Source organism: Sciurus vulgaris (genome assembly GCF_902686455.1).
Source record: "Sciurus vulgaris genome assembly, chromosome: 1".
NCBI lineage: Eukaryota > Metazoa > Chordata > Mammalia > Rodentia > Sciuridae > Sciurus > Sciurus vulgaris.
Window position 1 is genome coordinate 75239019 of NC_136461.1, and position 144179 is coordinate 75383197.

At 37.1% G+C, this 144179-nt stretch overlaps 2 long non-coding RNA genes across 2 annotated transcripts; one reads left to right on the plus strand and one right to left on the minus strand.

Annotated features, from left to right (window-relative positions):
• Window positions 1–18105: 18105 nt before the first annotated feature.
• On the minus strand, window positions 18106–74353 carry LOC306668274. Its single transcript, XR_013765806.1, has 5 exons — window positions 73962–74353; window positions 72697–72874; window positions 68541–68661; window positions 44030–44223; window positions 18106–18160 (listed from the first exon to the last, which is right to left on the minus strand). It is a non-coding gene; the product is annotated as an uncharacterized lncRNA (long non-coding RNA).
• On the plus strand, window positions 62240–118651 carry LOC306668292. The gene is made up of 3 exons (XR_013765837.1): window positions 62240–62334; window positions 101038–101140; window positions 118200–118651. It is a non-coding gene; the product is annotated as an uncharacterized lncRNA (long non-coding RNA).
• Window positions 118652–144179: the final 25528 nt, after the last annotated feature.

Here is a 144179-nt window from a genome sequence, read left to right on the forward strand (position 1 = left end):
CAAAACACTCTTGCTTGCTTCAGTGTTGCAGGTTTTACTTAAGCATTGTGACTTCATCCAAGTTTTATTATCTGAATCTTTATGGGAAGAAAGATACTAAAGATATGATTCCATCCCTCCTCTTATAGGTATTCTTGTTGATTTTTGTTTGCTTCTGTGTAGTTTTTGTTTGTTTGTTTGTTTTTGCCTGGACTTTCAAAAAAGTTACGTTTTAGACTTGTCTAAGAGCAAATAGCACAATGATGCCTGGGCTCTTGGGTTGACCATCAGAGGGAGGAACTAGCATGTGGAAATTTGCTAATGAAGAATCTGAAAAATTGATTATATTCTCCTTAATTTCCAGGAAATGATGATTCTATCACTTGAAAACTATGTGCTGGTTTTCTCTTTAGAGTTCATGTGTCTGGACTACATTGAGAAAAAATACCTTCAGCTTCCATACGGGTCTGGGTAGATGTGAACATAAAACCTATGGAGAGCTTCTTTATTGTGTTTGTTGCTCCCTTTAGTTTGGGGCAGTGGCAGTCGGGGGAGGGAGGGCGTCTGTGGCCAAAAGTCTTTCCTTAAATCACACCTGAATTAAGAGTTTTGGGACTGCAGAAAGGGTACAGGAAAGAAGAAAGCAAGTATACTATAGGGTAGAATAGCAAAGCTACTTTGGTTGTTTAAATAAAGAAACAAAAAATCCCAGGCACTGTGGCACATGCCTGTAATCCCAGCAGCACAGGAGGCTGAGGCAGGAGAATCACAAGTTCAAAACCAGCCTCAGCAAGTTAGTGAGATTCTAAGCAACTTAGTGAGATTCCAACCCAAAATAAAAATAAATAAATAAATAAAAAGGTCTGTGAATGTGGCTCAGTGGTTAAGTGTCCCTGAGTTCAATCCCTAGTACCAAGAAAGAAAGAAAGAAAAAAGGTTGGGGTTGGGATGTAACTGAGTGGTAGAGTGCTTGCATAAGGCCATTGATTTAATCCCTATCATGTGCAAACACACACAAATTAAACATTAGTTTAAATATTAGCTTAATTTATCATTTATAGGAACTAAATACTGGGGAGCTCTTTTATCTCAAGAATGTCCTTCTTAACCCTCCCTGCTAAGTATTAAGCACTTCCTTGCCAAGCACTACTAAGTATTAGACATATCCTTACTGATTAAGTCTTCAGTCCAGTAATTCTTATGATCTGCATTTTATGGACTTGTAAATTGAGGCATGCAGAGTTAAGGAACTTGCCTAGGGCACTCAACAATTAAATACCAGATCTTGGATTCAAATTCCAGTCTGCCTACCATCAAAATCCTCACCTCCCAGGTTCCCACACTTTTTGGTGGAAGATATTACCCCAAGAATCTCAGACAGAGTGAGTTTTTAATTAAGAAAACTCCCCATTTTGAAAGTTGGATTGAAGCTGGCAGGAGAATAAACTTCCTCCCTCTAGCCAAACATGGCTCATGACAGTCTAGTTGGACAGAGAGACGTATAGAGCCGTAGAGAGAGTGCTTTGCAAGTGTTTTGTTTAAAATCATGATGAGGGAGAAAAAACAATTTGAGAAAGAAACATAATTTTATAGACTTTATAAAATAGCTCAGAAATTGAAAGGGAGGGAAAACCTGTTATTATATGTTTGTCCAAACCCAAAGAATGTACCACATCAAGAGTGAACCCTAGGCAAATTGTAGACTTGCAGTGATCATGATGTGTCAGTATAGGTCCATCGATTGTAACTCATGCAGAGAGCTCTGGAAGGGGACATTGATAATGGGGACAATATGTATATGTGGGGCAGGGGATATATAGGGAATCTCTGTACCTCTGCTGAATTCTATGGTAAACCTAAAACTGTTCCAAAATAAATAAAGTCTTTAAAAGCAAAACAAACAAACAAACAAAAAAAAAAACAATAAAAACCCAACTGAACAAACAAACAAAAACCCACATACAAACAAAAAACCACCCCAAAAGCACAAGTCCCTATTAGGCTATTTGAATCTATCTACTGTGGTTCAAATAATGACTCAAAATAAAATGCCAAAGAATAACGGTCCAATGTGACACAACTACCCTATCAGGTGGGTGGGTGGTGGGCCTGTCCACTGGCCCTTATGTACTTATGAAGGGGTGGGGAGGTGGATGTTGTTTCCATGAGGGCACATATGTAGATATGAGGTATGTCAGTACACTTTAATATGTGGTGTCTTTGGGCCATGTGGCAATACTGCTAAATATTCTTGGCACGAAAACCGTTTCTAGGATATAGACTTCTACCATTAAGGCTCTGGAACAGATGATCTCTGAGAAGAATTCCCTGATGGCCTCTTCCTCAAACGCTCTTAGGTTCTACATCTGAATGTTTGCACAGTGAGGAAGGGTAATGAGGAAAGTCAAGACTGGGGAGGAGCCTTCGAAGGTCAGTACCACTCAACCCGACAGCCAGGTGTGGTGGACTTGGAGGTTTTCCCAGCCTCCCTGGGAAAAGCCTCCCTGGCGATGAGGCTGCAGTGCTCTGAACTGGGCGGTTGGAATTGGCTGGATTCACTGAGTACTGGTGGATTTCTCTGTCCTGGATTCCTGCTTGCAGCTGTGGCTGAAAATCTGGTTCTCCCAGGGATGCCATGGTCTTTTTAGGCCAGAGGCTGAAGGATGCCACATTGTAAGGGTCAAGCACTAAGAACCTAGGGACTGCTGAAACTTAGGAGAAACATTATTAAGAGGCAATCCGTCTTCCTCTGGTGACATTCTGGCAGGAGTACAGGGCGGCTGAGTATGATCACCGAGGGTTAGGGCTGGGACAGCTAGTGTGGGCAGTGCACCTCCCCTTGCAACTGAGGGGTGAGCTGTCTGGAGAAGGAACTTTGGTTGACCCCAAAAAGCGACGCATGCAGCTTGGCCTAGGACACCCGTGAGAATGTTCTCTGTTATGTTTATAAACTTTACAAAGTTATACTCACAGTTATATAACCCCGATGTGGTGTCATAGTTAATGAAGTGCTGGAAGTTAGAGAAATAACGATGGTGTTGTTTTGCCCGTGTTAGGCTTTACCATATAAGGGTTAAAGTCAGTGCTAATTTGCTGATGTGACACAGGATGCAATCTCTCAGGCACCAGCCACAGGTCAAGTCAATCTTCTATCTTAGGAATCCCATAGCCATCAAATTAATATACAACCATAGGAAAGTCATTTCAAAGAAAGAAATGCAAATGAGTGACTGAAATTTGCAGCCTAATCCAAAAGCAGAACAAGATCATCTCATAAAAACAGCTATAATAATAATAATTTGTTGACTCAATAGTTTATACTTGTTTTTATTTTTCATGCATCAATCTGTAATACCAAATGCTATTTTGAAAAATGCCACCATTCCTTCTCCCCCTCCCACAGCTGCCACACACGTGCCTGTTTAGAAGGAACTCATCAACCCTTTTTGATAGCTCTCGAACTCTTACCTTTTTAATACAATAGCAAATAAGTGAAAATAAAATAAAACTTGAGTGCTTCTCCTCTGCATATTTGTCTTCTACCACACCACTGCACATACATACGATGGTTAAGGGTTGCTTTGAACATGGTAGGTGCTCAAAATTTTGGTGAAGTCAATGCAAAAAAAAAAAAAAAAAAAAAAAAAAAAAATCAGTGTAACCATTTGCTGATAAAATATCACTCTTTCACCTGAAGTAGAATCTGGATGTGCAAGTCAATATTTAACTAAAAACTAACAGTTGTGTTAAACCTAATGAATTGTATCTACAAATGTCATAATGTTTCTCTCTTAAGAGATCCCAGAGGCACTTGGGTGGCCAAAGAAATACTCAGGTCAGTGATCTATTTGGAGAACTATAAAAATCTTAGTGTCAGTTGGATGAATAAAACATTATATAAAGTAATGAATGACTGTAGCCATATCTTTGCATTAAAAATATTCATCTCATAAACATGTTGGGAGGAAAACGGTATGATTGTGATATTTAAGTATATTCAAGACAACAATATGTTCATTTCTTGAGTTTTCTTCAAGGACAAACTACTCACCAAAATCATTTGCTGGGGGTACTTAAAATATTTAAATGATAATATTTAAAATATTTATAGTATTTGTTAACAGAGATTGTAGTTGAAGAATTCTGATCTTTTTAACTGGATTCTACTTGATACTTTTTAGTTCCAAGCAAATTCCCCAAAACAGAAAAAGTGAACTTTTTTTTTTTTAAATGATACATATAAGACTGGTTACAAGATGAATAAAACTCATAAAAAGAAAATAAAACAACCAAATATCAAATTGAACAAGATAAGAATTATGATGTTATTTCACCTTTTATATCTTAGATATGAAAATTTAAAAATCCTCCAATTTTCCTTTGAAAGAAAAATAAGCATATAAAATGTCAACAAGGCTTCTCTTAAATTTTTAACAGACTCATAAAAAAGTAAACTGCAAAAAAACTTGAGAAACATTTTGCATATGATTACCATAAAGTTGTTTCACTTCCGGAAAACTCAGAATAGTACTGCACATGTTCTATGCAGTATAGCATAGGAGAGAGTGCCAACAAAAGGAACTGCACATTTCAGAGTTCTTCTATCAAAAATACTGCTTTATGTCATTACCACTGAGTTTCTCCTTGAGCCATACGTTTTATGGAACACACCACTGCCCTGAAAGAGTACTGTGGCATTTTCCATAACACTGGTACCCAATGCCTTCTAAAGGTGTATGTCTTGTTAACTTTTCGGATGTGCTGGGACAGTGGATAGTCCATTACTTTTCTGTACGAGGATGGAGCAGTGCTCACGTCAAAAGAAACAACATGGTTTAATCCCGGTACAAATGCAGAATCATTTGTTAAGAGGGAACAGAGTCAAGTTCAAATTCAGTGTAAGAGGCTGGAAACTGGGAGCATATCTATCTTTTCCCAGAAATCTTCAAAGACCTGGTATTTTATTTAACTTACTTCTCAAAACCTTTTCAGGAAAAATCTATTTCTACTCTTCTCAGTAGAATGGTGGATAAATAGAGGCAAATTATAAGTTTAAAAGCAAAATCAGAAAAAAAATCCTTTTTACCTCTGAGAAACACTTCAACCACATGAAATACCCTCACTATGAACATTTAAATTTTCTTTCTTACAAATATTTTGGCTGTTTTGTGCCATTTAAATGTAAATGTCTCAAATGTTGACCAGGCATTTTGTAAATCCCATGTAATTCTCCATGGCCTTAATAAATGTTAAATATGATTAATCTGATTAGGAAATTCTTATGCTTAAGAATAATTATTACAGTTGTTTCATATGTGAGCAATTATTCACTTCTGAAAGTCTAACACAGGGTTATTTCATTGTTGTGAAACCCAGGAAACCTGGATTTTGCTTAGGAAGAGCCCCTCCTCCTGGCCCTGCCACCTGCTCAGGCTGTGCTGACAGCCTGTCACTTACCATAAGCTGCATCAGACACATCACAGTCCCTTGGATGCCACAACTGGAGGAGATTGGCTCTATAGTCAGTGCTGAGTGGAGCTGGTGAGAGGAATGAAACTCTTTGCTTTCAGCTACGGAAACATCCAACTAAGAAGTATAAGAAAATGTTAAACCTGAGAAACAACATCTTTTAATAGAAATTATAGCTATAGAAAAGACATGGAAGTCAAGGACAGAAAAGCATATTCTTTGGTATAACAGGTAAGAGGCAGAAGTGGCCGAGTGTGACTGTGACTGGCCCTGTGAGCTGGCTAACAATGACCCCAAGTATTCACAGTGTAGGAACAATGTTCACAGATACAGCACATTAGCCACACCAGACCTACAGCCGATTACTTATTCAGAGTAATGCCTTTCACATGTGAACTTGTGGGTTATAAATCATTTGTTTCCCATTAATTGAGCTCATCTTTGAACGAATCATGGCAACAACAGCTGTATTTCTTACCTCAGAGGTATGACTCTTCATCTTGGTCTCTCTTTCTGCTTGGAGGCCTATTAGAAGAATTTGTTTTTAGTAAGAAAACTACTTTAAAAATTATATGGACCAGAAAAATAAATATAAAACACATTAGTTTCCCCCATGCATGCAAAAGAGGAAAATAACGGCTAAAAGGTTAATGAAAAGTGCACACTGCTATTTTAAAATCTGGTTTGTATTTGACAATTGGCATCATCTTTGCATTTATGTTTGTCATTTTCAGAAACAATCTTCAGGAGTCTTCTAGTCAACAAGGCATAAAAAGGTAATCCTTGAAAATGCCTTGGATGATGAGTTCACAGTGGCACTCAGACTAGGGATCCCTCTTCCAACCCTCAGAAATACTCAAGGCTCATGGTGTCCCACCATTATCTGGAAAAGAATCTACATATTATGCAGCATGGCTGTCTTTTTCTAGAAGTAGCCATGAGGTTAAAGAGGCAAATCAGTGTGTTCCAGGAGCATGACCTCTAAAAATAAAGCCAAGGGTGCTTGAGAGAGGAATATGAAGGAATTTTTTCATTCTAACACAATCATCTTTGAGTGACACCTCTAGGCAAGAGGGAAAAGGAAGGTGCCATCTTGAGATGGAGCTGGATAAAGTGCACCTCAAAACTAAGCTACACAAAGGAGGCTGAAATGAATTCAGGTTAACTATAAACATTTGCAATAATTAGAGGATATAAAGATGAACTTTAATATCGCAAACCATTGTACATCTTGAAAAGTACCTATTTTTCTTATAGATATCTTCAAGTCATAATTGCTTTCACGATTCACATTCCTGATGATCTTTGAGAATGAAAATTTATTTAGTGAATGGTATTTTTGTTTGAATATCACCATTAATTATTTAATAATGGCTTTTAAATAGCCTAATTAAAAATTTGGGGTGAATTAATTGTATTTTACCTTCTTAATATTGGTACACATGCATGCTACATGCATACCTGAACAAATGAACAAATAAGTTATTCTAGAATATTTTAATTACCTTGGGGACCTTCTAAAGTGCCCCATTAGAAAAGATGTCTCCAGTGAAATTTGCTAATATTAATTGCCTGAGTTCTCCTGACTTTATGCCCACAGTCTTCCATTATGGTTATTTGTGTAAAAGACTGGTTGCCACAGAAAACCAGGAGCTCTCGGAAGGCCTATCGCAGAAGGTCTCCAACTGTTTTTAGACATAAACCACAGAAACAGCAATTAATAACATGTGATAAATGAATATAGATAATTTTTTCTTCTTCTAAAGACTACCAGATGAGTCTCATAATTTCCTGAAGTGGTCTTTAGTTTCTGGATTGTGAACTGCAGGTTTTAAAATTAGTAGAAGCCAAAATAATGTAGCCCAAAAAGAGAGGGCTGGTATAAGTAAAATCATCATTCCACATGGGTGGCACTTTCACCCCACATCAAGACTCTCTGAAAATTTATCTTTTAGTTATGTTTCTATTAAAAAAAAATGGAACCTAAGTGTCCCCAAATGAGGGAACTTTTAAATGGATTAAGATGTGCTCATATAATTAAATATTGCATACAAATTTAAAATGTTCTTTTGAGGAATTTTTAATAACTTGGGAAAAAGTTTATGTTATGCTTTGCAGAAGAAAAAAGCAGCAGAATGTGGAACTGAATATAAAGCTCTATTGCATTCATAAAGAAGAAAAAGAAGAAAGGGGAGAGAAGGACATAATTGGAATGTCTCTGTAGAAACATTTAAAAGGGTGAGTATTATCCTTTATATACTTCTGTAGTTCCTAAAATTTATATAACAAGCATACAATTTTATAATTGAAAAGTTACAAAAAAGTGGAGGCGAGGGTGGATCTGAAATGACACAGAAAGCCAAAGGAAAGAAAATCTGCTTTTCATTAGGGAAACTCCAGAGGAGCTAAGATAGCAAATGTCAGGACCATAGCAGAAAAGATATAACAAATGAATTGAAAAGAGTGAAAAACTTTTTAGCTCCCTCTTTCAAAGTTACCACCAAACATCCTCAAATCTAAGAGGCACGTTTCAGCATTCACATGAAAATACTCTGAAATTGAATGTCCTAAATGTTTCTTTTCTCTTCATCCAAGAGCTGTTAGTAAACCTTACAATCACTCCTACAAGAAACACAGTTCTCAGTTCTCTCTTTGTGCATCTGACATCTTCCTTCTCTTTCTCTCCCTTCTTTCCTTTTTCCTCCCTCCCTCCTTCTTTCTTGCCTTTCTTTCTTCTTTTTAACATTAAATGCCTTCTATGCACTTGGTTCTGTGCTTGGGACAAGTGGTATGCTGCACATGCTACACAGTCCTTCCTTAAAGGAGGACAGTCTAGTAAGGAGAAGACACCTTTAGGAAGAGGCTGTTTCAATCAGGTCTGAGGAACACTGTGATGGGCACAGGTGGATGTGGGGTGCTGTGGGGATATGAAGGAGGGCACAAATGCCAACAAGACTTCCCTGAGCGACACATGAGGAGAGATGAGTAGAAATGAGTCAGGCGAGAGAGATCAGGTCCCAGAAGGGTAAGCATATATTAAAAAAAAAAAAAAAAAAAAAAAAAACAGTCTGGGTCAAGAGGAATGTGCAGGGAGGCAGAGGAGAGACAGGCAGAAATACAAACACAGGTGCGGGAAACATAGAGATGCACAGAGTGGTAGAGTCACAGCAAAGGACCCCAGATGCCAGTTAAGGGGAACTGGAAGTAGCTGCAGCAGACTGGGCTATAGATTTAAGCTGGAGAATGCCAAGGGCTGGGACTGACAAGGGAAATTAAGACCAGATTATGGTAATGACTTTTGGTCTTCTGTGCTACATTAAGAATTTTGAGCTGAATCATGAAGGATCAAGGTGCAGAGCAAGAGTTTTAAGCATGATGTAGTTTGGTTTTAGAAATATTACATTGAACTTGTGCAGAGAGTGAATTATTTTACATTTCTAAATGTCATGCATCTCTTTCAATTTGTCCCTTTGTTTCCACCCCAGGGAACCCTCCTCAGTCTTCCAGGCTCTTCCAATCTTCCTTCTTCTTGTTGGAATTAGTCATTTCTGTAATATCCTAGATACTTATTATAAGATGAAACATGGCCTTGCTTTACTTTCCCTGTGTCATGATTGCCCTCCTGCCTTAGTGACAGCATGGACTTAGGGCTCAGGCAGGACAGACTACATCCCTGTTCTACCACACACATGCTATGCTCAAAGCTCATGAATTCTTAAAACATAAAATGTTTCCTCCTCAGTTCTGGTCTCTTATGGTTTCTGTGAGCACTGGATGGAAGACTTTCCCAGGAGCTTGTCCTGTGGTGGTGCCCAGTGCTCAGGGTACTTCTTTCCTCCCGTACTTGGTTTGGCTCCACGGCATCTGGTAAAATGTCTGCATGCAATAATTACTAAAGGAATGATTATAAAGTAAATGAAAGTATGTCTAATGAACATTAAAATCTCCCAACTCAGATATTTGTTTTTCATTAATTTTGGACAAATGTTTATCTGATCTCATTGAATTTTTTCAACAAATGATGCTCCTCCCAGGTCCTCTTTCAGGATTTAACTGTCCTGCCACTGTGAGTCCTGCCAGCAGAGAGCCTTCAGCTACAGCCCTCTGAAGTTGCCTGTGTTACGGGTGCTACCCACACCCAGGCCATGCCCACCCACCTCCGTCCAATGGCTGATCCATGCAGAGTAAAAGGGGGATTTTCCACCTGATGTCCCCAGTTCCAGAGCTCCCAGTGCTGGGCTGAGGCCTTCTCTGATACTGTATTGTAGCCCACGTCTCCTCTACCCCATGCTGTCTCCTTCCCTTCATTTCCAAAGTGCTAATTCTTATGAAGTTTGCACATGTCTCCATCTCAGAATGGACCTTTTGGGAAAATATACCTGTGATACCTCTGAAGTCAGATTTTCAAAATCTACCTTTTCCTTTACAACGAGGTCTTTTGAAAGCCTTAGAATGAGCATCTATAAGTGATGGGCCATATTTATTAAGCCTCCTGGAGTGCAAGAAACAGGATTCTGAATGTTTCATGGTGTGCTCCTGTGAAACAGCAATCTTTCAGTGCCTCTCCCTACTTCCCAGTTCCTCAGGGAAGAATAAAACTTTCCGAGTCAGAGTTGGAGAAAGGCAGATTCCAAGGGAACCATTTTCTCCTATATTTTAAAATAGTATAATTTATATTATGAAATTATAAACAACATAAATTAGTAATTCAATCCCGGCATTCCAATTTAATGAACTAGAGATTTCATTGCATTATTGTTCTGTTCCACTGGACCAATCTTTTGGTATATGAATAGAAAGTTCTTCTTTATTAATAAGTAAATACATAAAAAAATTAAAGGTACCTCTTTGCAATTATGTTGATGTCTCCTAGGAGTGCAAATTCAATAATTTAAAATAGTTCTTTTTTTTTTTAGCATATTCACAACCACAGTAGATAAGTGAGTGAAATTTGTGTCTTTTTAGTTTAAACTCCCTTTAAGTGCAGTGCAGCAAAGCAATTGTTCCCCAGTGGTGCAAGAGAAGCACTTACTGGGAAAATTGTTATTGGATTACAGTTCTGGCTGCATGAAGTGTAAATAAAGGGCATTTCTGACATCCAACGAGTGACCAATAATCAGGACAGGTAACACCTATGAGAAGGTTCAAGTTCAATGTGAGGTTTCTTGTCTACCTAAAACAAAAGTAGCATAGAATTTTGGTTCTTGTTCATTCATTACCATCCCACAATACTTCATCCACTGTAATTTGGGATACACAACAGATGCAAAATCCTATTACAGATATTTAAAATCTCTGCAGACCTAGTAAAGGCATTTCCCTAACTGCTTATCCTTACCCACACTTCATGATCTCTTTAAGAGATCTTATTTATCCTTGGAGAATGTGGTCCATGCAGGGTCTATTACTGGTATGTGCAAAATTGGCATTTCTTAAATGCTTTCTTTAATTTTCGGCTTGAATGGTCACACCTGTTGTAGTCTGTGGCCTTCCTGTTTTCTCTCACCAGTTCTTGCTCATGCTCTGATGTTTCTCCATACAGAGAACAGCCTACAGAGGACAGGAGCTTTCAAGAGGACAAGGCTTGTGAGGGCAAAGGTCCTGTCAGTCTTGTTCACAGCTATATCCCCAACACCCAGCCCAGTTTGTGACCTCTGACTAGTGCAAAACACTTGTCTAGTGATTAATTAGATGAATCCATTAATGAAGATCAGGCTTTTGCCATCATTTCCTTGGCTAACGAGTACTTCTCTCTTCTAAACTGGGTTTATGCAAATAAACTTACAGCAGACTTTTAAATCTCACAGTTCATGGGCCTTCCACATCTCTTACCCCTTGAGGAATTTTGTCATGAATCAAAAGTAAAATTTTGGTGATTTGATGAACTTTATGGCTTTTGACATTTATATATGATATAAATATTTATATAAAAGTGACAAAGAACTTCTAGGTTCAGTAATGTGAGAAAGTCGGTATCCTAACCAGTTATCTTGTCATTAAAGGGTCTATTTAAATTTATGTAAAATTTTAAAAACACTTGTCTGAATAGGAAAGATGAAGATACAGAAAGTGTGCAGGGACTAAACATGAGTGAAAGCAGGAATTTGGAGTGGAAAAATCTGTGAAACCCAAAACTAAAGTAAGCAAACAAACAAATTTAAAATAACTGAGAGGTAACTGCTATTCTTTGGGGATCTTTAGCTCAGTGTTGATGAATCTGAGGACAAAGAAAGGAGGCAAATCTTAGAGATGATTTGCTTTGGGGATTCTGACAGGAGTGTACCCCATAAAACCTACTCATATGCTGTTTACAAGAAAAATATCTAAAATATAAGACTGAGACATGCCTAAATTCAAAGGATGAAAAACGGAAACTAACCAAAAAATTGTTAATATATTGTAATAATTAAGCAGTTCAAAATAAACTTAAATATTAAAAGCATTACTGGAGATTAAAAGAACCATTAGGTAGTTCTGTGAGATTTGACTATGTCCAGAGGATGTGAAATTCCAGTGTGTTCTCACTAACACAGTCTAGAATACACAGTCTCCGACTACCCATAATTCAACTTACAAGTCATGTAAGTTACAAGTGTAGAAATTATACTTTGAGTTTTGAAGTTTGATTTTTTTCCCAGGATAGTGATATATGGTATAATACTGTCTTATAATGCAGGGCAGCTTCTCAATAGCTACAGAAGTATTTGATAATATTCAAATTTTGTTCATGAAAACATTTTATTCATAAAAAATGTCCTTAGCAATATAAAAAGGGAATTTCAAAAACTGATGAAATATTTGCCAAAGAATGGTATTATAATTATGATAACTTCAAGGTAAACATAAAAAACATTTTTTTTTTTAAAGAAAAGTTGATGAGATGCCAGCCATCAACACTTATATTCATAAACATAGTTGCTGTTTTCATCAGTTCAATAAAACCAAAAAAGTAAATAAGTAAATAAATAAATAAATAAAATAGAAATAAGATCTTAAAAGAAGAATAAAGTAAATATTTGTAATAGACTAATGACATAACTAGCACAAAGGTCTAACAGAAATATTCCCAGGAAATTATTGGGACACATTATAAACATTAAAAACAGGATTTACTAAAATGTCAGATATTTAAAAAGTTAGTTACATTATTCTATAACAATAACAGTTACAAATTTAAAACTTAAAAAAGATATTATAATAAAAATACAAAGTATAAATATATTCAGTCATAAACCTAGCAGAAGACATGGAGGACCAAATGGAAAATAATTTTTTTATATTTATTTAAGGACATTAATGAAGAGCAAAATCTTTCAGGGGTATATACTACACTCATAGATAGGGATACTCAATTTCATAAAGATGTTAATCCTTTCCAATTTGATCTATACATAGGTTGTAAGGCCAACCAATTTCCATGACTAGTTGTTTTTTTTTTTTTTTCTTCACGTATAGGGGAAGGGTATAGTGATTCCAAAGTTTGTATGGCAAATAAGAGAACAAAAATCAGTCTGAGAGGTTTCTAAAGAAATTGAAGGGATTAGGATTATCATATAACAAGACTTATTAGAGATAACATAATAGATAATGTGGTATTGGTAAGAAATAGACAAATAGAACAATGAATTCAATAGAAAACCCAGATGTGGATCCAAGCACATATGACATTTACATACCAAAAAACAGTGATTTGAACCAGAAAGAAAAGCATGGGCAATTCAGTAAATTAGGATGAGACTAATAATTCTAGATATGCAAAAATTCAACCTCATAACATACAGTTCACAATGGACTTAAAGGCTTAAATATGAAAAGCAAAATGAAAATATAAAAGAACATTTTCATGACCTTAAGACATGAAAAGCCTTCTTAAATTATACCTTAAAAGGTGGATACATTTCACTTTATTAAAATGTACAAACTTTCATCAAGAGCTAGCATAAGGAGAATAAAAAGGCAGGTCACCAATGAGGATAAGATATGTGTAATATATGTAAAAGTCAACAAGAATATAGCCAAAATATTTAAAAAGCATATCAATATAAAGGTAGATTACTCAGTATTAAAAGGAGTGAAAGAGTTGACAAGTATTTTATTTGAGGAAACATGCATAGCCCTTAAAGTATATATGAAATCTTTAGCATCATTAATGATAATAAATCCACCATATAATATCATTTACTGTATAGTAGATTTTAAATGAAATAAAAACATGATAATATTGAATATCATCAATGACATGGACAGATAATAAGAACTTATACATACCGTCAGTAGGAATATAAATTGGTACAACTTTGTAAAATAATTTGGTAATATCTTGAAAAAAATTCAACTCCTAGGCAGTGTTTCTTGAAGTGTGGTCTCAGAACCTTTTCAAGAGATTCAGGAGCTCTTCTTATTTCCGATTACATATTTGAGAGATCAGATGTTTTTCAACTACTTCACACAAAACAACAAACTCAACAGACTGAATACAGAGAGATACAAGGTGTTAGTTGTTTTAAGTCACATATTTAAAAAGATCTATAAAAATTTTAAATCATGTTACTCTTTTCATTACTTTATTTTCTTTGAAAAAAATTGGTTGTTTTTCATAACATTGTTACTGAGTTTAACATATGTCTTAGCTCAGGTTACTATAACTAAAATACTATTAACTTAAACAACTGAGTTTTATTTCTCACAGTTCTGGAGGCTGCTAAGTCCAAGATAGAGAAGCTGGCATATCTAGGCCCTGGGTAAGTCCCTCTGCCTGGTTTGCAAACGCTGTATCCTCACCCCATGGAAAGAAAGAGATCAGTTCTTTTCACCCATTCTTGTAAGGGCACTGGTCCCATTCAAGAGGGCTCCACACTCACAATCTCATTACCTTCCTAGTACCATGCCATTGGGGATGAGAGTTTCAACATATACATTTGGTGGGAAACATAAACATTCAGTCCATAGCAAGATAAAATAGGATTATTCGTTTTTACATAAACTAATAAGCATTTAAACTTTTCTGAGTTTTAATTTCTAAAACCATCAAATTTTATAGATATAAAATATAATATACAATAAGCAAACAGTCCACATAATAAACAAAAGCTCTTTGTTGTCCCAAATAACTATCAAGAGTTAAAAGGGGGCCATGAGACCAGAAAGTGTGAGGATTGCTGCACTAAAAATTTTTGCAAGTTATAAATTAGGAGATATACACAAGAATTATCATAGTTACTTGTCTGCAATAGAAAACAAAACAATCAAATAAAACACTAGATAGGCCCCCAATATCCCCTGACAAGGGAACAAAAAACATGGTACTGACCCACTAGAATACTATATAATGGGGATATTATATTGTGTACAGTATATAGTATATATTATATGATATTTGATATATACAGTATTAATAAGTGCCATATTAATCATAATAGGGATATGAAAACATGAATTTATCTATAGGCATTACCATGAATGTGCTTCAGAAATATAACATTAGATGATAAAAAGCAAATTATACACATAGACTGAATTTCTGCATCCAAACTATATAATACAGTTCACCTATAATATATTGCTTAGGAAGAAATATGTATGTGATAACCCTATAAAGAAAGATCGGCAAATACAAAACATAAAATCTGGGATAGAATTACCTGTGGGAACAGAGGAGTGCAGAGGAGTTTCCTGATTGTTCTGTTCCTTAAGCTGTGTGGAGGGTTCTGTGGTTTCTTTTCTTTTCTCTCTCTCTCTCTCTCTCTCTCTCTCTCTCTCTCTCTCTCTCTCTCTCTCTCAATCTCTCTCTCTCTCTCTCTCCCCCCTTCCTTCCTTCCTTCCTTCCTTCCTTCCTTCCTTCCTTCCTTCCTTCCTTCCTTCCTTTCTTTCTTTCTTTCTTTCTTTCTTTCTTTCTTTCTTTCTTTCTTTCTTTCTTTCTTTCTTTCTTCTTTCTACTTTCTCATTAAGAACACTTAAAATCTCCTTACTTGCAATTTTCAAGTATACAACACATTGTAATTAACTACTTTTAGTTTTAAAAATCTTACCCATGTATTTTAAATTTTCTTCTCTGGGTAATAGTTAATTGAAAACATTTTAAATTATAGACAGGGCATTTGAATTTAGAAGCAGGGGCAAGAAAGGGAGAAAAGAAAAGGAAGGACCAAGGAAGGAAGGAACTATTTCCTGACCTTTAATGGAGGCTAAATAAATCTGTCAAATGAGCCTCCTCCAATCTCCAATGTTAACCAACTTTTCTGTGCTGAGGGAAGATAACCTTTTGGGAAAAGATATCACCTGTTTAGCCCTATACTTTCTAAAATGCTATGAAAACACCTATTTTAAAACTCTTTCAGATAAAGAGACACATTAGCCATGAAAGCGACGCTGAGCGGATTTCTCTCTAGGATGGGCCCAACACCATACGCAATTTATAGAGCTGCACAGGTTATCAGGATCAGAAGAGATGGTCTCAAAAAATGCTCAGAGCTTTCATTTGAAACCTTGGAGTCTATTTCCCAGGACAACCTACATGCTTCCTGCCCATTCCCTCAGGTCCTGAGATGAGGCAAGCACCTCAGCCTTTTGCAGTGAGCCCCCAAACGTTAATTCCTGCAGAGAGGTGCCCTCAAGGGGGCATGTGGGACAGAGACAAGTGCACAGCCTGGCTGCAGGACCCTTAATGACTTCCTAATTGGAACAAGTGGATGTTTTCACTACTCTACATAGCTGCTTTGTACTCTCAATAATTATATAATTAGCAACTTTGGCACCTATTTTGCCACTTTTTAATTGTGTAGCTAAATATAATTGGAAAAAACAAAGAAATACACCTAGGAAGAGGGAAATGGGAAAATAGGGGAAAAAAGTTCTTAAAAATTGTACTATTTGCACTTATGCTTGTGCCAGCAACTATAGCTATTATCAACTCTGAGAACTAGCCGGGCTTCAAATACACACTTCCTGTTACAATGTCATCGTTTTGTGTATTAGGAATCAAAGGTTTAGAGAAATGCTGGGTCCCTTCAGAGTCTGTGAAATGTCAGCAGTGTCAGCTCACTCTCTAATCTGCTTTTCCAAATATCTGACCTACCTGTGGCACAGTGATTTATTGAAACTTTAATGTGGCGGGATGACCACCCTCAAAATTAACTGCGTCTTGTGGGTTTACCATGAAGTGTTGGGAATCTTTTTTTCTGACCCTTTTGAAAGTGGGTGTCTGAAGCTTTTGATTTTCATGTTTTAAGCTTCCCTTCCCCTGGGGGAGAATGGAAAGGTTCTTGCTTGGTAAAACAAACTCATTGAAAAGAGAAAGAAGAAGAGAGACTTGGGCTGACCACAGAGGTTGCTCCCTGCTCCAGGAGTGAAGAGCTGTTGGCCCTTTGATGGGCATGGGTACCTGGATCATAGACGCACAGAGGCTGCGGGCATTCATGAGGTCTCCAACTACAGAGTGCGTGTTGTGAGCAAAGAATTTGACCAGTCTTGCACTGATGTGGGTATCACGTATCTCAACAGCGATGGTCTGAAAACAAGAGGATAAAAAAAACTTTTCCACAAAACTTTTCCATAATAACTTGGACTGCATAAACTCCAGGATTGTTATTATTCTAGATTACACAATTCAAAGACACAGAAGAACCCCAGAAAATTAACTGAGTTTGCCCTTCCCACCAACTGTATTGAGTGGGGAAGGTGATAGGGAAAAGAGGTAAGAGTTAGATTTAACTGGATTAAAAAATCATATTTCACAGACATATAAACCTTTCAGAGCCCAAGTGGTTCAGGAGTCAGGTGGACTGAACTCACTGCTGTGGTTGAACACAGGGTGTTACAGCAAAGGTTAAGGTTATGGTTTTGAGACAGACAGCTTTGTCCTGGTTCTGTCCTTTATTGGCCCTCCATAAAGTTTCTTCACTGATGAAAAGAATAGTCTATAAGTATACTATTCTGCTAATGATAGGTTATTAGGAAGATTCTAGGTAGTGGCTACATAAAATGCTCATTTTATTGCCTCTCGTATTAGCGAATGCTCAATAAATATCAGCTGTCATTTCTATTGTAATGCTCATAGTTCCAAAGCCCCATCTTCCTAACCTATGAATGGATTTTTATGAATGACTGCATTTGAGGAATTAAGTTGTAGAAAAAAGAAATGAATAAAAGAAAGTTCCCCCAAGTAATTTCAATGTACGTCACTTACTAAGAATGTGCAGTGTATCAGAGCTGGGCACAGTGGTATGCATAGCTACTCAGAGGCTGAGGCAGAAGAACCATGAGTTCAAAGCTAGCCTGGGCAACATAGCAAGGCCATTCTCAAAAAATAAATGGATAAATAAATATAGTGGAACAGATTTATGCTAATTTCTTTCACCTGTATTATCCTACCAATTCCTTTAAGAAAACCTGAAAGGTAGATTATAGATTAGAAAACTGAATTCTCTTGAGTTATCCATTTGAACCAACAGTGAGTAAACGATTAAGAAGAGTTGGAAGTATGACATGGTTACCTGGTGCTCCTGTAATAAAAGAAGAATTATTATCTAAAATCCTTCCTCTCTGATTGTAATGATAATACAGTCAACCAATACAATACAATACAATAATACAATAGTAGTAGCTACCACGTAGTAAGTAACTTCTAGGTTCTGGTTCTAGATGGAGAATTTTACTTACATTTCACCGTTTGCATCTTAGGATCACCCAATGTTATAGATGTTGTATTTCCATCCTATAAATGAAAAAAAAGGTTTTTGTTTGTTTTTTTTTTACTCAGAGAAACACAGTAGAACATGAGTTGTGGCTAAAACTGAGATTCACCTGAACTTATATTTTGCTTTTCACCCCTTCTCCATTAATTCACTGCCTTATATGACCCAAGTATTCTACTTCTAGATATCTTCCTGAAAGAAATGAAGATATAAAACCATCTAGATTTGTATATTATGCACAATTGTAGCAACATTACTTATGATAGCCAGAAAAGCAAACAACCTAAATGCCTATCATTGGATAGTGGATAAACAAAATGTGACCTGTCTGCACAATGTAATAGTATTCAGCAGTAAAAAGGAACAAACCATTGATCGATGCTTACACAGAGACAGACTTCAAAAGCATGTGCTCAATGAAATAAATTAACATATGTGACATAATTCCATTTATATAAAATGTCCAGAAAAGGAAAATATACTTTTTTTTTTTTTTTTCAGTGCTGGGGATTGAACCCAGGACCTTGTGCTTGACAGGCAGGCACTCTTCCAACTGAGCTATCTCCCCAGCCAGAAAAGGAAAATATAGAGACAGAAAATACTTTATGGATCCCTGGGAGCAAGAGTAGAAAAAAAGTTAATGGTAAATGGACATATGGATTAAATTTACAAACTTCTGCATAACAAAGAGAATAATTAGGAATGTGAAGAGACAACCTACAGAATGGGAGAAAATCTTTGATAGCTAATTTTTCTGATAGAAGATTAATATCTAGAATATATAAAGAATTCAAAAAACTTAAACTCACAAAACCAAATAACCAAATTAATAAATGGGCAAATGAATTAAACATACACTTCTCAAAAGAAAAAAATACAAATGACCAACTAATATATGAAAAAAGCTATTAAGGAAATGTAAATTAAAACTTCACTGAGATTTCATCTCATACCAGTTAGAATGGCAGTCATCAAGAATACAAATAATAAATGCTGAAGAGGCTGTGGAGGAAAAAGAACACTTTTACACTGTTGGTGTATTGTAAATTAGTATAGGCACTATGGAAATAAGTATGCAGGATCCTCAAAAGACTAGGCATAGAACCACCATAGGACCAAGCTATACCACTTCTAGGTCTTTATCCTAAAGAATTAAAGTTGTCATGTTTTAGTGATACCTGCAAACCCGTGTTTATAGCAGCACAATTCACAATATCCAAACTATGGAACTAGCCCAGGGGTTCATCGATAGATGAATGGATAAAGAAAATGTGATACATATACACATGGATCTTTGTTCAGCCGTAAAGAAAAATAAAATTATGTCATTTGCAGGAAAATGAATGGAATTAGAGACCATTATGTTGAGTGAAATAAGTCAAACTCCAAAGACCAAGGGTCATGTTTTCTCTCATATGTGGAAGCTAGAGAGGAAAAAGGAAAGAAAGGTGGGATACCATGAAAATGAAAGGGAAGTGGGGAGCAGTGGCGCAAGCTTGTAATCCCAGGGGCTTGGGAGGCTGAGGCAGGAGGATCTCGAGTTCAAAGTCAGCCTCAGTAAAAGCAAGGCACTCAATGATCCCCTGTCTCTAAATCAAATACAAAATAGGCTGGAGATGTAGCTTAGTGGTCGAGTGCCCTTGAGTTCAATTCCCCCCACCAAAAAAAATCAAAGGGAAATCAGGGGTTGGGAAGGGTGGTCAAATTATATTATTCTTTTGTGTGCATGTAAGAATATGTAGCAACAAATCCCTTCCTCATATACAACTACTAATAAAAATCATGGAAAGATAATGAAAAAGAAGAGAGACAAAAAATGAAAAAAGCAAAAACAAAACAAAACAAAAATACAGTATATGGGCATATGGGATCTTTTCCGGGTTAAGGAAATGTTCTAAAACTAACCTCTGGTGATGATCACACAACTTTTTTTTTTCTGTTAATTTAATGAAAATATTACATTATACATTTGAAATAGGTGTATGATATGATATGTTAAACATACCTCACTCAAGTTTTTTCTGCTAAAGTAAAGCATTGTGCAAAACAAAGTATTCAGCAGTTCTTAAAATAATTTTCTTTTAATTTTTGAGTTTTTTTGTTACTCTAGCCTATTAGTAACAGATTTTAAATATGGTACAATATTATTTTAATGCTTTATGAATAGTCTCAACATATAACTTAAAAATGTTCTTGGAGATTAATCCTATTACTTGAAAAATAATGCACCAAAAAAGCATATTCTAATTATTATTAAAAGTAACTTTATTAATAGTATTATGTGGTATAACAATTTTGGAAGAGTTCTCAATCATTGCCACTTGAAGAGGCAATTATTTCAAGAAATAATACTCTACAAAGATTTGGGTCTGGAGAAGATATTGAGGGTCCCTCTTGCCTCTAGCCATGTTTTGCTCCCCTGTGAGTTGATCATTTGCACCTAAGGGGCAAATTACAATTTTCTATCCTCCCACATTTGTACCTTCTCCTAGAGTTCCTTCTTTTTATCATGGTTCATATTTTATTAAAGAGAAAAGGAGAGAGAGGAGCAAAAAAAGAAGAAAGAGAGTGGTTGAACAAAGAAATGTTTGGAAGAAAACCTGGTGTGTGCACAGGTGTACCTTGGAGTTTCTTTCAGACTTAATGTCATCTTTGAAATTAAAAAAAAATATATATTAACAGTTCCTGAGTTAATTTGATTTACTGGATGGTCATTCTAAGTCACTCCATGAGGATTCTGTGAATCTGCAGGTGAAAACTCAGAATGGCTCCTTAAGATAGATGCCCGGGGTTTGTCAGGAAGAGAAGGAAGCCCATAGCACCTGTGTGGAAGAGGAAAGAAGAAAATGAGATTCCATGGAACTCAGGTTACATTTTCTTTTATTTTCTCAGGATTTTACATATCTTTTCGAGAAAATAAATTAGACTCTTTAAAAAAATAGTCAGCACTTAAGGGTAGAGCTAAGGCTGGTAATACAGTCTATGTGCACCAACAATTGTACACCATCCAGAATCGACTCCGATGCATCAGCTGTCTGTCCACAGAGCAGGGCCTGTGCTATTGCTAAATAATTTGAGCATCACTTCTGAATAGGACAATATTAGACTTCTAGTCCTGAAGGTTTCATGAGGACAGGTGGCATGACCTTCCTTTTTGCTGTATTTCAGATACTTAGTACATATAGTAGGCACTCCACAAATCTGTGTGAACAACTGAATAAATTACTTAAGGAGTCTGAAGTTTCCTCAAGAAAATAGGCACACAACTCAATTTTGACTGTAGAGATGGATGCCTTGTTTCAGAACCCTCATTCCTGTTAAATAATCATGACTCTTTCTTTTTTAAACTTATGAGGCAGAAATTTTGCTTCTACTTTGAAGCTAAAGTCTCAGGCTAAGACAGACCTTTCCCACTCCCAGAGAGCCATAGCATGCTGTGGACCTCTAGTCTGGCAGCTCAGTTTGGAAGTCTGATGTTCACATCTTGGTTTCTTTTTCCTGAAATATGTTACTCAGTCATTGATCAATTGCAGTTGAAGTTCAGAGAATGAGAGATCAAAATTTGACTTACTTTTGAATAAAATACCCTATTTATAGTTCGATTCTCTATACATAGTAGCTGTAAAAAAAAAGGGGTTGTTTAAAAAGCATCCTATTTCTACAGCTGATTTGAATAAAGTCATGTGTCCTTTTGTTCTTCCAGCAAGTTCTTTTCTTTCTGTTATAGAAATAATAGCAAAAATAATATGCACCAAGGAAAGAAATGAATTTTTGTGTCTCTCACAGGACTGTGTGTGCACACATGTGCGTGTGTGTGTGTGTGTGTGTGTGTGTGTGTGTGTGTGTTTGGGAAAGGTAAGGAATTGTCAAACCTAAAATGATTTTTTAATATTAGACCAGAAAGAAGACTAAATTAAATTCTACACAACCAAGTCATTTACATTTAGAGGACCTACTGGGTAAAATTAAAGCTAGAAGTCAATAGATATTTAATAACAATAATAAAATAATTGGAGACTTTAGATTTTAATGAGCGGTCATTATATGCTCTTTCTATCAATATAATGGGCTATAAAGATGAGCTCTTGCCCAGTTATAGTTATTAAAGACTGCTTTTTTTTTTTCTTTCTAGAAATACGATGCCAGAAGATGCTCTCTTGAGACTCTAACTTGTGTTGATGACATTCTGACACCTCGGATGGGATCTTGGGTTGCCATCTCAGGGAATTCTGCATCTTGTATTCTAAGACCTGACCCTGACCTGGCCTTGCCATGTCCCATCTTGAAGATTTGTCTCCGTATCATTTTTCTGTAAGTGGCAAAACATTTTACCTGGATGAATGCCACTTTTCTGTCTTGACATTTAACATGTTGTAAGTTGACAAAAAGATCTTAGTTGGTGAACAGCAGGGGAAGACAAGTACAAGTTCAAATCAAAAACTTGCATTGTAGGTCAAAGAAGCATGCATTCAATGAACTGCACCAAAACACATCTATTGAAGCAAAGTAACAGACTAACATGCTACCAAGAGGACAAGAACAGTGTCAGGGATTTGGCAAACATGTGATAGGGAAGACAAAATCAAAGTACAGGTCATGAGCTTAAAAACCTACAGGAGCCAAGCAAGTAATGAACTTGAACAAAGCAGGCCAGAAATAAAGGACAGTTTTTACCTCCTGATGTGGATTCAATATTGTTTGCCCCCCAAAGATTCATGTGCTGGAAACTTGGTCCCCAATGTAATGGTATGGAAAAGTGGTGGGACATTTAAGAGGTGAGGCCTAGTGAGAAATGACTGGGTCATGATGACCCTTTTGAAGGGATCAATGCTAGTACTGCAGAATAATATATATTTCACAGGATTAGCTCCTATGATGGCAGATTGTTTTAAGGGTGAGCCTGGTCTCTCCACACTGTCTTGCTTTCTCTCCTATCATGAGACCTCTCTTTTCATGCACCTGCTTCCCCTCAACTTCCTTGTTGTGTAATGATGCAGTCAGGGAGTCCTCCCCAGATGCTGACCCCATGCTTCTTGGATTTTCCAGTCGCTAAAATAGTGAGCCAAATAAACCTCTTTTTTAAAACACATTACCCAGTTTCAAGTATTCTGTTATAGCAATAGAAAAGAGACTAATATGCCTCCATAAAGAATTATTCTATTAGTCTTGAAAATGTATTTTTCTTGGTCATTTTTCCTCCATTCTTTGACAGATAAATAGGTTCAAGAAATACTTCTGCTTAAGAAAATTAAAAATGTTAGTAGGATAATGCATTATTTAGAGGGTCCAGAGCAGAGAACAGTGACTCAGCCCCATTTAATGGAGCACTGCCCACTTGGCTGATTGGTGCTATATAGGAAGTGGGCAAAGTACATCAAGAAAGTGTCATTATCACGAGAAGGAGGGGGATCCATTAGTTCATGCAAAAATCTCCCAACTTTAAAATGTTAGCTATTTTTTCTTTTACACTCTGGAGGGTGGATACTAGCTATATTTTAATAAAAATGAAAAACACGTGTGTGAAAGTCCATATTATATACATATCATGAATCCTATCTGTGGTGAAAATCTAACCACAGGCATTAAGACATCTCTAAAAAATGGCCTGTAAATGAGAAAACGCAGAGTTAGAGGCATGAAAGAGAATGTAGCAAAACAGAGTAAACTCATTCTGGATCACTCTAGATGAGAAGGGTATCCCAGTGGCTAGAAATTACCAAAAGGAATATTCCAGTGCCTCAGAAAGGAAATAGTCTACAAAGTTAAACTTCTCTGGATGAAGTGGGTTGGCTCATGAAATGACAGGCTCCCCATCATCAACTTTAAGCTTAATGATCTTTGTTGAGAGATCTTGCCAAAGAAAACTTTTTTTGGTTCTTCTTTAAGAGCTCTAAAATCCTTTCTACCCAGGGATGTCAACAATTAATCAGGAAAACCATAAGGATACTCAGAGTTCAGTTCCCCAATATTTAAAATTTTATTTACTCCATGTTGACTCTTGTTGGGTAATGATTATAGCTACATCAGCTCTGGAGTGAGACTGTCTGAATTTGAATTGTGACTTTATTATTATTAACTTTGTAATGTTGAACAAGTTACATAAGTTCTATGAGACCAAGTTCCCCAATATGCAAAATGGGCTTGGTAATAGTACCTCTTTCGCAGTGTTATTGAGTAGATTACATTAAGTAAGACATAGAAAATGTTTAAAATACTACCTGAAACATAGTAAGTACTGGTGAGTGCTATAGATGTAGGTGCTGTAATGTAGTTCAAGATCTCAGAATGGAAGCTTGATGAGGGCAGGGACCACAACTGTCTTATTTGTCATTGTAAGTATTGACCCCAGTGCTAGTCCCCTAAGTTGTTGGAATCCTGGTTTTTAAATAAAGGGAGGTTCAACAGAGAAACTTTATAAACCCAATTTGGTGAGAATAACATGAAGAATAACCATGGTGTATTCAGGTTTTAAAATATGCAAGAAAATTGTGTTTGCCTGATCTAAACTGGTTTTGTAGATTCTTCATATTCCTGATGAACATATCTTAAAACTTTGAAAATTCTTATTTTTGTGAACATCAGTAAAACATTGCTTTGTGAAGTCTAGCTGAAAAACATACAAGGCTTCTCAGACCCTGATGACAGTGATCCAGCTGGGCCCATTCACTCATAATAAGTGAGATTCAAGAGCACATCCTCACCAAATCACAAAGCACAGGGCTGATACTAAAAATCTGTGAAGCTGAGTAAGTCCATACTGATCAGAATGAAAACCCAGCCAATCAGAATAGATGTCAACCATAAACAACCAGTAAACTGATGAATACTGGGTGAATACTAGCTGTACAAACCAAATGCCAGTCCTTGGGGTCATTTGTTCATAAATAGCTATAATCTTAAGTGTTAGACCTTTAAAAGTCAAAGCTCTTTTGTTTAATCAGATATACTTAAGTGATTACAGAGTTCTATGGTAATGCTGTAAATGCAATATTCCATGCACACACTACCATTATTATATTTTTATCTGAGCAGGTTAATGGGCTGAACTGATGCCCTTGCCAAACAGCTGTCCAAAGACTTGAAAATATAGACTATGTTTTGCTTGGGGCAGGCTTATAATTCTATCTTGGGGTTCTCTATGTCCAGTCCAAGAGACACTAGTTGAAAAGAGCAGAGTCTTCTATTTTCCCTCAGCAAGTCCAGAGTGTCCTGTACCTTTTAAAGCACTTTGTTAGGGACTTAAATCAACACTCTAATTACAGGCAAGAGGAAAGAACATTAGAAACCAATGCCAAGAATGAATGGAGAAGGCTGTTGCTTCTCATGAGCAAAGAGTGGACTGTTCGTATCGGCTGCCCTCTCTAAGGTCCAGGCACACGAGGCAGATGAGAGTCTGAGCCCTCCCTCTCCCCCTTTCAATTGGAGTTTTCCTTTCTTTTTTTCTTTCTTCCTCCCTCCCTCCCTTCCTCTCCCCACCTCTTTCTTTCTTTTAGAAAACCAACAGGATATTTATGGGAAACTTACAGAGAAAGAGATTGGAGGCACCAGGAGAGTTAAAAGGTACAATTCTTATCACAGATGATTCATTTGGGACCATTAATATCAATTGAGGTGTTATCAACATATGCTCTCTGCTTACTAAAACCTTCACCAATTAGGTTTGAGATCAATGTTATAGACAGGGCTAGACAACACAATTAAAAGGGTTTAACATTCTGTAACTCTTCTCTATTTTGAAAATACATTTGGGTTTTGGAAAATTGAGTCATCAGTAACCAGAATTTCGTAAAATTTGGTCTCCAATTACCTACATCAGAATCTCCTAATGGGCTTGCTAAAAATGCACATTTCAAATCCTCAACCAAACTCTACTGGCCTGCCAGGGGCTATGTCTTGTCAATGTTTGTATCTCCATCTCCCAGCATACTACTCAGCCCATTGTATGTGCTCAATAAATTTGTGAATAACACGACTTATTAATTAATATGATCCTGAGAGGAATGAGTTGGATGGGATTAAATTAACAAGGGGTATGCTTTTATCTTCTTTCCACTGATCTTTAGTTGGCAGAACTAAAGTAGTTGGAAAAATACAAGTCAAAACATTTTTCCATAGCTCCCTTTAGGCTTCCAAATTTCTATCAAGTCAGTAATCTTTAAGAGATGAAGTTAGGCTTGGAGCAGTTCTATGCTGGCTAAAACTCAAAAGGATCTAAATGGTACAGAATTAAACCCTAAACCTCAGAGAATAAGAAAATATTCAACACCTACTGAACAATGGGGAGATGTGAGTCAGTGGAGGAGATGCAGAAGTCAAAGTAAAAGAGGAAGAGGAGAGCACCCAAGAAGGGTCTCTGTCACAGATGTCATGCACAGTCCTCTAGGGTTGGCCAGACTATAGGAGAAGATGGTAACTTACATGGCAGAGTTTGATGTCAAAGCCTACTAGAAATCCCAAATAAAAATTTCCACCAAGAAAAATGATCCCATGAAGGATCAGAATGTTATCAAAATGCCCAACCAATGATTCTAATTCTAGATCCCAGAAGGTGGACCTTCCTCAATTTAATTATATGCCAAGTTAAATCAAGTTTTTATTGTATGCCATCTCAGCATCTTCACTATCCCAGTGGGCATGTTAATATGCCCCTGAGAGCCAGCAAGGGCTCATTTGTGTGTGTGTCCTAGGGATTGAACCCAGGACCTTGCATGTGACAGGCATGCCCTCTACTGAGCGACGCCCTCCGCCCTTTTCAAAAATTTTTTTTTGAGACAGGGTCTCTCTAAATTCCTGAGACCGGCCTCAAACTTGCCATCCTGCCTCAGCCTCCTGAGTGACTGGTATTACTGGTGTGCGCCACCGGGCCTGCTTCATTCTGTGTTTCTTCTTTTGAACGACACATATTTGTCTCCTCCTCAACAAAAAACAGAAGGAGATGGTTGGCTCTCGGAAGTGTGTTGACAACAAATGACACCAAAGATAACAGGGGCCAGTGAGGAAACTGATCTTTTGTTATCTGGAAAAATAATTTAATAATAGGTCTCTCTCTGTGGGGTGCCCTGTGCTTGTTTTTCTATTCCTGTATTTTCTTTCTTTTGCCTCATTCCACGGTTTGACTCCTTCTGTTCATTATAGACCTGATGAGAGCCAGGAAAGCTTGATATTTGCTGTGGTGATAATGGGTCTGAAGGGTTTAGATCATATCCTTGGTGGGTCCCCTTCCCCTTCCCCGCCCACATATACAGAGCAGCATGCCAAATACAAAAAGAGCCAAGGACGGGTCATAGTCAGGAGCACTGTCTTAAAAGCTTTTTAATTTTTCAAAAGAGAAAAGCCAGGGCTTATCTGAGTTCAGATCATACAAGTAAAACAGCCCAGAGCTGGAGGACGAGAGACTGCAGAAGCACTATTAGGACCACAGGAACACTGATGTGGCTGCAAAGCCATCCTGCTGTCCTTGGCTGATCATCTGGCCCCATTCGCCAAGGTTGTCCTCCTACCTCCCACCCCTGCATTCGTACTTCCTCCTCAATTTGCTCAGCTCTCTCTTGGTCTGTCCTGGTCTCTGGACTTGTGCTCAACCTCAGAAAAGCTGCTATGCCTTGCTTTCTTTTTCTATCTTTGCTTTGTACTAAATGCATCTTCTGAGTAACGAAAGATTTACCTAAATGGATCCCAACTAGACTTGGAGGGGGAGGTTCAAATTGAAGCTTTCTTCAATAAATCTCTGCCAAGCCAGGAACTGTGCAAGCAATTGAAAGCAGCATTTATTAAGCATCTAGTTATTCCTTGTTGGACACCTTCATGTGCTTCATCATCTGGTCTTCTCTATAACCTCTCAGAAGGTGTTATTCCTACTTTATGGACAACACCACAGCTTAGCTGCTCAATATCAGCAGCTAGTAAGGGGTCAATGTATTGTCCAGTCTTTCTGACCTGATAGCTCTGCTCTTTCTTCCTTTGATAACAACTTACTTATGCTCCCTCAGTGGATTCCCATCTCCCACACAGCAAAGTCGATTCTTGACCTGCTCTCTGCTTGTCTCTCAAGCCTCATTGTGCACCATTCACCCAATCTAGACCTACACCCAATTATGTGTCATTGTCCTGATGCTTCATAGCTGTCCTGATCTTTAAAAGTCAGCTCATGTGTTTCTTGCCCCATGGACGTTCAACTTGCCTCTCCACCAAGCAGTTAGATAGCTCCCTTATTGTTGCCATAGTCACATATGTGCCTCATCATTCATGATATTATGATTCTTCTGGGTTGTCTTCCTGATATTAGCATCTATGAGGCCTAGCACAAAGCCTGGTGCTTTGTAGGACAGCTCCAAAATTTTGTTGATGGAACATTTGAATCTATAGCATAAAGCTCAAAGTAATGACTTCTCTCAAACTTGAAAGTTCAAACAATGATCACATCATACTTCATATTTTGATCACTGACCTATATTTCTCATTCTTCCCAGTTCTGTTTTCCTATCTTGTCAATTGTGGCTTTGTCATAGTCCAACAATCTCAGTTAATGTTGCCCTCGTTGTTTTGTCTCTGTGGCCTAAGTGCTTTCTGACAGGCTTCCATCATGCCCTGGGCTCCTTTTCCATCTTCCTTCACACCTTCCATTTCAGTTCCTTATCTTTGCTTTCACTGCAAAAATGAACTCCCAACACTGGTGTGGCAATAATTTAAATCCCCTCCCAGTTTTAACAATGCCAGCAAAAATCAATCCAACAGAAAGGGGAAACGGCTGTTCTTGTAGATGATTTTCTGCAAGAGATATAAGGAAAGCCATTCCCAGCTGGAAGCAAGTGTTCCCCACTTTGGGCCCCTCACCTTGTGGCCTCAGGTGAGCAGGGACTTGGTGAGCAATCAGGCTCTGCAGTCTCATAGTTGAGGCAGAGCGTCACCACCCAGCTCATCTCCTTCCCAGCAGATACAACATGCTTTTGCTTTTAATTAAAAAGATTAATAAAGAAATAGGACACATCAGGTTCACATCAATCATCGCCCATGTGGTTCTTATTACTGTAATTAAAAGTTATCTTCCCCAAATTTCGGGATGAAAGTGTCATGATCTGCAATTGAAAACACATTGCAAGTTTTACATTTGCCAAATTCATTCATTTTCCTCTTTACAAGAAGAGTGGCAGAGCAATATTCTTATGGCAGATAGGTTTAGAGGTGTCCTTAATAGCAGTCTATCAGCAAAAATGCACTTCTTTATTCTTAAAACACCCTGAAAGAAGGTGTATTTCTTTTTTTATTCAAAATGTGTGATTGGTTATTTTTATAATTCCTGTGCTTGCCTTTTCTTTTTGTTCAGCTGTCAGTGTCCTTGAAAATTCTGATATGAAAGGCATTTTTAATGACAAGTTAAAAATTTACCAACGGCTCCTCTATCATGCTTGGGCCAGAACAAGACAAACTTAATGCTTGAAGAATTTCTATCTCTCAGAATGGACCCACTTCCCCAAGTTGACACAAAGCACCAACATACCTTGGCCCCTGGATTCACCTGGAAACACATGTGATTCTGGGAACACTGACCATTTTATATAATCTGAAGGATGGAGTCAACCCTAGGTCAATTTCTAGGGGATTAGCAATTCAATTCTACTGCAATAAAATTTTATTAAGAACCGACAGGTCAACTGGGCACCACAGGCTTACAAGTTGATTAGGCTGCAGCCAGGGTGGAAATAGCTAGAGACTTAGAAACCTGTTCAGAAAGTCCACAGCTCACGACGTTCTTCTCCAGGTAAGAATGGTTCTCCTAAGAGACCAGTTGATGCTCAAGGTTTCTGGCTTTTTCTATGCTTATGTGTATCCCTCCCCTTTCTCTGAAACTCGTTCTTCCTGGCATTCTTCCTCTCCCCGACTCTTTCCACATACTGTGGCTGGAAGCCCAGCTGGTTGAAATGCATGAGCATAGCCTTTCTCCAAGCTCTCAGCCTTCTGACCCAAGGCTCTATCTTCTCTCTGTTTCTCTTATCTGTGTCAAAGCAGGGGGCTTGTAACATTCTTTGCACATCTCGCATCTGCACAGTTCAAAGCAGAAGCCTGCAGCCTCAGTGTTTTTTCTTATCTATCAAGGCTTTCCTGTGCAAACAAGGGCCTCAGCAGCTTCATCTACATGGCTCCCTCACAGCCCAGCTTAACGCACATTGAGATGGGGCTGACTGCCGCCATAATTCTAGTTTCTTATTTCTACAAAAAAGTGCATACAAACTCCAACTTGCTGGCAACATCCTTATTAAAAACCTTTTGGTTTTTAACTTATTGATGTCTATCTAGCTCCCCAGTGTCCATCGCACAGGATGGAAGCCCTCATCTTCAAGGTCTAAATCAAGAAAATCAAGACTGTGTAGAACTCCATTCCCAATCTGAAGTACATCCGTCCCTAAAATCCTGTGTCCCATAATACCATAATATTTCCATCATTCACAGGCCACTAAGTGCAGTACCCTTTGCATCCTAGCATTTTTGTTCAATTCTTTCTCACCTAGATGGTGAGTCCCTAGAGGATGGGAGATCTGCCTTTTTTTTTTCCCCCCTTTCTCTTTGGTTCCCAGCACCTCTCACAGTGTTCTCACGTTGCAAGTGCTCAAAGAAGGTTCACAAGGATGATGACTTTCAGAAATTCCTACAGTGGATAAAGTCAGAGCATCACAGCATTAGGCCCAGCAGGTGGAAAGCATGCACATGGAAATGCTTGTAGTTATGGATAATTAATACCCTTCTGCCATGCCTGCCTGTGTCAGAGGCTGTCATCTTGGCCCCCTCTGGATTTCTCAAAAGCTGATTGTCAGTGTTCAGAGCCTCCCTTGTCTGCACCAGTGTACTAAGGCAGTGGTGCAAAGGATCAGGTCAGAATTTCTTTGCCAGAGAAAGAATCTCTGTTTATCTAATTGTCACCAAGAAAAGTACAATGCAGACAACAGACAACTATACTTAAAAGATGGAATCTTAAAGGGCAACATTAAAATGTTCATGGGGGCTGGAAACCTCTGCAGTTTTCTGAAGAAATACCCGAGGGCAGAGTCTGACCTGGATCCTGGTGACTCTGCCAAACTCATAGGCGTGTACTAAACCACAGGCTGGAGAGCCAAACACTGGTATGGAAAGCAACACCTATCCAGTCAGATCTGGGGGTCCTAGTTTGAGTGCAGGCAATAGAGGAGGAGGAACCTATGTACTGAATCCAGAGATAGAGACCAAATATGCAGAACAAAATTTTAAAAAAGAGAGAGATTCTATAATACCAATACTGAAAATGCATGGAGGCGTGTATTCTCAAAAATAGTCCATCTGTGTGAATTTGTTACCTGCTGATAGTTCTACAATTCTTTCCTAAGGAACTTGCCTATATTGAAAGTTAAATATTCCAAGGGAGAGCCGTACATTTCAAATATTCTAGATCTGCAAATATTTTCAATGAAATCGAATGAAAACATATCATTTGAGACCACAGATATTTTTCCACATTTTTCTTTGTTCCTCTTGGACCCTTTTCTAACTTATGTTTGGTTTCATCACTTTTTAAGACAAGAAAACATTATCAGTGGGACAGTTAGAGCACCAGCCCAACAGAACACTCAGAAATAAGCAACAGAAGCACATTGTTTGGGCTGCAGATCCTTTTTTTACTTTTCCATATGTTGGTCTACATGGAGCTAGTGACAAGGCAGAGTGTCTGTCACCCCGACAGCTAGTCTGGAGGCTCTTGTAGAAAAAAAAAAATACAGCACAACACATTGGTTGGAAATGAAAATGGACGTTTGGATGAAATGCTTTGTAGGTAAGGGGTTTGCTTTCCAACTAGTCTGAAAAATCCTTGAGACAGAGCCATGTACCTATCATCCATAATGCATGGCTTATTTTTAGTATACATTTACATACAAAGTTGATTTGAAGTCCTCGATGAACACTTCTTTCCAAAAAAAGTTTACTGGCTGTTGCAGAGATACAATCTCCATTTAAATGGCATTCGTCCTGCTTTGCTTTGGTGGCTGGCCATGCATTTTAAAGACAGCTTCTTCTACCATGTTTGAATAAGGAGTCCCAGCCTCAAACACTAAGAGCAACCTAACGATGCTTCATACTGTGTCATATTTGGCCAAAACTACACTTCTTTTTGTTCTTTTCATTCTTTGATAATCAGCTAAGCAATATCTATAGCTATGTATAACTTTCAATATTACATACTGAAAGCATGTTTTCTAAGATACATATTAAAGAGCTGCCGTAATTAAAGATTAATAGAAGGTAATACAGATGGAAGAGGCAAAAGAGATGGGAACTTGAAATGAAGCATGTAAGAAAGCCCTCCTGCTGAGCAGATTATAATAATAAACAAGGGACATGAGTGATTATTGCTCTATTGCCATAACCTGCCATGCTATTGAAGTGTTCCAGAGTAGGCCTAGAGTGGGCTCAGAATTCTATTTCAATTTGTAGTTGTCCTGTAAAATTTGGACTTACTATGGATCAAAGTAAATGGTTCCTGGTGGATCACAGGACCACACTGTAGGAAGCCAAAACTGCTTGTAGAGAGGCCAGAAAATTCCCGGCCAGCCTAAGCACACCCTGTCCTTGTGGGAGTGAGACCTTTGTCTGGAAGACTTCCCACACCTGCTCCAAACTCCTTCTGGCTCTCCAGAGCTAAGACAGCATAGACTGAGGCTCTGAGCTAAATAAGGAGAGATGTTTCAAGTAATTGTACTTCATCTTGGCCTTACAAAATAGCTCCTCGGTCCTCTAGCCTGTGTTTAAAGAAATAGATGGGATGGGCTACCTGGAGTTTAGTAGAAATATTACAAAATTTATGTGGTGAATACAGCTAAGTCTTCAGATTTTTGAGGTAGCTTTTCTAAACTTCACAATAGCCCAGAATTTGGTTTTAAGTTAAAACAAGAAAGCCACATAGGAACAATATTTCTTTTAAATTACTCTGCACTATGAGATTACATGGGGAGCAGATGAAGGTGGAATAATAGAGTTCAAAATATTGTATTTCAAGAACAAGAAATAGTGTTTAGCAGACCTTTTGAACATGGTGAACATGTTTAAGCACAAAAAAAAAAAAAAAAAAAAAAAAAAGCCAAGTGCCTAACTCAAACATTAAACATTAGGGGAAGGTTATTTTTTTCAGACCCTTGCTTCATATTGCACTGAGAAATAACAAACAAGGATGCTTGGTTTGCTACACAGAATGCATTCTGCATTATGAATTTAGATGCAAATGTGGGGTGGTGATCATCAGTGTTTATCATTTCATCATCAAGATACAGGCTGTAGCTTGTGGGCAAACTGCCTTAGAAAAATGGGCCTCTCTAGCTTCTCCATTCTCCCCAAGAGGAACCACAGGAACTAACTAGGCCTTTTCCTTGAGATTTCTCATCAGAGCATCAATAACACAGTGTACAACAGTGAAGGGCCCCCAAAGCAAACTCATCAGGGTCTGCACAATATGAACCCTCATCACTTTAGTGATGTCGTTTGAGAGGGATTGGTTATGTGCTGCCCATGTTTCATTTCCAATGGGTCTGCTGGAACCCATTTGAACTGACCAGGGACAAGAGCCAGCTCCTGACATGCAAGCATTTCACTTTACTCACTGAAATGGGGCTCTCAAGAGCTAGAAATTCTACTGGTTTCCTTGCTGGTTGAATGGTGTAGATGGTAGAATAATGCTGAGGAAACTGGAAGCTATTTTAGTTAATATTGCTTTTTTCTTTCCTCCTCTTTCTTTCTGCAATTCCTGAAACAAAGCTTTTCTTTGGTTCAAGCAAACTATGATGACCACCGTTTATTGAGCACCATGGTTAATGCTTCCACATACATTGGTGAATTTAATCATTTCCTGTGAGGCTAAATATTTCATAAAACAAATCAAACCCAAACAAAGCAAAAACACAAGACAGCCATTTGGTGACCTCTTCTCTCAAAGGTCTTCTGGCAGAGAGAGGTTAAGTGATTTTCCTGAGGTTGCATGACTAATGAATAAAACTCATGCTTTTTCAAATCAAAAGCTTCTAGCCACTGTGCCATAAGAGATTTTCACTCATCATACTGACTTAATTTCCCAACTCCTGATAGATTTATCTCTCATTCTTACTTCTGTTTATCTATCATCACAACACCTCTTACGTACACCATTTTATCTCCTTATTCCATTACATGATTTAAAAAAAAAATAAATTACATTTGCTTTCTGAATTATTCTTGATGTCTTAGTTGGACAAGATCATCTGCTATTCCTATGGGGTTCTGACAGCAGAGGTCAACTTTCCATCCCTAGGATGCATTATCATCTTTCAAAGTGGCACCTCTAATTCCATTCCAGACCCTCAAAGATCTAGACACACCTTTACTATAGGGAGCAACTACTCAGAAATCCATAGAAGAATAGACAGTGGTAGGAGAAAGATCCAATATGATACCTCTGAATTGGAAAATCAGCAAAGGTAACATAAAAGACAAAATGAGACTGAAGTGGAAGTCACAAAACACTGCAGGTCTATTGAGTAAAAGTGAAGAGAAAACTGGCTGGAACAAAAGAGGTAGAGAACAGAAAAGGTCCACATTCGATATCAATGACAAGGAGACTGAGGTGAGATTCCTTTAGCAAATATGCATGAGCATCTACTAGGTTCAGGAACTGGAAAGTAGCAATAAACTAGAGAGAGAACCTCCTCATTGTCTTGCAGAATGCAGTTTGTTGGAGAAGATAGATAGGAAACAAGTATATGTGAAACTTGAAATTAGAAGAGTGTTTCAAAGCTCTGTAAAGCACTTTAGATGTTGAAACTTGAAGGGTAAAACTTGAAAGTTGTCTAGGCAAACATTAGGAGGATAAAGAGATAAAAACACTGCATGAGAATTTTCAAAAAAAGTCTCAATAGTGTCCTTTATCTTCTTATGTTCTGACTAGCTTAGTTCCACAAGAAGTTAAGTTTCCACCATATTTGATTGCTCTATTTTTGTGCCATCTTCTTCAGCGTACTCTCAAGTCTGTTTAAAGATCATACTCTATGATAACTTGAAAAAGAAGACGGTCTGTCGATACATTTTTTTCTCTTTTGCCATTGAAATCTCTGACATATTCGGGTACACAATAAGCAGACACAGATGTGAATGAAGCAAAATAACGGAAGGAAGTAAATGACGGAAAACTGAAAGGCCATGCAGCAGATTTCACAAATGATTTGAACACCAAAGGTCAGAACATATCAACCCTACATTTATGTTCCCACATGAATATCCTATTACAGGAAATATGGGGAAGAATTAAAAAGGTGCACAAAAGGGTAACCAAGAACAAACAGTCTTGGTATGCAACAGGGTTAGTAACTGAGCACTTCAAAAAGAAGAGATGAATGCAGGGCAAAAAGTGGTGTTCCTTATCCTGAGACTCAGAAGACCTGTAGTTACATAGCTGGGGGGAACAAAAAGATTGATGCAAGACCATAATCCCAATGAACTACAGAGACACTCAAAGCAATGTTGCTACACATGGAGTAATTTGGGAAGTGGATTACCAAAAGCAGCAGGAGATGCTATATACATGCATATCCTAACAAAGAGAATTGGACTGACACACTGAGAAGAGAAAATGCGTGACTGCAAGGAGTGAGTATGGTGAGTGTGAAGAGAGCGCTTATCTGGCTCAGTTCCTTCCAGAACGTATTTTTCTACTTTGGGCAGTGAGGTAGAGGATGCAGACAGGGCTATGAATAACATTACCTACTTTTCAGGGCTAATGAAAAATGTTAGCAGTTGACAACCAGGTATGAAGTCTGGAAAGTAAAATAGGGGGACACAAAGTGAATGGGGGCAGTTCCTCTTATAAGATCAACAAGAAATTTACCATGAAATTAAAAGAAAATATCTGGTGACTTAGCAAAGACTCATTTTCCTAAGCTATGAGAAGAATAATTTTTCTATGGTACAGCTAAGGGAATTGAATAAAAGCTCCAGAAACTCCTGCTCATTTACCAACCCTCTGCTTATGTCCTCTGCACAATCTGTCCTACTTCCTTGATAATCCTTGGGGAGCTCTTTTCAGCTACTGACCATTAGTCGTGTTCAAAAATTAGCTGTCTTCACAAATTCTCTCCTTCAAATACAGAAGAATGTGCTTCAGTGTTACTGTTCTGGATGAGATTCCTCACTATAAAACATTGCTTTGTCATTCATCTTGAATTTGTCCATCAGATGTGCTTAAAGTGCCCTATGCAAACATGTACTCTGTTTAGTGGATAATCCACCAAAGATGATTCCATCTCCCTCCCCACACAATGGGCTTTCTGATGATTTCAAGAAGTAGATGATGCTATAAATGAATTTCGTAGGGTGCTCCAACCTTGCACACAGTTTAAGTGGATACAAATACTTATTTTAGTATTAGTGGTTTTGTTTCTAAACTACCCCAAGCCAGCTGTGCACCATAACTTCGGTCCTGATGGATACAGGATGTACCCTAGTGTTTAAAGTCCAATTTGAGGATATGGTTTGAAAATGTCAGGAAAAATCATCATTGAGTCTGTTAGACAATTAATAAAAAATATTGTGCCATGATTTTTTTTTCATTCTAAATAAATACCCACTTCCTATTTTGTATTTGTATTTCTATCTTCCTTTTCAGAAGAAACCCCACTTCCATTCTATATGCTTTGGGTCCTACAAAACTTGGAATTGCCCTGAGTGAAGAGATGCGGATCCTTCTTTCTGGGCTCTGCTAGGATATTTTGAATCGGTGACTTAAATTACTTATTTATTGCTGCTATTGTTATTAATTTGTGTCACATTTTCTTAAGGAATGCATAACAATATTTTCAAAGCATGACAGTGGTAAATTTTAGAGAAACTTATCTATAGAAAAATACTTGGCAAATTAAAAATTCTTTACAGCATCATTTAAAGATCCACTTGCCCTCCCTTCTTTAATTTGGTGGCATATCAACTACTTTGGTTTCAAAGGTTGCCTGTTTTACTTACCCTGTCATTTTTCCCTGGAATTCCTATTCATCTTCTCATGTGCTTAAGCCCTGATTCACCAATTAATCTAAAACTCTTTCAGGTAGACATTGAATTACCTACCTCCTTAAAACTTTCATTAAATTTAACACTGAAACACCATAAGTACTTACTAGATACTTGTGAATTTCTTCAATTTACTTAAATTCTAAGAATTTGGACCCTAACCATCCATCCATCCATCCATCCATCCATCCATCCATCTGGTCATCCAATTAACATACATCTAGAAAATGCCTGTGCGTGCTGCTGTGGAAGTCCAGCCACTTCATATGCTGGACTTCATATGAAGTGGCCCGGAGGCCCCAGAGTCCAGCCTGGCTGGTTGCCAGTTGGCAGTGTTTGAAGCTTCTCTGTGGTGGGAATGGGTGATGTGGGCAGGACATTGTCCCCAGAACACTCTACTGCCAGGCGCTTACTCTGCCAGGCACTGGTGATAAACCAACACTATCTGTGCCTCCCCTCCAAAAGCTTATTTTGTCATAGGAAGACCAAGAGGTAAAGAGGCAAATCTGAAGGAATTAAGGAAGCTACACACTAGAGACAATTTTTGAGGTGGACTTTGAAGGATGAATAAACAGTCTAGCAGGCATTGAAAGTGGAGAAACACTTTCAATGGATAGGAACCGGCATCGAAGGCATGAAAATGTGCAAGCACAGGTCAAAGAAGAACAGAGGGGTGTCTGTGGCTGTGACACAGTGGACATGAAGAGGGAGCAGAGGTCCTGGCAGCAATGAGATCTGAAAGAGCTTTGTTGACTCTTTAGCCTGAATGCAGTGTGGCCACCGAGGTCTTAGAAGGGTGATATGATCAGCCTTGTGTTTTGAAACTGATACGAACCCCTCACTGGTCTGAGCCACCAGAACTGGAGTCTCATTTTTGAATTCCAGAATGATTTGTCACTTGATATATGATGACTGTGGATTTCTTGGGGATGATTCATAGAAACTGCTATCCCAGGTTCATCCCTTCTGATGTTAATTGTATTTAATCTGAAATGTGATACTCTGATAGTGTTGAAAGAAAGCTTGTTTGAGATACAACTCACTTATTTTAAAACTTTTGGAAAAAAAGTAAGAATTCTATACTGAGGAACTACAATATTTGTTCTTTCTTGAACTGTACATTTCTTCTAAACAATTTTCTGAGATTTCTCCATTGATTAAAGTTAGGACTTCACTGTGGGAATCCTTGAGTTTTAGCCAAACATAGATTACTCTTTGGATAATACTGTGCACAGTGAGATGGAATATGCCTACTTTTGTGTATCTAAAAATGATTAAGAAGTTCTGTCCTGAATGTGAAAGCTGGAATGAAATGATATACATTAGGCACAAAGCAAAGAAGTAAAGTACCACCCAGAGGGCAGAAACTATGGGTTTCCACACGGGCATATCTGTAGTCTATCACAAACACGAGAAGGCAGAAAATGCTGCTTGTTTTAAGATCCACATCTCCGAATTCTCCAGAATTTAGGCAGCAGACAGTGAGTGTGTATGGAGGGGTGGGGGGCAGGGGGTTGAATTGGGCACTTCCCTGGGCAGGTCCTTAGGGCAGAATGAGGTCCAGAAAGGGTAGAAATGTTAATTATTAACTTCCAGGTAGGGCCCCACATTAAGCGTTCATATTTGCAAATGCTTTTTGATCCTTAGATAAGCTGTTTTCTCTCAAAGTACTCCCTCTGTGACTCTAAGACTTTTTTTTTTTTTCCCTCCAGTTGAGGTCTGGGCAGGATGGTGGGGGCTGTGTTTGAGAGGAAGAGAGTTAGGCCCCTCTACACCTGGGAAAATGCTAATTCCTGTTTTTAAGAAAATAGGCTAAGAAAAGGCTCAAGGGAGTCTAGGACATCAAAGAACTCTTTTAAAACAACTTTTTTGACGATTTAAATGAAAATGAGGCAGACATATATGGATTAAATTTCCCTTTAAAGCAGCCTGAGGTTTAAAGATTAAGGGGGAGAGAGATGGAGGTAAAACGTATTGGGGGTTTATTATCAGAGTTTCAACTAACCTGAAACCGAGTGCATTAACCCATGATGTGTCCGTGTGTGCTCACTCGCGTGTGCACACGTGTGCCACGTGGCCAGGAAGCAGTCCCTTCACAGTTGATGATTTATGCAGCTTGCCAGGAGAGAAGTAGGCCACGCCAGCCTTGAAAGCACTTTAGTTTGGTTGTTTTTACTCATGAAGGACATGTTGTCCTGTAATTACTCTGTCATTTCTTAAAAGGTGAAATCCTTAACAGGTTTGTGCCTTAGTGTTGCTGTGAGTGTTCTTGTCAGAGCATGTCTAACCAAGTTGGAATCCTCATTCCATATCTCCTTTATGAGGAACAAAGAGGAGATGGACATTTTAAAATGGGCTAAAGCATCTAGAGAAAAAAAAATATGAGGCAGGGAGGGTGTAGATAAGGTACAGAAAAACTGCAGACACCATTCCCATTTTCCCTCCGAGTCTCAAAACACCTCTAAAATACTTTGTCATTAAGTTTTTAATTCTCTTTCTCTCTGTGTCAACAAACAAGTATGATTTTTTGCCTTTTTATGATAAAAGAGTTGACGAGGGTAAAATAGTTAATGTTTAACTCAGAAGCAAAAGCAATGTAAATGCTAAAGTTATGTTTTAATACTTAGGGAATCTAAAGGAGATGCTGGCACTGATCAAGTTAGTTATTTATTCTCTGTACTGCTGATAAATCTTCCAAGGCTAGAGAATTAAAAAAAGAAAAGTTTAGAGCCTCAAACAACCAGGAATCTTACCATTTGAAAGATCAAATGTAATAGGAATGAAATTCACTGTTTCTTTTTTTCCATTCCAAAATTAATCTTTCCATTTGAAAGGTCTAGCATTGTGAAATGTTACAGGGCCAAGTCAGAAAGAACATTTAACAGGCTTATCATCAACTTAAGAATGATGTTCTAATTTCATGAATTGTAAAAAGCCTTGCCTTCTCTAAGTCCACAGGAAAGACAGATCAATAGGTGAAATGTCTGCCTACAGCGTGGCTTTGTATGATTAAGGAAGCAGAAGTGCCATCTCTGTGTATGATAAAAGCACTTACTTTCTGTGAGTTCTCAAGGCTAGGTCTCCTCCAGAGGTTCTCAGACCATGATCATCACAGTTGCTATTCACTCATACCTAGCTTGTAGCAACACAGCTGCTGGGAATTCTATCAGCTACCTGTCCTCTACCAGGGCACCTCTTGTCCCTACCCTCCACAATATTGTTCTGAAATCTCTGTTAACTTGAACTTTGAAAATAAGACTCAAAACAGTCATGGAAGTCTATATTCAGATTCCCTTGGTACACGTGGCTTACAGCCATGGTTTTGTTTTGTTTATATCTGGAGTCCTTTCTGATGGTTTGTGGCATCATCTCTGCTGGTTGGTGTCTTTGCCAAATGATTGTTACATATTTTAAATATTATCTTTGAATGGATGTATAGTGATTGGCATCCTAATTTCCTGGGTTAATGTCACTGCCTCTCATTTAACATTGACACCTACTTAGTTTGGGCTGTTATGGCTGGAAAGTGTAAATGATGCCCTGCTTCATCTCTGCTTCTGCTGAGTTTTGTTCTTTCAATGTAAATCTGATCTTATTATCTTCAGACTTCAGAACCTTCTGTGGATCTCTAGGGCACACTTGATAAAATGCACTTGCCTTAGTATGGAGTGTATGTCACTTTGTGCCAACCCCGTCTACATGCTTAGCCCCAATTGTAACACTCTCCAACAAGCATCTATGCCATAACCAACCAGGCCTTAGTGTCTGCCAATCAACAACTATACCATGGTCTGTCCTACTTCCGTTCTTCTATACATGTTCTTGGTCTTCGTACATGTTCTACTCTCTCCCTAGGATTACCTTCTCGTATTCTTCACTGGTTGCTTTCTACTCCTTCTTCCAGAACCTTTTGATTTCTAAATGAAGGCTTCTTTAACTGAGACACATCCCACACAATTAAGTAGTGCCTCTTGTTCCATAGATTATTCAGACTTCTATTATCTCACTCACTACTTGGCATTCTATTTCTGATTCACTTATGCGGTGCTCGGGAAGCAGGGTTTATGCCACATCTCCCTCTCACCATTCAAGATAAGGACTTGGATACTTGCTTTTGAAACACAAAAGATTCAAGACATAGTAAAATTATATGTGTCGTTTGAATGTATGTCCTTGTTCCAAGAACTATATCTATTAGAAATAACATAATATACCTACAGGTAGAAGCCAGACCAAATGAAAGTCTCTTGGAGAATGCAGGAATTCAAGTTCTGGAGAGACTAATTGAGGGAGTGGGGTTGTAGGTTAGTGGTTAAGTGCCTGCCTAGCAGGCAGAAGGCTCTGGGCTCTATCCCCAGCAAAAAAAAAGAAAAAAAAAATTGAGGAAGTATGTCATGTGATTTTATAAAAGAACTTGGGGAATAATAAATAATGGAAAGTTGTTTAGCAATTTCTGTGGTTATCCATGACATCTATTGCTTACATTTATAGGAATAGTTTAAAATTTGTGTAAAATATAAGGAATTTCTAATATAACTATAAAATAATAAAATAAAGCATTAATAAACATTAATTCATAAAGTTTAAGAAGATTTCCAAATTTTAAAGCATAATAAAGTATAAATGATAGATTAAGAAAAATGTGCCAAACTATTCCTGATGGATATCTTGAACATATAAAAAGACTTTACAAATCAACAAGACTATATGACCCGCCAACAGGAAAATAAAGACAATTTACAAAGACAAAAACTATTCACAAAGAATAATACACTAACAAACACATACACACACATTCTGTGTCTACATATATATTAAGGGATTGATTACATGAACTTGGCTGATGTGATTTAGGACTAACTAGGAAGGTCTGAAATCTATTACGTGGGTTGGTAGTCTGAAGCTATTGTTCATGAGTGGAATTTCTCCTTTTTCAGAAAAAGGTTGTGATTTTAAGGCCTCCTAAGTAATGGAACCACACCAATTGTTATGGTTTGGATGTGAGGTGTCCTTCAAAAGCTCACATGTGAGACAATCAAGAAGGTTCAGAGGAAAAATGATTGGATTTTAAGAGTCTTAACCCAGTGATTTAATCCCCTGATAGGGATTAACTGAGTGGTAAGTGAAGTGGTAGGGTGTGACTGGAGGAGATGGGAATTAGCGTTGTGGCTTGGGGTATATATTTGCATCTGGTGAGTGAAGTCTCTCTCTGCTTTCTGATCATCATGTGAGCTGCTTCCCTCTGCTGCATCCTCCCACCATGATGTTCAGCCTCACTTTGAGCCCCAAGGAATGGAGCCAGTTGCTTATGGACTAAGACCTCTGAAACCATGAGCCCTCAAATGAACTTTTCCTCCTCTACAGTTGTTCTGGTCCCGTCCTTTACTCACAGCAGTGAAAAAGCTGACTGAAACACCCACCTAGATTCCCTCGGAGAGTCTTCCTGACTTGCCGAGTATGGACTTCCATCATTTCTACAATATCTTCAAAGCAGCACCTAGTAATATTTACTGTGGTCCATCCCTTCAAAATGTGGCACATATGCATTTCTTTAAACTAGAGTTAATCTCTAAGTAAAAAACATAAACAAATAACTGACAATTATCCTGTGTATTCCTGAAAACATCCTAACCCTTTCCCTAGGGGAGGATGCAAAGTCCTGGGGTAATGTTCTCTCTTCTCCTTTGATATTTAGTAACTTAAATACTGTGACATAAGGTTAACTATCAAAATATATCTGGTATTAGATAATAAAGGAATAAAAAAGGAGAACAAAAATGTTATATATGTATATACATATAAATGCAAATGCATTTATGCATGCACACACAATCATAACAAAATTGGGAAAAATATTCATAACAATTACAGTCTTTGTTGCTGCTATTGGTCACACAGGTGTGGTGTACCTTCTCCCACTATCTGTCCCATATCTCCTTTTTCCTTAGCAAGCACCACAGGTGGTCATGGTTGTTTGCCTGATAGAATAATCCAAGCCTTCACTTCTCTTCTTCATTTCTGATGGGTCTGGGATACAATCAGCCCTGACTGAACTGATTTGTTACTGTTTTTCACTGATGCTAATTATAGGACATGGTAGTTTTAAAGATGCTCTAAGGATAGCTCTACTCCAGGCATGTTCTCTCACTTCCACTAGGTAGTATCAGTTTACTTTTCCCTGGACAATCAGAACCAACAACCCCAGAGAGTACAACAACACCCTTGTTTACCTCAGAGGCACCATGACCAGATACTAGTTTTTTAGTTTATGCAGTCATTGTCATATCTCCTTTGGTGGAAGTATTTCCTTTTCTAGAATTATGTCTTCTAGTCCAGCAAAGCATAAGTTCATGGGTATGGCAAGAAAAACTTGTGTCATAGTGAGCAAAGTCACCCTCGTTTTCACTCCTGATTCCCGGTGCATGATTCCTGGCTATGGGAGAAACACAGCTGAACTGGAGCATACACGGCCTCCTGGAGGACAAGTCTCAACTGCTGTAACTGGTCTTCCAAAGACCCATTAGTTATTCTATGCTGATCAGGATGATGAGGAACATGGTAAGACCAATGAATTTCACAAGCCTGGACCCACTGCTGTACTTTATTTGCTATGAAGTGACTTACTTGATCAGAAGCAATGCTGTGTGGACATCTATAAGGCAGAATGCTCTGATGGTGGGAAAGGCACTCTGCATAAGCACAGACAGCAGTTTTTTTGTTTTTTGTTTTGTTTTTTTAACAGCAGTTTTGACAGGAAAGGCAAACTCATATCCAGAGTGAGGATATATTCCAGAAAGGGCAAAGCTCTGCCCCACCAATGATAAAAGCAGTGCAGAGCAAATCACCTACCACCAGGTAGCTTGCTGACCACCCGAGGAATAGCGCCACATCAGTGATGGGGTGCTGAGCTCTGCTGAAAGATCAAGTACTCAGTGGTTGCTGTAGGCAGGGCAGTTTCTTTGAGCATCAAGAAGATGAACTTATCTTGTCATTAGAGGTATTCTAGAACACGTGTCTTTTACCTAACGGTGCTTGCGATCTGAAAGACATGGTGGATAATTACTGATAGCACATAATGAAGCCCACAAAAACATAACCGTATATGCATAAAACTGCATATATATACATATATATGAAAATAGAGGGATATTATTTATGTCTTCTTAATAGGATAACTTAGACTAATAGCATAGTAACAGTTATATGACATTTATTTTATGCAAAGCAATCAGATACATACTTTTCCAAATATATCACCCAGTTAATAGTTTCCCAAACCCAATGATTATTGTTAACACCATTAAACAAATGAGAAAATTGAGACTTAAAGAATTTGCTTAACCAACATTCCCAAACTAGTATAAAGTAGAGGTGGAATTCCTGTGTCTAAATTTCATGCTCTCATCCACCACGTGGGGGACAGCAAAAGATCCTTTTAATTCCTCATCAGTAAGAACTTTGAGCCTAGCTCAAGAAATTGAGCCTGGCAGAGTAGTGCACATATGTAATCCCAGTGACTAAAGAGACTAAGGCAGGAGGATTGCAAGTTCAAAGGCAGTTTCAGCAACTTAGCAAGGCCCTAAGCAACTTAGGGACACCCTGTCTCAAAATAAAAAAGGACTGGGGATAAAGCTCAGTAGTAAAGCATCCCTGGTTTCAACTCCCAGTTTAAAAAATAATAATAATTTTGGAAGTTGAGCTTTTAGCCTTAGTTATATATCCATAACTTCCATGTTATAATAAACAGTGAGGGTTCAAGTCCCAACTTCAGTAGTGCCTGGTTCTGAGACCTTGGCAAAGTCATTTAATCCAGCTGATCTTCCATAACTAGGGTTTAAAAGAAAATAACTTATATGATTAGCAAGTCATAGTGTCTGATAAATGGAAAAGTTGGATCCAAGTGTAAAACGATATCTATTGTACCTTCTTTGCAATGTTGCAAGTAGCTAAATGAACATTAGAAAATAATAAACAATGACTGTGAAAATTCTCTTTATAGATATTTTACCCTAGAAATTAGTATTATCCTCATTACAAGACATTAAATTAAAAGAAACTGACACAAGAAAATCAATAATTCTCAAAATAATTTGATGAGGAAGTTAAAAAGATCTCTATCTGAAAGACAAGAGAGTGAACCCCTGTCAACCAGCTGAGTGGCGTTAGCAAAGTCATTTAATCTCTCTAAGCCTCAAAATACCCTCTTTTACAAAACTGAGGTTGGACTGAATAATCTTTAAGTGCCCTTAGAGGTCTATAATTCTATCAACAAGACCTTCAGGATCCTCTGACTGTGACCACTGTCCTCTGCTTTGCTCTGACCATCCTGGAGAATCTTATAAAAATCTTCCACCTGATTGATCTGGTTGCATTTCAACCACAGAATCTCTAAAGACAGTGTGCTGTTTGGTCCGCTTTTCTGAATTGAGTTGACCTCTCAGCTTTGTAAAATGTATCTTTCATTGACTTCAATACCAACCACTTAATCCCTGGAAATTAATCGAGGGAGTTGGAGTTTGAATTTCCCCGGTGTTATTGGTATATGGAAAATCTTGTTACTTAAATCTCACTTTTTGTGTGCTACATCGTAATTTTTAAGAGATCATCATAGCCATCTCCTATTTCCACTAACTCTCTGAAAATCCAAATGGGTTTATTTCTTAAATTACTAATAACCTTACCGAGTCAGACAAATTATCAAGTATATGAACTACAGTTGAACACAAACTCATTTTATTTGATGAAGGCAAGAAAAATACCAAGATTTCCATTTTGAGAGTAAAACTGCCAGGGTGAATTACTTGGAATGCAGTTCAACATGATGAAATGCCATAAATTATACTGAAATTTTCTTTGTGTAGGTATTCAGTACTGTATGCTTTTATTGATAAAGCAGCAATTTCTTCCTCCTTTTTTATGAGGACTAACAATTCCCTGGGAAAGAATTTGACTTCTATTAGCTGACTACAGCACTCATAGGGAACCCTCTTCTTGTCTTTTACTAATTTTAGCAGGGAAAAAAAAAGTCCCCTCTGAGAAGGTCTGCCTTGTACCCTGAGCATAATGTCACCTGCCCTGGGTCTTTTTGGTCCTTTTGTAGAAGTAGCTCAAGAGAGCAAGGCATTTACTCAAGTTGAAAGTAGGAGCCAATGTGGAAAGCGTTCTCAGATACGACGTAACAAATGTACTGCTGCATAAAGATGCTTTTTCAAACAAAAGTTTGGCAGAGCTCAGGAATGGGAACAGAAGGTAATACAGAGTTCTCCCAGGCTGCACTTGAAGCTCTCGAAGCGTGCTGGATGAGTCCCCACACAGTTTTCCCCAACTGGGCATGCGTTTTGGCAGTCAGTCTACTGTTTAGGTTCTGCCATTTGATTTTCAAGAAATTGCTACAGTATACAAAAGTTAAAAAGAAATCGAGGCTTTTAACTTCCATATGTTCGAGTAAAGTCTTCAATAGTGACCAGCTACATGCCAAAAGAACCTGTTTGAAAGCTTGGATGAAACCTCTGCAGAGTCAAAGGAAAAGGTCTTGTCCATTCCCTCTGCATTAGTCACTCTGTAAAAGATTAATCCTAATAAACTACTTTCTACAGGCCAGCACACCCAGGCTTTGCATTACATACCTATGATTTCTCAATATTTAGGCCAAAATGTGTACACTGTGATGCTGGTAGATATCGTCTTTCCAGAAACCATTAACCACAGAATTAGCTGTAATAACTTAGTGAGTTTAAGGAAAGACGCCAAGCAGGGGGTGATTCAGAGTCGTGGGAGAAGCTGTTCTCAAAGCAGAATGAAAGAACACGTCGATGGAACGTTTGCTTCTAAAAACAGAAGAAGAAAGCCAGTCCAGTCTCCTTTCATTTCATCTGAGACACCGCCATCTCTTCCTCTGAGTCATTGCCGGGTCAGTTTTCAGCAGGTAGTGCGGCTGGCTTAATTGATTTCATCAGTTAATGGCAGCCACTGTGATGGAATTGGAAGTGTTTTATTCAAAGAATCAGCATGCAGAAGGAACTTCCTGATGCTTTTGCCAGACCCTGGGAGGATGACTGTACAGAGGATGGCTATGTGACCCAAGAGATTGCAGCAGTTCACCACCTTTGCACTGTGACACAACTCCCCTCTAGCCACGGTTGAGCCGCTGGCAGAGGGGCCTGTTGTGTGAATGTGTTTCTGGGAGTTAAGGGTTGATGCCCAGCATCCTTATTCCAATGCAGGTCTGCAATTAAACTTCATTTCTATTCTAGGATGCTTTCCCATATAATTTTTTTTAATTTTATTTTTTTCACTGTCTCTTTAGTTTTTGTTACAGTTGAGACCGAGAAGACAAAAAATGGTAGAGCAAGCAGAAAAGATACAAAACGGAGAGGCAACAAAGAGGGAACAAGGAGCAGAAAGAATAATTCCCGTGAGCAATAGCACTCAATTTGAATTCAACTCCAAAATAAACATTTACTGAGCTGTATATATAGCCATAGGCATAGCACAGTGCTAAGTGATGTCAACTTAGCAAGCAGACTGTGGCACAGCCCCTCATCTTAAAAGACTTAGATTTTAGTGGGAAAGAGATCAATAAAATTTTCTGACATCGTTTTTGTACTTTCTGCCAAGCTCTGGAACCAAGCGAAACACTTTACAGGTCTATCACTTTTAGTCCTCACTGTACCATGTGATTAAGTATCATTATTTTTATCTCCATTTTGTTGATAAGGAGCCTGAGGCCCAGAATAGTTAAGTAATTTTGTCTAAAATCACATAACCAGTGAATGAACAATCTAGGAACCAAACCTAACCTATACTCGGGGATTGTGTTCTTTGGGATTATGACATATTATCTCACCAAGGATACAATGAATAATAGTACCAGTCTATTGAAAGAAAGGCTGAAACAGAGGCAGGAGAAAGTTCTTTATGGGAACAAAGGAAAGAAAAACAAATTTTAACTAGTTTCATTAGGAATTTGCTGTGGTTCCATGGTTGTTTCATGCCTTCAAGAGGTTATAAGGAGCTTTCAATGTCAGTGGAAGGTCATTTTCAGGAACTGAATTGCCTCCTGCCTTTCTGATTCAGGATGTTACACACAAGTGGAAGAGAGGCTTTGAGATGGCCCTGTCTGTTAGGATGGTCTGTGTTGTTCAACTTGGAGCTGCTAATCAGCACGTGGCTACTGAAACTTAAAATATGACTTGAAAGGTGGAGAAAATAGCTCTTAAATTTGATTTAAATTAATTTGCATTTAAAAGTTAAAATCATTTTTAAAACATTTATTTGGGGACCATTTAGTCATGTGAGTCTGCTCTTTCAATGTTATAAAGTCTCAATATATATATCATGTACTTCTGATGAAAAGTTAATATCTGATTGATATTCTGTAGGTATAAAATACAAACTAAATTTTGAAAACTTAGAAAGTTAGAATATAAAACATCTCAATTTTTTGTACCATTTTGGATATGTTAAATATAATATATTATCAATTACATTTTTAACCTTTTTTTTTTTTTTTTTGCGGTGCTAGGGATTGAACCCAGGGCCTTGTGCTTGCAAGGCAAGCACTCTACCAACTGAGCTATATCTCCAGCCCTTTTTAACTTATTTTTAATGTAGCTACTAGAAAATCTGAAATGATACATGTGACCAATTATTTCTTTTGGACAGTGTTCGTTTAGACTAAGAAAAAGACTTTACTATGGGAACCTGGAAGAAAGTGGGGGAGATCAATAAAATCTGGTGAACAAAATCTTCAGCGTCTGTGAACTTAATACCCAGCACATTTTGTTTTGAAGGAGGAAGTAGCAGAGTAATTGGTATATACCTGAACCTGGGGTGGACAACTTGCAAAATCAAAAAGCGGGGCCAATAGGGCATGATGTTAGGCAATAAGAAGCTAGAGTTGTCACGTCATCCCAGGAATTATGGAAAGAAGCAGAAGACACTTGTGGGTACTCAGTCTACCTTTCTCCATAAGATCAGCACCATAAAATCAGCAACTGGGGGCTGGGGTTGTGGCTCCGTGATAGAGTGCTTGCCTAACAGGTGTGAGGCACTGGGTTTGATTCTCAGTGCCGCATATAAATAAAAATAAATAAATAAAGATCCACTGACAACTAAAAAACAAAATTAAAAATACCAGCAACTGGTAAGTTAAGGATTTAGTTGAATTTATTTTGTGCCCATTTCAACATTTTCTCAATGCAGTGTGATTTTGATGAAATATGTCTTTAACTAGTTTCTTAGGTACCTTTCTTTGTTAGTGGCAGAAAATTCAAACCATGCAAATCCTGAACAGTGCAAGGAAAACTTCTCTTTAGCTCTTCAATGTCATAACTACAAACCCCACGCCAGTCTCCTTTTCCTGAACTTTCAGTGGTTTTCAGGTCTCCTTGGGTGTCCAATCACCCTAGAAAACCTAATCTGTGATTAGTAGATCTTTTCACACAATCTTGGTATGTGTGTGTTTGTGTGTGTCAACATCAGTTACCATATCTGAGCCAAATTTGGAAGGGGAGAATGTCAAAAGTCCATCCATCTCTGTAGGGTGATCTCAATAGCACATCATTCTGGTTGACAGTTCTCTTCTTTCAACTTACTAAAATATTCCTCATTTCCCTTTGATTTTTATTGTTGCTATGATAATTTTGCTATTGGTATAATTTTATTCTTCAAATATGCATTTTTCTTCTCCTTGGTGGCTTTTAGAAGCTTCTTTCATACTTCGGAGTTCTGAAGTTTTGCTGTGATATATGTAGGTGTGGATTCAATTATATTTATCATGTACGGAAATACTTCTACTTCCTGAATCTTATAATCCATGATATCGATTTTGGAACAATTTCTCAATGATCATTTCAATATTATCTCTTTTTAATTCTGTCCATTTTACTCTAGATTCCTTTGGAATACCTTTCTTCCACATTAGCCATAACTTCATCTTTTATCTTACATTAGAAGAATACTTCTATTTTCCTATTTTGTAATTCTTTCTTTAGCTAGATCTAATCTTATTTAAAAAGATTAATTATATATTATTATCTATATTTTTAGAATTACATATGCTGTATTCCATTTTTCAAATTACTGACAGCCCTTTTTATAGTATATTATTTTATCATTCTTTCATTGCCTTTTAAAATATTTGATCAACTTAAACATAATTATTCTATAGTATCTAAATTTCTTACGTGAATAATCCTCTGCTTCCTGCATGCAATGACTTTATTTATGGAGAATATTTTCTACCATGCTTCATAAATTCTGATTTGTGATCCCGTTTTGAATCAAGATTATCTGAGAGACTCATATTCACCTTGTTGAGGGTTTACACCTCCACCAAAACTTAGTTTGCTTTTACATAGCAAGCATGTGATTTGGGTCTCTGACCTGTAAACATCCTAGTTTGAGGTGGTCTGTACTCACATTTGTACTTCAAATTTGAAAGACTTCAGTCTAAAGAAAAGTATGAAGTTCTAAATTCTCAAGTTGTTATGGTTTAGATATGAGATGTATGAAGATTAGATTATGAGAAAAGATTATATTATGAGAGCTGTAACTTAATCACTGAATTAATCCATTTGGTAGATTAATAATTTTAAAACTAACTGGGCAGTAACTCTAGGCAGATAGGGCGTGGCTAGAGGAAGTAGGTTACTGGGGGTGTGCCATTAGGGTTTGTATTTTGTTCCTGGTGCCTAAATCCCTCTCTCTGCTTTTGGTGTGCCATGAACTGAGTAGCTTTCCCCCACCATGCTATTCTGTCATGATGTTCTGTCTCATCTTGGACCTGGAGGAATGGAGTTAACTGACCATGGACTGAACCTCTAAAACCATGAGCCAAAATAAGCCACGCCTTTTTCTTATCAGGTATTTTGGCACAGAGATGAAAAGCTGTCTAATACAAGGTGTATAGTCCTTTCCCTTACTTGTTTTTTTTTTTTTTTTTTTTTTTAACTTTAACTCATCTTTATTAAAAGTTACCTGTTCAGACAAACCTATTTGTTTTATTAAGCATATGGCTTAGGTCTGTGAATATTACTTGGTTAACATTAAAAACTAATGGCCTCCATGAAGTCATTGCCCATAGTAAGAGACCATATGAAAGAATCATTATACTTCTCAAGGTAATGAATTCATGGAATTAAGTTGTTGGCTGGCAATTTTCATGTATACTCCGTTGATCACTTCTAAAAGCATTTTTCTTTGTATTACTTTCATCTTCTTTTTTTTTTTTTTTCTTTTTTTTTTATTGTAAACAAATGGGATACATGTTGTTTCTCTGTTTGTACATGGCGTAAAGGCATACCATTTGTGTAATCATAAATTTACATAGAGTAATGTTGTTTGATTCATTCTGTTATTTTTTCCCTTCCCCCCACCCCTCCCACCCCTCTTTACCCTCTACACAGTACTTCCTTCCTCCATACTTGCCCCCCTCCCTAACCCTAACTCTAACCCTAACACTAACCCTTCCCTCCCCCCCATTATGTGTCATCCTCCACTTATTAGCGATATCATTCGTCCTTTGGCTTTTTGAGATTGGCTTATCTCACTTAGCATGATATTCTCCAATTTCATCCATTTGCCTGCAAATGCCATAATTTTATCATTCTTTATGGCTGAGTAATATATTCCATTGTATATATATACCACAGTTTCTTTATCCACTCATCAATTGAAGGGCATCTAGGTTGGTTCCACAGTCTGGCTATTGTGAATTGAGCAGCTATGAACATTGATGTGGCTGTATCTCTGTAGTATGCTGATTTTAAGTCCTTTGGGTATAGGCCAAGGAGTGGGATAGCTGGGTCAAATGGAGGGTCCATTCCAAGTTTTCTAACGACTCTCCACACTGCTTTCCAGAGTGGTTGCACCAATTTGCAGCCCCACCAGCAATGTATGAGTGTACCTTATCCTCGCCAACACCTGTTGTTGCTCATATTCTTGATAATCGCCATTCTAATTGGGGTGAGATGGAATCTTAGGGTGGTTTTGATTTGCATTTCTCTTATTACTAGAGATGTTGAACATTTTTCCATATGTTTGTTGATTGCTTGTAGATCTTCTTCTGTGAAGTGTCTATTCATTTCCTTAGCCCCTTTGTCGACTGGATTATTTGACTTCTTGGAGTAGAGTTTTTTGAGTTCTTTATAGATTCTGGAGATATAGTGCTCTATCTGAAGTATGATTGGCAAAGATATTCTCCCACTCTGTAGGCTCTTTCTTCGCATTGCTGATAGTTTCCTTTGCTGAGAGAAAGCTTTTTAGTTTGAATATATCCCAGTGGTTGATTCTAGCTTTTATGTCTTGTGCTATGGGAGTCCTGTTAAGGATGTCTAATCCTAAACCAACAAGTTGAAGATTTGGACCTACTTTTTCTTCTATAATCTGCAGGGTCTCTGGTCTGATTCCAAGGTCCTTAATCCATTTTGAGTTGAGTTTCGTGCATGGTGAGAGATATGGGTTTAGTTTCATTCTGTTGCATATGGATTTCCAATTCTCCCAGCACCATTTGTTGAAGAGGCTATCTTTTCTCCATTGCATATTTTTGGCACCTTTGTCTAGTATGAGAAAATTGTATTTATTTGGGTTTGTGTCCGTGTCCTCTATTCTGTACCATTGATCTACCTTTCTATTTTGGTACCAATACCATGCCGTTTTTGTTACTATTGCTTTGTAGTAGAGTTGAAGATCTGGTATTGCAATACCCCCTGTTTCACTCTTCCTGCTAAGGATTGCTTTAGCTATTCTGGGTTTCTTATTCTTCCAGATGAATTTCATAATTGCTTCCTCTATTTCTGTAAGGTATGTCATTGGGATTTTAATTGGAATTGCATTGAATTTGTATAGCACTTTAGGTAGTATGGCCATTTTGACAATATTAATTCTTCCTATCCAAGAACATGGAAGATCTTTCCATCTTCTAAGGTGTTCTTTAATTTCTTTCTTTAGTGTTGTATAGTTCTCATTGTAGAGGTCTTTCACCTCTTTTGTGAGATTGATTCCCAAGTATTTTATTTTTTTCGAGGCTATTGTGAATGGGGTATTTTTCCTAATTTCTCTTTCTGAAGATTCATCACTTATGTATAAAAATGCGTTGGATTTATGAGCATTGATCTTGTAACCTGCTACTTTACTGAAATCACTTATGAGTTCTAAGAGTTTTCTGGTGGAATTTCCAGGTTCCTCTAAATATATAATCATGTCATCAGCGAACAGGGATAGTTTGAGTTCTTCTTTTCCAATTCGTATCCCTTTAATTTCTTTGGTTTGTCTAATTGCTCTGGCCAGAGTCTCAAGAACGATGTTGAATAGAAGTGGTGAAAGAGGGCATCCCTGCCTTGTTCCAGTTTTTAGGGGGAATGCTTTCAGTTTTTCACCATTTAGAATGATATTAGCCATGGGCTTAGTATAAATGGCCTTTACAATGTTAAGGAATGTTCCCAATATCCCTATTTGTTCTAGTGTTTTGAGCATGAAGGGGTGCTGTATTTTATCAAATGCTTTTTCTGCATCTATTGAAATAATCATGTGATTCTTGACTTTAAGTCTATTAATATGGTGAATTACGTTTATTGATTTCCTGATGTTGAACCAACCTTGCATCCCTGGGATAAAACCCACTTGATCATGGTGCACTATCTTTTTAATATGTTTTTGTAAGCAATTTGCTAAAATTTTGTTGAGAATTTTTGCGTCAATGTTCATTAAGGATATTGGTCTGAAATTTTCTTTCCTTGATGAGTCTCTGTCTGGTTTAGGTATCAGTGTGATATTGGCTTCATAGAATGAGTTTGGGAGGGTTCCCTTCTCTTCTATTTTATGGAATACTTTGAGAAGTATTGGAATGAGCTCTTCTTTAAAGATTTTGTAGAACTCGGCTGAGAACCCATCTGGTCCCGGACTTTTCTTTGTTGGTAGGCTTTTGATGACTTCTTCTATTTCAGTACTTGAAATTGGTCTATTTAAATTGTTTATGTCCTCCTCATTCAGTTTAGGCAATTCATATGTCTCTAGAAACCTGTTGATGTCTTCGAAATTTTCTATTTTGTTGGAGTATAGATTTTCAAAATAGCTTCTAATTATGTTCTGTATTTCCATCCTGTCTGTTGTGATATTTCCTTGTTCATTCCGAATTTTAGTGATTTGGGTTTTCTCTCGTCTTCTCTTTGTTAGTGTGGCTAAAGGTTTATCAATTTTGTTTATTTTTTCAAAGAACCAACTATTTATTTTGTCAATTTTTTGTATTGTTTCTTTTGTTTCAATTTCATTGATTTCAGCTCTGAGTTTAACTATTTCCTGTCTTCTACTACTTTTGGTGCTGTTCTGTTCTTCTTTTTCTAGGGCTTTGAGCTGTAGTGTTAGGTCATTTATTTGTTGAGTTTTACTTCTTTTATTAAATGCGCTCCATGAAATAAATTTCCCTCTAAGTACTGCTTTCATAGTGTCCCAGAGAATTTGATATGATGTTTCTTTGTTCTCATTTACCTCTAAGAATTTTTTAATTTCCTTCCTAATATCTTCTGTTATCCATTCATCATATAATAGCATATTGTTTAATCTCCAGATGTTGGAATAGTTTCTGTGTTTTACTCTTTCATTTATTTCTAACTTCAATCCATTATGATCTGATAGAATACATGGTAGTGTCTCTATCTTCTTGTATTTGCTACCATTAGCTTTGTGGCATAATATATGGTCTATTTTAGAGAAGGATCCATGTGCTGCTGAGAAGAAAGTGTATTCGCTCTTGGTTGGATGGTATATTCTATAAATGTCCGTTAAGTCTAAATTATTGATTGTGTTATTGAGATCTATGGTTTCTTTGTTCAATTTTTGTCTGGAAGATCTGTCCAGTGGTGAGAGAGGCGTGTTAAAATCACCTAGTATTATTGTGTTATGGTCTATTTGGTTTCTGAAATTGAGAAGGATTTGTTTGACATACATGGATGAGCCACTGTTTGGGGCATAGATGTTTATGATTGTTATATCTTGCTGATTTATGCTTCCCTTAAGCAGTATGAAATGACCTTCTTTATCCCTTCTGACTAACTTTGGCTTGAAGTCCACATTATCGGAAATGAGGATGGATACTCCAGCTTTTTTGCTGAGTCCATGTGCATGGTATGTTTTTCCCCATCCTTTCACCTTTAGTCTATGGGTATCTTTTTCTATGAGGTGAGTCTCTTGCAGGCAACATATTGTTGGACCTTTCTTTTTAATCCAATCTGCCAGTCTATGTCTTTTGATTGATGAATTCAGGCCATTAACATTCAGGGTTATTATAGAGATATGATTTGGTTTCCCGGTCATTTGGTTCATTTTTTATTTATTTGTTTGACACAACTTGTTTCCTCCTTTATTTGACAATTCCTTTAGGATAATTCCTCCCTTTGCTGATTTGCTTCTTTGTTTTTCATCTCTTCCTCATGGAATATTTTGCTGAGAATGTTCTGTAATGCTGGCTTTCTTTTTGTAAATTCTTTTAGCTTTTGTTTATCATGGAAGGATTTTATTTCATCGTCAAATTTGAAGGTAAGTTTTGCTGGGTATAAGATTCTTGGTTGGCATCCATTTTCTTTCAGGGCTTGAAAAATGTTGTTCCAGGCCCTTCTAGCTTTTAGGGTCTGGATTGAAAAATCTGCTGATATGCGTATTGGTTTCCCCCTGAATGTAATTTGGTTCTTTTCTCTCACAGCCTTTAAAATTCTGTCTTTATTTTGTATGTTAGGTATTTTCATTATAATGTGCCTTGGTGTGGGTCTGTTGTAATTTTGTGTATTTGGAGTCCTGTAAGCCTCTTGAACTTGATTTTCCATTTCATTCTTCAGATTTGGGAAATTTTCTGATATTATTTCATTGAATAAATTGTTCATTCCTTTGGCTTGTTTCTCTAGGCCTTCCTCAATCCCAATAATTCTTAAATTTGGCCTTTTCATGATATCCCATAATTCTTGCAGATTCTGTTCATGATTTCTTACCATCTTCTCTGTTTGTTCAACTTTGTTTTCAAGGTTAAATATTTTGTCTTCATTGTCTGAGGTTCTGTCTTCCAGGTGTTCTATCCTATTGGATATGCTTTCTATGGAGTTCTTAATTTGGTTTATTGTTTCCTTCATGTCAAGGATTTCTGTTTGGTTTTTTTTTTCAATATCTCTAACTCTTTATTGAAATGATCTTTTGCTTCCTGTATTTGCTCTTTTAACTGTCGATTGGTGCGATCATTCAATGCTTGCATTTGCTCTTTCATCTCATCGTTTGCTTCTCTGATCATTTTAATTATGTACATTCTGAACTCCTTTTCTGTCATTTCTTCTGCCATGCTGTCATTGGGTTTTATTGATGTAACATCTAGATTTGTTTGCAGCATTTTCTTTCCTTGTTTTCTTATATTGTTCAGGTATCAGTGGACCGCTGAGATATTGCAGATTTCCTCTATTGACTTACAATATCCCTGAAGATTTCTATATATATCCCCTCTTAGCCTTCAGTAGGCTGAAGTCTTGGAGGAAGTTGATAATGCGGTGCTCCACAAGGAAGCTGCCTCTCTAGGAGTGGTGGCCTTCAGGTGGGGTATAATCCCTGCTAGTGGGCAGAGGTGCCTCCACTTGTTGACCAATGGTCATCCAAAGGGGACCTAGGCTGCGGGCTGAGGAAAAGCCTGTTTGGGCCTGAGTCTCTGGTTTTACCGTCCTTGTGGGGAAACCTCACCTGGCAGGGAAGACTCACCCAGTGGGGAGGTCTCGCTGGTCAGTTCCCTCCTAGAGGTTCCCCTCAATTTACAGATACCGCCTGGGCTGGGCTGCCTTCCTCTGTAAAGTTCCCAGGGGTCCAGCCCTACCTTCTGGGCCTGGGAGCCTCACCCTTCGCATATAAATCTCCTCAGGCTGCCCCTCCTCAGAGAATCTGCCCGCAGGCCTAGAACCTTCGCTCCGCCCTAAGCCTGTCTCTGTGTGGCTCTTCCACCAAGAAGCCTCCTATATCCTGGGACCCTGCTCTGCACCTAATCGCCTGGCTATGTGGCCCCTCCTCTGAGCAGCCACCTGGGGCCCCGTACAATTGCTCTGAGACCCAGAGACCCGCCACACGCCTTTCCTCCAGACAGCCGCCCAGTATTCCGGTGCGGTCACTAGGAGTCCAAGAAACTCACTGCGTGCCTCCACCTCCCACCAACCACCTGTAGCCCTGGGCAATCAATCACTCCGAGTCAAAGTGACCCTCCCCGTTCCTCCACCTTCTCCAGATAACCCCCCGGGGGTTCAGGAGCGGTCACTCTGAGTGGCTCTGAATCCACGTGACCCGCTGCACGGGTCCTCTGGGCAACCACCCGGAGCTCTGGTGCGGCCACTCAAGACCATGCGACCCACCACGCTTCTCCTCCAGGCAGCCCCCCTGTGTTCAGGAGCTGTCACTTTAAGACCAAACAACTCACCACTCGCCTTCTCCTCTGAGCAGCCGCCTGGAGCACTAATGCAGTCACTGCGAGTCCAAACGACCCGCCGCGCTCCTCCTCCTCCTCCTACTCCTCCGGGCAGGCCCCGGTGTTCAGAAGTGGTCAGAGTTCAAACAGCTCGCCACGCAGCCCCTCCTCTGGCAACCGCCTGTAGCTCTGGTGTAGTCACCTCGAATCCAAGCGGCCGCGCTGCTCTTCCTCCTCCTTGTCCTCAGGGCAGGCCCCGGGGTTCAGAAGCAGTCGTTCTGAGTCAAACAGCTCGCCCCGCGGCTTCTCCTCTGGCAACCGCCTGTAGCTCTGGTGCAGTCACTCCAAATCCACGTGGCCACGCTCCTCCTCCTCCTCCTCAGGGCAGGCCCCGGTGTTCTGAGTCCACACAGCTCTCCTCACCACTCCTCCCTGGGCAGCTGCTGGAGCCCCAGTCCCCTTACTTGTTTATACAGAAAAGCATCCTTACTGTTTTCCTATACCAATGGGGAGGGGTTTTAAATTTATGCTGTGCAATTCCAGATTCATAGCAGTTGTACCACTCTTCGTTCTTGGTGCTTCCAGTCCTTGCTCTTACCCTTTGGTTGCTGAGAATGTTAGCCCCTTCCTACTAGCACAGCTCTAGATCACTGCACTGCTTGTTAATTTCTTATTTATTTTTGAAACCTGGGTTTCTTGCAACCTTGCCTATGCATTTAAAAGGATGTGTGTTATAATTTTTCTCTTAAGTTTCTATATGTTTGATAGCTTGGAGAGTTTTCAAGTTATCTAGTCTGTAGTACTGGAAAACACTAGAATGTGGACCATGTCAAATCTCACGTATTCCTGGATACATTTGGAGTAAATAAAGGAGTGGTATCTTCATACAGTAACCTACCTAGAACTTTAAGGCCACATATGTCTCTGGTGCAAAATGCAGAAGAGTTGTGCCTTGTTGGTATACATGCATATGTATCCATAAATACACATTTATTTGTGTATGTAAATGGATACATATATAGACATAGATATCTGACTTTGGAAATTACTGCTTGTCAGTTTCTGCTTCTGTCTTGCCCAGCTGTGTTTCTTGTTTCTCCTGAGGGAAGACCCTTACCACAGTTCCCAAAGCAGTCTAGATTCATAGTTGGCAACAGCTGTGTCTCTCACAGGACCAGAGCATGAAATATGATCACTCCAGTCCTAGCCGTTGTGGTCCTATATTTTATGTGGTACTAATCAAACCCGGGACTGTTGCTTCTTAAAGTCCATTGGGTTATTGAGTTGCCATCTTTCTTTATGTGCCCAAGTTTCTAGACTTGAGATATTCATTAATTTTTTGCCCACTTTCTTGAAATCCCTATTCTGAGGAACTCTGAATTCTGATCCACTTTATTCTTGCTAGTATCTTTCCCTGGGGATAGAGCATCTGCCACCGATTGATGATATAATGCTTGAGGTACTACAACTTTGGTTAAGCCTCTTAGAGCAAATTCCCAAGTACAGTTTGCTTGAATTCTCTACATACACTTTGAGTGAGTTCCAGGTCATCCTCTTGGAAAACCTGGTACATAAAGATTCCTGGTTTGTTTGTTCTGGCTATGTTCTTTAGACACCATGACTTGCATAACTTTTCTATGTTCATGGAAGTACCATTAATGTTCACAACAAAATTTCCAGTCATTATCAACCATTTCTTTCAAGATGAATGAATAAATATTTTAATCTCTAGGAGTGACTAATTATATATATATATATATCTAATTATACACACACACACATACACTCACACACATACATATATATGTATTCTCTACAGAAGATTAGTTGTCAAAGTATTCATCTAGGATAATAATTTTGATATTTATTTGCAAACTTGCCTTAGTTACTAATCATGAAAATGGAGATAAGATCTCCTTTGTCCCTGGATTTTCATTTTTACAATAAGATAAAACTTCTTTCTACAATTGTTCTCATTATGCATATTCAATTCCTATTCTTTCACCAATGAACTTGGAGTCACTATGGGAACTCTACAATAAAAATTGATTACTTGAAACTTCAAAACACAGATACCCTCAATATTTTAGTATTAGGACAAAATGTGTATTTCAGTCTTTTATAAGTGTGGTGCAAGGTGAGAAAAAAAAGAATCCACAAAATTAGTGGATGAGGGAACATAACTGATTAGAATAAAGACATGGTGCCAATAAGGATTTTGAAGAGGGGAGGGATGAGCTGTGAGAAATCAGGGGGATGAGGAGGAAATGGAAGGAAATGAAGAAGGAGCTATTCAAAGAAGAGGAAGACATATCCACAAAGAAAAACCAGAAAGAATTGGGAAACAATTTTATTACCCAGACAAAGACACTGGGCAAACACCTCTAAAATGATAGAAAAGAACAAAGACCCTGCTGCAGGAAAGGAGGGTCCTTTTTGAGGGAGGGGAAAGTGGAGGTAAGGTTTGGTGGAGTGTCTGGCAGACATTTATTCAACTGGATCTTGTAAAATTTATTTCTGGAATTTAGAATTGGAAAGTTGGATGTAACAGAATATTTAAGTAAAAAAACTATGTAAAATATACCAATAGCAAAAATATGAAGTCAAGTCTTATATAACTTTTAAAACATTAATCTTATTTTTCCTCAGGAAATGATTATAATTCCATCCATAACCATAAGAGAGATTAATTTAAAATTTAAAAAACCTTCACATGCTCAAATTATTCTTAATAATCTGGAGATAGAATGTGTTTTGTGGGAGTTAGAAATAAAAATAAAGGATATAAAAGAATGCCATCAAGTAGAAAACCAGCTGAGGTTTTTTTTTTTTATAAGAAGTCTAAAAGAAACATGCATTTAACATATTTTTTCATATTCAAACATATTAGTCATATTCAATGAATTTTAAAATATCACCATATACTTCATAAATGTAATTCAAAAAAGTTTGCTAATTTTCACTTCCCTAATCTGCAAACCTCCAGTTCTCACAAAGCAGCCCGCAGTCTTACTTCACTTCTCAGTGAAGATTTAATAGCTGAGAGCTCTATCGTGTTCTCATATTACTAAGACTTCATTACTTTTACATGCCACACTACAGGACACTTACTAATATACTATTAAGTATTATCATAAATAATTAAAATGCAACTACACTTGACAAAATGAAAGAACAAAGTGTATTCTGTGTTGCAGTCAACTTGTGTGTATGTTGGCTGGAGTGAGCCAAGTACATATTTTAAAAATAGAAAAATCAATTACCAAGAGCGACCTCAGTCGGACTGCAATGGGTTTACCTCTCATTAGTGTGAGTTAGTGAGGTCTTTTTCTGGCTCCTACCTGCCAATTAAATCATAGAGCCATTATATCATTATCACAGTTAAATTAAAAAAAAAATTTAAGTACCAAGAGAGCTTTGTCTTGGTGCCAGCCTCCTCCACATAGCTCTGCTTTCCATTCTTCATTGATTTGGAGGAATCACTAACCAGTCCCTCCCTTGTCCCACACACCCGAGGTAAGAATTTAATATCCTATTACTTGGTCAACATATATTTGGAAGTGCATGCCATGTGGTTAGCACTGTGTGAACAATGTCCAGGATATTTAAGGGTAAGTAATAGTCTTTGTCTTCAAGGAATTTAGTGCACAAAGTGGTGGAAAAGAAGATCAGCATAGAAGAAAGAAAGAGAATAACCAGCATTGGAACACACAGAATACCACCTTGGACCATGTGGTCTTCACTCCTGGGCTGCATATTACATGACACTGAATCTAGAAAAGTTTCCTAGACTCTATAAGACTGGAATAAGCATTGGTCATAAGTGCTCTGCTGGTATCCTGCAGTTACTCTGTCAAAAGTTGCCCATTTATGTAGCTGTCATATAGTGTAATCCATGTGATGTAATATAGTGTTTCTCACCAGGGCATATGCATCCCAAGGACAGGGAGAAAATCTTGTTCTAGGCATGGGTTCCCTCTCATGGAGTACCCTGCACAGAAAGCAGGAGCACACAGTGGCAGGAGGCTGGAGACCAGGTGGGGCTGAGGCACCCAGGCCCTGCTAAAGAGTTTGACCATGAATGGCACAGGCAGATCTGAATTTTGAGAAAAGCCCCCAGTCCATAGTGTGTTGAGGAACAGAGTAAAAGTGAATATGGGGAGTTCAGATAATTTGAAATCAACATTTAGTTAAGTAAAGAGGGGTGGCCAAAATCAACATGTGTTTGTGGTGTGATTTACTCAAATTTGGGTAATCGCCAGATTTTCTTGGCCAGTAGCTTGAAAGTATGGTTTCTGCTCTGTTGTTATGAATCAGCTCATTATTCCTGAAGGTAAACAACTTAAATTACATTACCCTCACTTTTGATAAACTTTGATAGTTAAGAGTATTTGCTGTGTTAGAGGTTGTATATAGATATGGAAGCAAATTAAAGGCAACACAGAAATACCTTCATGTAGTTCTCCTTACTCTCTTAGCAGGTGGCTCTGCTGAGATATTCCAAATGGAGCATTTTTGTTTTCTGAATCTATTATTAGTTGCTAATCTCACTAGGTGTGTGGTCCAGACTGCTGCATTTTTAATAGTGATTTGTCATTCCACATGTTGGGGAATAGGAAGTCGTCCAATCAGTGTGCAAGGACAACTCGTGCTGCTTTGGTTCCTGGGAGATGTAGCTCTAGAAGGGCAGCACGCAGTTTTGTGAGGTACAGCTAACTCCACTGGATCCCGGTAGGTGCACTGGTCCTCTCACCCCTTCCTCTCCCCACCTGAGGTCTCTGTGTGGCTCTGTATTGCTCCTGGGGTCACTTCTAACAGTTGGAATAGGTTCTGCCCAGCTCTGCATGAACTGGCTGCTTCCTATCAACCACGGAATTTTAATCTCATCCCTTTCTCTCCCATGGTCAGGCACGCAGGTTTCCCTTCAGAGTCTACATGTACCTTCTTTTTTTGATGAAGGACAGGTCACCCCCTCCTGCACTCTGCCTGGAGAACTCCTGACCGGGTCCCCAACTTCCCCTCTAACTGTATAATTGATTCCTGCTGTTTCTCTAAATCAAAGTTCAATCATTAATTTTTCAGGCTGGCCTTCTCTGAGACCCTCCCACCACTACCTCTACCCCAGGCTGGGTAAAACTGACTCGTTTTTACCCACATGGTACCATATAATTATCCTTCACACTACTTAACACTTGTACTTTTAATTAATTTATTTACATCATTATTTGATGCCTCTCCCTCATCAAACTGTGAGCTCTGTGGGGATAGTAATCATGTCTATTTTTGTATAACATTAGGTACCTAAATGTTAGCATGGTACTTGGAGTGTAGTAGATGCTCAATAAATATTTTTGAAAAAAGTAAATGACTAAGTGAATGGATATTTAATTATAGTAACAACATGTTCCTTAATTTTCACTCTCTCTGTGTTCTCCTAGCCATTGGTTGTAGCTTATAGTTTTCTCTGCACTTCACTTTGAGTTACTTGTGTGGTAGCTGTAGATTTTCTAATTGCCTTTCTTAATATGGTAGCTGGAAGGGCAGAGGCTGGATCCTAAGAAGTCTGATACAAACCCACTGGGGTAACATTTCAGCTTCCCAGTGTGCTCTCTTGCAGCTGAGAAGAGACAATAAAGCCAATTCCAAAGGACTAAGAGACTCTAAAGAGACCTTATTTGTACAGGACTCCTGGGCTCATTTTCTGCCATTTAAAAGGGAGGCTCCACCTTATGGGCTTTTATTTTATTTTATTGTTTTTAGGTTAAAAAGGTAGGATTTAAAGGGAATTAATTGGTCTCAAGTAAAAACTAGCAACTGTACTAAAATCATGAACTATAGGACATCATAAATCCACTTAAGAGTTCCTTTTTTGGGCTTTCCCAGGGGGCTTTCTGGAAATAGGAATATTGAACACGTTCCTCATAACTTGAGAGAAGTACAATTCATTTTCTCCCCCCTTCTATTATACATATGTGGGACCCCTACCCTCCTCATACACAGAAATTACTTAAGGGTCAGTGTAACATTTGACTAACTTTGTGTTCCTCTTTAATTCATTCTTACTGCATGCATGCAGTTCTCTGCTTGCATGTGACCTCTCTGGTGGTGGTGGTGGGGACAGGAAGACTTGGAGGAGGTGATCACTGGGCAATGGAGGAAGGCAACAGGTAATCAAAAAGCGGTAACAATTTAAAGCATAACTCTTCCCACTGTTGGTTCGGTGACCAAGATTCCCCCGAATCCTCTAGCTTCTGGTTGTCACAAACACGGCCCTGGAAGCAGAGACCATGTGGTCCCAGGGAGAGTGGAGAGGGCCTGCTTCCAGCAGCATCAGCTGCTGTAGGAAGCAAATTTGCTCTCAGAGGGGAAGGCAGCAAAGCTGGCCAGGGGCCTGCTGGGAGACTTGCTTTTAGTCCTGTTTAAAGTTGCAATAAAATGGCACAAAGTAGTTTTGAAGCCTCCTTTGAACAATTTTATCATCTGTTCCCTTTGCCACAGAAGGGTAAAGTTGATAAACTGCTAAATAATCAACCTTTGTATATTTCATTTGAAAACTTTAAAATTTTAAAGACTCATTTTATGGCCCTGATAAAGCATGACAAGGACTCAATGCTGTCCTCTTTGCACTCTTCTGTGGGTGGATTGGAGATGCTTGGTTTAATAGCATGCTAAGGGACTGTCACTGGCCTGGATTACATCCCCAGTCCATGACTCACTGATTGGAGAGAGTAACTACTCCTGGGAACCAACAATTTCATGTATTTCCAGGGAAGAGGCTGAGCCCAAGATAGAAGTGGAATCCAGTCTTTCAGTATCAATTGGGGGAAATAAATCATATTTATTGGGAGAGAACCATACCGATGGGAAGTAGATCCCAGATTAAGGTGGGAGGAACCCAACAGCACAATTATTCAATACTGAAATATTCGTTGATTTTTATAAAGATAGAGATCAGGTTAATACATTTTTGGACTTTCAGTGTTTTGTGCTGTTTGGCACATATTAGGTGCTTTATACATACTTGTTTGATAAAAATATAGACAAGTGAATAAGCAAACTGAATAAACCTCAAGTGGAATTGTCCTCATGTTAGTTTCCTAAGACTTTTGTAATGAAGCGCTCTGTGTGGCTTAAACAACAGAAATTTCTTGTCTCTCAGTTTTGGAAGCAGAAAAGCTGGGACCAGAGTTCACCAGAGTCATGCTCCCTGTGGAGGTTCCAGGCTTCTTTTCTAACTTCTGGTAGTTTTTTCATTTGTGGTAGCACAACACAAGTCTTCACGTGGTATTCTCCCTGGGTGCACATCAGTTTCCAGATTCCTTCTCTTTGTAAAGACACCGGCCATATAGGATTAGGGATTCACCCTATTCCAAAAGGACCTCTTCTTAACTAATTGCATCTGCAAAAAATTCTATCTAAGGTCACATTTTGAAGAACTAGAGGTAAGGACTTTGTGTTAGCATTGTATTACTGTGACCAAAATACCTGGCATAAATAACTCAAGGGAGGAAAAGTATATTTTGGCTGACCATTTCAGATGTTTCAGTTAATGGTCTGCCAGCTCCATTTCTCTAGGCCTTAGTGAGACATCATGGAGCAAGCCCATGGCAGAGGAAAAGTGATTAACACAGCAGCTGGGAAGCAAAGAAACAGAGAGGAAGGGGTCAGAGAGATGAACCCTTCCAGGCAGGGTATACCCCCAATGACCTGCTCACTCTATTCAACTGACAATGGATTAATCCACCGATGAGGTCAGAGCCCTCCTGACCCAATCATTTCCTCAAAACTCCACCTCTGAACACATGAGGTTTTGGGGGACATTCTACATCCAAACCATGAACAGACTTTGACATATGAGTTTAGGGTGGACACAGTTTAACCTAAAACACCTTCTTTTATACTATGCCTACACTTAGAAGTTGGATTGTTTTTATAAATATTCAAAGAGCAACCATTTGTTGAGTACTTTTCTGGGTGTCAAGAGATAAGTGTTCTAGACTCAGCTCATCCATAAAAATAAACAAAAATTTCAGTTGAGCTAATAAAGGGATTAGGATATAAAGTCTTTAAGATGCTTTTAACTCAAAAGTTCTATGATTTTCCTAGCTATCCACACCGCTTATGGCCCTGCCTTAGTGTTCCCTGTGGCATATTTAGATTAGATTTTCAGAATTCTGCAGCAATTGAGTCCAACCATGTTTCATTGAACAGTTTAAGAGCTTGGCCCTCCTGCTTCAAGGAGATCGATGTTCTGAATTCAGGAAGACAGGGACCATGTCTATTTCACTTACTGATGAATTCCTATAACTAACACAATGCTTGGCATTCTATACTCAAAAACAGTAAATCATAAATATGTGCTGGATAAAGATTGAATGAATGAATGAATGCATGAATGAATGAAGGTACTTACTTCAATATTTTCTCCATGAATTTATCAAACTTGTTCAGTTCCACATATGTTTAAATTTCTTTCTCATTATTAACATTCCCCTGTAACTACCAACTACAGGGTAACTTAGAGCTCAGAAATCTCAGGTTCAATGTTCATAAATCAATGGTTATCTATATATTGAATAATTTTAAGACATGCATTAGATTATGTGAAGTATTTTGAGTATAATGAAGATATCAAGAGATAGTAAAAATATCTACCATATGGAAAATGACAGGAAACTACAAATGTCCTTCATGCAGTCTGGTGGACATTATCACCTCCCCGAGGTTGTTTCCTAATAAGTTTTACAGTTGATATTTTGTTACATATGTAAATTGCTTTATTTAAAAAAAATTGTACTAGGGATTAAACCCAAGGAAATTTTACCTCTGAGTTACATCCTCAGCCCTTTTTGTTTTTTTTTATTTTGAGACAGTGTCTTACTAAGTTGCTTAGGGTCTCACTAAGTTGCTGAGGCTGGCCTCAGACTTGGTATCTTCCTGCCTCAGCCTCCTGAAAGACTGGGATCACAGGCATGTGCCACCATGCCCAGAAGTTCAGATTGCTTTATGTAATGGGACACTCATGTATTCATGAAGTAAAAATGCATAGTAGAAATCCGAGAAATATAGAAACCATTAATTTCTGTGTTACCCTAAAACAGAAGTGGGCCATGTATGGAACTCAATGGATTGTGCCAACATTTGGTTGAGAACAGTTTATGAATTATAAAAATTATAAAATTTCTTTTTTTATTACTAGTCAAAGTCCCAGAGAAAATTGATCTTTCCTACTGTTTCCAGGGCTTTGATGTTATTTCTTATTTTCAAGGTTTGAGATTTTAAACTAGTCCTAATGAAATGGAGAGGGAAGAACATCCAAAACTGCTGAATCACATCTGGCTAAGCAATTCCACCAATAACTGGACTTTGAAAGGGAACATAACCTGCTAAGAACAATAACAAGCAAAATTTATGAAGTAACCTGATTCTTAAAGCATTTTAATAATTTGAGAAAATTTTAAGTTAGGGGGAGTAGAATCCCAGGAGTAGTTAACTGGATCCATTTCCACCTAACCCAGGTAACCCCTTGCTAGTGGAACTGCAGCAAGCCATTAGCCTGGAATGGGAGAACTGTTTGAAAAATCTTACAGGGTGCAGAGGTGCCTTGTCTTGCTGAACAGGATTCTTCCCGTGACGATGTTAGAACATTTTATCTAGTTTAATTTTTCTTCTACATCCTGGTTTCATTTATGAGACTGTTCAGTTCTCTGAGGCTGTAGCCAAATATCAGGAAAGTTTTTCTGCCAAAGAAGAAAAGATTTCCATTTGACAGAAATACCGTTCAGAGTGATTGATTTAAAAGTGCTGAACTCATATTCAGAGCCTGAAATCCAGGAACCACCAGCTGGGTTGGGATTCAAAATCACAAGGCTGGAGTGAGTTTCTGAGTTGTGAAGCATTAAGCAGTGGGGGCAATTGGTTTTCTCACCTATCTCACAAGGGATGGAGGAAGGGAAACATTTAAGAATTAAGAAAAGAAATTTCAGGACTGTTGAGTTACTGCCTCTTGCTCTGCTAGAGGCAGAATCAGCTTAGTAGGGAAACTTTGGTGAGGAATTTAATACATCTTTTGGTGACTGTGAATTGTTTAAAAGGGGAGTTGGGAGAAGACAAAATAAATAATAGTGGAGGAAACCGTATAGACCAGTCACTTTACTAAGGCTGGACTTACTAAATATGTAGGTGTCTGAGAGTATAATGGACCTATTTAGAATAAGCAAAGCATTTCCAGGGTGTGACTAAAAGGAGTTGGTCTACTGGAAAATGTATCTTTTGAATATTCTGCAAGAAACCGTAAGCACAAACAATGGAGCTGGGAGATTAGGGCATATAATGTTAACTTACTCTTTTAATTTGTGTACCATGGTTTTTCACAGATGGATTTATCAGCAGTTTATTCCCCCACCCCCAAAAGCCTGCCAAGCTATTTCCTTGCATGCCATTTTAAATAAAAGCATTTTTAAAGGGGACACAATGTTAAGGGAGATATATAAATAAGACCAGTGCTAATTACGGTGTCTAAAAAGAATTGTCTTGATCCTGTAAATTGCAGCATAACTGCTTACTCAGAGGAGAGAGTTCCATTCTGGAACTGCACCTTCCATCAAGTCACGGAGTGTAAATCTGGGCAATAAATGATCAGGAGGTACTGTACTGTGTAACTTGTACAATGTTCATAAAAGAAATTAATGAACAAATAAATATTCTCTGATGGACGAGCTGGCAAAAATATAGCTTGCAGAAATGCCTTCCTCTTTAGTGGGGAGAATGGCACGGAAGTGACATCTCTTTGAACAGTGTGTCTGGTCTCACAGAGATTAATGCTTGGCAAGTAATCTCAGTGCCTGATCTGAGAGCCTTGACATAGGCCAAACCCCTGTGGCTGTCAGTGGGGGATCTGCCTGTGGGAAGGATGCAGGATCAAGGTAGTTTCTCACCTTCTGGTCACAAAGCCTCCGACCCACTTGAAATTCTCAGAGAACTCAGTAGTGATTTGTATCCAGATAGAACTTTATGGGTCTTCATTCTGAATAGAAGTAACCCCAAAAGCTTGAAAATCTGTTTAAAAAAAAAAAAAGATATGATTGTGTCAGCTGGTATATTCTGAGTTTCGGTGGGATGGTCCAAAGCACTCCAAGCTGCTTTTGTTAAGATGCATACATAATGCACACCACCAGAAACACCACTCTTGGATGCCTGTATCTTAGGCAGGGGTATATAGTGACTCTGTGGCCTGGAATAGCCAGTTCTAATTCTGGGGTGGCCTTTAAGGTTCTAATAAATATAACTCTATTTCAAAATTATGTCCCACCATTTAAAAAACGAAATACAGTTGTCCCTTGGGATCCATGGGAGAGTGTTCCAGGCCTCTGCAGATATCAAAGCTACTGATGCTCAAGTCCTTTATATAAAATGGTATAGCATTTGCATATGACCTGGACATATCTTCTCCAGACTTGACATTGTCTCTATATCACTCATAATACCTTATATAATGTAAGTCCTACATAAATAATTGTTATATTGATTTTTTTAAGGAATAATGACAAGAAAAATAGTCTATATGTGTTCATACACAGTTGTTATTGTTGTTGTTGTTTTTGTACTGGGGATTGAACCCAGGGATGCTTAATCCCTTAACCACATCCCCAGCCCTTTTTATTTTATATTTTGAGACAGGGTCTCACTAAGTTGTTTAGAGTCTTCCTAAATTGCTGAAGCTGGCTTTGAACTTTCGATCCTCCTGCCTCAGCCTCCCGAGACACTGGGATTATAAGCATATGCCACCACACTTGGCTCACTATACATAGTTTTTTAAAAATATTTTTTATTTTCTATTAGTTGAATCCACAAAGACACAGTCCTGCAGACACAGAGGGCAGACTGTGTTTCTACTTTTTCTTTACTTCCTACATTACCTCTGTCTTTTCCTACCCTTGTTCCTATTTTCTTGCCCAAAGTTTGTGCATACTGCTTTTTTCCTGGGCCCCTCATGAGTCACCTTTCCAAGCATGCATGCCGAACCTGTCCTGCAAGGAACAAACCAAGTCTATTTCTCAGTGAAACTTCCCCCACTGTTCCAGCCCATGATGATTTTTCCATTCTCTGAATCTTTGGTTTGAGAAATTGATGACACCCTGAATTAGTTTTCTTATAATTGTTTCACTTTTTCATTATCTTCTAAAGTAGGCCTAAGCCTTTTGAGGTCAAGGGCTATATTAGACAAGGCAATTGTGTTTTGTGTGAATATGTAAAGTAGGCAATTTAAAATAATGCAACTTAATATATTAATAACTCATCATTTTATGTACGAAGTTTTAAGTAATGATTTTTAAATGAATTTATATTTTTAAAATATCAAGAATCTTATAATTTATGAAAATGTTATGTTTTAACCTTATAGCAGTATTTCTTTAGTTGATCCATAAGAATATTCTCCTTCTTCTGTCTTTATCATGTGAACCACATTTCTGCTGACCTGGATGAAATTTTCATAAGAAATTTTGATCACTTTGGTGATGATTTTAATTTTAATTTCTGAATTATAGTTTATTAAAATGAAATTCAATTTTTTCATTTATCAGTATTCATGCTTTAGCACTAAAGTAATGTGATCCAACTAAATAACTTTGAATTAAAAGTTAGATTTGATAAGAAGATACTAATAAAGCCAAATAATCACCATGATGTGCTGTGCATCATTTAGAACAAAATCCTCTGTGAATTTCTAGAGGCAATATGAAGAACAGAAAAAGCTGCCTTAAAATAAACACATTTTAAAATTCTCAGAAACTGTAAAATAATCCAACCAAAAAACGATTTTAAAATGGGGACAAAAAAATAAGTCCACCTGTTGTTGTGGCTACAAGATCAATATCCGAAATCTGCCTAAGGTTATAATGGTCATCGATATATGAATGAATTCCCATCCCTCATCCCCTGCTTTATGTTTACTACATTAATTATGTAAATTCTGAATTTCAAACAATCACATACACCTTTCTTTTGTTATTATCGTTTCCCACAGCAGAACTTTATCAGATAGAATGTAGAATAAATTTAAACTTATAATTTCAGATTATTTCAGTTTAATAGGAATGTCAGATAAACAACATAGAAATTGTTGGTATAAGTCTTTCCCCAAATATTACATGTTACCCACTTATGATAAAAAAATGTTTATTGTTTATTTGAAATTCAACTTTGAGTGTCCTCTATATATCTGATTTAGAAACTGGCTGGATGATGTGTCATAACTAAAACCCCATCATGTATGTGTTGTGCATGTGTGTGTGAAACCTAGTTTGGGGGCTGGGGGTTGAAACTCAGGGCATTGATCATACTAGGCAAGTTCTCTACCACTAACTGCAGCCCTGGTTTGGACAATATTTTTTATGAGTCATAAGGTATAACGGTTCATCTAAGACAGATATCCAGTTTAAAACATCCCTCTCAGTTTATCTCTGAATTGGCACAGTGATGGAATTTAAAGTTTGAAAGAAAACTGGCAAATCTTCCTGAAATTTTGTGCCCCCCTCAAGAATAGGATATTGTCTACTCATTATTTTAGAGGGCCTCTCCAAAATACTTAAAGATAACTGTATAGTTTCATCCTCTAACCCCCACTCCTATCTCCTCAATATTTTATGTTCTTTACACTAAGAAAAATCACCACTTCTTTAACTTATGTCTCATGATTTAGTTTACAGAGGTTTGACTACTTCTAGCAATTTTCCTCAGATCGCATTGAAACTTTTCTTTTTTTTCTTTTTCTCTTTTGTGACGGTAATTGAACCCAAGTCTACTTAACCACTGAGCCATAACCCTAGCCTGTTTTTTGAGACAGGGTCTCACTAAGTTGCTGAGGCTGGCTTTGAAATTGTGATCCTCCTGCCTCAGCCTCCTGAGCTGCTGGGATTATAGGCGTGTGCCACAGCACCCTGCTCTCGTTGTGATTTAACACTGCACAGCCTTTAAAGAGCACTGTTGTATAAAAATCTTCCTCTCTGTCCATGTTACTCTCTCCTCCCTCACCACTGAACTTTGTAGCTCACCATTTGTAGACATACAGTCTTCCCTAGGCCTTTCATGATTCATTCAACCCAAATGCCTCTACTCTTCCTCAGTGGTCGGTCCAAAAGCATTGTGCCAAGGGGACACTTACTCATATTCAACAAATATTTATTGGGTACATTCTATGAGCCAGGCATGGTCCTAGGCTTGGGAAATCAGTAATGAGCAAAAGAGACAAAGGCCCAGCTTGCATATGATTTGCATTCAAGTGGCAGAAAAAATAAATAAACCAAAAGTTATATAGTTTATCTGGTAGTGATTAATAATCAGAAGACAAGTAATACCAAGCAAAGGGAAAGGAAGTCTGCTCTGATGAAGACTCATGTGAGCAGACATCCCTGAGGATAAATGAGCCACTTGGAGACCTAGGGTGAGTATACTCAGGCAGAGAACCCCCAGGTAACAGTGCGAGGCAGTAACACACTTGTTTCCAAGTCCTTACGCAGCAAAAAAGCCAATGTTTCTAGAATGGTGAGAGGCAGGGTTGGGGGCAGAAGAGATGGGAGAAGAAAGAGGTAGCCTCAGGTTTCATTCGGGTTATTTCTGAACAAGTCTCACCTGGAATGCAAGAAAATTAACTCCATTCATGCCAGGACCATATCAAGATCCAGAGTAGACATTTATTCTCCATGGACTGAAGCTTTGATTTGGCAAGTCAGAAGGAAGGGATGGGGACTTTCCCTTCTTTCCTCCTTTCTCCACTTGATCTCCTACTAACGCTCCTTGATCACAGTGAGCTTCCTATCTTGAGGAGCAATGTCCTTTGACCATAGCTACATCCACAGGTGCATTTTCTGGCTAAAAAACTGAAGGAGTGCTTATTCTAGTGTCGCTGGTAGTTTTTGTTTCCTGAACAGTGTCTGGATTCTGTTTAACTCATAACAAATTAGAAATAAATGTTTGCTAGTCTGAGTTGGTGAACCATTCAATCTTTATTTCTTTATCTTGGTACATTAAGGTGGTGCTACTTGGTAACTTAGAAAGTCTCAATTTGCTCCGGATGGAGGTTGCCTTATTTACCCTATTTTATATGATTTATATGCTGGTTCCCTCTTCTCCCAGATATAACATTTCCCAAAGATTCTTTCAAATTTCTAATTCTTTCATTGAGTCAAGTGGTCTTGATTACCAGTAGAAAAGATTGAGTGGTATTTCCTTCCATCTAGTTCCTTTCTGGCTGTCATTGAAGATGCTGCTGCTGGTAAGAGAGAATCCTACAATGAGTTCATTTGTTTTGGTATCTTTTGCTTATTCCCAACAGACACTTTTTTTTTTAATTTTATTTTTACAGACTGCATGTTGATTCATTGTACACAAATGGGGTACGACTTTTCATTTCTATGGTTGTACCCAATGTAGATTCACACAATTCATGTAAGTATACATAGGGTAATAATATCCATCTCAGTTATTTTGGCCACAGAAACAAATAGTAGCATGTTGTCTCCATCTGGTATTTTATGCTTGGTTGTAAAATTCAAAGTCCTAAAGGAAGGTGACTATCCTTGACCCACTGGCAATCTTTTCTCTCTCTACAGGGCACCCATTGACTCCTCCTACTCTTTCCTGTAAATTCCAGGCTTCTAACCTTTGGGCTGGCAGGTCTTCTGGGTACTACCCCATAGCTTTCCACTGTTGCCCCATCTACTCTTGTTCAGTGAAATTTCTTTCAATTTCTCTCTTCTACAAGACTCTCTTTCTCCTATGTGTAGTGGGTGCTCAATAAATCTTGACTGTCCACTTTATATCTGTTATACTACTTCACTTTCATTATTTAAAATTTCCTCAAGCACCACTTCTTTGCAGACTCCTCTTTGATAAAATACCTTTCCAAAGCTATCATTGTTAACATGTTTGCTCATATTTGGCAAATAGGCTTAAAGTCATAATAAAGATAAGTGGTGGGGTGTGACGGTGAGAGAGATAAGGACAAGAAAATTCTCCCTTAAGTGAGAACAGCACACGTCCCATTTAAATTTGCATTTTAAATCATAAAATATATACTTTTGCAGTTTTTCTGGTCTGTTCCATATGACAGCTGATTAGCAGTTACATTTTAAAAACCACAAGGTCCATAATCTACAAAGATTTCTGCTTTAGTAATATTAGTAAACAAAAACAAAACAAAGCGCAGCCCACCAACCCACATTTATCTCCTTGCTAAGCCTGAAATAGCAAGCAAAGTGGTCTAAGAATCCTTCCAGCCCTCCCCTGTCCACTTTTCCTTTAACTGAATTGAAATTTCATCTTACTCTAAATCAGTATTAGGATGAACGAAGAGTTACCTTCAAGTGCAAATGGAGAGGGTCAGGGAGAGATTTGGGGGGCTTAAAACTGTTCCCCAGTGACCAGTCCCTTCATTTCTTGAAGTACAGTCTTCATACGTATTTATTCTTCTGCTCCACATGGATGTTCCTCCAAACCATTCTGTGGTTCTACTCCTTTCTGAGTTTCTCCCTAAATTCTACTATGGCAGTCTGGGCACGCGTCCAACATCAGTAAATGAAAACCTCTTCAAGCAGCCCAGCTTCAGCATCGCATACCAGCAGTTAAACGCTGTCTCTCCCGTCCCACTCCACATCCAAATGTTAGCATATACAATATCAATAAGCTGTTCCTTTCATCTTCCCAACACAAGGGAGGTGTTTATATTTGTGTGGGACATTTAAGCACTTCCAGCCTATGGCTTTTTACATGGGGGGAGGCCCCAGGCACAGAGCAGCCTCAATTGGAAACAGGAACTGAAAGTGTTCTTGGTAAAACTCAACCTCAGCCCAAATCGAGTTGTCTAGCTCAATGCCTGACCTTCTAGAAACAGGTCACTCTCAGAATTATGGAGCAGTTTGATAAGCTGGAATATACTAATTTATTGGCCATTAAAAAAAAAGAGGAAATTTTATTATGGATTACTCTGCTTTCTTGAAAATGTTTTTTCTATAATTAAAAACATCTGGAAGGCATTTTAATATATCATAAACAAGAGGAAATCCAAAGCACGTGACTTCTAAGAAAATGATGCAAATAGAATTCTTTGCCAAAATTTACTGTAATCTGTTATCCCCCCCCCCCCTTTTCTTTTTGCCTAGGGTGGAAGTTTAGAGGTGGGGGATTCAAGAAAGGAGGGCAAGTGAGAATATCATTGAAAACTCTGCAGAGAACACAGTTATTTCAAAATTAGTCTACTGCTATTTTTGGCCAGTGTTAGAAGACATTACACATTGGCAGAGATTCTGAGATATATTTGGTTTCTTTTTAAAAATTAGTCATTTTACTGGTAACTTTCTTTCTGAAATGGACAAATAATTAAATAAACACAAACTAAATTAGGAGGTTGTAATAAGAAGTAGAACCAGAATGGAGAAATCTTCCAGGGTGATGCTAGGTAAAGAACGGACTGTTTGCTTTGTATTTTATTCTTTCTGCCCCCATCTTTTATTTGGATATTAGCATAATAAGGTTACATGCATTTCTAATAGCTATCACTCGAAATTGCTGCTGCATACAACACTTCAAAGATTTCCCAATTTGTCTTTCATCAGATAGGGAATAATCTAGCTTGTAATATAATGATGTGTTTTGGGGACTTTCTTTTAAACATGAAACTACATGGAAAGTATCATCAAGCTTAAGAATTGCAGCCTCTTAAAATTGTGGGTAACACAGCACACACCCCTGAATGCTCTCCCCTCCATAAAATAGGCCTAGCAATAACAATGTGACCAGTGTGTACCTCATTTGGCTTTCAAATCCTGGATGTACATTTAATAATTCCATGAAAATAACAATGTGCTTTTGTTTGGTATAGAGTATATTTTAAGTATATAAATAGTTTATAAAACTCATTGCACAGCTATAAATCTAATTGCATAAAGTATGTGAAAGAAACAGTAGCATTTTATAAAACACAGGAACCTCTTATTTTTCTGGATAAATTCCAGATTTGGTATTGTAGGGAAAGCCAGAGCTGAAGGAAGATGACTCGTTTTCAGCTCAAGGCTTACACTTCATCGCAGTGACTTCTCTGAGTTTCATATTCCTCCTTTCTAAGATGGGAATAATATTAGCCATATTTTCTATGAATTAAATGAGATAACATTAATATACAAAAAAGCTGGCACAGTATCTGGGAGATAATGGAGTATTGACTGATGGCTATTGCTATTACTATTATTATTATTGGTGCTGTTGTTATTTATCTTACTATTGTCCAAATGATTCCATGAAGGACCCATTGGTGGCAAGACAATTGGTTTTTTGTTTTTGTTTTCTTTTTGGCGGGGGCAGCTATTCTGCTTTGCTTCTTTCTACTCAAGAACTTGATGAATGAATTCAATGACCAACTCATCCCTTCAACACATTTTACTACCTGGGGGTAGATTCTGACCCTTTTCCTTGAGGCCCCAATGTAGCCATCAGGGCCTAAAGGAGAACAATTATGTATCTATTCATTTAATGTCAGGCATTGTAAGAGGTGTTGATAAGAAATGAGTAAGACAGTTTCCTGCTCTCCTTGAGAAGCTCAAAGAACATTTGTCTTTCCCAGTCTAGGAAGAGGTATAAACAACTGGAGGACAGAGAAGGTCATTAATGTTGACTGTGGGAACCAAGGGGCCAGTCAGAGGTCAAGTTATACAGAGAGCCCTCTCAATCCACAGGTTCTACATAAGTGGATTCAATGAAACTTAGATTAAAAATATTTTTTTAAAAAATTACACCTGTGTTGAACACATTCAGACAATTTTATTATTATTATTCCCCTAAAAATATAGTATAGAGTTGTTTGTGTAGTTTTACACTGTGTAAGGTATTATAAGTAATATAGAGATGATTTAATGTGTACAGGAAGATGTTAGTGGGTCTATGCAAATACAATGCCACTTTACATAAAGAACTTAAGCATCTGCAGATTTTGATATTCACAGGGCTAAGGGGCCCTGGAACCAATGCCCTGTGAATACCAAGGAACAATTGTACTTGCATGCAATGTGAAGTTGAAATAAAATTCCCATAAAGATCATCATTTAGGGTCTTATTTACAAATATCTATAGGGAAAGAAAAACTTTCTCCACAGAAAAATGTTATAAATTATTTTAGGCAATTAGCAATTATATAAACCTTGTTAGCAAATTCATATTTTCCAGTGTGAGATCCAGCAATTTAGAAGTTGGGGGTGAGGAGCAAGGTATTCAAAGAGGATGTGCACCCAAATCAGTGAGACATAATTTTATATTCCAGCTCTGTAATTTTTCAGAATGGAGTATTGAGAAAGTTATATAATCTTTTTAGCTTTGGTTTCTTCACCTGTAGAATAGGAAATAACATATATTTAGGGTTGTTGTGAAGATTAAGGTTAATTTATGTTAAGAGTCTGGCAAATGGCAGCCCTCAATAATGGTATGAGTTATTGTTGTCCATTATCATCATCATCAAGAAGGCCTAAAGACTTATTTAATTTAAAAACCACGTTTCCTGCAATGAAAGTATAACTCACATTATTTATAAATGTACACATGTTCCTCCTGTGTTGGTAGGAGCATTAATTATGTTTGGTCATTAGCCATGGGCATGAACTTCTAAAATATTTTGAAAAATACCTTATCTACTATTATGTGTGCTAGAAGTTTTAATTGTGCACTATTTTCCAAGAAATGTATTAAAATAAATATAGGGTTTAGCACTTTCAAAGATGACAGCCAGTGTTTCACAAAATTTATGTTAAACTAATGTAGAAAAGGAATCATTTAAAAACCATATCTGAACTAGATGATAGTAGATTATATTTACCGCTCTTCTGACTCCTTTGTCCTTAATAGAACCACAAAACAACAGCCTGAATAATACTCAACTGCAGATTAGGTGAGCAAGAACAGACTTTTATTACAAAGGAAATTACAAGGCTAATTTGCATTGACTGGTTTAAACAACAGTCTACCAACCACACTAATCGAGAAAATATTACGCATAGAGAGAAATGGAAGGGATGAGGCTAAGATAATGCTTTTTTCACTTTCATATTTCAGAATCATGATATCTTGAAATGGATTGTCAGATGTGTTAATGGACCTTACTATTTCATTTTAACACTAAATACCAAAAAAAAAAAAATATGTTTCTGGAAGCTACACTTTATCAGAAGCTTCCATAAGCCCAAATCCAATAATTGTTAGCTACACAAGAGGCATGGAACACATTAAAAGCCAGCATGAGAAAGGCGTATTTAGTAGACCAGGGATTTCATCGTAAATATTGCTATGAGGAATGAGGGATAACAAAAATTAAAGCAATCAGCTGCAGACAAAATACTAATATTTAATAAAAACATATGCTGCTTTGAGAGAATGAGGGAAACAATACGTACTAGAAGCAATAGAAAGAATATTAATAGCTATTTCACCAATTCCGTTTAAGCCCTGACATGTTATCTGTCACCTTCATGGGATTCAGAAATGTCTTTTTCTCATTTTGGATCTTGGCCTATGGTGATATTCTTTAGACTATGGCATCTACTCATGTGGTTTAACAATTTGTATTGTCAACCAGTCTGTGTACACATATTTTGAAGAGATCTTTGGCTTTTGCTAGTGGAGCCATTCCCAGATGAGAGAATAAAACAAAGGGGAAATCTCCTGATCCAATGTTAAGAAACACACACACACACACACACACACACACACACACAACTTTCCACAAACACATACAATCCTCTCTAGGATTAGAACAAGGTAAATATATTTAGACAAGATAAATAGATGCCATGATCATTAACTCTAATCTATGCACTTAAGGATGCCAGACATCATGCAACAGAGACAAACAAGGGTAAAAAATACCAGGGATGTTACTCAAGCTGCCCACGTTAAAGTATTACTTTTGTAAGAGGTCATCAGTAAATTTTAAAACAGTGCCCGATTACTCTTTCTCTGTGCTCAGTTACAGATGCTATCTGCCAAGCTATAGTCAAACTCTGTAAATAAATAAACCAATAAAGCCCTTGGAGAAAAGTCCTTAATCTACAACACAGTGGTTTTGTAACTTGGAACAAAAAAAACCTTGAAAAATAAACTTCTGCAAAAAATGCTAGGAATGGTATTAGTTCTTCTACCTATGGAGTTGATGAAAACACAGGCAATGGGGTTCATTAATTTTGTAAAACATTGCTGAGTCAAACTTGATATTTTGGAGATTAAGACAGTTATGGTCTCCATCCTTATGGAAATTTTAGTCTAGTCTAGTATATTATAATATCTCTCCTTTAATGTCTAGGTAATATGGGTATGAACCAAACTATCATCCATCCTTGCAAACTCTGCCTAGAATATAAAAAGTAAGAGCAGGTATGGTGGGAAATAATGTTGGAGAGGCAGGAAATTTGAAGTTCCAGTCACAATCTCATCTAAGTAGCATCCTCAATTTCTTAATGAATACTATTACAAATATAATTTTAAAATTTCTTCCTCCATTATAACATGTTTTAAAAAGAAAAAGTAATATGGGCTGGGGTTGTGGCTCAGTGGTAGAGCGCTTGCCTAGCATGTGTGAGGCACTAGGTTTGATTCTCAGCACTGCATATAAACAAATGAGTAAAATAAAGGTCCATCAGCATATAAAAGAAATAAAAGAAAAAATACTAGATAATTTTGGGAAAAAAATACTGAATACAGTTTAATTCATTTAAATTGAATTATCAACAAATTTTGGTTGTATGCCCCTTAGACCTAAGGAGAAAATCATCATGGCCCAGCCCACGTTTTACAAATAGAATATAGTATATTCACAGGAAATCTTAATAAAAGGCAGAAATTGTAAATATGACTATAAAAGTAAAGTACACTGGGATGGGTCCTTAGATGTTGAAATGGATCATTTTGACTGGGAAAGTTGACCTTGGACTGAACCTTGCCATATAGGTAAGATTTGGTGTGTGGTAAATGTAGTCTTTGAGAGGAAAATAAATAGACACATAGTCAAAAAAAAAAAAAAAAAAAAAAAAATCCCCATAGATCCAATTAGATAATGTGATCCTTCAGATTTTCCTAAATACTTTTTATAATCCAGAAATAACTAGGAGTTCAGGATCCTGAGATACCAAATAGAAACACTGAGACACAGGGTGGAGTGAGATTGGGGGACCAGATTATGACTGATCTTGATGGAAAATTAATGACTCTAAACATTTTTTAAACAAGAAGAATCTTGAAACTTTTGACTATGGTCAGAGCTGGTCCTAAGAAAGATTAATTTAGCAACACTTGCCCAGTCACTTAGAGATAAGGGAAAGACTGGGAGAAAGGTCCTAGCAAGAGTTAGGCCAGACATAATGGAGGTGGTAAGGTTTTCAGTGATCTGAAAATTAAAAAACTTGACAGTGGAATGGATTTAGGGGGTAAGGAAAAGAAGAGTCCAAAATGACTGCCACATTTCAAACTCAGGTAACTGGGAGAGTGGTATGACAAAAATTAGTAGGGTGCTGGAAAACTTTCAGTTTTCAGAAAAAGAGAAGAAAGGAATGAGAGAATGAAGGAGAAGGGAAAATAACAAAGAAAACAAAGCTCTGGTTTGTAGTGTTTGCCATTATCAGTAGTGTAAATGCTCCCACCATGGCTGACTTTGGGATTGAGAAAAGGTGCACACGATGAGTCTTCATAAACTGGTAGGAGCCAAGTCTAGCACAATACTGCCAGAAAAGGACACAGAGAAGTAAAGGACGCATGAGGATAGTGGGGACTTCAGTTTTGGACACATTGAACTGAAGTGATTGATGAGAATATTTAAGTGGTAATCGTCAGCAAATGATTGGAAATTTAGGATTATAATCCAATGGAAAACTCAACTGAAAATATAGATTATACATTATTTTTGCATAGAAATAATACTCAAGGTACATAATATTTACCAAAGAAGACATTGCAGGGAGAAAAAAATAGATACTATGGCAGAATCTTAGAAAATACCTGTTATTTGGTGTATTAAACATTTTCTGCTGATATAACAAAATACTCAAGGCACGGGACTTCATATAGAGAAGAGGCTTGTTGAGTTTAGAGCTTGGAGATTGAAGAGCATAGCACAAGCATCTGTTTAGGATCTCCTTGGCTGTTCACAGTATGGCATTATGGCTAGCACATGTGAGGTAAGTAGCCAGAGGATTTTAGAGATCAGGGATTAGACTTCCTATTTTATAATTCCTCACTCTCTGAGAATGAGCTCACTCTCACTGCCTTCTCAGGGCAACATTTCCACCTTAACCACTTCCCACAAGGCTTCATTTGTTAAAATGTTTCCACCATCTTTCAACATCACAGTGGTTCCCAACATATGAATCTCTGAGGGACAAACAACATTCAAATCATAACATTTGGGGAGTGAGAGGAGGCAAAAGGAATAATTGTTTAGAGAGGTAGGAAGCAAATCAGAAGTTTGTGTTCTAGAAACCAAAGGGGAAGGAAAAAACAACACTTGAAGAGATCTTGGTTAAAGTGTCAAATGAGGAGATCAAGGAGAATAAAGTTGAAGGAAAAGTCATTGAGATGAGTCTCTAAACCACTCGGATTCTGGAAGAAGCAGTTGCAGCAGAGTTATAGACTGGGAGAGAGTTTTAGTAATGCATACATTCTTATTTCCCAAAATATCTAGTGGTGGAAAGAATGAGAAAAATGTAGCCTACTTTTTTCTTCTCTCTCTCTCTCTCTCTCTTTAGCTACTTTATGTTATTATTATTTCAATGGAAATTAAGCTACAAGATTAGAAGAAAAGTACTCTCATAAACCTCACTAGTAGCAAGAATGGATTTATTCCAAAGTCAAATCTTGCAGCCCTATTGGGACTGACCCTTGGGCTGCTCATTATTTGCCATGAACTTGCTGAGTCAGACCACTTGGGAGAAGAAAGACAGTCATGGACAGCTGTGACCAAGTAAACAGAAGCAGTGAAATGAGCCAGCAGGAATCTCATGAAGAATATGACAAAGCACTTGCTTTATGAAAAATATGGAGGTGGGGGGGAAAAGAACACAATGCCAAGACGAACACATTTTTCTAGAATTTGTGTTGTTCAGCCAACTTAAAGCTTAATACAGCAAAACTGTCCTCTGAACCCATGAGTCTTCTTTCCCAAGCCATCCTCCATGCTGTTTTCTTCTAGCCTGGAATAGTTGCTCTCTTCATTTCCACCTGCCCCGATTCTACCCGCAGTGTGAGGTCTAGCCCTCTTTTACTGCTTTATGTCTTTCTTGACTCATTTTCTGATCATGTTGCTCAGACTGCCTACTCCTTTTTGCTATTCAACAGATAATATAGGACAATAAGTGTCCATTTGGTACCTATTACAAGCCATAAACCTTGTTGGCACGATTATTTCTAGTCTTCTATTTTATTCTGATTGTATTATGCATGTATTAGTAGAATGAAGATCTTGTCTTTTCCTGTGTAAACCTCTCCACTTACATTATTCACAATATTGAAGGTTGGCTAAATATACATGATGCTTTTGCAATTGGATTGAAACTTTGAAGATTCTTATTGAAATCTTCATAGTACGATATGGAAACTATTGTGTAGTTGAAGATAAATTATAGTATATCTTTATTTAAAGTTATTTTGTTTTTAAAAGTAAGTTCTGGAGGAAAGGAATGGGTCACTAAGAAATGAATTTGAAAAACAAGTGGAAGACAAAGTAATTTCTCACTATCATCAGTTTCAACTAAAACAAGGAGAAGGCTTTTTGAAGAAATTAATCAACCCTCCCTTTATTTAGTCAGAGCATCTGTTATCTCAAAAGGACTAGATTATTAAAATAGGAATACAAAGAGAAAAAAGAGTCATTGTTCATGTTTTTTATTTAATCATCAGTGTGTAGTGAGACAAAAATCTTGTGAATCGAGATTTGTAGTAATGGAGGAGATGTTTCTAAATTCCAGGAGCTACTTATGTATACAAATTAAATCTTGGAGGAATGAAAATATGCTTCTGTGTAGAGTGGAAAAAGAACTAGATGTGGGAAAACTGAAACTTAAACCGAAAGAAAGCCAAAGGTACAGTCCTGAGAGTGGTTCTGAGAGAATTCAAGGGAGGGGAAGCAAGAATTCAAATGGAGTGTCCTGGATTTTCCTTTAGGAAAATACAAAAGGTAAGTGGGAAGGAAGTTAGATTTGAAATACCCAAGTCCGAAAAAAATTCTGAGTACTTGATGTTTCAGGCTGTAGCTCAGAAAATTATAGTATCTGGGGAAAAACAAACAAACAAACAACAACAACAAAACCTGACAAATTCAATGGCCATATTATGCCACTTAGGATGTTTTTTTAGAAATTGTTGACTTGTATTTAATCAAGAGGGACCGAGAGGAACCTTCGCATGTAGCTCACATCAACGTTGGGGAAACTGAGAGTTCGGGATGACATAGTAAGGCAGAGAAAAGGTGGCAGTATGGAAGAGATCTATAAGTTTGCTTGTGAATCTGAGAGGCTCAAGAAAGTGGTTGAACTACCATGCAACAGACCTTCAGTGGACCACCATGGTGAGGCTAGGAGCTGATGAAAGGCAGCTGACCAGAGATTGTACAGAGTCGTTAAAAGCTGAGATAAAGGAGTGAAGACTGAGCAAGACATTTCATTGAAATTCACCAGACATATGTATCAGCAATGGCATTATATCCATCCCTTCAACCCCACAAAAAGAAAGCAGTATCAGCAACAATTCAGTGGGCACTAGTGCCAGATACTAGTGACTAAAGGAGACCAGGGTGCCTTTGTCAGATCAAAGGGCAGCAAAGATAAGGACAGCATGCAGACCTTCTTCCTCTTTGCAAGGATACAGAATTCTTTTCATGAACCCAGGTACTACTTGAGAAACAGGAAAAAAAAAGGAGAGAAATATCACTAAGAGGCAGCTACTCTATGAATTAATTGGTATTTACCCAAAATACTTTGTTGTAAATGCAGAAGTTTGGGATTCTTTACCAAGTTTAAGTTTATATTTCCCAGTACCCAATGGGATGGAGGGCTTGAATGCTTAGACTGATAATGGAAAGTGAGTGTTAACCTTTTTTTCCTTTTTGCACCTGTTAAATTATAGTTCACATGTTTTGATATCCAAACTAACAGGGGAGGAACAAAAATATTAGAAAATATGATTTGTTGAGATCATTTTTTAGGTTGCCATGATATCTGTCTGTCGTTTCTAATTTTTCAGTGAAGGTAGTAAAAACAAATAAATGAAGAGAAAGAAATTTTTCCTTTGCATGACATAGTAAAGAGAGAAATTTCAAGGAAACAGTACAATCCAAAGAATTTGCAGCATCTCAAGCATCACATATAAACAAAAGAAGTTTATTATTTTCTTAAAAAAAAGAGAAGTTTATTTTCTAAAACAAAGTAGTTTTAAGTAGATTAAAGTAAATTTTATTGACAAAAAGTTATAGCATCTAGAGAGTAGTATTCATTTAAATCTTCCTCTAAAATTAATTATTTTAACAGATTATAGAAATGTTAAAATTTAGCATTGTACTTATTTTACTCTTTTAACAAATGTTTTATTTTATAGGAAAAACTTAATGGAACAAAAACACACTGTATGAAATTCAGAAATTTCTGACTGTACATTCTCATATTCATCAGCCAAATGTCACCAACACCTGCTGGTGGTCACTCAGAGGAAAGATGCCATTTCAAGGATGAGTCACAAACTTGTTAGGTTACAACAAATACCACATAGTGAAGACATGATTTTGTAAGTAATTTTTGTAGGATATTCTGATTATTGTAGATGTTAAAGGAATCTTGTCAAATTTGAAGAAATTTTTAAAATTATGAAAACAAAACATTATCTGAAATCACTTCTTTCTGACAGAATCATTTTGATTTATTGTAAACAAAATTTTGGTGCAGGTAATAAAAAATGTATATTTGTATTGCACCGTGTCTTCCCAAGCATTTGAAAAAGTCATTCATATTTATTGTCATATTATTTTCCTTAAAAAAGATGCAACTTCATAACTCCGTAAATACTGAAGCACCACCAATATCTTTAATTTCAATAATAAAAATATTAAAATAACTTGATAACTATGTCCTCCTCTTTAAAATGTTCTCCTTCTCAATCCACTTTTTCCCCCTAAGAAACATGAAGAATTTTGTAAATTAAGCTTCATTAAGTAAGTAAATAAATAAAAATAAACTTCATCCTGGTTGTACCATAGGCAAAGAAATGTTAAACCACAGAAGTAAAACCAACCTAAAACATTAAAAGAAGGATACATGAGAGACATAGATCTGCAAATATATTCAAGTTCACTTGTTAGTGATAAAAGGAGAATAAGGGGAAAAAAATTTCAAATTTCTGCCCATTAAATTTGGTGGAAAATTTTCTGTTTTGTTCTTTATGTTACTACTGATGCTTGTGCTGAGGTCTCCTCCATAGTTGAGAGAAGCATAATTGGTGCAATCTTTCTGTAAAGCATTTTGAAAATATGCATGGAATGTCTACAAATATTCATAGGGCTGGAAACAGTCTCCATAGCTGAGGAGCCATCCTAAATACATGGAGGTAAATCAATGCTCCAGATACAAGCATTTTCATTGCATATGTACCATAGCAGGAAAATGGAAATAATCTAAATGTGTGAAGACAGGAAACTGATTAAATCTTCAAATACTTTCTATTTTTGCATACTTCAGTTTGAAGTTGGTGCTGTGAGTTCCTGAATTCAATTCCCCACTAGTCAACATCAAATTTGACTCATGGACCATTTACTCTGGCATGAATCCATTTGTCTTTTAACGGAATAGTATACTGTTGATTAAGAGTATGTTTTCAAAGGATATGTAAAATTACCACAGTGAATTTGTGTGTGTGTGTGTTTGTATGTGTATTTGAGTAGGAGGGGTAAAGAACAGCTCGAAATGTTACTAGAGGTTAATTCTCAGTGGTAAAATAATATGTGACTTTACATTATGCCCTTTAAAAACTACTCTGAATTTTGCAAATGTTTCACCATTAGTTTTTAAATTGTAAAAAGTAAAAATTATTAAAACTAGTGACAAAAATAGGTCTTGAAAAATCTCATTCCTGTTATATTGCACAAATAAAATTTATCTTCCAAAGTTGTCTATTTGAATGCAATAGTCTATTCAATTTTTTCATGCAAATAAAAATGAAATTCAGAAATCTTCAAAAAACTGTGTTAGATACTACCCCCAAAATCAAGAGTATTATAAATAATACCTCTCATTTTACAGAAATTTACATTTCTCAAAGCAGTTAGATATATATGCATCATCTGCTTCTTTTGCCTGTTCAAGCTGTTTTTATTATAGAATCAGAGAACCTGAGTTGGAAGGAACCCTGGGAGCCAACCAATTGAAATCCCTCTTAGTGAAAGAGAATTATTATAACTCCCTAAGAAATGCTCCTTTCAACCATGTTTCTAAAGCTCGTAACACCACAAGGCATTTTCATTTTCTGTGTAGTTTTGATGGCAATAAAATACTTCTTACATTGAATGAAAACAGGTCAAAAGTGACTAGTGGCTACTTATTCCATAATTCTTTATGTGAAAAGACATTGGCCATCCCTGTCACAAGCTTCCATTTCTGCCACAAATTAGGGAAAACAGTTCACATTAGGTGAATGGAGGCTAGAACTGGGATTCTAAAAGTGTGGTCTACAGCCCACCTACATCAAACCACCTGAGAACCTTCTACAAAACAGATTTACAGGTTCTCCCTGAACCAGAATATCTGGAGGAACAATCCAGGAATATTCCTTTCATGAGCTTCCTGATAGATTCTTAGATGTTTGTGTGGGCAGAAGGCCCTATCCAAAAAGAATAAGCTATTCTGAGAATGTTGCATGCTTTGATTTGGAGATCCTGGCTTTAGTCTTCCATTGGCCAGCATTAAACTTAGTTGAAGGGCCATTTCTTGCAGCATTAAGCCTCTTGTTAAACTACTTCATTCAACAACCACTGTGTACCATGCCAGACACTCCACCAAAGTTGGGGATAAAAAAATGAAGAACATGTGTCTATGAAGATAAGAACTTCATTGCACAGCCTGTGGTCAACCTAACTGAGAATGGTTGACTGTTCCTGGTATCAAGAGTTGATAATTTTTTTCCCTTCTTTAACTTGCTTTGGGAAGTAAGATCAATTGGAAGGTTCTTATTAGAATAGATGCTAGGATTTATTTTTATAATTGGACTCTGGTTGATTACGACTGGTTCTTTTTGACTTTGAGAATTAGTGCCTGTTAGAAATTTCCCCATACTTTCCTTGGAGGACTCTCAAAACTTTTATGTATCTTTGTTTTTATTTTCATCTGGTAAATATATATTGTTTTGCTTTGTTTTAATGAGGTAAAATTACCATAACATAAAATTAACCATTTTAAAGTGAACAATTCAGTGACACACATAATGTTATATGACTAATACCTCTATTTAGTTCACAACATTTTAATAACCAAAAGGAAATCCCACACACATTGACAAGTTATTTCCCATCCATCCTCCTTTGACTATTTTTGATGGTTCCTTTTTTGGTTAATTTCACACCTCTTCATTACCTGGCCACTTAAGCTTTCTTAATATAGAGACATTGTTTTTGGTCCTAGCAGCAGTATGTTGGAAATGTTCTACATTGTGGACAGCTGATAGCATCTCAATTTTCCCTTCTATCATTAACACTTAATTTTCAGACTATCTGATATAATGAAACACTTTTGTGATGGTAATACTATAAGTTATTTCAATTATAAAAGTAATATGCATGTTTGTGAACATTTAAATAATGCATAAATAAAGTAAAAAGTAGGGATTTACTAGAGTAATTATTGGTAATAATTTGCCATATAGCATCACAGAGATTTCTTGATTTAGCTATATGTGTATCCCCTCTTTCAAATTGTCATATTAATCACATTCAGTAGTTTTATAACTTGTTCATTAATTTTATATTTAACTTATTCACTCATCCTTTCAATCAATATTTATTGAGTGCTTCTTAAAAGTCAAAAATTCTTTTAGTAAATGAGGATACAGAGTGAATAAATACCCATAAGAGCATCTGTCAGTTCATTACTTGAAATAGGTAGGCATCATTCTATCACCTAGATGTGCTGCAATTTAACACAATTTATTTAACCATTTTCTACTGGTAGAAAGAATTCTTTTAACTAATATTTATTGAATATTTACCATATACCAAGCACTAGACTGAGATGAGGAATACAGTTGTTTCTTGTTTTTATAACAGAAACTCAAATCAAGTAGTATTCAGTAATAAAATAACCTCTTTTTTATACCTAAGGCCAAGTTATGTTTTTAGGAAGCTGTGGGTGAAAGAGACACACTCATTTCAACTCTGTGCTCAGAACTGTGGGGAATACATTAGCCCCTCCCTTTAAGATTGTACAGTAGAAAAGAGAATCAAAATAATTAAGACCTTCCTGGCAGGGGCACTAACCATTCAAATGGATAACTGACCAATGAGGAAATAAACACGCTATTTAAAAAAATGGATGCCTATCAGCTTAGGTATTCACCCTGGTAAGCACTGTAGGGATATCCAAACAGCAATTCAGTTGAATCTTTTCTGCACCTTTGTGTGTATGTGGTTTGTTTGCTTTGTTTTGTGGAAAATGGGCAATATTTATGTTTTTTCATTTACATATTTGGCTATGTAGAAACCCCAGGGAATGAATCATTCTGGATAGTTGAAAATTTTAATCATTTTTGATGGAAATCTTTCTAAAATGGATTTCACACTTCTCTGCCTTCTTAAACAGAGTAGATGGAATGTAATTAATCTCTTTTTGATGACTTGGTTTTATCATTATGAACATTAATGACTCTGCTGTGCTATCCAGAGATGACATCTTCAACACCAATTGTGGTATGTAGGATGGTCTCTGGTCTGAATATTTGTGTAGATTATATTCTTACCTTGCTAGGGGACTATCAGTTGCCACTCTTGCCATTAACAGTGAAGAAGCATGATGTAGCTACAAAGAAATGGACTTAGGAGGAAGAGAAAGCTGTATAAAATCCCAGCTCTTGATTTGGGGTCACTTACACCCTAACCTCAATACCTTCACCTGTAAAATGAACACAGTAATATATTTAAGAGTGATGTATTAAGCATTAAATGATAGATTGTATGCATAAAAAAATAAACCAATGTTAGTTCCTATCACCTATAACAGACTTATAAAAATAATTTTCCTGACTACATTGCAGTTTCTACTCTGCTGTGGTACCACGAGCTGGACAGTAAGTTTGATAGGGTTATGTATAAATCAAATTAATGAAGTTTTGGGGAGATGAGGCACTGAGAGTTCTCAGTTGAATTCCATATATATGGTGTGATGTTGACTTTTTGGGTACTCATATGCACAGGTTACTTCCTGGTTCCTTAGAAAGGTATGCCTCCAGAAAATAGAATTCTGAAGGGAATAATGCAACTTAGATATTTTCAAATCCAAATATGACATGGAAGTAGTTTTTATCCGTTTGAAAATACCCCTATAAATTATAAAGTTGGTTTCCAAGGCCAGAAAAAAATAAATAAACTAAAATCTGGTATAGTTACCAAATACCTACCTCAAGCTAAGTATGTTTCTAGGTGCCAGGGATAAAGTAGCAAAAAAAAGAACAGATAAACATCTCTGGCCACATGTAGCTTCCATTTTACTAAGAGAAAGAAAACATGCAGAAAAGAAAATGTACAGTGTATCATTTTATAAGTTCTCCTGAGAGAAAATAAAATAGGAAAGAACATAGATAAAACCAGGGAGTGAAGGAAGAGATTCAATTTTATTTAAGCAAAATAATCCATGAGGACCCCAAGGTAAAGAGGACATTTGAGGAAAGGTTTAAAGGAGAAAATCATAGATATGCTTGCCACAAGAATCACTGAAACAGAGGAAGTAGTAAATACAAAAGGAGACAGGAAAGTACTTGTGTTTGAAATATAGAAAGGTCCCAGAGACTAGAACTGAATAGTTATGTCAGATGGTGATAAAAGAAAGGAAAATAAGGAGTTCTTGGGCTGAGGTAGTTGGGGGAGTTAAAGTACAACTTCAAATAGATGATCAAATTAAATGTAAATGGTCTGAATGTCTCAGTTAAATGACAGAGATTATCAGATTGGATAAATAGGTAAGATCATATTTGAACCTATAAGAAATACACTTTTAATAGAAAGACACAAACAAATTTAAATTAAGTGCTGGAAAAGATAAAGGTAAACATACCAAAATAGCATGTTCCAAAATAAATTTGTAGTGGACACACAAATATCAAATAAGTTACATTATATGGCAAAGAATATTACTGTGGATAAGAAAGGATATTTCATGATGAGGTATGAATGAAATCATCAAGAGACCATCATGATCCTAAGTATTTATGTACTTAACAATATACATGACCAAAAAATTCATAGAACTTCAAGGATAAATAAACAAAAATTATTATCAGTAGAGATTTTCACATTCCTTACTTAATAGTTAAAAGAATGAGCAAGCAGAAGATCAGTGAAAGTATAGAATATTTGAACAACACATCAACCATCTAGACCTTGTTGACATCTGTTAAACACCCTACCACAGAACAGCAGAATGCATTTCCCCCCCCCCACAAGGGTATACAAGATATTTATCAAAGTATGACATTTTCTAAGCAATAAAACAAGTTTCTCCTCTAAATCTTCTTACATTGTCTCATACATGAGCTTTTAGGAGACACCTCACATCCAAACCAGAACAATTACACTTCGGCATAAATAGAAGTCCATAGTAAGAGGATCTCTGGAAAATCCACAAATAATTGGAAGCAATTAACACAATACATTTGTCCCTCATATCCATGGGGAATTGATTCCAGCACTTCTGAAGATATTAAAACTGGAAGATGTTCAAGTACCTTATATAAAATGGCATACTATTTGTCATTTTAGCGTATGTTATTGTCTTTATAGTATTCCTGTAACATGTACACATCATCCTGTATGCTTTAAATCACTTCTAGACTACTTGCAATATCTAAAACAATAAAATTGCTAGGCAAATAGTTTTTATACTGTATTGTTTAGAGAATAATGACAAGAATAAATTCTCTGTACATGACCAATACAAACACAATTTTTTCCTAAATATTTTTGATTTGCAGTTGCTTGACTCCATGGATGTGGAACCCATGGATACTGAGGGCTGATTATACCAAATACCCCATGAGTTAAATAAGAAATCAAAATGGAAATTTAAACATATTTTGAAATCAATGAACTTGTAAATGCAACATGTCGAAATTAGTGAGATATAATGATAGTCATGTGTGGAGGAAAATATATACACATTATGCTTAAACACATGTCATTAGAAATAAATAAATAGAAATTATAAATAAAAGTCCAAATCAATAGCCTTGGCTTAACGAAAATACAGATTGAACCCAGGGACACTTAACCACGAGCTACATCCCCAGTTCTTTTTATTTTTTTATTTTGAGATAGGGTCTCAGTTGGTTAGGGCCTCGCTAAGTTGCTAAGGCTATCTTTGAACTTGAGATCTCCCTGTCTCAGCCTCCTGAGTGGTAGGGATTACAGGCATGCACTGCCATACCCAGCAATAAAAATATTAATAAATAAAACCAAGAAAAAAATCAAACTCTGGTTGTTTAGCAGATCACTAAAATTGTTATGCCTCTATGTGTTCAGGAATAAGGGAATATATAAATTACTAATATTATGAAGAAAAGAAGTGATATTACAGATTCCACAGATTCTAAAATTATCATTATGGAAAACTATGAAAACTTAGTCTCAATAAATCTGACAACCTAGAAAAAACAGATTTTTTTCAAGTTGCAAACTATGAAAGTCTGTTCAAGAATAAATAGATAACTTGAGCAGTACTTTCTATATTAAAGAAATCTTATGTCATTAACATGTTTTCCACAGAGAAAACTAAAAGTCCGGACAGCTTCAGTGGACAGTGTAAGGAAAAAAAATAATACCATTCAACACAGGCTCTTCTAGGACACTGAAAAAAAGGGAATATTTTCTAACTCAGTTAAAACCAGCATTATTTCAGTACTAACACCAAATACAAGGAAAAAACAAACAAATAACCACATATCAATTTACCTCATAAACATAGATATAAAATTTCTTTACAAATACTAGAAAGCTGAAAAAGCTTTATGAAAAAGTATATAGAAAGCATGGACATCATGAACAAGTAGGGTTATGCCAGGGATAAGGAAGTGGTTTAACATTCGAAAAATCAATGGATGTAATTTATAGTAGACTAAAAAAGAAAAAACATACATTTAATTATCCCAATAACATAAGCAAAGCTCTGGATAGATCCAACATCCATTTCTATTAAGCCTTGGCAAATCAGGAATAGATGAGAAGTTACTCGAATTATTAAGTGGTTAATATCATAACCATTCTTAATGGGGAAGGACTGAAAGCTAAGATCAGGAGCAAGGAAAGAATGTATGTTTATTACTTTTGTTCAGAATTGTACTGAAAGCTCTAGATAGTGAATTGAGAGAAGAGAAAAATTAGAGATGGGAAACAGTAAAATACTCCTTACTCACATATGAAATGATGATCTATATAAAATCCCACGAAGCCATGAATTAATTGGGGTGGTTGCAGAATAGAAGATCAATAAACAAAATTGGTGTGTTTTTACTAACATCAGGCAACTGGAATTGATATTAAAAATCTATATCATTTACAAAAGCATAAAATACTTTGAAATAGATATCATAAAAAGATATAAATGACTTACATGTTGAAAACTAGAAAACATTACTGAACAAGATACAAGTAAATGAAGAAATATAGATTCCAGCATAGGAAGAAAGATTTTTTCCCTAACAATTATCCTCACATTTATTCAGAGAAATAATACAATCCTAATCAGAATTCAAGGATGATTTTTAAAGTCAAATTTAGTAAGTTGATTCTAAAATTCATATGGACATGATGAACCTAGAAAAGTCTGAATAACAGATGAAGAATAAAGTTTGGAAACTTGCATCACCTGATTTTGAAACTTTTTTATGAAGAAAAAGATGCTATTATAAATATCTTCATAGTGTGATATCAGTAGAGTGATAGAAAAATATATCAATGGGACAGAATAGAGCATTTAGAAATAGATCCATATGTAGATGATTTCTCAACTTTTGACAAAGTGCAAAAAGAACTCAATGGAGAAAACAGTCTTTTCAATGAATAAAACTGAAATAACTAGATAACCATATGTCAAAAAGAACTTTATTCACCACACTGTGGGCAAAATTTTCTTTTTTCCTTTCTCTCCTCTCCCCTCCTTCCCTCCCTCCTCCTCTTTTTTTTCTCTCTCTCTCTCTCTCTCTCTCCCACTCCCTCCCTACCTCTCTTCGTTTCCTTTCCTCGCCTCTCCTCTCCTCTCCTTTCCTCTTCTTTCCTTTCCTCTCTTTTCCTTTTTAATCTGGGTTTGACCTGGTGACCCAGGAGCACTTTACTGCTGACCTACATCCCTAGTCTATTTTTTAACTTTTTATTCCAAGACACTAGGTTGCTTAGGGCCTCACTAATTTGCTGAGGCCAGAATTACACCACCTCACACACAGTTTGGGCAAAAATATCTTAGACATATCAAATGCACAATTCATAAAAGAAAATAATAGATGAGTTGGACTTAAAAGCTACTATTTGACAGTTAAAAGAATAAAATGTGATGCAGAGTGAGAGAAACTGAAACACAATAATAAAAAACAAAAAAACAAGTAACCCAGTAAAATATATTCACAAGATTTGAACAGGTACTACACTAAAGGTGTATGCATGGCCAATAAGCACATGAAGATGTACTCAGCATCATTAATCATTAGGGCAATGCAGATTAACACTGAAATGGTACATCTTAAATCCCTTGCAAAATGTCTAAAATTAAAACATTGATCTATCAACATTTGATAGAGGAACACTGCTAGTGGGACTATAGAATGGTGCACTCACTTTGGAGACATTTGGTAGTTCTTGGAAGTTAAACATACTAATAGCAACCCAGCATTCTACTTCTATATATTTACCCAAGAAAAATGAAAGTGTGTGTTCATACATAATTTATACATGAAATTTCACAGTAGTTTTCCTTGTAATAGTAAAAAACTAGAAAAACTCATGTTCTTTAAAAGGTGAATGAAAAAATAAATGGTGGCATAGTTATACCACAATATTGCTGAGAAATATCATTCAGCAATAAAAAAGAATAATGCACGCAAAAAAAAAAAAAAAAGGATTCATCTTGGTGTAAACATGGTGCACGAGAGAAGCTGGACATTTCCCCCCCACAAAAGAATTTATAAGAATTATTTAATTCCATTTACACAAAATCCTAAAAAATGCACACTAGTGTATAAAGAAGAAAGCATACAGATAGTAGCCAGGGGACAGTGGTATGGGGAGAAGAAATAGACATGTGGGATTACTTTGGGACAGGAGGAAATTTTTCAGGGGTATTAAATATTTTCACTATCTTGACTGTAGTGATGTTTTTACAGTTGTATTTGTTTGTCAACATCTATTACATTTTACATCCTAATTATGTACAGTTTACTATATGTCAGTTATTTCTCAGCAGAGCTGTTAAAAATTAAGTTAAATTAAAATTACAATTTGCCATAAAATAAGAAGATAACTCTAAAATTTGCTCAATGTAGATATTTTAATATTAAACAATTAGACAATTTAAAATTTTTAATATTAACTTACTAGCCACTGATTCAGTGCTCTCTTCATGCTAAATATACTTACTGTTTACAAGCTTTGACTTATGTAGTGCTGTAGGTAATTCTGTTGGGTGAATATGGCATTACCCATACCCATTTTACATATGGAGAAATGGAGGCACCGAGATGGTGCAGGCTCCAGGAATATAGCTCTGTTTCATCTTGCTTATAAAGAGAGAGTTTATTTGGACTTCTTCACAGATTCAGTAACTGTACTATAGGATTTTATTTCATTCTCCTGCCACCCACATTTTTTTGAATAGATTTTTGAACACAGGTTGAAATGTTTACTGCCTATTTTATAGGAAAATACTTTAAAACATGCCAAGCACTGCTCTCATTAGCACACATTGTCCTGCCCACCAGACCCCTGCCTTAAATATTTCTCTGTCCTCCTATTCCTCATTTCTTTTCCAAATTATTTCCATCCTGCAAAGCACAAGTCTTCAGGTTTTGAAATGAATACAGCAACACACCACTTATCCTATTTCTACCTAAATCCTTCTGCACCATTGTTAAGTTTCCATGTCATTTATTATCCATACAAGATCACTGAATACCTGATTATGTATTACTTCTAATGATTCCTGCTTAGAGAATGTAAATTTTATGTTGCTGATTAGATTATATATTTTTGTGATCAGAAATCATATCTTTTCTTTTCCAGGTACATGCAAATATACATATTTTTGACACAGATTTGCCAACTTCTCTTGATTCACAGAAACATACATGCCCCACTTCAAAATATATTCCTATTGTCTTTTTATAGCACTCATACAGAATAAATTACTCAGAATGGAAGATTTTCAATGCATCCCTCTCCATCTCTAGCACTTTCTCTAAGTTTCGCCTTGGGTTTGTAACGAGAAATGTTCACTCACTCATGAAGAATAAGAGGCGAAATGAATATTGTTTGAATTGTGAAAATGGTGCCCTTTATGTGGCTAGGAAAAATTCCCAATTTTTTTTCTTCTTTAAAGAATGTGACATTTGCATTGAACTGGTAAAAAGTGGGGGGTCTTCTCGGAATAGATAAAAATTCGTTGAGTTCAGCAGGAGCATCAGGATCCACATCTTACCCAGTTCCTCCTCCTCAAATAGTTTTCATTAACTCTCTGAGTTCTAAAACAAGTCACTCTCATTTTTTCATTACATGTTTCATATAATTTATTGTACATAATAAATAGTTTGCAAGAGTTGGGTTTATGAATAGCTTGAAACAGGTTTTCCATGTCCAAATCAAGCTGCCATAGTAACCATTTTTCATTTCTGCCAAACGTATGGTCTATTCCTTTTTTTCTTACTTGAAATATGTTGTTTAAAAAAATCCCAAATTATTCAGGAAAGTTGATCAGGTTTCATTAAAATAATGACTTCATTGTTAGCAAATGCTCATTTCAATCTCTTATTAAATGACTCCATCTTACATTATGAGCATCAAACTGAAAAATCTATTGCTTTAAATTTTGATTTAGTGACATTTATCATAAAAATAAATTAAAGCACATTTTTGTTCTCCTTCCATTTCACCGTAAAAGAACCCTCTGCCCTTTTCAAACAATAGAACCAGGACTGGGCCAGATGAAACTTCTGCCAGCACAGTCCCATATAGAAAGTCCAGGCAGACAGTGGAGTCTGCTGTATATTTATATCCAAACAAGCTCACAGAGTTTCTAATTCCTTTGCAGGAAGGATTTTTTTTTTTTTTTTTTTAATACAAAGGTTGTTTCCACAGGTGTTTTTTCGACTTCTCATCATTATAATATTTTACTTTTTTAATTAACCAGCATCCCCAGTCCAAACCTTCCTCCCAGTGACCAGGACCACCTAGATAAACTAATAGATTCCAGCAGCCAACTTGGTTCCCTGTGGTTCACAAAAGCTGCCCTCAACAGCCATTCACTTCAAATCCTCAAACAAAAACCTGCCTACAGAGGTGATTGCAAGTGTGTCCACTGTAACAGAGCCGTGGAGACTGAAGGGGGTGTCTGTGTTCTGGCAAGCAGAGAAAAGATCTTTTATGGAGACACTCTATGTTAATGAGAAGCTTAACATTAAGGTTTCCTTATTTTTTAATTAAATATTGAAAAATTTTGGCTACCTATTTCTATTCTTTCCAACCTTTACTAAGTGGTGTTTAACTGAGAGAAAATGATAAATTAGTTCAACTTTTATTCTGAAACTCAGAGGCAAAAGAAGATGTACACATTTTTTAACCATTGCCTATTAAAATGCCTTGCTTTAAAACACTTGACGAAAGTCTCATTGTTTTCGAGTATATTCTCTAGATTCTTACATTGCTGAAATAACTTTGTTTCCTTCAAAATTTCTTCCATATATTCAACAAATATTTAATGGGTGATTTCTTCCTGTAATATCATATAGGTTTCATGGAGCTACATATTCAAGAGTGAAGTTTGAAGTCTATCAGAGGGATGGAAATAAAACATAAAGGTGAAATGAAACATAAAGGATGGGAAGAGTTTGTGTGAAATTTTGAGAAATAAAAGTCTGGATGACATCACCACTGTTAATACTAGTACTATTGTTATTCTTACTATAGCAATGACTAGTACTAATATTAATAATAGTAAGAAAACTTATAAACTGCAGATTCCAGCTGCAGGTAGTTACCTGAGAAAATAGTGGTGAGGGAACCTACTGGAAGATGTATAGTATCACGTGGAATCTGATGCTAACCTTGAAAAACTAGAGGGACTAGGGCCCCTTTGGAACCTGAGCTAGAAGCTTTTCTTTTGATTACTGCCACAAAAGTGAAACAGTTCCTAGTTTTCAGTCTAAGACTCTTAACTCACAACCCATAATTCTGGGAGAATCTAATAGCTAATCTTGAGTTAGTGTTCATTCCCCCACCCAGCTGTGACTAAGTAGACAGGTTCACCTATGGCAGTTACCATTATTGGGTTCACTCCTGGGCATTGGGCCAGTGGGGTGGGAGAAGTAGAAACGCATGGTGAGATAGTTGACAGAATATGCCTTCCAACCAGGTATGGTGGTGCACATCTGTAATCCCAGCAGCTTGGGAGGCTGAGACAGGAGGATTGCGAGTTCAAAACTAACCTCAGCAATTTAACGAGGCCCTAACCAACTTAGAGAGAACTTATCTCTAAATAAAATACAAAAAAGGACTGGGGATGTGGCTTGGTGTTTGATCTCTAATACAAAACCGAAAAGGTACCTTCTGTATCTACAACTGGAGTTCTCTAGGCGAGGCACTGCCACACTCAGGTTAGGATTCAGTAATGGGAAGACCTGCTAAGCACTGTGCTAAGTACTTTACACAGGTTATCTAAACTCCGTCCCCTGCAAAGCCTAATTCAGTAGACTATTATTTCCATTTTGCTTGTAGGAGAACAGAGTTGTAAAGGAGGTTAACAACCAATAAGCTGTAGAGTCAAGTTTTAAAGTCTTCTCTTCCTTGCTGCAGAGGCTGTAATCCATCCCTCCTTTTCTGTTCAGTAGGTTCACATGTAGATTGTGACTAGTGCCTCTGTTCCCATGAGCTCTCCATCCTCAATGTTTTATTTTAAATAGGTGAAGGGCTGATTGAAAGAGAATAAAAAGAACTAATAAATATATGGTTAACTAGTACCCAAAATGTACTTAGCCTTTTTTTTTTTTTTGTGGTGGTGCTGGGGATTAAACCCAGGGCCTTGTACACGTGACACAAGCACTTTACCAACTAAGCTATATCCCCCGCCCCTACTTAGACTTTTTATCACATTCTGATATTAAAAGGAAGGGAAATGTGTCCCAGGTCTATATAAGTGTGTTTCCCATGGAATCTCTGTGATGTGTGGTATTCAGACCAAGATATAGTAATACTAATAATATTGTGTTCCACTGCATTGTGAATGGAAAGATCTTTTTGTGGGAAACCAACCATCATCTGTTATGCTGTTTCTATGGAAAATTTTAAACATTGACTTAGAAATAAAGCTTGAGCACATACCCGAACTACTGACCAGTCAGATATTACTTAGAGATCATTTATTCTGGACACAGTCACCATAGTACAAATAAAATACTCATTTTTCTAATGAGTGGATTTTAACTTGAAAAGTGGTAAAAAATCTGTATTTCTTTTCCAACCAGAGGAGTAAAAATCCTCTGGGAACTCCTGGAAGGAGGTAAAGACTGGATTTGGGGTAAGATAAATCCAAGGCAGCCATGATTTCTCTGTGAGTGTTTGCACACTACAAGATAACACTCCGGGTGCTCTAACTTGTAATACAAAACCCAGTTCCTTATCTCCACAGGGGTGGAGTGGATGGTGGAAATAAGACTAAGTTGCGGGGAGAACAAGACTTTACCATTGCTTATTCACATTCTCAGGTTATTAGTCCTAAACTACCAAGTGAGGGTCTTTCTATGCGGAAAGTCATGCTACATTGTAATACTACAAATAAAATGGGTGAAAATTCTCACTGGGGTGAGCACACACAGCCTGTAAGTAGAATTTGTGAGCTTTTTCTTTATGCGGTGGGTCGGTTCTTGAACAAATAACCTTAATAAAAGCACTTGTGTTGATTGCCTCTCTTTCGGGTTAACTGTAAGCAATGAATTTTTGATGAAATGAGAAAGTTGGGTCCTAGATGGAGGCCAGGATTCCACTATTGCACTGGAATTCTCAATAATGTGAAGATAAGCTAGACTCCCTGGGTGGATAAGTTAGGGTGACTCTTTAAACCTCTTCGTTTGCCTACTAGTCACAGTATCTTCATAAACATCACAAAGGAGTTAAGGAGAATCTGAGAAGGTAAAAATATCCAAATTAACATTGATGAATGAATTAATTATGACATGACTAATTCAAAAATTCTGGTAACAAAAATAGGAGCCAGTGGTAGAGAATTACCTTCCTTCTATCAGAGCTTCTCTTCTGATATTCAGTTTAAATATAGTCCAAACATACTCCAGATTACATTTTCTTTGTGATCACAGAGAATGTGCTTGTGACTAATTCATCTGGTTTAGTTTCCAAGAAGATTCTGGGACAATAAGGAAGACTTGTCTTCTGAAGGGTGCAGAATGTACTCAAGTAGCTCTGACACTGAGTGGCTCAGGCAGAGAGGTGAGGCACCTCCACTTGTCAGGTCAGAGCTGGAAGGAACAGTGTGCAACTGCTGACATTCTCATGGGACACATGACGCAGGTGTCCTTTAAGGACAGAAGAGGGAGGGTGCAGGAAGAGCAGAGGAGGAAGGCATAGAAATCAAGGAGAAATGTGGTATAGACATGGACTATTAAGATAATGTGATTGGGAATATTTTTCCCCCAATTTTTAGGATGTTAGGAAATAATTCCTGCTTAAGGGAAAGAAAAGCTTACTGGAAAGCTAAAAACATTTCCAGCAAATTGGCCACAAACTTCCTTCACACAAAGACAAGTTTGAGAGATACGAATAGTCATGGGAGGAATATTTTATGGAACAAAATATTTATTCTTGTTTCACTTATGAGGATATCAAGACAGAAAATTGTCTCTGGAGGAAATCATGCCTCTGAAAGATATTTTAAGATCAAAGTTTGCCTGACACATAAACCAACTCACTAACAATGAAAAACATGAAATTCTATTTTGAAAGGTACTGATTTTTCTTTTCTTCCTTTATCAATTCATCTCTTTTGTCTCACGAAATATACGTGCAACTGTAACAAAGTGATTTTTTTTACCTATAAAACTTGAAACGTGTAATGTGATGAGAGAATTCGAGCCCCATATGGTGCAAGGAACTTAGTTTCCTTGACATACTTCTGATAATTTTTGAAACAATGAAATTTATCTCAAGCTAAATGCTATCAATCTTCCCATTTATATATACAATGCATGCTAAATTTTTGAAAAAAGAGCTTCAATAGTATATCATCTTTTCTGTGGTTCAATTTCTCTTTGGTCGATGATGAGAAAATCAGAAATACATTATTCTTACTAACTTGAGCTGAATGAAAGTCTTCATTTAAAGTAACTTAATTATATACAGAAAGTATGTAATAAAATAATGACCTCCATTATAAATCATAAGTAGCAATCAAAATAATGATCAAATCAGATAATAAGTTTGATTATGTGCAGAATTCCACTTTCCTTAGGTATGTTATTACTCTCAGAACAGGGTAGAAACAAAAGGACTTGGCTGGAAATAGGCTTTCTCTTGATCGCATGCCTAGTACGGTTCTCTGTGCCCAGTGGGTTCTCAATAAATATTCAATGGTGATTATAATGAGTCTTCAGGAAAATGCTGCAATATGCAGGTATGCACTGATCTGAGATTAGAAAAAATTAGTCAGTGTAATTGATTGTGTCAAAAGAGAAAGAATTCTATATCCAATATCAATCACATAAATTGTGGACTCAGGAAAACACGATTGCTCTATGGCTTTTCTTTCAATTTCATTTTTATTTTTTCCTGGCCATCCCACATAATAGATGGAAACTCACTGGACACACATGTCACTTGATCAAATTACCTAGGGACAAAACACAGTTGTCAAATGTTTCTGGAACATTTCCTGAACAGGTCTTTGATTTCTGACTATTCTCTTCCAGAAAGAATAGCCCTGTGAAGAACAGTACACTGGAAGGTCCTGAGATTGCAGTTACTGTGCCAGTTTTATCCACTTGGAAGTCGGAAATCAAAGTTGTAAGTGCCGTGAGTATTCGTAAGGAAATAAATGCTGAATTAAAATAAATAATCACGCATGAAACAGCTCTGGTTATTTGCAGGTTGGGATGATATACAGAAAACGTTAACATTAGGCCAGTGGAAAAGTGGGCCAGATATTTTTCTCATTACTCTAGCCTAGGAAGTTCACCTTTAACCAATGTGAACTGTAGATACCCAATGGGGAAAAGGGAAGAGCGGATGACTGTATCGGGGCAGGAAATCAGAGGTCAATCTCCACTCTCTCCAGCCTCCTGCCACCTTCCTTTCTTGTGTGACTATGCAATAAACATGTTATTTGCTGTCTACACATATCTTTAATTTCCTTCAGTCCATTTGCCTCTCTGTGGTGTTACTCACCTTCTTAAATAGATAGACGCAATAAATTAATTTTGTATATAGTACTGCAGTGGGTTCTTCAGATATGTTTGTTTTTCTTATTTGATCCTCTCAAAACCCAATTTGATAAATACAATTGTATTCATTTCCCATTGCTTCTGAATATGATGGCTTTAGTGGCTTAAAGCCAAAGAAATTTATTTCCTTTTAAATTATGGAAGCCGGAAATCTGAAAGGAGTCTTCAGGGTTAAAGTCAAGATAGTATTTTTAACCATTGATGCTGGAGCCACTGGACATTTACATGCAAAGAAATGAATCCAGACACCAACCATATACCCTTCACAAAAATTAATTCAGAATGGGTCATGGGCTCAAATGTAAAAGGCGAAACTCTTAGAAGTTAAAATAGAAAACCCAGATGACAATGAGTATAATTTTTTTAGATTCAACACCAAACGTTCAATTCTTTAAAAATTGATAAGTTGTACTTTGCTTAAATTAAAAACATCTTCTCTATAAAAGACATTCTTGAGAGAATGAAAAGACAAGCTGGAGACTGGGAAAAATATTCAAAAAAGACATACCTAAAACAGACTATTTTCAAAAAGATAGAAGAACTCTTAAACTTCAACAATAAGAAAATAACCCAATAGTTAATGAACAAAAGACCTCAACAGATGCCTCACTAAAAGATGGAAAATGTGCATATGAAAAAAAATTCTTAACTTCATATGTCATTAAGACATTGCAAAATAAAACAACTACACACCTACTATAATAATCAAAATTCAAAACACTAACAATATCTAATGCTGGCGAGATTGAGGAACACCAGAAACTTATTAATTGCTAGTAGAAATGCAAAATGGTATAGTTACTTTTGGAAGACAGTTTGGCAGTTTCTTATAAAACTAAATATACTCTTATCATATGATCCAGCAATCACACTCCAAATAACTTGAAAACTTATGTCTCCACAAAAACCTGCATGTGAATGTTTATAGCAGCTTTATTCATAATTGCCAAAATTTGGAAGAAACCAAGATGACCTTCAGTAAGTGGATGGATATAATAAACTTGGTACATCCAGGTCATAGAACATTATTCAATGCTAAAAAGAAATGCATTATCAAGCCATGAAAAGACATGGAGGAAACTTAAATCACATTGCTAAGTAAAAGAAGCCCTCTGAAAAGGTTCCATACTATAGAATTCCAACTCTGACATTCTGTAAAAAGCAAAACTATGGAGACAGTTAAAAAAAAATTCAGTAGCTATTAATGGTTAGGGGAGATAAAGATAAACAGGTGGAGCATACGGGGTTTTTAAGTCAATGAGTCTGCTCTGTATGATACTATAATGGAGGATACTTGCCATTGTACACTTATCAATACTCATAGGATATAAAACACCAAGAGTGAGCCCTAGTATAAACTATGAACATTGGGTGACATCAACATGTCCATGTAGGTTTATCACTTGTAACAGAAAAGGGGGGGTCACTCAAGTGAGACATTACAGAAGCAAGATTATAAGTTTTAGTCTAATCAAGAGATTGGAGATGGATTGGTGATTTGGATGAAAAAGTCAGAGGTTTATACCTTAATGCTAGACAAAATGGTGGTGGCGATAGGTGAAAATAGAGAAGCCTGAAGTTAATGCTTTTTTTTAAAGGAAGACCACAGTTTGGAATTTAAGAAATAAACAATACCACTAAATAATCACTGTAATTCACAAACTGGAACCTGAGAGGGGATGCACAGGGTTAGAGATGAAGATTTGGTCATCATTTATACAGATAAATAGCAGTTCTTTACAGCAATCGGCTTTCATTGGACACATTTCATTTTACATGCATTATCTCATTCAATTCTTCTGTCAACTCTATAAGTAGATATTATTTTCCCACTTCATGAGTGAGGGCACTTAAGCTCAGACAGGTCAAATAATGTGCCCATGTTCAGGTAAGTGAATAGGTGATAGAACATGGGACCATATGATATCAGAGCCCATACTCTACAGCACTTTGTTATAATGACATAATTCAATATGATCACCCTGGGAAGTGCTCCCCAAATGTCACTTCAAGATTATGCCTGGGGCTGGGGAGATAGCTCAGTCGGTAGAGTGCTTGCCTTGTAAGCACAAGGCCCTGGATTCAATCCCCAGCACTGCAAAAAAAAAAAAAAAAAAGGATTATGCCTGATGACAGAGTAGTATCCCAGGCTGTTCCATCTGTGGATGAGTAAGGAGGGAGTTGATGGATCCCTTTCAAATAATATATTGAAGAAATAAAAAAGAGAGAAGAGGCAGCTTCCTACCTTAAAAATCCATCCTAATGTTGTATTAATATAAGCATAATGTTTTCTTCTTCCTAAGTTTCAAGGAAAATTTATTCTCCAAGGAGCTGTTTCCTGTGTAACCTTAGCCTTTTCTCTCAGTAGACTATGGTGTACCCCGGGATTGGGAAACAGATGACCTAGGCTGAGAAACACGTGGCCACCGTGAAACATAAAGGACTAGGAGTAGAAGCCCAAATATACTGACAGAAATGTTAACATTCAAGAGGTGAAAAAAGAAGTCATATTTACAAGAGGAGTGGAAGAGCTGTTAGAGAAATGGTATAAACTAGAACACTGTAGCATGGAGAGAACAAAGGAGAACGGGAGTTTCCATGCTCGTCAAATACTTCAAGAAAACATCTAAAAGTGGAGAATTTACCAGAAAGGAAAACAACAACAACAACAACAAAAAAAAAACCCCGAAACTTTGTATTCACCAGTAAGTGACTTTCAAAAGTGATGTTTAAATGAGGTGAGAGTCAGATTACAAATGGATACAAAACAAGTAGATATTCAGAATTTTGAGGGGCAATCAATGAATAGTATTGGGTGATGAAGTTTGTAAATAGAGAAACAGTGCTAGTTCAAGCAAATCCAGACACTACAACTGGTGAGGTATTTCTATCACAACACAGACTGATTTTTCATTAACTGAAGAAGAACTAGGATTTAGTACAAGAATGAGCCACAGAAGCAGACCTCAGAATGTACAAGAACAAGTCCAGTTCTAAAAGGAACTCTTTAATTGGAACTAGTTTCTCCAATCCGATGCTGTCGGGTGACTCTCCTCCATCCCTTTTCAATCCTGGGATTGCAATATATATCTCACTGGTTCAGTTCTGGTCATGGACTTACTGATGACCAGGGAGAGACAATGTCCTTGAATTAGCGCTTGTTTACTAAGGAAAAGTTAGTTCTCTAAAGATAATCTAGAGAATGAGTTACAAGAGGGAAAACAAAACACAAACTCAATAACAAAACAAACAACGCAAACAAACAAGAAACCAAAGCTAAAACCAAAACCAAACTAATGACAATGTTCAGTGTGGAGGGGTAGAAAGAATTCAAGGCAATGCTTGCTTTGCACTGTGCAGTGTTAGCTGAAGCACACACGTGTGGGACTGATCCGGCACTTGGCACAGGTTTGTGGTAACTGGCCTTTGACCTTGGTCACCATGGAATATTGCCAAGTGAGGAACGAGTGCCAGCATGCACCAACTTCAGTGGACATGACTCCTTGCAAAGAAAGCACGGCCTGCATAGATGACCAAGAACATTTATAAAACATGGAACCTCAAAGGCAGATTTGATTTGGAGAATCAAAACAGAGTAAAAAGGAACCTTAGAAATGATCAAATCTCTAGCCCTTGCCTACCATAGCAAAATAAATGGAGGCCAAGGGAGGCACATTAACTTATCTAAGGCTTCCTCTTTTCAGCTGATAAGAAATTAGAAAAGCTAAAGAAGTTGAAAAAAAGAAAGAAAAGAAAAGAAGAAAAAGAAAGAGGAAGAATGAAGAAAGAACTTTTCCACAACTGCTACAACTTAACAGGGAAAGCAGTCTGAGGGAATGAGCTAGGTTTTGAAAGACTAATGAAATGTGTTTCCTCAGGTGTAAATTGAAGAGGGCTGGTCTAAATCTCTAAGAGCCTTTTCAGCTGTGACATGCTATGATTCAGAGCAATATGCACTAAAATTAGCAAGTCATATACAGAGAATAGTAAGCAGGGTGGCTCGATTGGAGCAAAGAGGCATGTTGAGGAATAGTGACAGCTCGGGAGGGGCAGCTGATGGATGTCTGATGAGAGCTCAGGGTTAATACTGCTCTGAGAGGGTTAAGGGAAGCTGCCATCCCCAAATGCTGCAGTATGCCCACAATTGTGAAAAATGAGCCAATGCACTTGTTAAAACAATAGCACCCAATACACTTCCCATGGAATGTGATTGAAATATTATTGGGAAAAGTTTTCCTACAGGGCTGTAATAGCTGAGATTCCCTATTGTCTTATTAGATGAAGCAGCTATAATTTTTAATTCTGATTCTCATAGAGCACATGTGACTTCCAGCAGATGTGTGCAGTCCCTAAGGCCAGTGTCTAGTGATATACAGAATGAACATACAGGCTGAAGATTGACTATAACTCATTTTAGTAACCATATGACAAACACGCTCATAGATGCTAAACAGGGTATGCAGAGTGTTTTATTCCCTAGTGGAGGCATTTACTTTTCATATGTATAGAAGTTAGATCATATTAAAAATCAGAAAATTACCCTAATTGTTTTGGCTCGCTTATGTATTATGTTTTCACAAACCCATATGCTTTTTGATCAGATTATGGAATTAATGGATAAGGAAATGCATTCAGTTCTTTCACTGAAGTCTAGTTGTATTATGATGTTTTAGTACTTAAAACCCAACATCTTGTGCTTGCTTCCCTGCCTGCCCTCTTCCTTTTTCACAAGTTTCAGCATCCTTTTCTAATTCTTCTGTATCTCTCTGTTTCTCAGTTCCCACCACTCACTCTCTGCACTGCATTAATATTGTTTGAATTAATTAAGATGTTTTATCTTCCCTTCACCCTTTCTCCATCCTGGTGCACTTGGATCCAGTTTGCACTATATTTTTCTAAATGGAATGGGAATATCAACTCTGTCCATAATTGCCACATGGGCTCATTGCACATCCAGGTGACTCTAGAATCTGTGAATGAGAACTGTGATAGACCTGGAGTGGGAGCAGGTAGAGTGTCCTGATCTCAGCTATCCTTCCTCTCCCTGAGAGTCCTGCAGGGTGGACTGTGGAACACCTGTTCTCTTACTCGTGGACCTCCTGCTGTCACCATTTTCCTCAAACACTTCATCTGTTTCTTTACTTCAACTGAAACCAAACTTTATCCACCTGGTACCCATTAGAGCCCCCCAGTCTACTCATTGCACACGGGTACTTCATTGATTTACCCAGCTATTTCTTTTTTCCTCCTCCTCCTTTTGCACATTTGCATCATAAGTCTATGCCAAAATTTCTCCCTTGTTATGTTTTTATCTAGATATTTTTTTCCCTTTTCTGGATGACATAAGCACATCTCTTCATCACCAACAATTATCATTCTCAAAGATTTAGACAATGAAATGGAAAACATCTTGACCCTCAAATTTCTTTTGCTCCAAAACTCCAAAGATCTCCAAACACAGCCATATTTTAGATTGCATTCTTACTGAATTACCCATCTCATGCCTCAAATTCTAAACTTCCTTTCTCTAATTTTCACTTCCTTCCCTCCCACTTTCCAATGTCTCCTTTCAAATGTAAATCAGATCTTATCATCCTTCTCCTCCTCCTTAAAACCCTCCATTGACTTTTCATTGCACTTGAAATGAAATGCAAATTTCTTACAAGACTTGCTCTGGGAATGGATCTGACTTCAGATCCCTCTCTGATATTAGCATACACCATTTTCTTCCTCACTCGCTGTTCCTACAAAAGCAAGGCATTCTTTCTCTTCCTAGAAACAAGTCAACCCCAGACAATTGGGTGACTTAAACTGCTCTCCTCACAGAGGATTTATCCTGTCCAAAAAAAACTCCCTATCTGATTTTACTTCATCTTCTTTGTTCACAACTCTTGGAAACAGTTTTTCTATTTATTTTCTTTATTTGTGCTTCTCCACACAGTGGGTCTTTTGTCTGAGGGGGTTGTTATCTGCCCTGGGGACATTACAAACATCAAGGCATAGTCTTTGCCTTCTGGTAGTTTTCCACTTCAGAAAAGAAGTCAGACAAGTAAGAAGGCAAATATAACACTAAGGAATCATCTTGAAGCAGTAGTAGTCATTAAGATATGGACTGTGCCGCTAAGTTGTCTGATAGAATACTTAACACCTAGAACGCAGTGCACACTCAAAAAGGGAAGGAGTTATTATCATTTATCAAGTCTGTTTTTTTCTCATCCTAACCACCACCATGATTCCAGTTCAGCCTGTCAGCATCCCTTTCCTGGAGTATTGAAATAGCCTTGGCTTTAGTTTTATAACTTCCTAATTTACTCTACATTGCCTATACTTTGGTCCATTTCCTGAATCACTTCAGTGACTTCCCATACCTTAAGATAAAGTCCAACTCATAAGTGTGCTGGCTAGGCCCTTCATGATCTGATCTCTGCCTTCTCGCCAGCCTCTTTGACTCTCTCTGACATTCCCCACTTTATGATTCAGAAATACCAAACTTCTTGTAGTCCTCTTACTGTAACTTATTTCTTTTCTTTGTACCACAAGCTTCTATGTTGATGCAAGAATATTCAGAGTTAAAATGATTAGATTTTGAGAGCTGTAATGGAATCAGTCCATCCTTGAAGGGACTCACTGGGTGGTAACTGTAAGCAGGTGGGGCATGACTTGAAATGGATCACTGGTTGTATGCCCTGAAAAATATGTATCTTCCCTCCCCAACCCCTCTTAACTTGCCACCATGGGCAAAGTAGCTCTTGACAAGCATACCCTTCCCCTGTGATGTTCTGACTCACCATGGGCCCAGATCAATGAAGTCAGCTGACTATGGAATAAGCCTCCTAAACTGTAAACCAAAATGAACGTTTCCTCCCCAAAATTGCTCATCAGGTATTTTGTTCACAGTGACAGAAAGCTGACTAACATAATCATGGAATATCCCTTCCCTATATTATGCTTGGTTTAAAACCACCTGTAGAACCCAATTTTGAGTTTTATCCTTACATGTAGAATAACTCACAAAGGTGAGGTTGAGATCTATAAAATTCTTTGTATACCATCATCATTGCACTGAACACACCACCTTATCATCTGCATCTGACTATCTATGTTTCTCATGGGTAGACTTCTTACCCATTTTTATATCCTTAGTGACAAGCCTGGAACATTGAAATTTTTTGTATTAGTCAATTATTGACATCCTAATGCTATATAGTAAGCAACCCTAAATTTTAAAGATCTGCTTTTGCCATCATGAAAAAGCAAGGACTAGATGTAACTTTCCATCACAACAATCACAAGGGTCAACAGAACACATGATGCAACTCTTTTCAAACACTGGACAACAGACAGTGCAGAACTGTCATCCTCAAGAAGAGACAAACAAAAGGATGAGCTCGATAATCCCTGAGTTTTTACCTGAGGTCTATTTCCAGCCCAAAGATACAGGGAAGGAAACCTAAACAGAGCTCTAAACCCTCTCAGTTTAGGACATAGAGTTAAAATTTAAACTGAGAGGGCTCAGGAAATGGAGGTAGCTAGAAGTCTTGACACAAACTTCCAGAAAGAGGGGAACTATGCAAATTTTTTTTTTTTTTCTGAAAATTTGTGTGAGTTTTTGCTGAGTATTAGGCCATGCATGTAAAACTGGAGAAAGAACTAGAGAAATAATTTGAACAAATTCACAAAGGACAAAGCCATGTTTTAGCTCCCAAATGCTAGAGCTGAAAATCCTTTGTCATCACCTAGGACTCCAGAGGAGTTCTGTTTTACAAGTTATGCAGACAGCAGCAAAATTAAGACTGATCTACATGAACTAATAATGCTTCAAACATGTCCATAGTGTATTAATCAGGGTTTCTCCATAGAAATAGAACACATATAAATATGTGAGGGGATTTATTATGAGCATTGATTTACGTGATGAAAAGATTGAGAAGTCCCATTACATGCCATCTGTAGCTAGAGAACCAGGAAAACTAGTAACAAAACTCAGTTTGAGTTTGAAGGCCCAAGGAACTTAGAGTTCTGATGTCTGAAGACAGGAGGTGATGAAGTTCTGCCCCAGAAGACAAAATAAATTTATCTTTCCTGGGCCTTTTTGTCCTTTTAATCTTCAAAAGATTGGATAATGCCTATGTACATGCCCACATTAGTGAGGACAGGTCTTTCTCTACAAGTCTACAGTTTCAATTGCTAGTCTCTTCCAGAAACTCTTTTTCAGATGTACCCATATGTAATGTTTTACTAGCTACCTGGGTAGCCCTTAGCTCAGTCAAGTTGACACATAACATTAATCATCATGACCAGTAACTTAAGTGCCCACCCACTACCCATATGCCCAACACTCTCTAAAGGAAGAAGACAACAAAATCCAAACAATCAGACAATACTGAGCATCCCACTCAAAATTATTAGTCAGTCTGACAAGCAGGAATATTTAATCAGGAGAAAATTTACTCAACAGGCTAAGAGGTGGCAGACCTAGCAGATAAAGATGTGGGAACATCTATTATATTATGTAACCTATTTGAAGAATAAAAACATAATGAAAAGATAAATGAAAGATATGACATAAGCAATTAACATTTATACAGGAAAAACATAAGTCTGAAGTGAAAGTTTTTAATAGGGTTAATAGCAATAGTTAATAGATGCTTCATATGAAATGAAATGTTCAATAATCTTTATTACTTAAAACAGAAGAGAACAAAAAGACTGAAAAACAAAAAGTCACCATTCCAGAGCCTCAGTAATCTATAGAATATTATTAGATTATTTAAAAATTTGTGTAATAGGATCTTGGGTATTTAAAGAGATGATCATCAAAACTCTTCCAAATTTGCTGAAAACAATTAAGTCAGTGCTGTTTTGGATCTTAAATGTTCCCCAAAGGCCCAGGTGTTAAAGTCATGGTCCTTAGCTTGGCACTATTAGGAGGCAGTAGAAATGTTAAGGGGCAGTGCTTTGTGGGAAGTTTTATGGCTGTTGAAGACAGGCTCTTGAAGGGAGTTGTGGGACCCCAGCCTCTCCTCTTCCTTTCTTTTTTTACTCCCTACCATGAGGTGAGTAGTTTTTCTCTATCATATATGCCCTGTCATGAAATGCTGCCTTGCAGAGGCTCCAAAACAACAGAGACTATGCATTGACATCTCCAAAACTATAAGTCAAAATAAACCTTTTCTCTTTTTAAGTTCATTATCTTGGGTATTTGTTATATTAATGGAAATCCGACTAATACAGATTCCAAAAAGTTCACTACAAACCCAAAGCAGAATGTCTACATCACCGTAGCCACAGATGCACATGCATACACACACAGAGCAAGATGGAGTCAGATTGTGGGAAACCTGTGAGCCTGACCCTTTCCTGTTTTGGGCACTGGAAGTAAGTTGTATATCCTGGGAACCCCTCACCCTGCCCTGAAATCTGTGCAAAGAGGAATGGTTGGTCATCCTAGATGGAGGAGTGATTGTGATAAAAGTTCAAGTGCATTGAGCGCTCTAGAGTAACCACTCAAAAACAAAACAAAACAAAACAAAAGTGTACAGCTAATAAGTAAATAGCAGAGGTAAAATGAAATGTTAAAAAATACTCAGTCTGTGAGAAGGTAGGAAAGCAGTAATGAAAAAATAAAGAAAAGATGACAAGAATTTTTATGATGCAAGTTGAACCAGGTGCAGTGGCACAGGCCTAAAATGCCAGCTATTCAGGAGGTTGAAGCAGGAGGATCACAAGTTTAAAATCAGCCTGGGCAACTTAACAAGACCCTGTTTCCAAAAAAAAAATAAAAAGATGTATCTCAGTGGTAGAATGCCCTGAGTTCAACCCCCAGTTCAGGGGGAGAAAAAAAAGAATTACTAGCCAGGTCATTGAAAATGAAATATGAACCTCCAATAACACAGGGAACAATGCAAATCCCAAAACAACAACAAAAACAGCAAGTTGGCCATTTGAATTTGACAACATGAATAATTGTATTAAATGTAAATGATCTGAACACTCCCAACTGAAAGATATAAAGTATAAGAATAGATAATTCCATGCAGTTTACAAAAAAAATTCTTCACTATAAAACACAAATAGAAAATAGGCCAAATATAAAAAGATGTAAAACTTATGTCATGAATACTCTAAGCATAAAATAAAATGAAAAGACAAGAGTGACTGTAATTACTATCTGATAAAACATATTTCAGAACAGGGTGTACTACCTAGAATTTCATGACATTAAAGGAAGCCATCTATCAAATACATGGATGATTGTACATATGTAAGCACATGATAATGATGCTTCAAAATACACAGAGTAAAGCTAAATAAACTGAAAGGACAGATATTGATAGAACAAGGGGTCAGAAAGTCAATTAGAATGTAGAAGATTTGAACGATACTAAACAACTTGATATAATTAACATTTACAGAATATACCAATCAATGTTGGCAGAATACATGCTGTTTGAAGTGTGTGCAGAAATCCACATAGATCATATTCTAGGCCAGAAAACATTTTTCAATAGTTTTAAAATATAATTGAAATTATTCAGTGTATTTTATCCATGAAGAAACTAAATTAGAAACTAATAACAAATAGTTATCTGGAAAAATCCTCAAGTATAAGGAACAAAGCAACATGTTTCTAGATACTCATGGAAGAAAACCACAAGGAAAATTAGAAAATATTTAAAATGAAGGAAAATTAAAACCACAATACATCAAAATCACAGGCTGCAACTGAAGTTTGGGACAATTTCTAGAGTTTTAATGCTTGTATTGAAAAAGTTTAAAATTCTAAAATCGATAATCTAATCTATATTAAGAAACTTTTAAGAAGAACAAGGTAAACCCAAAATCAGCAAAAGAAAGGTAATAAAAAATATACAATAAAGTAATAAAATATAAAAAGAATAGAGAACCAATGAAATAAAATATTGCTGCTTGATAAAAAATCAATAAATCTGATAAATATATAACTGATCAAGATATAAACAAAAGACAAACTACAATACTGAGAAAGAAGTAGAGTACATCACTATGAGTTCTACAGATATTAAGGTGATAATCAGAGAATATTATAAAAAAATTTATGCCAATAAATATGACACCTTAAATTAAATGGACAAATTCTTTGAAAGACACAATTACTAAAACTGACTAAATTCATCTCATTGCAATTGGCATCCACAAGAGTCACACCCATGAAACCATTTGGACAACATCAATAATGACTGAATGCAATGAACCTTTGAGTGTTGGGCATTGTTTGAAATAATCTTTTTGTATTTTTTGGTCAAAGTATTCGTTCTTTGATTTTTTTCTACCTCTATCATGATTCTTCATCATTATTTTCCTTGACTTAATTTTTTTTGTCTATGCCTAAAATGTAGCTCCTCTCCAGGATTCTGTCTTGAGATTTCTACTCTTATTCAAAATCCTATCTGGGTGATCTCTTGTATTCCCAAGACTTCATTACTTTCTGTAGACTGATCCCAAATTTATGACTCAGTCAACTAGAACTTCTAAGCATACAACAGGCACCACAAATTCAACATGTCCATAGGGGAACTGACCCTCTGTCTGGAATTTTCATCATTGTGTTCTCTTTCTCAATAAATAAATGAACCACTTCTGCAATTCTGTAATTTTTCCAAGTCAGGAAATTGAAAGTCATTCTCCACTTTTTATCTTTCTCATCTTCATCACCAAGTTGTATGGACTCCAACTACTTTTTCTTATTACTACCTGAGTTTAGGCCTGACCATTCTCTCTTGCTCCATTTCTCCCCTGCATTGTTCACTAGTTGTTCACATGTTACCAGAGTGATACAGAAATCCTATCACTTTTTTTAATTAAGATTCTTTATTATTCTCTTTACCAACAGGATAAAAACCAAATTCCAATGGAATGTGCAATGTCTTTTTTGACTTGATCCTTTCTTTTCTCTCTCATCCTTATTACTTATTTCTCAACCATCACAATTTACTTCTTTTCATACTGAACTCACTACTTGCAATCGCATTCTTTTAGTTCCCTGCCCATGCCCCTCAGGTCCTATGCATAGATGCTATCTTAGCAGAGGAATGCTTCCCCCATTCCATTTTCCACCTGAATTCTTATGCTTCAGAACTAGACTCAAGCATTGTTCCTGCCAAAATCTCACTGGATCTCAGCAATCTAAGCAGTTATCTCTCCTAACTATTATTATACTACTTTATTCATACAACTTGTATTCTTATTACACTTTGGAAAAATAGTAAAAATAAATAATAACATTGGGAAAAGCAAAGTCACAAATGTACAGACTTAGGACCTGGAAACTATCAACACAACACACTGAGCTTTGTTCACTGAAAACTATGGAGGAAGACACTAGCAAGAAAAGTAATTAATGGATTTTAACATAGAAAAGAGAAGGAGTAAGGAGAGAAAGGAGGAAGAAAGAAGAAAAAAGAAAAGAAGAAAAAGATAAACCTGTTTATAGGTTTTTAGTAGCATCGCTAGTGGCACTGATGAAATTAAGCAAAATGGAACACAGGCTGCTTCATTAGAGGAGAAGCATGGAAAATCAGATCCACTGATGGGCGAAGTGATCTCCTTGGAAAAAGACTTGTTAAGTTCTAACATCTGAGGCACTTTTTACTAAAAGTATCTAGCCCTTGAAACAAACTGGGTGAGGGGCAACCACATTCCTTGGACCCAGGATTTCTGGGATTTTACAGATTTTCCCCTCTAATTTTTGGATGGCTTTAATTTCCATGATATACCCTGAGAAAGCCTAGCTCTGAGGGGTTAGAGCTATTAGAACCAAACGCAGACAATTCACCACACATCTCGTCATTGCCAGGTCTAGAACTCCAATTCTTCATTGTTTCTAGAAAGGTTCAGGTTCCAGTCTGTAAACACAGCAGAAAACATCTTCAAGCAGGGAGATGATGTTGGGAGACCCAGGACTTGCCATTCTCCAGCTATGGTACAGAGCACTTTCTGGGATTCCGGGGAAGCCTCTGCTAAATTGAGCATTTGAAAGCCACAGGGTGTAATTACTTCCATAAAATGTTTGAGTGACTGACCACTAGAAACCTTTTACTCAAACAGTCTGTTATTGCCAATAAATAAATAAATTAATTAATTAAAAAGTACCTCTGGTTCAGTGGTTCAATCCCTAATACTTCCCCAAAAAGGTTCAAATATTGAATTTACTTCCTTTTTGCCTTATATAGACAGCTGCTCGGAAGTATTTTGATGCTAAGGACTGAGAATTATGGCATGTGCCAAAAGGATTTTAAAATTGGGATCTAAGTTGTGATCTAATTAAACAATAAGACCTGACAAAACAGTAACTACTGTTCTGTTAATGACTTCCTGGGGCAGTTCAACTTCCCGGGTCAAAGCAGAGCTAGGGCAAGGTCATCTGCCTTTGGCATTATTGTTAAAAATAATGCCCCTACTGTTCCTCCTCCACCACTTCTCTCTTTCTCTGTCTCTGTTTCCTATAAAATCATACACTGAAACAGTGACCAGAAAGTCTGAGAGTCCCAAAACAGCAAGACAAAAAAGAAAAAAAAAAAAAATCTTAACAATTATCTAAAAATATGCAAGAAAGAAATAGCACACCACAACCCACAGCTCTACCAAATAGAGGCATAAAGTAAGGCAAAGGAGTTGGACAGCTTGAGAACATACATTGCCACAGTGAATGACATGAAGGAAAAGGCAAAGGCAGCAAATAGATAGTCAACCCCCAACTCCCACACGTGGAAACATCTGCTCACATTGTGGCCACACCTGTTGGCCCAGCTCAGCTCTGGAAGGAGGCTTATCAGCATCTCCTCCTGCGGGTGTGACTTCCAGGAGGTCTTGCTGGCTATGTCCATTTTAGTACTGGTGATTTTTTTTTTTTCTTTTTAAAGAGCCACTGCATTTGTTTAGATAAAAAATTAAGCACAACTTTTAGTTTGGATGACAGTTGGGTTTCTTTCAGACTATTTTACTGAATAAAAACCTAGTTCTTAAAAAAAAAAAAAAAAAAAAAAAAAAAACAGCAACAACACTTACTGCATCGAGTCAAAGCTAGATTAAGGAAAGTAATAAAATGTCTATAATAGAGGCTCTTAGATTATTATGACTGCTTTTGAATTCTTATTTTCAAAACAAAGAAAATGCTTTAAAAATATAGATTAATTTGTCATTTGTGGGACAAATGTAGTTTTTTTTCCACATCGGTTCCCATGTTAGATCCTTTGTGAATGATGTGCTAGCTGTCTTCAGGCTGAAAATTTGTCCTTTTTGCACAGATAAAATATAAGTAAGAATAGATAAAATATAGGATGCCTATAAATATGTTCCTTGCAATTTTGGGGTCATTTTTGGTTATAAAATTCAGGAAACCTATTTTTGTACTCATTTTGGTTTTTAAAAAGTTTCAACATTCTTCCTTTATTAAAAAAAAAAAAGGAAATATAGATACATCATACATGTGATGAATTTGACACAAATAAAATTAGTTGAAAAATATTTTTTTGAAGAAAATAAAGAAAGATTTTGATTTTAAAGGGACTCTGTCTGTTAGGGACTCTGCCTCCTCATCCTGCAGATAGAACTTCCAAATCTCTCATGGGAACTGTTAGGAGCAAAAGCTGGGGCCAGCCCCAGACAGGATTTTCAGCTTCCTCTCTTCAGCCTGGGGTGGAGACTAGCATCTCAAGTGATCCTCCTGTATAGTTATTGCTGGTCATAATCTTCAGAAACACTGGTGTGCCTATTTTGTGTACAGCTTTGCTAACTTCTAAAATTATGATTGCATCTCAGAATATGACCAGTGGACTTTCATTTAAGCAGGTAAAACTGATTCATTCATTTAATCTTCCTTGTAAAGATTTATTCACCTTCTTGTCCTCTAAAACACTGAGCTTTCTTTTTAAGTTTTTAATGCAGCAAACATTATCCTACCTGCCCACTTCCTTTGGGATTTCTGCATGGTTTACTCTAATTACTCCTGATGCCAGACCTTGTATGCTATGAACAACTTCAAAGAAAAAAAAACTAGAGAAGGAACAGTGTGGTGTTCCCCCCCCCGCCCCGCCTTTCCTTTCTCTTTCTTTCTTTCTTTCTTTCTTTTTTTTTTTTTCAGACATGCCATCAAGGAGACAAGATAGCATTTTGTTCTCATAATGTGATGGACAAATCATATGGATGATCTATTAGGATGATGGATGGTATAAATTTTAATATGAAACATCAACTATAGTGAATTTCTCCTAAAATGTCTTTGAAATGAACAGTCTCTGTTTGGTCTGAATTTAATAGTCAGGTCTCTAAATTTAAAACTTCTTGGATATAAAAAATTTTGATTGATTTTAATTATGTTCATTGCAAGAACCATTAAAACCTTAGTTCAGAGTAATTGTTTCAGGAGGAACTACCTGAAAATGAAACCCATTTCTTGCCTTGAGGCTAAATAGTATCTTACCCTGGATGTTTATTTACACTATTGTCCTGACTCAATGTTATTTCCCTACTTTCTGCTTTTCTTCCATAAAGCCAAATTAACCCAATGAAATTGTTTTTAGTCTTGCTCTGTTTTGTTTTGCTAGAGATTCTTTATTTTCTTAAAATGTTTTGTTCAAAAGATATTTCCTATGTGTTTACTATGTATGAGGATTCACATCCCTTGACCTTGAAAACTATGATCCTTGTCATCCCAAAGTTCCCTGTCTTCTATGGGTCAGAGACAAGTAAAACAATTAAAGTTATAAAACATGATGAATGCTTTGCTAGTTATGTGTATAAAGTGCTTTGGGAGCAAAAATGACAGAGTAACTAACTCATAAGTGTCATTTTATAATTCTAATCAAAACAGGATTTTCACAGAATTATGAAGCTTGAAAGTATGCCACTGGTTAAAATTAGAACTAGTTTGAAAAATCTGACTGTTATTTCCTAGTCATACGACATTTTAAAAATTACTTAACCACCTTGAACTTTGGTTCCTCTTCTATAAAATACTGATGTTAATCCATAGGGTTGTAGAATAGTGAGAATCAGATCCAAGAACTAATTCTACTACTACCACTACTATTATTGACTGGCTTTCATTCTTGAGCTGTGACCACCATCTTACATATATTATTCAATAAATCTTCTTAACAACCTTCTGAGGTCCACATCTCACATGGTCCCATTGTACAGGTGAGGAAATTAAAATGTTCAAGGTACAGCCAGTTCTTTGAACCCAGGAAGATTTTAGATCTCACCTTATAGTCACAATACTGGATTAGTTCAACGAGCTACCATGCTCCCCCCCTTTTTTTTTGTATTATTGCTGTAACTATTACTATTGAAGAAAATATGACATCACCTGCTTAAAGCCCTTCTTTTATAAGAAAAATAAAAGATCAGAGGGTTGAGTGGTTAAGAAACTTGGCAAAGCATAGCCAGTGGGGGGGGGGGGAGAGACTAAGTGTCTTAGAATATTTGTGCTGCTATAACAAAATATCAGAGACTGGGAAATTTCTAAAGAATAGGAATTTCTCCTAATTCTGGGGAATGGCAGTTAAGGTCAAGGTGCTAGCAGGTTTAGTTTGCTGGTGAGGGTTTCTTTCTTCTTCCAAGATGGTGCCTTATTGCTGTATCCTCCACAGGGAAAGAATACTGTGTTCTCACCTGGCAGAAACTGAAGAGCAAGCCAGCCAGACACATCCTGAAGCCTTTTTGATAATGAGTCCCCACAGCTTAATCACCTCTTCAAGTCCCCACTTCTTGACACTATCACCTTGGCTATTAAGTTTCAACACTTGAATTTGGAAGGTGACACACTTAAACCATAGCAACTAAGACTTCTGAATAAATTCAGTACATCATATTGTCAATAGTTTTTGTATTGCACATTGGTTTTTAAATCGTAGAATAGTTGTTTTGGCCAGAAAAGTCAAGGTATATTGTTTCCCTCACATCAATCTTCAGAAACAAATATATTTGAGATAAACTGCAGGTTCCCTCTTTCTGGAGGTTGACTGAGGCAGCATCTATGAACACGCAATACCACAGGCAGCGTTCATGACTCTGAGATGACTTAAATGTATAGAAAGAAGATCCTTCCCAAGGATTAGGGAGCCAGGATCATATTTCCCTCTCTGCATGCCACAGAATCATAATGTTTTAGAAACTAAGGGACCTGGTACCTCAAATTGATCCAACTCCACTAGCCACAGGATCATAAGGCATACCTTCAGGTGAGAGGACAGTGGCAATGCCAAACATTGATTGGTGTGCAGAATGCTCTTGAAACAAGAACATTAAAGCCAAATGACTACATTTTTAAAATTGCCAATAAAGTCTTTATTTTTTAGGCTTTTTGATTGGACTTAGCCATCAATTCAATTTCCTTTTTATCTCATGCAGTGTTACAGCAAAGAAACTGAGAAATAGATGTAAACTTCACTGTCATTTGGAAAAGGAGGAAAGCATCTGAAAGCTAATTCCTCACCTTTTAAAATAAATCTTTCATTGATATTTGGGTATAATATATAGGAATAGTGTGTGTTTAAGGTGTACGACTTGTTGAATAACCATCATGATCAAGCCAATTAGCCTTTCTATCACCTCATGTGCTTACAACTTCTGTCCTTTATTTCTTCTTTTCCTTCTTTCTCTCTCCTTCCTTCCTTCCTTCCTTCCTTCCTCCCTTCCTCCCTTCCTCCCTTCCTCCCTTCCTCCCTTCCTCCCTTCCTTCCTTCCTTCCTTCCTTCCTTCCTTCTTTCCGGTGAGATCTCTTAATCTCTAACTCTTTAGAAAATTTGAATCATTTATCTGAACCCATTTATCTTGCAGAGCTTAAACTTTCTACCCTTTGACCAACATCTCCTTATTCTTACCATGACTTGCCCTTGACTACTACTATTCTACTCTGCTTTTATGAGTTTGTCTGTTTTAGATTCTATATATAAGTGAGTCATTCTGTATTTTTCTTTCTGTATCTGGCTTATTTCACATAGCAAAACATAACTTCAAGTTCACTCATGTCATGAATGCATGACTTCCTTCTTTTTTTAAGGCTGAATAATATTCCGTTGTATGTCAATATCTGCTACAACTTCATTAGACATTTATCTTTTGACAGGAATCTAAGGTGTTTCCATGTCTATGATATTGTGAACAATGTTGGAATAGACGTGGAGGGAGGGGCAGATGTCTTTGAGATCTAGACTTCATTTCCTTTGTATATACACCCAGAAATGGCATGGGTTATATGGTAGTTCAACTTTTAATATTTTGAGACACTTCCATGCTGCTGTACATAGGGGCTTTGCCAATTTATATTGCCACTAAGCATGTATAGTGCTTCTCTTTTCTCTATATCCTTGCCAACACTTGCTATCTTTTGTCTTTTTAATAATAGCAATTCTAACAGGTATGTAATATCTATGTTTTCATTTGTCTGGTTATATTTCCTTATAATTATAATTAATTGTAATTGGGCCTCTAAAATGTAAGTCATTCTATGATGATGCCTTTGTTTCCTTCCCATTGAGATAAAAAAGAAGGAGAGGTTTAACTAGGTCATGCTTTCAGAGGTTTCAGTCAATGATTCCTCGGCCCGTGGCTTTGGGCTTGTAGAGAGACTGGTGGAGAGCACAAAAGCTGCTCACCTTTCTCAGCCACAAAGCAAAAAGAGGGAGGAAGAGGCCATGTTCTGTATACCAATTTCTAGGGCTACCACAATGACCTAACTTCTTTTCCCGCCTCTTAAAGTTTCTACTTTTTAAGTTTTTTTTAATTAAAAGGATTTAATTTTGTGATATTAGATTAAAATTAGAAAAACAAAATTGGAAACTCAAAGTTTCCAATAGCACTGCAGGCTGGCAATCAAACCTTTGACACATGAGCTTTTGAGGGACACTAGATCCAACCAACAGGAGCCACACAGTTATTGGTGAAGTTTAATTAAATTTTCACAAACAACTCTGCTAGGCAGGCAGTCTTATTCCATTTTTTATAGAAGTAATCTGAGTTTCCAAAAGATGAAATGATTAGTCCAGGGACTCACATCTTACTCAAGGCACAAGCTGGATTGCAACTCAGGTATTTCAAAGATGGCACCCTTTCCACAAAGTTAGATGGCTCTGGCAAAGACAGTGAGCTCTTATTTTACCTGAAAGAGAAGAAACATCATTAAGGAAGAGAATAAAGTATGGTTGGTTCAGGAATAAAATCCAGATCTCTAAACCATCTTAGTGCCTGGAAAATAGCTTCCATCACTTGGTTTGGAAAGAACCAGCAGTTGCAAAGAAGGACACAAAAGGAAAAAGCAAGAACAGATCTTTCAAATCCATGTAGCTTTGGAATACTCCTGTGGCAGGGTTATAGAGCCTGCATGTCAGTCAGCTTTACATCACTGTGACCAAAATATCCAAACAAAGCAATTTAGAGGAGATTATTGTTTTGGCTCACAGTGTCAGTGCTTTTAGTCCATAGTTAGCTGACTCCATTGCTCTGGACCTCAGATGAGGTGGATCATCATGGTAGAAGGACAAGGTAGAGGAAAACTTCAGGAAGCAGAGAGAGAGGGGAAAGGATTCAGGAGAGATGAAACCTCCCAGGACACGTCCCCAGTGACCCCCCTCCTCCATCATAATCTGCCTGCCTATAGTTACCATCTGGTCAGACCATTCAAACTAGAATGGATGGATTAAATCATAGCTTTCATAATCTAATCTTTTCACCTAAAAATATTTCTTCCTGCATGAACACAGGGGCTTTGGGGGGCCACCTCATATCCAAACCATAATAACCTATATAACACCTTCACCACAAAAGTCAATAATATAATATTCAAATACACCTGGTATTATCAAGCTGCCTCTCCTACTTTTGCCCAGAGAAGAAAGAGATGTTGATTTTGCCCTTAGTTGGTGATAGAAATAACATTGTTCTTCCCTTCAAATTTTGAGAAACGCTATCCACCGTCTATCAAATATATGTCAGAGATATTATCGCTAAAAGAAATTCAATATTTCATATTTGGATCTGTAGGAAGAGCTTTTCTGTGTTCTTGGAGCAATTAAAAATTATAGCTCAGAGAAGGGAAGGTATTATGGTTAACCATTGTTAACCATGATTGTAAAATGTGAAAATATTACAAATGTATCCCATTCTATCTAGAAATATTTTTAAACTTGAAAGTGGAGGGAAAAAATTCACTCTAAGTCACAGGTTCTATATTTTGTGAAACAAAATTAAATTGTGTAAAATATTTCATAAGGAAGGTCTCCTAGGAACTCTTTTTATATGATGACTTTTAAAAATCTCCCCCTGCCCCATGTCACAATTTTTTTTTAAACACTAGAAATTCTGTGGAGATGCCAAAGGGTCTTTAAGCAAAGAAGAAGTAGAAATCAATGCTAGAATTATTATTTTGAACACTGTATTGACAGCTATAATAAAGTTATAGCAACTAGACCTGGGAATGTAAAGTCAGTTAATGGACTTTATTTAGACAACATCAGATAAGGACATTAGTAATAACTGTTATCTTGATGGATAACCTTAAATTCAAGAAAATGTTTCCCCAAACACAAGTTGTTGTGAATTCCTTTCCCTTTTATCTTACAGTAGGCAGAAGATTGCAACCTCCTATTATGAAATAGCATCATAAAATGCAGAGCACAGCCACCCTGACGAAAACCACCTTTCTCCTCTGCTGATACAGACAAACTAGCAGTAAATGCTTTTTGAGCTCCTGGCGTGCAGATAAATTCCTACGGACGTCCCCAATTGGACGGAGAGATTGAGAGACACAAGGGAGAGAATAGCTGAGGCCAGGAGAATTTAACATGGCAATTAGCAACCCTTTGGCTTCGCTAGACCCCACAGCACAAGACAGGATGCAAGGAACCAAAACTCTTTCCAGCAGAGTCGATGATAAATTGGCTGGGTCCCTGGGGTTGCTGGACACAGTTATTATCCAATGGCAGGCCTGGATAGTGTGAAAGTCTATGTAGTGAGGTCAGAAAATGAAACAGGGCTTTAAATTCCCAAGGAGAGCTCCTTTGCTTATGTCTCAATTGGTGTGCCCTTTCCCCTCGTTCTGGAAGGCTCCAGATCACATCACATAATCTGTATTACCTTCTCTGTCTGAACAAATAGCTTCCAAAACATCAAGTGTATAAAGCAATCATAACTATTATCATTTGTGATTCTGTCCTTGAAAAGTGAGAAAAGTAAAAGATAAAATTGAAAATAAAAATATTTAAAGACTCACAAAACTTTGCTGCTCTCTTTTTTCTTTCTCTCTCTCTCTCTCTCTCTCTCTCTCTCTTTTTTTTTTTTTCCAGCAGAGTGAGGGAGGGGTAAGGAAAAGCACTCAATCCTTTGTCTGTACCAATACTGTAAGCTGCTTTTAGGTGTTATTTTACCCATCATGTATGACTCTTAACAACACAGCACTGTATTGAAGAGAACGCTTCATGTTTCTCAATTTCTTAGAGTCTCAGTATTCTCATCAGAAAAGTGGGCTAGTAGTATTAACTGTTCACAACAATGTGATGGTTAAATGGATTCATACATGCCAAATGCTAAGAGGGCTTGGCAGATAGGAAGTTCTCAGGTGTGTGGTTGTTGGAGGTGAGGATGATGATATTGAAAAAGAAGATGGTGATGACAATGATGAGTTTTGATGTCACTCTAGAGATTTTATAATCCTTAAAGTAAGGATCATGTCTGCCTATTTTATGGCTAAAATCCCCAGTATTGAAGCACACTGCTGGAAGTACAATTAATATTTATTGATTGACATAATGAATGATTACATTTGTTTTTTAAATGTTGAATTTCACACTTGTGTTACTATTGATATAACTTAATTATGAGGATTATTTGGAGTGATTAAAAAGGAAGAGGGAAATATATTTAGTAAATCAGTGTCATCAGGATACATGAGGAGCTACTATGTGTAAGGCATAGTGTTTGAAATATCAATTTGTAATGGGCAGTAAAATAAAATAAAGTACAGAGGATAACCTATCATGAGACTATAAATACACACACACACACACACACACACATATATTCTAATTATATGTTAGATTATAACTATATATTATATACATATATACACATACACACATATATGTACCTAATTATTATTAGGTATATATTATAAGAACCGGTATAACAAGGGTCATATGAGAATTCCATAGATATTTCAATTGTATTTTTTGCAAATACCTACTAAACTTCAAAATGTCCATGCCAAGTTCCTCTCCCTACCCCTCTTCCTTCCCTCCCTCCATTTCTCTCCCTTTCTTCCTTCTCTTCCTTCCACCCTCTCTCCCTCTCCCTCCTTTCTTTTCCTCTCCTTCTCCTTGTCTTTCTCCTTCATCTCTTTCTCTTCCTCAGCCAGTCACATTCTTAAAGACCACATTCTTAAATGCCTTAAACTAACACACACGCACAGAATGTAAAACCCTGGCAATGTTAATCTTTCTATGAAGCTGGTCCTTGAGATTTTCCCCTAGGCACTGTTGTGGCTGGCACACTGAACCACCTCTGGATGGAGACAGGAAGCTCACTCGCACTGGAATTTCTTCCAGAGTTCCACAGCACTGGCCACAGCAGTCATGACTGACTTGTGCCTCAGGACCAAATGAGGACTCTGACCGCTCTAGCCAGTTCTGTCATCTTAGAGCACTAGGGTGATATCTAGTGGGTCATTTAGCAATGCCAGTGTTAAAACTCAATGCTAGTTTCTTGATCTTTTTACCTTTTGAGATAATCATTCTCTTGCCTTTCTTATATTGAAATTAACTGAATTGAAATAGAATTAATTTGAAGTTGAAAGCCAGTGCTGAATGTGTGAACACTGTTTAGGCCAAATTTAATAGTCCAGTGTCTATGTTTAAAGTTCTCTTGAACTTGTAAAATCTTAGTTCAATACAATCCTTTCAGAAGGAAGTGCCTGAAAATGAATCACATTTCCTGTCCTAACAGTGTCCGAAGCTGAGTGGTCATTTTTTCTGCGCCTTGACAAAATGACTTTTGCCTAGCCATGCTGTTCACAAAGCCAACTCTTTTTTTTTTTGCTGTTTCCTGTTTGTTTGTTTTTATGCTTCCATTGTTCTGTCATGAATAGATGATTCTATCATCACTCAATTTACTTGACAGACATTAAGTAATCGATTCTGTGGGCTGGGCACCTAGAGACACAAAGTCAAATTGTACTCCAAAACACCCCTGGCAACCCTTTGTCAAAAGTCACTTTTTTTTGTCAAAAGCCCTTCTTGCTCCTCCACTCAGTATGCCCCTTGCCAGTCCTGTTTCTCTTCGAGAATCACATGTAATCTCACATGTTACATATTCATCTGCCTCATTTGCATATTGTTTTCCCCACTGTGCTGTAAGTATGCTGAGATCAGTGTTTAATACAGAGTAGGGACACAAAAAAGAATCTGCTGAAATAATTAATGAATATTAGAAGGAGCACCTTACCATGCATTGCATTCTTTAACCTGAGGGGTGGTCATAGAGATGTTCACTTTCTGATAAATCACTGAGCTGTATATTTTAAATTTGTGAATTTCTTTGGGTATGTATTATACTTCACAAAGAGGAAGTTTAAAAAAAAAAATTCCCAAACTTTAAAAAAAATCACATTACCTTAGTTATTACTATCTATACAAAATAGTTCTCCACTGCCAAGGTCAGAATGGTCTGCTTTAACAAAATCTCTGTATACTATGTTGCCAAAACTCTGCCTGGATAGCAAAGTAACTGTCTATTCATTTGCAAACTGAAAATCTTTAATAAGTGACTATTCCATTTCCCTTACTTTGTACAAATAAATTTGAGGCCAGAAAGATCTTTTTTTTGGCGGGGTGGGTGCTGGGGATCAAACCCAGGGCCTCATGCTTGTAAGGCAAGCACTCTACTGACTGAGCTATCTTCCCAGCCTGGGCAGAAAGTTCTTTAGAAGTTGACAACTTTCCCTGGAGCCAACTGGTATCAAAACAAGGAAGTGGCAACCTAACTCCTCAGGCCCTGAGAATACCTACAAAGCTGTAGACTTTGGAGACCCTTTTTGAGATGAGAGAGGTGAAGTCTTCCCAATGGTTTCGAGGAAGTTAGGTAGGACAAACACTTAGTCCTGGTGGGACGGATCTTCTTCCAGACTGAAAGTGGGTAGAACACTATATCTAGATTCAATGTAAAAAGTCACAAATGCAATGAAAAAAATTCAGTTTGACTCCACTATTCAAAATAAATTTATGTGATGATTGTACTCTGAATTTCACAACATTAATCTGTTTCTTAGAGAAAATGTGGCTGACAGGCGTGGTGGGTATGCAGCTTGCAGAAGGAGATGGTGTGTACTTCTGGCATTCATAGCTTTGCAATCCCTCTCCCAGTGTGTCTCAGTAAGAGACCACCTCTGCCTGCAGCACGCATTACCCATGGGCCTCAGCGCCTATGCCAGGCCTTCATGTCCACAGGTTATATCTGATAAACACGTTAGGGCCAGTTACATTAAATAAATGTCTTTATTGCTTATGAAAGCCAATGTTGTAGAAACCAAAGAAAATAATTATGTTCTACTTAAGGGCAGTTTATTTCAAATTCTAGCTAGGGTCCCACTGTGGCCACTGCTTACATTTTTCAAAATTGATTTTCCACCATATGAACAGTTACTCTGAAGTTACGTGTGGCATTTCCTCCCAGTAACAATGATACAGTGTCTTTGAAACATTTCCTGGTATTTCCCATTTTTCTTTCTTTCTGTTATACTCATTTCTTTGACATATTCTTTCCAGGAGAACTTGTACCATGGTTCTACCCTGCTAACTGTTGCCCTGCATGACCCAGGGAGATGGGGAATCCGGAACTTTTACAAGCAGAATTTTAATTACTCCTTGGAAATGGAAGGCTTTGCTTGCATTAGTCTCCCCTCAATAAGCCTTACTCACTTTCACACACGAAGCATTAAGGCCTGCACTAATCGGTTCTCGTTGTATTGCTCCCCAAGGCAAGCTCGGGAAGGAGAAGTTGGTCTTTAGAGCTTATCCAAGCTCCCTGCCTCTCTCCTCTTTCTTCTCTTCTCTATTAAGGATATGTGCCGTCTGCTCCTTCCCTGAGGCCCCAAGCACCAGCCTCCCTAGGTCTGGAATTTGACCCAGTCCTTCCTTCATGGCTTGATGTTATGGCACAAATTTACCCAGAATCCCTCAAAGTTCTCCTGCCTATGTCCTCACACCTGAGATTTCTGTTTCCTGTTTCCAAAGGTAGCTAAGGTAACTGGTCACATCTGACAAAGGGTCTATAGTAGTCCCCCACCCCTGCCTTCTATGGTTACAGTTATACACAGCCAACTGTGGTCTAAGATTATTAATTGGAGAGAGAAATATTATATATTATTGCAATTGTTCTATTTTATGACTTGTTAATCTCTTACTGTGACAATATATAAATTAAGCTTTATCATACATGTATATGTGAAGAAAAAACATGATATAAAAAGAATTTGGTACTATCTGCAGTCTTAGGCATCTACTGAGGACCTTGGAACACATTCCTTCAGACAAGGGGGACTACTGTATCCATGTTTTTGGAGGCAGGTATCTATAGACTTGGAGAGAGACGGCCTCAATTCACATTCCAGCTCCTCCACTGAGGGTTTTGGTGACAAATCTCATAGTTTATAAACCTTGGTTTTCTCACCTATAAAATAAAATGGGGTTGACTATACATATTCTGTGGTGTAACAAGGCTCAAATTAGTTAAAGTAGGTGAATATGCTTGCAAATTGTAAATTTTCCAGCTGCTCAATGTTATTTTAACTATTGACACGGGGGAGAAACTTGGTCCTTCTCTACTGTCAGCATGAAGGTTATGACTTGTTCCACCACAGTGCAGAGTGCAGGGCTCTTGCAGGAAAGCAAAGGAGGTTTGTTCTCATGATTTAAAAAATGAGCACCTGTTTTAGTCAGCTTTTTCACTACTGGGACTAAAAGACCTGACAAGAATAATTTAAAGGAGAAAAAATTTACTTTGGGGCTTATGGTTTCAGAGGTCACAGTCCTTGGAAGGCTGGTTCCATTCCTGAGGGCTACAGTTGAGGCAAAATATCATGGCAGAATGGGGTGGCAGAGGAAAGCAGCTCAGGACATGGTCATCACTAAGCAGAGAGAGACTAAGTTCAGCTCACCAAACAACCCCAAAGGCACGCCCCCAATGATCCATCTCCTCAGGTTATACCCTACCAGTCTGCAGTTGCCACTCAGTTAATCCCTATCAGGGGATTAATACGCTGATTGGGTTGAGGCTTGCGTAGCCCAACCATTTCACCTCAAAACCTTCTTGCATTGTCTTACACGTGAGCTTTTGGAGGACACCTAATATCTAAACCATAACAACACCCAACTTCTCAGTTTGAACCCCATGCCCAGCCACCTGTTCCCAAAATTTTCATTCATAAATGCTTTAACTTCAGTCTCCAGTGTGAAAACTCTCCAAGAAACCCAATCCTCTCTGGGTAGATGATTTATCTTGGAGAATCAGAGTAAGAACTCTGCCTCTGTTCCAGGTCCATAAGCCCACTAAACAAATTCAGGACAAGTGGCACTCAGGAGATATAGAACATGCCTCAAAATCATTAGGAACCTCAGGTCAGGGAAGTGGCACATAACTGAATATTGTGTGGCATTATGTGACATCTAGGTGGAGCAAGTTGTCAAGAGAAACATCTTTGCACAAAGTTCTTGAGGATGGGGGTCAGAGGGCATCCTTTCACCCGTGTCTGGGCCACCTACATGTTTCCAAATTATGTAAATATCTACTTTGAAATGCCAGAGAAGAACAGACAAAAGCGAGGAAAAAAATATTCTGAAAGTTAAAACACTGAATAACCCACACATCACGTAATCCTTACTCCAATATCTCTGAGTAGTGCACCTGCTGGGCTTCTAGAAAGGAACAAAACTTAGGCAAGTCTTCATTCCATAAGGTTCAGGTCAGTGCAGCGGGTTACCTGGTCAGCTCTGTAGAATTCAGCCAGGAGTTCCAATGTTCATGAACGTTCTGGCCTTCTGTCTTGTAGAATCGATTCTGAGTTTCAATTAAAATGAAATCTAAAAGCAAAATCCCCAAGGGTCAATTTCATTAGAAAAAAATACTTGCAATGATTTTTATTGGCTTGAGACTTCACCACTGATACTGAGAGCCGTGTCTGGACCTGATTCCAATCTTAAAAATAACAAAAAATTCAAATGTCTCAAATCTCTAAGTTGAAACTTCTTCCTATGGGTTGAATTTAAAACTCATTGATAATAAAAGCACTATTTAAACTTAACATCAATGGAAAATTCACAGAAATAGTTTCCTGCCTGTCAGTAAGATGAGTGCTTATCAATGCCTTCTCATTACTGATGATAATCGCTGTGTGTGTCCAACATCACACAAATCTGTTGCCATCAAACAATTATTAGCAATGCATGATGAACATATTATGGGTAAACTTTTCTTCTTAGCTCCAAGGAAGGTCATAAGACTTCCTAATAAGCTCTTTGAATTAGAGTGCTTCCTAGAAAACTTATTGGAGAGGTATGTGAGCAGGGTAACTGCCTCTGTTTTTCTAGTATTACTGCAGCTTCAGAGCAAAGCTCATGGGCTCATTTGAAAATTCTTTTAGTGTTTTCATCCTAGCTCATGGCACCACATTATATTTTGGTGTATAGAAAGCACAGTATGTGAGGAGGATAATATCATATCAAAAAGAACCCTGGAGATAGCTGTAAAGTATACCAGTTAGCAACTCGGCAGAGAACCTTCCATCAAACAACCTGAAGTGAGGTTGCTTTGTTCATTAAACTGACCCTACATGAACCATTATTGCTATTTGGCTCTGAATTATTAAAAATCAGTAGCAAGATTTAGCACACCTCTAACTCCAGGCTCTCCTGTTCTTCAAGATAAAAACAGTCTCTCTTTGTGCTAGTTAGAAAACATATGTGAACGTACTAGCACTCAGCTTCTAGTGATAACCTTGTTAGTGTCTATATAACTGCATGTAACCACTCAGCATGACATCCTTTTCCATTTCTCTTTATGAATAATTTTGTTATACCTCATCCATTTTCTAGTGCTCTTTATTACAGCATGCTACTACATTTATTAGAGTTCCCATCAGAGAATTCTTCTTGTTATCCTTAATAGTGCCATGTACTGCCCTCTCTTGCCTGTAAAGCTGGCACTGTTCAAAGCACATTTATTAGTTTATAACCCTTACATTTTAAATTCCTGCCAAGATCTTCCTAGGTGAAGAATAAGTTTGCAATAAATATTCACACACACCACTGCCGCCACGGCCACCACCACTACCACCACCAGCACCATCGCTTCTATTAGAATTACAGTGCCTTGGCACTGCCTTTTAGTCCACAAACATCAGAAAAGACATAGGCTAATAACTTCTTCACTTACACCCTTTAGGACCATGCACTTTAGCAATCTCCAAGGAGAAGGCCCTTTGATTCTAGAACACACCTAAGACTTGAAGCTTTGAGCTGATTTGGGTTTTATTGTTCAGACTACCTCACCCTGATTAGAAACAGAAATAAGCTGAGGGTAAATAGCAGCCCCAATTTATAATGATTTCTCAACAGTCTAATCCCAAACCCTTTGAGGTTTCCCATAGATATTAGCTTTGTGACATTGGCAAGTGCTTTGGTTTGGGTCCCCTGGAAGATCACCTTTGTAATACAGCCATCCATATGCACAGATACAGAAAGTGAGAGGCTCCCATCCCTTTGTTGGTTGATCAGCTACATGTAAAAAGGAAAGTCCCCACCCCCTCAAGGGATAGAGCAGTCAACCTCTGTATGTCCTCTGTTCTTCTGCGGTAGGAATGAAGGGGTGAGAAAGGTGGAAAGAACATTACCACTGGTAGCAAGAAGAGAAAAGTAGTTAGCAGAAGGAAAAAAGTCAGGGAATGACACTATGGCCATACCAAAAATCATTCAGCAATGGAATTTGCCAAATGTGCATTCACATATAACCATAAAATCACTAGAAGCTTTCATCGCTTTTGTTTCAAGTGGATTTACTCTGGCAGTCTCCAAACAATAAAGTGCATTGTTACAGGAAGACAGAAAGGCAGACATGCCAACCATCTCATAATTTTCGGAGCTCACAAAATCCTTATTATGCAGCTAGCTTCCCAAAGTCCTAATGGATAGCAAGAGACAGCCAATAATGGGACTGTGTCACGAGGGAAAAACCACTGGGCCTCACTCATAATTAGGTTCTTTGATTCCCAGAGATGTGCGTTCCCTACTATCATGTCCAGGAACTGCTATGCATACCATCAAGACCAGTCTTTGGACATACAGGAAGCACATTCTCCCCATCTCCCGTTATTAGTTGTTAATTAATATTTTCCACTAAACCTTATTTTGCTGCCTCCCCCGTCCCCTTCTCTCTTTGCTGTCGGCATCTAGAATACACATGTTGCTGTGGAGGAGTATTTGCACAAACTAGTATTCACCACTATTATTACCATTTTGAGATCACAAGCAGAGGTGGCAGATTTAGAAACAAAATACCCAGGGGTGGTAAAAGCCCAACTCGGATATATCTTAGTGATTTATTTTTACACTCATTCATCATAATGACTGTCAACATGGTGGCAGTTTTTGCTTGTTTCATGTTTTAACTCTTGGTCCTCCCATCCACAAAGGACAAACACTTCATCCCTCTTTCCCTTCTCTCCTGTCAGCTTCCTGATGTTGAGTTCTTCACAGCTGCATCCATAAATACCAGTTGCATGAGGTGTTCCATTTTAAGCAAACTGAAGGCAGAATTTTATGTTAAAAGGGAAATTGCCCACTGTATATATCCATTTGAAAAAAAAAAAAAAGTATGTGGAAGTTGCTCAAACCAATGCCTGTTGTTCTTAAGACATGAATTATAGAGCTTTGATGATGTCTTAGAGAAAAGTGTGATATTAGCATTTGAGGTGCAAGTACAAGAACTGGCTCATTAAAACCTTGGTAAGAAAAAGACTTCTCTAATCGACCTGTAAAGAGACCACATAAAATAGGGCCAAGAAATATATTTGGTGCAGAATCAAGAAAAGTATTAGAGGGAGAAAATCCAGGAAAATTTGAATTTTTCTGGAAGATGCCTTATGCTAGTGAGAATAGAGACAGAAAAGGAGGAGGCATAAATGCCAAGAAAATGAAAGAACTAGTCTTAAGACAGAAGAATGATGGAAGTGGGGTTCAGAGGCCGGGGTAACAGCTGGAATCAAAGGCCAGCAAAAGAGGAACTAGTCAGTAACAGCATAAAGGTGTACTAAGTGCAGGTGATTTTATTTTTGATATATTTCATTTAGTGTAGGGACTGTTGGTCAGGGTAGAAAATGAGGACAAAGATAAGAAGGAAAATAGTCCATATTTAAACACAAAGTAAATCACAGCCAATTACCTCTACAAAACGGTTCAAGATAGATTGAAGATGAAATTGATTGCCATTAGATTACAATTGATTTGCACATAATGCAAATTTTGCTTTAGACTTACAAAATTGCCCCCAGATGCACATGAGCTCCTGCGTAGATAAACACAAGAGGCCTTTTGACACCTGAAGTTGTTCCATCTGGGACCTATTCTTGATAGTCTTTAGATAAGACAGGTATCCTTTCTAGACTGCTTTCTAAACCCTTCTCAAATAAGAAGGTTGCAGGGTTTCTTCATCTATTTTGCCCCTATCTCATCTTATTAGTTTCTTCAAAATGTTTTAATTCAGCAAATCATTTTTCTTCCCTTTGGTAAGAATAAGTACACAAGCTTGTAGCTACCATATTTGGTCTAGCAGCTAAGGTTTTTCCCAAATGACAATTTCACCAACTATTTATCACTCACTATACAACCTGCTGGAAGATGAGCATGGATCCTAGGAAAACTCAAGTAAAAGTTATAGATTTAATAATCATCTTTTATTTATGCAGATTGTTTGCCTTAACTTCTGGAACCAACTGGGAAGCAAGTAAGAATTTTTATGGTTAGATGAAAATCTGAATTCGTGTGATGATTGTAATATTTTTCTTATAACTATGTGCCTGTGTCACTGGTGGTAGTTAATGATTAGAAAGAGTCAGTAAAGGTAGTTTCTCAATATTCTTATATTTTTGTGTTTTGTGAGCATTTCTTAGATTCTTAACTTCATCTACTACAAAAATAATAATGACATAAGATAAACAACAAAACAATGGCCCTATCAGGGCCATATTTCTTCTTCACCTTGGGATTTACCCATCTTTGGTCTACCCATCCAAAATCTTATAAGCCCAAATACATTTCTGTAGTGTGTCACACACCAGTCATATGCTATTCATTTTTACATCCAGTTTTCCAGAGTTCTATTATTTTTCCCCTCAAACATATGAAAAATGCTAATTTCTTTAAATGGAATCCAAATTCATGATATTCTAAGTCTTTCCCTTTAAATCTTATAGTCATTTCATAGTCAATATCTAACTCTTAGATATTTGCTATGTATGCATAAGTAACACTCACTGAAAGTCTAATCTTTGTTTATGTGGAATGTACTGCTATTATTTTTTCTTAGTCCTTGACATCCTAAGAACTGCAAGCCACCAAAGCAATTCAAGCATTGAGAGAAAATGGAGTTCACCCTACAGGTTCCGTCTTGGACTTACCCCTATAAACTTTTACCTAAGATTCCTGGTGAAGATTATGTTCTCTCATCACCCAGAACCAACAGAAGGCTATGAGCAGAAGGGAAAGATTCATGAATGTTAAGGATGACCAATATTCTGGCATAAATGTCACAGCGTGAAATATATAGCTGTATTATTTATATGAAAGTTTGCATGATTAAATAGAGGCATATTGACAAATATGGGATAAGTCAACTTTCTTCATGGATTTCTTGTTATGAAAGTCTTTTATGTTACCTGAATCAAATAAAATAGTCCAAACAGAAGCAGGTTGTTTGCTTAATGGTCTGTGAAACTAGGACCAATGATTGCACTTTTAATTTCTGGCACTAAGGCTCTCAAACATTTAATAAAATCATCACATTGCTGAAATTTCTTTTTGCCTCTGTACCCTGTTATGGTTCAGAGATTAAATTTCAATAATGCAATCAATAGTGTGTTGAGGAGAGTGTGGCTTTCTTTTCAGAGATGCATTTCTCAGAGAAACACAGGGAACCATTTTTTCAGCTAGTATGGGAAAAGGAAATAACGTCAATCCCTTCCAACTCTCCCTAATCCTACTCAAAGATTCCTCTACCCTTTAACTCAATGCTCTCCAACTCTTATTCATTATTCCTTTCTATCTGAAAAAAACTCAAAATATGAAAAATCCAACCACATTCTATATGCACACTTTATCAATTACCCCGTATCTACCAATGATACAGGAATATGTGTACATACAGGTGCACAAAGTATAAAGTTATAGGACCAAGATAAAAATTAAATAAACATTATTTTCAAGACTCATTAGCTAATATCTCAAGGCATAGTTTTCATTTGAAGTTTTTTGTTATGGTAGTAGATAATGAACCCATATTTCAAGTCATTTTTCTTGATTATTAGGAAACTTATTTTAGAGGAAATATTGAAAATCCAAATAAATCTTCATTGTTTTGACTTATACAAAAAGTTTATTCTCTGAGTGGAAGTGTCAGATCCGAACTATTCCCATGTTTACCTGGGCTTGCGTTAAAGTACTACCTTCACTCAGTATTATTTCTTAGGAAACTTGTGGGCCTCTTGTTAACTCTTAGTTAAAACCTGATAACATAATCCATAAATTGACATCACTAGCCACACAAGAGCTAGAATATACCATAACCTGCTGAAAATAAACAAATAATTTGAAGGTGACTTTGTTAATGATTTTGCTGTACAGAATTATTATCCTTTTCCCAAGGACGCTTATCCTCTGAAATTTAGACTGAGTAAGAATCATTTTAATCTGCTTACTGAATCTTAGTAAAGGTTAATTTCATTCTTATTAATAATATAGACTGTAAGCATACATACTTTCTTCTCTACCTCAAATAGATCACCTTGTGCAATAGATCCTGTCTACATATGCAAGTTTGGAGGTCATTGTCCTAATTGATAGACCTGAGTGTGGTCTCACATCTCACTTCTTCTAATAATGTCTCTGGGTAATTTTATGATACTTTGGAGATACCAAATGTACCACCAGCCCAGATTTCTCTTTTGAGCTAGAGCTCACATAGATATTAGCTATCTACTGGATACCTCCATATAAAAAACTAACTTTAAAAATTGAACTTTCATTTGTGATTAACAATTCTACTATCCATCCTTTATCCATGCTCTTAAACCCTCAACCTCCCTTTCTTTATTTGCTACATTTACATCAATAGATTCTTTCTCTCTAAGCTGCTACAACTGAGCCTGTCTTTGTTCATATTTGGTTTCTATCCTAAATGATGGAATTTACCTGTGATTTCCTCCAGTCTTATATCATTCAACAAATCCTCATACTATTGCTGGATGATCTTTTCAAGAGGCGAAAAATTGTGTTACTTTATTTAATAACTTCTTCACATCAATTGCTCCCCTTTACCCACAAGATAAAAGCTTTTCTCAAGGCAGAAGACTTTCCATGATCTGGCTATTGCCCTTCTCTGCTGTCTTACTCCTTGACACTCTTCTTTCACACTGTGGACTCAATTCATTCCTAAAGGCATCATAGTGTTACATAAATCTGTCCATTCTAGGCTTTCCTTTTGCCTAGAAAGCCCTCCAGCTTCAGCTCATGTTCATCTGGAAACTTCTATTCCTGAAAAATCTTAAACTTTCCATCTCTATACCTTTCCTGCTGCAGGTAGAATTGCCTTTATTCTTTAGTAGGCACATCTATTTCACTCTAATTGATTTATTTATTTTTCTCCCACTTGACAGTGAGCACCTTTTTAGAAGGAATCCTTTCTTATTAATTTTCACAATCTAGACAAAATCTTTTATGTAGCAACAAGACATGTCAGTTTCTATGTGTGTCAATTGGTCTAGGAGCTGAGGATTCATAGGCAAAAATCTCTGAGTTCTTGCAGCATACAAGTTGCAGTGGATTTTGTTGCTATTATAATCTATATAGCAATACACTATAGTTTATATCACATTGATTTGAGTTAAATTGTGACATAGTAAAGACCACTTTGGAGTCACCAATCTGACCATAAACTGAAAATCCACTCTGCCTTCTAACAAAAAAAACTTGTTGCTTAAATCAGATCTAGAAAAGTTCTTATTCACTAAATACAATTTATGTAGTATAATATTTTTCAAAATTACAAAATAGAAAAATGTATAGATAATGAAGCATATTGTCTTTGGATTTTTTTTTTCCTAGAGTGCACATGCTGGGGTAGACCTCTACCACTGAGCTACACCCCACCTCCAATGCTTTTTGTGATATTTCTTACTAACCTGCACCCTTCTAGACTCATTTTTCTGATAAGTAACACCTGAATACAAAGTAGATTTTCAGCAGTTATTCGTGCATATGACTAAATGAACATTAACCAATTAACAAGGTCAAGAACCTATGTAAATTTTCTAAGTTCTCTTCAAGGAATGTAACTAGATGACCAGTTGAATAATCTAGAGCTGATGTCATTTTCACCATACACATTTTATGTGATGCTCAGTGTTCTACTTTAATCTTCCCAAACCACAGGTCCATAGGTCTGATGCTGTGGCTTTGACAATTTCAAAAGTTTTCCAGATACAGTAATGATTGATGACTATGTCCCAGATCCTGTACTGTGTTTTACATGAATTGTCTTGTTGAATGATCATCACAACTCCATGAGTTGGTGCTATTATTACTCTTTCCATTTTATAGATGAGGAAACAGATTTGTAGATGTTTAACAATCTTCCTATGTCATAGTTTAATAAGTACCAGAACACGAATTTGAACTCACATATTGGCCGTGATACATCTTTGGTTTAACCTGTACTTTGCTGAAACTCATTCAGAATACTGATACTGAAGTGAGGTTTTGCAGGTATACAAAATCAGCAAAACCCGTCTGCAGACATACCTACAATCTACTGGGATGAGGGATGTGCACAAATACACAACAGAGGCTGAAAATGGAAAAGGGAAGAAGTGCTAATTGTCAGCTGATCGTGGAAGTCATCGGTCTTTGACCTAGAAAAGTTTCAAATAAGAACTTGTCATTAGTTCTGGAAGAATGAAGGGGAAATAGTACCACAATGATTATTGTTGACATTATTTATGGGGAAACAGATAAACAATTTTCTGTCTCTGCTTCACGTCAGTTTTAAATTCATGCTGGTATGTTCAATGTTAAAATGTCCTGATGGTGTTCAGAAGCAGCAGAGTAGACTGTGTGGAAGGGCCAAAAATATATCACTGCTATTTGAGATTAATATATTTAGTATAAACTGGTCTATCAGGTTAGCTGTAGTTACCAAGCACAGCAATGATGAATGAGACTTGGGAAATCATGTTTTGAAGGAATATTGAATTTGGATTTGGTGAGCTTAGTACAGAATTAGAAAAATGGAAATCAGAGTAGATGATTGAGAAGAATGATGATAAGAAGACAGATGGATGGAGAATCAGAAAGAAACAAATTCTACCCACTTCCAACTATTTCCTATGGTTGTTTCTATGAGACGGCAACTTTTAAATACCTAATACTCCCCTCACACTCAGAAACAAGTTTTTTTTTTTTTTTTTTTTTTAATGATGAGCAAGCGGCCTTCAAGTCAAGCCTATGCTCAAATCTGGGTTCTACTTCTTCCCAGCTTAACTTATTTAAACCTCTGCTGTCTCTCCTTTTAATGGGAATATTATCTCTCAAAATGACTTTGAGAATTGAAGAGTAACACATAACAAGCCCAGGATAGGTATAATGACAGAGTAGGTGCTCTGTAAACTTCAGTTCTTTTTCTCTCCAGAAGGAAATAGTGCAACAAAATGAATGCATTATTTATAGGCAATGAGTTCACACACTCACATACACAAATCACTGGTTTAGGAGAAAAAAAGGTAACAGGCACCATCGCACGGAAAATATCAACATTACTTGGACCTGCTTTCTTATATGTCTTGCCAAATATTTGAAGTGATCCTGAGAGAAGAGGATGTCATTCAACAGTCACAGAGCTCACAGGGCAGCTTCTTTTAAGAAGCAGGCTGCAAAGGGGCTACTAGGAAATCTCCCTGTCTACCCATTAAGCTGATTCTTATCTCTGGGGAAAGTTGCTTAGAAGAAACTTGAGGTTTTCTTTAGAGTTAAACATGCCTAATCCTAAATGATAAGACTTTTGAAAAGTAAGATCTGAGGCTAACATCTGCTTGAGACTCAAGTTACCCAGGATCAAAGATTTGCTCTTTGCCAGAGATGTCACCTTCCAGTACAACGTGCATATTTTTCCCACTTGGGATTCAAGTCTTTCTTCATCTCCTTATCTGTAAGTAATGTGGCATTTCAAATAACCCTGACCCATTTCCTTACACAGTGTCTAGCAAAAAAATTAAAGCTAGTCATCCTACTCACAGACACTACACATGACATGATACATAGTAAGTATATTGATTTTATATATATGTAACATACATATAATTATATATATAAGCATTATATATAGTCATTACACACACACACACACACACACACACACGCGTGTGTGTGTGTGTGTATACTTTTTTTGGAGGGGGATAATGGGTATTGAACCAAGGGGTGCTTGACCATTGAGCAACACCCCCAGACCATTTTATTTTTTGAGACAGGATCTCACAAAATTATTTTGGGCCTAATTAAATTGTTGATGCTGGCCTCCAACTTATGATCATCCTGCCTCAGTCTCCCAAATTGCTGGGATATAGGTATATGCCACCATGCCCAGTTCTAATGATTATATTTTATATTAATTTTTAGATGCTTTAAAATGCTGCTTCATAATCAGTCAGGATGTCTAGATAAAAAATTTAAAAATTACTCAGCCCTCTAAGAAAATATTAAAATAGCAAATACAGAGGGTTTTCTTTCTTTCTTCTTCTTTTTTAATGTGCTGGTCACCACTCTAGATGTTTTCCTTGTATTGACTCAATCCTCCTAAAACCTGTAAGATAATTACTACTAATAAACCTCACTATGCAAATAAAGAATTTTCATACAGAGAGGCCCAAGAATTTGACCACGGTGAAACAGCTGGTAAATGCAAAAGTTGCCCTGGTTTTCTAATCTACTTGGCCATATACCACCATTCCTCATGGTACTAAGAATACATTGTACAAAATAAGGCAACTTCCCCCAAGTGTTGACATTTTCCTAGCACAATGGAATTCTTGTCCTCTTCCACCCTTGACGCCATCCCTTAAAGATGGGCAAGCAGCAAATTTCTTATAATATGGAGAGATACTATTGCAAAATTTACTGCCAGGTTGAGATCTTGCATGCCACACTAAATTTTTATGACAGTTATAAACACCTAAAAAATCCAAGTCTACCATGGGACTGCTTAAAAATCATAATAACTCTCTGACCAAGTAGCGTCATAAAAGAATCTAGTGGCTCAAGTCAAGTAAGCAAGAACAAAAGTTTGGATAATTTCTTTAGTTCCATGCTCAGCTCTTCTTTCCTATCTCTGCAAGACATTAAGAGAAGTGGGAGGTGAGAAGAGGTGGAGGAAAAAGGAAGCTTCCCATAGGAGCCCAGTAGATCTAATTTTCTGAACTCTAGTTTTCTTTTAAGTAAAATGGTATTCAGTACATTGTGAAGTTCTTTGAAATTCCATTTTACTAAATCCGCTCAGGATTTAGGAGGCCAATTTAATAAGTGATTGTAGAATTCCCGCCATCCGAGTGCTGCCCGAGGAGCGATTCCCCTGTTGTGTGTTTCTTTTTAAGTATTGAAAGGCCTGGGGAAATACTAAACAGAATTACAAAAATGAATTATACAAGATGTGACTTTAAAGTAATGAGACCAATTCTACAGGCCACACCTGAAAATCAATGATATTACCATAATCACGCTGTACCTTTAGTCAAAAAGGCACAACACACAATCAATGGGATTAGAGAACAAAAAAGGATTAGAAGAATACACTCCAAACTCAGAACAGTGGTTACCTCTGGGATTCAATGGGACTCTGGTTTACTCTTTAATGTTCTAATTTTTTAAGTGCAGTGTGTTTGTGTGTGTGTTTTTTCAAAAATATCATTTGATTCATTTTGGTCTAAAGAGCACTTAAACCAATTCAGAACAAAACAAAAGACTGGTTGTTCAACTTCTTTTTTTCTTTTTCAGGAATTTTCAAAGAATGAGATTTCATGCTTTCAAGAAGTAACCCTCCACGACTTTGATTCTTAGTGAATACTGCATTCTCACATCACTTCCATTTTAGGGTTGGCATAATTATCACTGCTAAACAGAAACAGAATAACTTTACAAGGAGTGGGATCTTCTTTTTTTTTTTTTTTTTCATGTACTACAGATCCCTGGCATATTTCTCCCCAGAATTCATTCATTAATTTATTTGATCAATCTCTAATTTATTTAACAGCTCCATTATTCATTTCAGTTGATTTGTTGCCATTGGACTGGACTCATGGATTGGGTTCCATATACATTTATCACATATTTAAGAACAAAAAGAACAAAATTCACTTTCTCTCCTTAGAAAAATCAAAGAGAAAACATTTATTTCTAAACTTGAATCGTCATCCTAAGTGCTCATGAGAGATGGTGGTTAGAACTGTATCTTCAAGCAATCATGACCTGTCCATTGCCAAAACTCTTGGAAAAAGTTGGATGTATATCTTTGAATGTCTAATGTTAAAAAATACAGGACCTGGTAAAGAATCAGGATTTTGGTCACTGTGAAATTGAAATTGAAAACAATACTCTTTCTTGTTTCCTCCTCCCTCCAAAAATAGTTCTGATAGTCTATAAAGCCTTTAAAAAGAAAACAGCAGGAATTTATGTGTTTTTATAGTAAAATTCTATCAGCATTCATAATATAGTACAAAATACATTTTAAGAAGAGGAAAATAGCAAATTTCGACAATGTATCGAAGTGCTTAGGGCCCAGATGCTGAGTGTAGCCACTGACACTATGGAACAGCCTCTCAACAAGCAAGTAAAAACAGAGCAGGAAGAGGAGAATGCCTTTCACACTAAGTCATCTGTGCAATGACTCCAGCATGGAAAAAAAATGCTTTTCAGAAACATCATTTGGAAAAATAAACCTGAAGCCTTCTTATTTGGTGCAGGTGGGCATCCATAAATATATTCATATACATAATTATTGGCATGCAATTTAAACACAATGGATCATGATCACTAACAAGGACTTATCAAGTCTACTGACAGTGAGCATGAAGGGGAAGACAAATCCCTGTGGAAGAACCTGGGATAAGACATTCCTGACTCTTTATCAAATTGTGAAATTAACTGAGAATGCCTGGTAAGACTGCGCCCTGAAGCCAAGTGATATTCATATGAGATCTTTCTGGGTTAAGACTCCAACCAGGGAATTAAGGTATAGCTTCAATCCCTCCAGCTGCTTGCTCCCATTTGACCAGAAAGCCCTGCATTAATCTGTGTGTGTGTAGGGACAGTATCTGCACAGTAGCAAATGAAACATCATGAGAAAATTTACTCCTTAAAAATTCAAATGAAAGTGTTTGTAAATATCAATTTGGTTGAGAAACCAAAAGATTTTAAGAAAATTAAGAGATTTTATCATTGATGAAAGTCAAAGGAATAAGAAAGAGTACCCAGAAAGTATTGAGACATCTCTAGTGGTTAAGCATTTTTGATGTTGTATGTCCTCTTAGAAACATTCACTTAAATCAAAATCTCCCTAATATGTGTGGACAAATAGAAAGAATAAAGTGTTTGGAATCAGGAGTAAAATCACTTGCAGTTTCACTCATGAGCTGCATGTCCCTGGTTGAGTCACATAACCTCTTTGGGTCTTAATTTCTTCATCTGCAAAATGGAGATAATGGTGGAATATAGACATAACACATTATGAAATGGGATCAATAATTGACATTTTTTTCATTCCAATTAGTGACAAAATGAATGCCTTTTTAAAAAGATTTTACTTTCTCCTGAGAGTAAATCTTAGGAGACACCCACAAGAGCAAAAGACAGAGCATCTATTCAACTTGTGGTGTGTGCCAGGAATTTCATTTTGTGCTTTATATACATTATCTCCTGAAATTGTTGAAGTAATCTTACAAAGTAGGTATTCGTAGCTCTGTTTAAACATGAGGTAGTTGAGACTGAATAAGATTAGGTAACCTTCTTAAAGTCATATAGCTATAGCTTACAAAGTATCATAAAGTGAGGATTTCTGGAATACTGCTTGTTAATTGAGACCTTGTGTCTCTCTGAATTCATTTTTTTTTAACCAGGAGATTGTGTCAGGTGTAATATCTGTGATCATAAAATTATACCTCTCACTAAAGTTATCTCTGCCAAGCTTTGTGAAGAGCTACATATAAATATGGCTTAGTGGCTTTGTGACAATGTCCAGAAATCTCAGTAATGCAGAGCTTGGAATTTCATCCTCAGTGTTCCATAGATCTTCTCTGTAAGGGAAAGGTTTATTTATTTATTTTTTTCATCATGGCAAAAGAAGAAGAACTTGCATTTTTGAGGCCAAAATAGATCTTCTATTTCCTTCAATTTGCCTTGGGTGACAGTTGATCAAGTATTCTGTACTACGTCAAAACAGCTTGTGGAAATGCCCCAAGAAATTGTAAATTTCAAAACAGGGAGTCTCATTGTCTTCAGCGCGAGATAGCTAATAAAGTCATAAGGGTATCAGGGCTCATTTTTATCCATGGGCCCCCAACTTAAAAAAATCACAGATACACTCATGCCCACATAGTCACAAAGAGCTTCTGGATGTGCCAGATCACTGCAATATTGGTATTTACAGAGGACTGAAGAGATTTATTTAAAAAGACTAATCTTAGAATTATTGGAGTGATCACAAAACAACACACAGGGTGCGATCATTTTGCCTCCCACTGGATGTTTGAGAACTCTCGATAGTATGAGTCATCATAAAATGTGCCCGAATAGCACCTGGCATCAAATCACCTTAATAAATGCCCAATGAGCAAAGTAATTCAAAAGATAAATATATTAAAAACCTTTTCCCCTTTAAGACACACAAAAATAATTCCTCGATTAAGGTAGCCATATGAATCATATTAATACATGCTTTCAGGATGAACAAGTTTGTTCTCTCTTAACTAATTCTAGAAGAATTTATCCTAAATATTGCTACACAGAACTTTCAAAAGTGTATGAAAACCACAAAGAAGAATGCATGCACAGTACTACTGTGTATTCAAAAATGTCTTAATCTAAGTAAGGATTACTATCTCATGTTTCATAGCAGAAAAGGGAAAATATGGAATACCCATTTATTTACAAGCAAAACTAAGTTATTGGGAGAGCTGTATTGTCTTTAACAGTAATAGGAAGAATAACAACAGCAATTTTTTTTTTTTTTTTTTTGGTCTTTCTGATGGTCTCTTATTTAATGTACCCCTCCCATGGAAAATTCTAAATACTTCAAAAGTTGGTAAGTTAGAATTGCCAGATATATCGAAAAGTCACTTAACCATTTCATGCATGCTATCATCTTTAATACAATCCTTTATTGCCTTCAAAATAAAGTCAAAATTTCCATAGCATAGCATTCAAAACCCTTTGACAATCATGATTTTGCTTTCCCCTAATATTAGCTAAGAAGGTTTGATTTTAACCAACTAACACTACCTATAACTTGCTCAACCAAAAATCTAATTTACTGGAAAGACGTGTGATTCTGACACATTGGAAATGAAGGGAGTGGAACAAGACTCTGAGTTGGGAGGGCCCAGGGTCTTCCAGAAGGGTTGAAGTTCAGGATCATTCTATGTGGGAATGCACCTGAAAACATAAGGACCAGAGAGATTTCCTTTAGTCACTCTTTGTATACAAGCTATCAAGAAAGAAGTGCATCGGATCAGTCCCACCCAATGTTGTTCAGTGGGGAGAAAGAGCTCCCTCCAAAGGAGATCAAATTTGTATTACCTAGAAAGTGAAATGAGTGGCAGCAAATGCTAGTAATTTTTCCCCCTCCCTTCTGATTTATTTTTTAGTATTTTCTGCCTCTTTTTGTTATTTCAGTTCCTGTGGTTCCATGTATCCTCCCATCTTTTGCCATTCCACACCCTTTTCTCCCTCTACTAAATTATCCTTGCCTTTTCTGCTACTATAACAACTCTGGCTCAGCCTCCAAGACTTAGGTTTTTTCCAAGAGCCCTTGCCTACACCTCTTCCCACGCTTACTCCCTAGCTAGGTGAGGTGTCCTTCTTCAGTCTTTTCATAAGATCTTTGTTCATTTCCATTATTCCTCAAACCACAGATAACACTGTGATTGTTGCCTCCTCTGTGTTCCTTCTCAGGCCTGTGTTTGTCTGGAACTCTCCACCTTTCTATTCCCACCCTCTGGGCAGTGGGTTGTATCCTTGGGAAAGTGAGCCAGGGAAAGAGGTACTTCACAAGTCCAGGAA